General features: G+C 35.8%; 2 protein-coding genes, 1 long non-coding RNA gene and 1 other non-coding gene across 16 annotated transcripts; 1 reads left to right on the top strand and 3 right to left on the bottom strand.

Annotated features, from left to right (window-relative positions):
• Positions 1-17,420: 17,420 nt before the first annotated feature.
• Positions 17,421-25,696, bottom strand: LOC141553303 (uncharacterized). Its single transcript, XR_012485385.1, has 3 exons — positions 25,603-25,696; positions 24,493-24,638; positions 17,421-17,518 (listed from the first exon to the last, which is right to left on the bottom strand). It is a non-coding gene; the product is annotated as an uncharacterized LOC141553303 (long non-coding RNA).
• A 56,127-nt stretch (positions 25,697-81,823) lies between these two features.
• On the bottom strand, positions 81,824-122,645 carry SNX5 (sorting nexin 5). Of its 8 annotated transcripts, none has more exons than XM_074287789.1 (13): positions 122,066-122,645; positions 97,395-97,499; positions 97,063-97,173; positions 95,650-95,771; positions 93,250-93,373; positions 92,255-92,350; positions 90,190-90,295; positions 90,011-90,086; positions 88,946-88,985; positions 88,765-88,851; positions 84,973-85,132; positions 83,894-83,979; positions 81,824-82,789 (listed from the first exon to the last, which is right to left on the bottom strand). In XM_074287789.1, the coding sequence occupies exons 1-13, from the start codon at positions 122,111-122,113 to the stop codon at positions 82,757-82,759; spliced, it is 1,194 nt and encodes a 397-aa protein (XP_074143890.1). In that variant the 5' UTR covers positions 122,114-122,645; the 3' UTR covers positions 81,824-82,756. The 8 variants fall into 8 exon arrangements, with proteins under 8 accessions (XP_074143890.1, XP_074143892.1, XP_074143896.1 ...); XM_074287791.1 differs by having other exon boundaries at positions 97,063-97,152; positions 122,066-122,237; XM_074287795.1 differs by having other exon boundaries at positions 97,040-97,152; positions 122,066-122,203.
• Positions 110,986-111,230, bottom strand: LOC141559267 (small nucleolar RNA SNORD17). Its single transcript, XR_012487329.1, has one exon. It is a non-coding gene; the product is annotated as a small nucleolar RNA SNORD17 (small nucleolar RNA).
• A 66-nt stretch (positions 122,646-122,711) lies between the features above and the next one.
• Positions 122,712-142,468, top strand: MGME1 (mitochondrial genome maintenance exonuclease 1). Of its 6 annotated transcripts, none has more exons than XM_074287801.1 (5): positions 122,712-122,839; positions 125,424-126,026; positions 131,857-132,076; positions 140,439-140,571; positions 141,000-142,468. In XM_074287801.1, exons 2-5 carry the CDS (start codon positions 125,513-125,515, stop codon positions 141,159-141,161), a joined length of 1,029 nt encoding a protein of 342 aa, XP_074143902.1. In that variant the 5' UTR covers positions 122,712-122,839; positions 125,424-125,512; the 3' UTR covers positions 141,162-142,468. The 6 variants fall into 6 exon arrangements, with proteins under 6 accessions (XP_074143902.1, XP_074143899.1, XP_074143901.1 ...); XM_074287798.1 differs by having other exon boundaries at positions 140,415-140,571; positions 141,000-141,294; XM_074287800.1 differs by lacking the exon at positions 122,712-122,839 and adding an exon at positions 123,073-123,256.
• The last annotated feature ends 1,711 nt before the right edge of the window (positions 142,469-144,179 follow it).

Below are 144,179 nucleotides of genomic sequence, written 5' to 3'. Positions count from 1 at the left end.
AATAGGGAAGACGACATCTAAATAGTCTATATTTATGTGTTGTGTATATACACATATCTATATCTATATGGCAGTCTCAGCAGGAAGGTTCTAGCAGTGGGGGATAGAAATGACTAGGAAAAATCTTCTGCCACAGCAGCCTGTGCTAAATGATTCAAACTTCTCCAGCACCTCCTCACCATCACTCTCACTACCACAGGTTGGTTCCAGAGTTATCTAAAGCAGCAATATCAAAATGAAATAAACCATACATAATGGTCTCTATTGGCTACACATTGATTTAGTTTTAAAATATAGTTATTTGTTTTATTGTATTTTTATTTATTTTGTTAAATATTTCTCAATTGCATTTTAAAATGGTTCTGGCCCTACTAAGTATTCCTAGCAGCATTCAGCCCCCACATCACATACTTGATACCTCTGATCTAGAAGGTTTCAATGAAACTTTGCACAAAATGTTAATTATTAATCTATTTAAAATTACTAAATCTATGACCTGTGGCAACTCTTGAGAATCTACCCCATATCTGTGCTCCCCTCTTTTAGGTAATTGCCCTTCACATTTACAGGACTAAGATACTGAATGAATAAATGAAGCAGTGAAAGAAAACATTTATTGTTTACCATGTGTCAAGCAATGGCTTAAAGTTTGAAGAATAAAAATAGAAAAATAAATCAATCTCTAATTCCAAGGAGATCATAGTCTAATTAGGGGAAGTAACACATAAAAGAATATTGAGATGCAAGGCCAGAAATTGTATGGCAGGGCTTCTTCAACTTTCTTCTACTTTTTCTGTGAAATCAGAATTTTTTTGCCTGAGATAAGGTATAAAAACATATAAAATAGGTATACAAGTCAAACATTTATGGATAACAAATCATAATTTCTCAACCCCCACCTTCAGTCATGAATCACAGTTTTAAAAACTTTGTTTTAAGGGATCAGAAGCAAGAGAACATAGCAAGGCCCAGCATTTTTAGATTACATCAATAGGTTAGCAATTCTGGGAGACTGAAAATAACTTTTGGGGAGCTTTAAAAAGTAGTGACAGGGCAGATAAAAAGATTTAGTCCTTTTCCATCTCACTGAAAGAAATAGAGTTGTTGATACCCACCTCATCCAGGTTTTGTGAACTGTCAAGCAACACAAATGGCTTCTAGGTGCTAACCTAGGGAGGGAATGTGGGGACAGCAAAAGAGTAAGGTACCCCCCCATTGGTAACATTTGGCTGACCCTTTGGCATATTGTTTATTTACTATCTAAAATAAAAGAAATTGGACCAGCTAGGTGGTGCAGTGGGTAGAGCATCAGCCCTGAAGTCAGGAGGACCTAAGTTCAAATCTGGGCTCAGATTTCCTAGCTGTGTGACCCTGGTCAAATCACAACCCCAACAGCCTAAGCAAAATAATAATCATCATCATCATCATAAATAATATTAAAAGTAATATAATTGTTAACAATATTAATATTATAATATAATAATGTTGTTATGATTAATTATAATATTATTAATTAATAAAATTAAAATAACAATTTTATAATAATAAATATAAATAAATAAAATAAAAATAAATTTTAAAAAATAAAATAAAAAAATAAAAGAAGTTAAGTTCAGCACTTCTAGGGGGAACTGTCACTTTCAGCTATCTCCCATAGCTCCTCACATATATCTCTCTCCCTCAAAATCTTCAGGTATAGTCCAGAAAATTTTAGAGCCACATGTACTCACTGCTCTTTGGAAAGGAATAATGGAAAAGTCATGTGTTTGTGTAGAGCCCCGGTTCTAAATTAGAGGCAGAAATAAGGAAAAACAAGGGGACAGGGGTAGGAGAAATCAGTCTTTCCTTCCTTGTTCATTACCTAATGAGATCTTCAATAGCATCAGCCTCCATTTTCAGTCTCTCCTTCCACTCTAACCTCTGCTTCTGTTCTAGGATCTGGTCACCTTTGCTGGCCTCTAACACTTTTATTCACCATCCATTTAAGTCAGAATTCAAGTCATCAATAAATGATTCATCATCCATTCAAGTTAGCAACAGTAGCTATCCCTGCCTTTCCAGTCTACCTCAGTTAGAATTCAGTAGCAACTGATACTTGTAAAAGCCTACACAAACAAGTTTAGCTCCCCATAGTACCTAGTTACAATCTCAGGGTAGTGACTGACAGGAGAATAACCAATCCTACACTACATAGATTGGAATTCTTTCTATCTTGTCTCACAGCTTCCTACACACACTTCCTAAAACTGTAGGTAATAAAGAAATGCCTGGATCATCAGGAACCTCTTTGTCAGTCTCTCTCCCCAAACCATCCTCATCCTGGGTCCAAAAGAATAATAATAATTAACACAGAGAAAGAATGACATGAGCACAATTTACAATATAAACACTTCAGATCAATTGTATGGGTTAGGAAAGACATAGGACAAATATATTTTGATTGTTATTCATTGGTTAATTTGTTGATTTTACTTTTGCAAGAGAAAGTTTACATTACACACACATACACATATGGGCACACATGGACACTAGCACCACCACTAATTATTCATAGAAGACTCTGACTCCTGGATTGAATCATTTTTCAGTCAAAAATATAAAGCAGGTATTTAAAAGCCCTTAACCAATTTGAGAAGACTATATATAGTGCTTTCATAACTGGATGAAGGCAAAATAATTAAGTACATCAGAGGAAATTTCTGATTGAAAGAATACAACATACTTCTGGACATGTGTTTGGGGAAAAAAAAAAAAAGTCTAGTGATAGAAATGCTCCAATTTGGGAAGAGTCAAGTTTGTGACAAGCCTCTCAGAGAGAATCATGGGGAGGGGAGGGGTAGAGAGTGTGGTAGAGGTGAGGAGTTCTCCCTCTCCTCCATCACCACCACCAAATGATTTTGTGATCCAAGAAATTAATTATACCAGAAGGACATGATATTTCCATATAGGACAAAGAGGTAACCTAAGAACTAGAGAGATACAAAAGGGAAGAAAAAAAAAAAACATACAATGTATTAAGCAACTTCAAGGAGTAGGACTCCTTGTGCCAGAGAAAAATGTCAGCTCTGGATTCAAGAAAGGTTTGCTAGTAAACAGAAATTATGAGCTTACCCTTTGGCCTCATGTATTCTTTTGTAGGTGTACATCACTACCATTGTACTCTAAGTTGGCCCACTCTCCCTAGGGACTCATTTGTGTGAGGGAAATATATGCTTCTGGGATGTGGGGAATGTTTGACTCTTTCAATTATTTTTTGTTTGTTTTGTTTTGTGATTTTTTTTTTGGGGGGGGGGGGTTAGAAACCAGGTCTTCCTACCTCATCCATGGAAGCAAGAAAGATAGAAACCATATTGTGAGATTTTGAGAAGTAAATAGAAAATGAAAAAAGTAGAGGCAAGAATATATATAGCTTTTTTCTAAAGGTATGGTTGTGAAGAAGATAAGAGCCTAAAGAGAACTTGAAAGAATGATAGGGCAAAGTAAAGACTTTTTTTAAGGATGAAGGAAATCAAATTGATGAACACTGAATGCAGATTGAAGCACATTTTTGTCTAATGTGGAAATATTTTAAATGATTTATATATGTGTATATATATATATATATATATATATATATATATATATACATATATATATATATATATATATATATAATGGGTATCCTATTTCTTGCCTTCTTGATGGGAAAGAGTGGAATGGAAGGAGGAAGAGAATTTGAAACTGAAAATAAAAAGTTTAAATTTAAAAAAAAAGAATGGAAGATATATGGATGTGTTTGTAAGCAGCAGGGAAGGAGGCAATGAACAAGGGAAATAAATGAAGGTTATGGAGAGAATACCCCAACAAGGTCACTGATCAAAATAAAGTCCTCCATATACTCCAAAATACTTATAATGGCATTCCAACCTCCCCTCCCCTCCCTGAGTCTGGGGTTAAGTGACTTGCCCAGGGTCACACAGCTAGGAAATGTTAAGTGTCTGAGACCAGATTTGAACTCCTCCTGAATTCAGGGCTGGTTCTCTATGCACTGCACCACCTAGCTGCCCCTATAATGGCATTTTTTTATAGTAGCAAAGAACTGGGGAGCAAAGTAGATGTCCATCAATTAAGGAATCGCTAAACAAAGTATGGTATAAAAATGCAATGGAATATTGCTGTGTTGTAAGAAGGAAGAAAATAGGCTGAATATAGACAAGCAAGCTTGTTTTATATGAACTGATATAGAATGAAGTAAGCAGCACCAAAAAAATATACACAATGACTACAAAAATAATAAGAACAAAAACCATAAAATAAGTGAAAATGAATAATGCAGAATTATAAAGAACAATAATAACTCCACAGAAAAAATATAAAAAGATCCCTCCCTACTACTTCTTCAGAGAAGTAAGAAGTCTTCAGGTATGGAATATTATGCATATTTTCAAACTTTTTTGACGTAATAATCAATTTTACTGATTTTTTTCTCTTTTAGGGCCTTCTCTCTCTCCTGATTATCTCCAAATTGTCCTGTAGATATTTCATTTCTTTGCTTATAGTTTATATGTTGTTTACTCTTTAGCCTGTGAGTATCTTCAGGACAGGAAATGTTTTTTGCCCTTCTTTGTAAACCCAGCACTTAGCACAGTACCTGGCACATAATAACTGATTTACTCTTCCTCTTTCTTTATTTTTTCCTTTAAAAATAATCTTTGATATATAGGATAGCTCTCAGGGTAGGGGTGAGGAACAAGAGGAGTGATACAGAAAGAAATTTAAGAGATGCATAAGTAGAAAATAGCAATTAAAATTATTTTTTAAAAAGAAAAGAAAAATTTTAGGAGGTAGATGATGGAAAAATAAGCTACCATAAATTTTAGAAGATGAATGAAAACAAGTACCAAAAGTGAGAGGTTGACATTGGTCAGAGAAGCTTCATTTTATCCCCTAACACTGGAGCAAAAGAGGAGAGGATTAAAGATAATCTTGAGGTGATCTGAAACATGGAACTGGGAAGAAGAGGATAGTGACAGATCTGGCCTCAAATCTTTCAGTGCTGTTATAGGGACAGGCCCTCTGCTAAGGAGTCAGGAAGTGGGGGGTATAAGGAGCTTGAAAAGAGAAATTTAAAACAGATGCTGTGACTAATGAAACAGCAAAAGAATGGGGGAGTAGAAGTATATTAGGGCCTATTCTCACCCTGGAAATGGCCTGCTGATTTACCTCATAGCTGTAAGATAATATAACACATCACATACTGAAAAAAAAATGTCCTAGGTAAACATTAATGAGTGTTACTACACCCATAGTATGCTTTATGAGTTTGGAGACTGGCTCTAGTAAATTAAGAGTTAAATCGGTAATTCAAGTCATGAACCAACTATGGCATCTTTGTGCTTGATTTGTCATGAGTTCTGTTGTAAGCTAATGATCCCCTGTATAAGGGATGAACTTCTGGGCTCTGGGAATTTTTCCAGAGCCCAACCAAGGCTATGAAAAGCAGACTTCTATCTCTATGAAAACAGGCCCAAAATCAACTATGGGGATGAGTCAGATTTTCTTCTGAATTCCTTTTCTCCCTATTTTACATTGTCAACCAATACTGAGAGATCCCTAAATGCAGGTGTAGCACTGTGATAACAGATAATACCTTGGTTCCCCCAACAATCACTTCCACAGAGCCCCTAATAAGAGGGGAAAATTGATGAAATAACTTTAGCACATATACGGGGTGGGATCTTTATTTTCTGTTCTTAGAAATAAAATCTTAGGCTATGTTCTTTTGTTGTTGTTAAAGATTTTAACAATATTTCTTTTTCCCCCAATTACAGATAAAAAGAATTTTCAACCTTCTTTTGTTTGGTTGGTTTTTTTGAAGTTTTGAATTCCAAATTCTATCTCTTCCTTTCTTTCTTCTCCTCTCCCTGAGGTGGAATCAATCTGACATAGGTGGTACATGTGCAATTGTGTGAAATATTTCTATATTAGTCATTTTGTGCAAGAAGACAGGCAGAAGGGAGAAAGGAAGGAAGAAAGGAAAAGAGAAAGGAAAGGGAGGAAGGAAGGAAGGGAGGGAGAAAGGGAGAAAAAGAAGGAGGAAAGAAGAGAGGAAAAAAAGAGTATACTTCAGTCTGTCTTCAGACAACATCAGTTCTTTCTCTGAAGGCAAATATTTTTCATGATGAGTCCTTTGAAATTGTCTTAGATCACTGTATTGCAGAGAATAGCCAAATCATTCATAGTTCTTCATCATACAATGCTGTTACTATGTACAATATTCTTTTGATACTGCTAACTTTCTTTTGCATCAAACTCATATATGTCTATCCAGGTTTCTCTGAAATCATCCTGCTTATCATTTCTTATAGCACAATAATATTCCATTACAAACACACATTACAAATTGTTCAGCCATTTCCCCAATTGAGGGGCATCCCCTCAATTTCCAATTCTTAGCTACCACAAGAAGAATTGCTTTATTTATTATTATTATTTGCAAATTACCCTTTTAAAATTTACAGATTTTTTTACATTTCCCTTTTTAAAAAAATCTCTTTAGGATACAGATCTAATAGTGGTATTGCTAGCTCTTATGCATATATGCATAAGTATGCATAGTTGTATAGCCCTTTGAATGTATTTCCAAATTGCTCTCCAGAATGATTGAATCAGTTCACAACTCCAAGTGGAATCTCTCTTGTACAAAAGGAACTACTGAAGAGTAAAACTCTGATGGGTTAGCCATATGGTCCAACTGCCTAATGTACCTGACATCAAAAATAGGAGTTAAAATGAACAAGAACTCGATCAATTCTCCTATTTATTTTGAAAAGGGAAGGGGTAATCCTAAGAACTTAAAGAAATAATGTTAATTTTAAGGGAGAAAGAGAAAGAGAGGGAGAAAGGAAAAGGGGAGAGAGAGAAGGAGAGGGAGAGAATCTTATCCTCAAGAAGTTTACAGAAACTATGGGGGAGTGGGGTAAAGATAATACATAAAAGGGAACTAAATGAAAAGCAGGAAAGGAGAAAAGTAATGGAATAGGGCTATAAGATTGAAGTCCATAAAGTGAGGAACAGAGCCAGGAAGGAAATAAAGATTAAATGGTTTGGGTTTCTCCCCAAAATGGAGTTCTGAAGAGGAACTCACCAATGGGAAAAGGAAGAAAAGGCTCTATATATCAATCAAATGTCCACAGGGATTGATAGATGTCCTAAAATGAGGAGGCCTTAGATTCTAAGAAGGTTTCAGAGTGAGATAGTAACTAAGCCATGGCGATCTTCTCACCCTAGTACCAGAAAGTCAGAAGCACAACTGGGAAGGCTCATACAGTTGTGTGATTTTCTACAACATTTTTTGAATTGAAGCAAGGAAAGCTAATGGCCAGGAGGTAATTCAAGATTGGGATTTGAAAAGGGCTGAGCAGTGATTGGATAAGGAGACAGAGAATTCAAGACAGTATTAAGTATTAGTTAACTAAAGGATCAAGATTTCAATGGAAAGAAAATGAGACCAGAGCAAAGGCTGATAGGCTAAAAATCAGAGCTGAGGGGAATGACTAGAGGTTTCGATGAAGATAGAGAATAGTAGAGGTAAGGAAATGTAAGCACAGAACATTATAAGAAATTAATTTTGTCACTATAGATTGTGGGTGATAAACTAGGAAGCAAGGGTATTTGAGGGGACATAAATATACAAACTGAAATCCCCAATTATAAGAGAAGCAGTTGGAATGAAAAGAAAACTGTGAGCCTAGTACTGAACTCTTTGAGAAAGGAGGGAGGGGGATCTGGGGCCCAGAAGATAGCAGTCTCCAAGATCTAGATAAGGTGGAAGAAAACTTCAAAGGAATATAGGTGGGCAAATGAAATGAGGAGCCAGAAGCAGGTCTCCTTCCACTCCTGGCCACAGTGTCACATGACAAAGTACATCTAGTACTTAGACAGAGTCAAGTTTTCATGATTGCCAGGAAGGAATGTGAAAGGAATAGATCTACTATAAAGGCAATTTATGAGCAATAGAATGTGAATTCCAGAGGGCACAATGGAAGAGGAAGATAGGATGAAATAGTGACAAGGGAGATAGATATGTCTGATAGGGATAGGTATGAGAAAAATGAAAATGTCAGCCATAGAAGGGAACTTCTTAATCAGCTTATGACTTCATATCACACAAATTTCAAATGGAACCAGAAGACATTAAAATGCTACATCCTTCACTGTAACAATGGGAGTACTTCTCTGATCATGATGCCTGGAAGAAAAGGTTGAAGAGGTTGGCGATAGAGTCCTAGATCCTAGAGTCCAGAGCCTGGTATCCTAGTTTCCTGGTCAGCAACTAGAAATTTGATGGTTTTAGGCTCAGGTTAGGATCTAGTGAGTTATAAAGGGTTGTTATGGGTTTGATTTTCCAAACAATTCTATCCCATGACTTCCCTGAAGAATTCAGAACAGTGTTTTAAGAGCACCACTGACTATGGTGATAAAGTGCAGGTGGAGAGAAGATGGAGGGCTACTCAGACCAACCTGTGTCCTGCTGTGGGACAAAAGGTAGAATAGAAAAACAAGATGATTTTCAGTATAATACTGAATATAATCCTTTCCTCCTGTGAACTGGACATGGTTTAAACTGAGGAAATTTTGTCAGAAATTTATCCCATATTTGGTCCAAATGTTTGTTGTCCACTGTTTAAAAATATTAGGCATAATATATTGGATTTAACATATATTTTAATGTATTTAACATGTATTAGACTACTTGCATCTAGGAGAGGAGGTAGGGGGAAGGACAGAAAAATTTGGAACAGAAAGTTTTGCAAGGGTCAATGTTGAAAAATTACACATGCATATGTTTTGTAAATAAAAAGCTTTAATAATTTTTAAATTTAAGTATATTATATTATATTAGGTATAGAGCATCAGCCCTGAAGTCAGAAAGACCAGAGTTCAAATCCGGTCTCAGAGTTCAAATCCGGTCTCAGACACTTCCAAGCTGTGTGACCCTGGACAAGTCACTTAACCCCAATTGCCTCAGCAAAAAAATAAAAATAAAATAAAATAAAATATTAGGTATATATATCAGATTGTTTGCCATTTTAGGGAGGGTAAATAGAAGAGAGGGAACTCAAAACCTTGATAAAAATGAATGTTGAAAACTATCTTTACAAGCAATTAGAAAAAATTAAATACTATTTACCAAAAGAGGAAGATGGCAGCAGGGTGGAGGGAGGAAGAAAATAATAGGTTTATACTACCATGCATGCTTGACTCATCTTGGGATTCATATGGTTTCAGGTTTAAATTTTGAGAATATTTTTGATGTGTAATTCACCCCATCCAGCTCAGTAGAATGTAAAATGCTTAGGCAAAAACTATTTCATTTTTTGCCTTTGTATCTCCAGTCTCTACCATAGTACCTAGTATATATTAGGCACTAAATAAATGCTTGTTGAATAAATGGTTTCCCAACCCAATGTGAAACTTGGATTTTGATGGAAACTAAGGGGGTAACTTCAAAATTATAATGACTTTCTATGCATTGAAATCCATTATTTAAAAATAAATAATTGCAAAGGCAAATCTAATTAGATGCATTGATATTGAATCACTTCTAATTAATCATTTTAAATTTAAATAATAATCAATAGCCCATTCAAGAACTTTGAATATATCATTGTCAGTAAGGACAGCCATATAAGAAGATTAACAGTTTGCTGCTATTCTCATAATGGTGGGGATTTTTTTTAGCTCTTTCTTATCTTTTACCACAAATGTTAAAGCTAGATTAGACCTAACAATCTCTTATAACTCCTGAAATGCAAAGTATTCTTCAAATCTAAATTAGATTATAAAGGGAAAGAGCAAATGATCTCAGAGTCAAAAGATCATGGGTGGAATCTGGCCCTACCATTTCCAAGGTGTATGATTTTGATCTATTTAATTCAATTCAACAAATATATATTTCACATATTTTGTTAGGAGGAAATACTTATAATATGAAGGTGAAAAATGAAACAGTCCCTTGACCTCAAAGAAGCTTATATTCTCCCACTCCAATTTCTCCTATCATCCAGCTCTCACAGGAAAGCACCCATGGCCCTTGCTCCCTGCTTACCTGCCCCCTCTTCCCATATGCTACTAGGATCACTCTTTCCCCAAACCTTTCTGCCAACATGCCATTTTCCCCTTTTCCCCACCACCACCACCACCACACCACACTACAGCTAGATGCCAATCCTCATTCCCTCTCCTCCCAAAAGAAAGACAGACTGGGAGAAGACAGGACTAGAGACTGGAGCTCAAGCTCTCGGACTCAGAGAGACATTCCTTCTTCATCAGCTTCCTGGTGGCTCTCCTGCTTCGCCCACTGAGATCAAGACCTGTCTGAAGGGTCTCCAGGAAGCTAGCCAAATCCCAGGCAAAGAGACAGACTCTGAAGGAGACAATAAAGATTTCTGGACTTTATCCCTGGCTATTCTCGTGGTGATTACTCTGAAGGCTGGTCCCAAGACCTCCAGAAAGCTAAACCAGAACATTACAATTTGGAACACAAGGTTTTGCAAGGGTCAGTGTTGAAAAATGATCCATGTATATATTTTGAAAATTAAAAAGCTTTAAATAAATAAATAAAAACAATAATAAAAAAAGAAAATACTGTGTTATGATCCACATTCAGTCCTCATAATTTTCTCTCTGGATGCAGATGGCTCCCTCTATCACAAGTCTATTGGAATTGTCCTGAATCACCTTATTGTTGAAAATAGCCACATCTATCAGAACTGATCATTACATAATTTTGTATGTACAATGTTCTCTTAGTTCTACTCACTTCATTTAACATTAGAAGCTTATATTCTAAGAGGGAAAAAACCACAGATGGAGGATTTTAATAGTATATAAGGTCCTTACAATACAATGGCAAGGCAGATGACAGTGCCTCTTTTTAAATGTCATTTATTAATTTTTGATGTTGGACTTTTAAACATTGGGCTGGGAGCACTGGCACATAGTAAGTGCTCTATAAATATTAGCTTTTATTTTTATTATTCTATTGGTTCACCCTCCCTTGCCTGAATATGTGGCCTTCCTGTGATAGTCTAACAGGGTACTGCTCTTTGGGTATCATCTTTGACTCTGATTTGCTTTCACGGTGGCTTTTTGGGTCTCTGGCTGATGCTAGATAGAAAGGAACCAGAATGTTTTGGGGCCCCAAGTGTTATGATATAACAGTTCATAAAGTTTCTATCCCAAATCTGAGAGCCATGAGGGCTAGACTCACACCTTCTGGGCTTGGAGGAGGGCTGTTCCATTCCCTATTGTCAAAAGGCAAGGAACAAAGGAAAAAAGGAAGCACAATGTGTCTTAGAATCCAGTCAACTTGCTCATTGTGAAACTATGGGTAATAGAATGAGAAAAAAAATCCCTGAATGATTCTGATGGGTAATGCTGGTAACATTCATCTCCTTTAAGTCACACAAAACCTTTTGGTTTTAAAGGTTAATTTAGGAAATAGAACCTTTTCAAAGAGTTCCCTACCTTGATGGGAATTGCAACAAGAAAATTTTACATTTGTATTGATATATTTCCTCTTATCAACACTAGCAGTTAGGTATGAACATTTTATATTTACCAAAAAAAAAAGAAAGAAAGAAAGAAAAAGCAGCTTACATACATCTTTTCATTTGGTTCTAGGGTCAACCTTAAGAGGTAGGTAGTATAGCTATTATCATTTCCACTGTACAGATGAAGAAAACTGCATAAATAAAAAAGCATTTAATAAATGTTTTCCGTGAATCAAACACTAAGCATTGGACATACCAATAAAAAAATGATATGCTTTTCCATCTCTATTCTAATTGGGGAAATTTTTATACACATGCACTCACACACTCCCCAATTAGATTAGAAATTATATATGCATAGTATAATATGTCCTATATACATATATATTATATGTCCTATATATATAGGACTCAGTTCCACTGAGTTAACATCTTGTTTAAATGAATCATACTAAGCCTTAAATATATTTGTCCAAAGTTCCTGCCCTTTACACCAAATTTTCTCTTCCTTCTTCCTATCCCCTCCCCTGGATGGCAGGTAATCCCATATATATTAAACATGCTAAAATATATATTAAATCCAATATATGTATACATATTTATACAGTTATCTTAGTGTACAAGAAAAATCAGATCAAAAAAGAAAAAAAATGAGAGAAAACAAAATGCAAGTAAACAACAAGAGAAAGAGTGAAAATTCTATGCTGTGGTCCACATTCAGTTCCTACTGTCCTCTCTCTGGGATTAGATGGCTTTCTCCATTGGACCATTGCAATTGACCTCAATCATTTCATTGTTGGAGAATATTGTCCATCAAAATTGATGATCATATAATCGTGTTGTTGCTGTGTATAATGATCTCCTGGTTCTGCTCAAGTAAGTCATGTAAGACTCTCCAGGCCTTTCTGAAATCAACCTGCTGATCATTTCTTACAGAACAATAGTATTGCATAACATTCATATACCATAACTTATTCAGCCAGTTTCCAGTTTCTTGCCACAAACATTTTTGCACATGTAGGTTCCTTTCCCTTCTTTAAGATCTCTTTGGGATATAAACCCAGTAGAAACACTGTTTGGACAGTTTGATAACTTTTGGAGCACAGTTCCAAACTGCTTTCCAGAATGGTTGGATTTGTTTACAATTCCAACAATACAAAATGGTATTTTTACCTTTTTAATTGTTGTTTGCTTCCTTTTTTTCTCTCATTTTTTCCTTCTTGATCTGATTTTTCTTGTGCAGCTTGATAAATGTGGAAATACATATAGAAGAAGTGTACATGTTTAATAAATATTGGATTATTTGCTGTGCTCTGCTAATTTGGAATACAAGGGTTTGCATGTATTTTGAAAATAAAAAGCTATTATTTAAAAAAAAAAAAAAAAAGGAGTATAAGTTCCTTGAGAGCAGACTATTTGATTTTTCTGTTTGTACCCACAGTACTTAGTGCTAGTTTTTTTTGCACATAGTAGGTCCTTAATCAATGTTTCATTCATTCATTAGTAAAGACCAGAACTGTGGCAATCCAAGCTGATTCATAGTGTCAGACATCTTAGGCCAGCATCTAGATAAAAGTTCTGAGCCTGGGTGGTCAGGTGATTTGAGAAGGATTTGAGTTTAAATATTGCCTCAGACACTTACCAGCTATGTGATCCTAGGCAAGGTACTTAACTTCTCAGCCTCAATTTCCTTATCTGTAAAATAGGGATAATAAAAGCATCTACTTTGCAGAGTTGTTATGAGCTCAAATGTAAAGTACTTTGCAAATGTTAAAGCATAATATAAATGCTAGCTATTATTATTAACTCAGTGATGAGTATATAGGAATTTGAATCTGAGATCCAAGTGTGAGAAAGAGGAAGAAGAAGGGTGTGAGTAAAAACTAGCCAAAGTGAGACATCAGTCCTCAGTAATCTCCATGCCTAATCTATTCTCCCTTATCATCATCATCTCCGGCTCCTGACTTCCCTGAAGTCCTAACTAAAATCTTACCTTCCACAGGAAGTCTTTCCTGATCCCCTTAATCCTAGTGCCTTTTCCTCTGTCGATTATTTCTGATTTATCCTGTTGACAATTTAGTTCTAATAAACTGCCAAGCATTCCAATTCTACTGCAAAGAGCACAACTCCATAGGGCTGACCACATTGTTCAAATGCCAAATGTATACTTGCCAAAAAACAAACAAAAAAAATTTACGGAGAACTCACACAGAGCAAATGCTCACCAACTGGTCAAAAAAAGTGATACAAGGACACTACAAGGTTTCTCTTAAGAACTTTAGAATCGATTGTATGACAAGGGACACACTGGCATAGCACCACTTACTCTGGCGTGCCCTCATCAGAGAGGATACTGTGCTCTATGAGCAAAGCAGAATTGAATTAGCCCCAAAGAAACGTGAGATGGATAAAATTAGAGAAGCCAGCCCAAATGTTCATAGGGACTATCTGTGGCTGAGCATTGAGTTCATCTTGATTTGATCAGCCACAGTGGGACACACTGTAACTAGACTAACATAGTGATATCATTTTGGTCCCCCTTGAGTACAAAGGACAGCAACCACCTAATATTTAAATGCTATTTTCTCCCATCTTAGATACAAGCTCCTTAAGACAGGGAAAGTCTTTTTACCCAAAACCAAGCACAATGCCTGACACATAATAGAGGCTTAATAAATGTTTATTGACTGAGTGACTGACACTGTGTTCTCTTCCTCCTAATATCCCCTTTCTTTGCTTTTCTTTTGTCTGGATCAGCTAGGGCTTTCAAAGTCATTTATAAATTCCACATCCTGCAAGTCCATCCAGGAAGCAGACCCCTTCACGTTTCAGTTTCCCTATTCAAGAACGTAATCACCAAATATCCAAATATCCATAGCCAATCAGCCACCAATTGTCCCTGCTGACAGGTCGGCAAGCAAAGATAGTCCCAAACTGTGGATAATTCAAAAATGATTTTAATTTTTATTTACAATGTGTTTTATGCTTTTCTTTTGAATGAAGTTTTATTTGATATTCTTGGAATTTGTAAAAATCTCAAATCCCCTGGAAATCTGACTCTGGAGTTAGAAAGTTATCCAGTTTACCCATGCTACTGTCTTATTTAAATAGCTACCCCATGTATAGGGCTGTTAGTAGCACAGAGTACCCGATCTGGATTCAGAAGGACTTGAGTTGTAATCTGGCCTCACACACTTCCTAGCCATGTGATCCTGGGCTAGTCACTTAACACTTTTTGCCTCAGTTTTTCTGTTAAATGGTAAACCACTCCTATCTTTGCAATGGAGTCAATAGGAAATGGACACAATTGAAATTATTGAACAATAATCAATGCCATCACCATCACCACCACCACCACCACACACACCCCATCTACTCTAGAGATAAATAGCAAGATTTCTGAAAGTAATGTTAAATATCTGAGTTATCTCTCTGAACTGCCCCTCTCCCTCCAAGTTAATACAACTTGGATCATATTTTTCTGGGTAAATGTAGGAGTAATTAAATAATTTCATTTTAAAGCTTCTTTCTGAGCTGGGAAAGAGAATAAGGATAAAGGAAAATAATTACTAGGGTTTTGACTGTCTCTATCTACCCTACTTTGTGATTGTCTTCTGTTTATTTACATCAATAAGAACTTGAAAGTGAAATGCACTCTGTACAAAGTGGAGCAAGGACACAGCTTTGGGACCAGCCTGTCCCATTAGTAGGCGATTTCATTTAATGGCCCAGAATAAATCAGTTCTATTTCCATCATAGAACAGAAAAGACAACTCCAGAGGTGAATAACTAGTCCAGCTTTGACTATTTGCCCATTCCTTTCCCTATAACTCCCTTTGCTCTCCCTCAAAATTCAAGACTCTGTTTCCCCAAAGGACCAACATAAGTAGGAGCTTGCTGTGGACAGCCCCTGATCTCTGAAGGCTAAAGTAAACATGCAGTAGAACTGGGACAAAATTAAATGATCCAGTCATCAAGCTGGGAAGGCAGTCTCATCTCACTACCTCTTCCCCACCAGACTCCCAAAGGAAATAACAGTAAATGTAGTATTCTGCAGCATATAGGAACCATCCAAGAAAAATCAAGGAGTCTTTCCTTCCCTTTAGCCTCCCAAATCCAGACTGACTTCCCAAAAAACAAAGATTTTCACTAAAAAAAAAAAAAAATGCTGAATTTAGTTTGAATTTATTTTTAGGATTAACCATTCCTGTGAATCTTTTGAGTAAGGAGGGGAAGAGCAGCTTTGGGAGTATCCTCCATACAGTCTTTTGCTGAGCAGCTCTGATGCCTCAAACCCCTTCTAGCACTGGGATGCTTTCCTTTTCATCTAAAAGCAAAGCACGTCAGGGGGTGGTTGGAGTCTGGACTCCCTCTGCCTCCCCAACCCCTTCTAAGCTGTTCCAGCTATCAGCTCAGTAGCTCTGTGTGGCTTTCAGACTTTCCTTCAGGTTTCACAAGTGCCCTTTGGCTTTAATGCCCCCATTTCTGCTTCTCCTTCCTTGCATTCCTCTCCCTTAACCATTTTTTTGGAGCTCTGGACTTCAGTCAAAAGTCCTAGATGCAAATACCAATTCTCATACTTTTATGTGAAATTAGAGCAGCTGGACAGCTCAGTGGATAGAGCACTGGGCCTGGAGTCAGGAAGACCCAAACTCAAACAGCCTTAGACTCAAAGGCCTTGCCATACATTGTAGTGGCATCCTTAGGCCTTCCTAGCCTCACCATATGTTCTGCAGCCAATATCTTTTTCATATTTTTCTCCCTCAGTTAGACAGTGATCTCCTAGAAAGCAGAGTCTGTCTTGCTTTTTTTGTTTGTATTCCTAGCCCTTAGCACAGTACTTGGCACATAATATGCCTTTCCTAAATCTTTTTTCATTCATTCATACTAGAAGGCCAAACCACAGGCCATCTGGGGGACCTTTTCAGAGAATGAGTAGTCCCTAAGCAGTATTTTAAGAACCATAGCTCAAAATGTCTGGGTCTTCTGAAGGTCTTCTAAAAATTCCAGTGGAGACATCTCCATAAATATTCATTCCCCATGGGGCCCAGCAGCATCTCTCATCTCAGGTCACTTGTCCTGTTACAAAGTACTTTGAAAACCAAGAAGAAATTCAATCACAGAAGGATAGAATAATTCCTGCCTTTGCCAAGAACATGAAAGCAGGGTTTTTAAAACTTATCCTTAATAGCAGATTTCATTCATTTGCCTCACATTAGAAATACTCATCTCTTTAGATAACTCTAGGTCTTCCCAAGTAACCAAGAAAATTGCACATAAATGATGGGGCCCCTGAGAACACCTGAAACAAGAAGACCAAATGAAAAATAATTTTTTTAAGGCAAATACTTCCAGGGAAATAGGGTACCATTTGCAACAATATAATCAAAGCAGCATTCTTGGGGCTAGCAAAAAAAAAATCTGGAAATAAAATAGTTGCTTCAGTAATAGGAATGACTGAATAAATTGCAACATAGAGGCAGTAGAGTATATGATGGAGAGAGCTGATTTTAGCAAATAAATAAATAAATATCTTCTGTGTCATGCCAGCTGCATAACTCTAGATAGGACACTTCTCAGTGTCCTAAAGAAATATGAATTGGAAAAGGAACCTCTTCTTTGAGAACTTCCCTACACATAAGAAATCATAGATTTGGATTATAAGAAAAGAAGCTGGTGGATTATTGCATCAATAAGAAACAATAAATTCAGAGAGACATGGGAAGACATCTGAAGTTATATAGCATGAAAAAAGCAGAACCAAGAAACTGATAAACCCACAACTACAATAATATTGTAAGGGGACTGAACTAAAATTAATTGAAATGAAAAATCTTGGGTCCAAAGGTGAGAGGATAAGATATACATTCTACCTCTTAGTAGATCCCGGGATTATGGATGCTGAGCTTTGAATATTCTCTCAGATGTGGTTTCCATTAGCCAGTTTTGCCAACTATTTTTTCTTTGCTATAAGGGCGTATCTATGGTGGAAATCAAAAGAAATGATGGTGATTTTTATTAACAGCATCAATTAATTCAGGAAAAGAGGAGAAAAGGGAAAAAACTTTTGTTCACAAAATATCCCCAATCCCCACAATCTCTACATTCACCTACCCATCCCTGCTAAATAAATGCAAGGGACCAAAACTGTGACTGAGAGATGTAAAGGTGAGTGAAGCTTTTTTAGGTATAATTAAATAGGAAATGAGCCTGATGCTACCTATGTGACTTTGAGCCCTTCTCTAAGCCTCAGTTTTCTCAATGCTAGGTGTTGTGAGGAAAATATCAAAATGCACATGTGGCCCCTGTCCTCTGGGAATTTATCATATGAAAAAGAAAAAAATTTTTTTTTAATTTTTTTAAAATGACAAAACCAGCCCTCAAATCCAGGTCTTTTGAAGCCAAACTAAATGTTCAATCCATTATTGTCACACTACCTCTAAAAATGTAGATCCATATTTCACTATTTTGTTTGCCTTATTCAGTAATCACTAGTATAGGATGCAAATAATAGTCACATCTAGCACTGTTCAGGAGGAAATAAGTGATTACTAGGAAGATATATTCAGAGTTTGAATAAAATGTCCCAAGAGATATACTGTTTTCCCAGATCTCTGCTTCCTTGGTCACCAGTCATTAATTTAATTCCCTAGATACTATGATGCTAGGCAGAGGGGAACCCAGAAAGGGATATCTTTGCAATAATTAATATTCACTACCATTACATATTGGTTAAAGTATTATCCTCCTCATCTTCATCCCCTAGCACCTCAAGTAATAATCATCACCAATAAATATTTATTAAAACAATAGATTATTAGAAGTAAAAGGGATCATCTAGTCCAGGGATGTACCATGGACCTCTTTAGATGTTTAATGAAACCTATGGATTCCTTTTCAGAATAATGTTTTTCATGCATAAAACAAAATACACAAGATTAAAAAGGAAATCAATTTTATTGAAATCATCAAAATAAAATGTAATAACATGTCTAATAGGTCCAATAACTATGGTCATTTCAAAGTAATGATGAGCATAAATGAAATTTTCAGATTTCTGCAATATTCTGTAAGGTGCTAAGAAAATATTTGTAAGTGAATTGATGACAAAATCACAGATACTGCTAATACACTGTGGTCTGTAGCCTGCATTCATAATTAAAGGAAATGCCAACTTCCAAGTAGAGCTTATAAAATAAGAATATGTTTTCCCCCAATCCTATTTCACAGATGCCCTAAAATCTATCCACTGTGTTTTGTGGACCTCCTCCCCGTTACTCAAAAACACCTAATCTAGTCCAACCAATTCATTTAAAAAGAAAAAGGAATTAAGTGCTATTAAATACCTTCTTTGCACAAAACACTGTTCCAAGAGCTGGGGATACAGATAGGCTTAAGATCAGGTCTCTGCTCTCAAAGGTCATAGTAATAATTTGCAATAAATGAGTAAAAAGAAAAAAAAAGCATTTGCTAAGTAATTACTATGTATGGGAACCTTGCTAAGTGCTAGAGATACAAATGCAAAAAAAAAAAAAAAAAAAAAAAAAAAAAAAAATTTTAATAAGAAAAAAATCCAGATAGTCCTTAACTTCGGGGAGCTAGGATAAGAGTAACAAATATAGGAAAGTAACAAATATAGGAAAGACCAAGGAGAAATGTTTTACACAGGGATATTAATTGGAGTTATAGGACATCAGATTGACAAGCCCATAACTTGGCTTTCTGGCTTGCAAATTAGTCTCTGGGATTTGTCTTTAGGATGAACCAGTTCCTCAAGGCCTATTCATCCTTTGAGGAAAAGATGAAATTGTTCAGAATCTACAAGGTGGAGAACTAGACCCTGATACAGAATTGATCACAATCTGAGAAACTCCTAAACATCCAGTCCTTTGATATTTGTACCCTCTGGTTTTATCCTCATAGCAATCTGCTGATAGATTGATTTAGTCAACTAATGGGTCCAGCATCCTACTGAAGATTATGAAAAGTGAGAAAGGAAGACAAAAGGTGGCCCTTTCTCTACAAATGCTCATCATCTAAAAGGATAAGACTTCCCATAATTGGAGAACTAAATAAGACTTCCCTCACTCAAACCCAACTCATTTGCATATTATGGCATCACTTCCCTGGTCATCTGAGAACAAAAAACAAAAAACAAAAAAAAAAAAAAAAATCTATTATTATAATCAAGTGCCTCATTTTCCTCATCTGTAAAATGAGGGGCAGATGGCTAGTATTTTAAACAGAGTTCTTCTCCCAAACTCCCACTTCAGAGAAAGGCAATTTATCCAGTTCCTGGGAATACCTATCAGGATTTCTTCTCAATAATTTTTCATCAAGGTTCAGCCTTCAGCCTTTCAAACTTTAGAGCAAGGAATTCTCTACTCCTAAATCCTATCATCAGAAATAGTGATAATGAAGTGCTTTTACTAATTGATAGGCCAACAGGCAGGAGCTATTTATGTGTGTGTGTGTGTGTGTGTGTGTGTGTGTGTGTGTGTGTGTGTGTGTGTATATATATATATATATATATAAAACAAACTGAGCTTTTAATTTGGGATCAGAAAACTGAGGCTTTGCCCTAAGGGGCTAAATTTTTGAGAGTATTGACCCACTTGAAGTCTGCTGGCATTGTTCAGATAGCTGAGTTTTGCATCTCCCTAGCAAGACTAATTCATTAGTTGATATATGTCCTTCTCTTCCCAAGAAGGTGACATCCCAGGTGGATTCATCCCTGACTTGCCTAGATCTTGGGCAGCCAGCTTCTCCAGAAGCTGTCTCTCAGAATATTCTTCTTATCTCTTATTTGAGGAATTGTTTTGTGTCACTTATTCTAGGGATAAAAAAATTGTTCTTTACAAGTCAAGTAGTATACGAAACCAGTATGTGTGACTAGTCCCAAAACAAAACCTACTTTGGAACTCTGACCATTCAAGGGTAAAGAGATGTGGGCATCAAAAATTCAATCAGGCATTTCTGCAGAGATTTTAAAAAAGAAAACATATGCTTTTTTTTTTTTTTTTTTTTTTTTTTTTTTTTGAAGATACCTCCTTTTGTCCAAATAATAGCTGCTCTGATTCCACAAATAAATTTCTCTATTGAGATTTTAATAGCCATCATGCAAAGGAGCAAGTCTTATGGAGAAGGGGTCAATTTATAGCAGCTCTTTTTATAACGGGAAAATATTGGAAATTGAGAGAATGCCCATCAACTGAGAAATGGCTGAACAAGTTGTGATATATGAATGTAATGGAATACCATTGTGCAATAAAAAATGATGAGTAGGCAGATTTCAGAAAATCTAGGAAGTCTCATATGAACTGATAGAAGGAAAATGAGCAGAGCCAGGAAAATATTGCATACAGTAACACCAACATGATCAACTATGAATTTTAACTCTTCTCAGCAATACAATTATCCATGACAATTACAAATGATTTATAATGGAAAATGCTATCCATATCCAGATAAAGAACTGATTGATTCTGAATGCAGATTGAAACATACTTTTTTCACTTTTTTTTTCATATTTTATTTTTCTTTTTGTTCTTTCTTCTTTCACAATTCTAATATAGAAGTATGTTTTACATGGTTGCACATATATGATCCATATCATATTGCTTACCATTTTAGGAAGAAAAGAGGGGAGGGAGGGAGAAAAAAATTGAAATTCAAAATCTTATAAAAATGAATGCTAATTTTTTTTCTTTTTTGATCTGATTTTTCTTACGCAGCATAATTGTGGAAATATGTATAGAGGAAGTGTATATGTTTAGCATACATTGGATTACTTGTCATCTAGAGGAGGGAGTAGAGGAAAGGGAAGAAGAAAAAAAAATTTGGACAACAAAGTTTTTCGAGGGTGGATGTTGAAAACTCTCTATGCATATGTTTTGAAAATAAAAAGCTTTAATAAATTTTTAAAAAATAAAAATGAATGCTAAAAATTGTCTTTTCATATAATTGAAGGGAAAATAAAACATTATATTAAAGAAAGAAGGGGCCAGCCATCCCAGCTACTCCCCACTAACTGTCACTGATAGGACAGGAAGTCAGCCTTGCTAAAAATAGGCAATGAAGAAGAGCCTAGAAGTGGCATGTTTCTGCCAAATATCACCAAATTATCATCATCATCTTGACCACTGTGTGGAGTAAGGTATAATGAAGAACTTGCAGATTAAGCACATATTGATCAGAGACTGCTAGCTAACATAAAATCAGGCCTATAGGCCCCAGTCACGTGAAGGCCTAGGCTGCATTCCTTTGCCTAAATAGGGATTAACCTATATACATGGCGGAAGAAGTTATAAATCACATTGCCAGCTGCATTCCACTGACCAAATATGACCAATCACAACCTATGGAGGGTGGGATTTTGAAGGTTCTTTGTCTGAAATGTATAAAAGTCGTGAGCATCTTCAAGGGAATAGCTCTCTCCTGCTGTGAATCTGGCTCACAGACCAGGATGGGGTCCGCTTCTCGAGATTCTAATAAATAATTCTGCTTTTTTCTATAAGTGATCTCTGAGTAGTCATTTTTGGATAGGATTTCCTATCCCTCACAACCACCATCTCCTCTTAGATCCTGAAGGAGAAAACCCAAGATCCTGAGCCTACGAACCCAAGGAATAGCAGTGCTCTCCCCAGCCCCACCTCCCTATCCCACCCTAGATCACCCTAGAACTTCCAGCCATTGTGGAGACTTGACCTGGCAACTATTATAGGTGCTACAATCTCTTTCTCTTCAGCAGCCACGGTTACTGAAGACCCTGAAAATTAAGTTCTTGACCCCAAAGTTGTTGATACTATAAAGTTCTTGAACAACACAATGGTTATATTTTTGTCAGTGGAAATAACATTAAGAAGTTACCTCACCATCCTGAATGAGATGAGGTGAGATCTTTCAAGACAATTGTGAAAATCGAGTAAGGCTTCATCTACTTCAGAGTTCGAGTAGGCCTGAAGGACTCTGAAGTTCAAGTAAAGGGCATTGCCTTGCCCTCCTATGACATCTCCCTATTTCATCCAAATATGGGCAACTATGTACTTATTGGTCAAGTTCAATTTCATGGGTAGTTCTCGTTTAGAATGTAAGACTCTCAGCCAATGAGGATGAGGGTCAGTGGTGGGAGGGGGCATTTTACGTTAGGGATTAAAGGTGCTGTCCTGCCCACAGGAGGCGCTTCCTCTCTTCGATAGTCTACTCGAAGAGTGGGACGCCCTTCTCGCGAGAATGTATAATAAACTTTGCTTTTCTCTAGAGCTCTCTCCAGCTTTTTTATTAAATGGTGTTCCCTCACCATTTCCGTACCACACAATCCTTTGCCAAGCCCTTCCAAGGACCACTGGGTCTTTCCCTCTTACTTGAAGGTTATAGTTATTTCCAACTTCCTTATAAGTCATATATATTGTATTCCCTTATTAGAATAATAAATATTATTACAATATAATTATAATAAATTATATATTATTTATTATTACAATATCGCATTCCAAGTAATAATCAATTTATTAAGTAGGCTAGCCTATAATCAATAAATTGATGCCATGGAAGACTCTGAAATGTCTTAAATCTCTCTTGAAAGGGAACTCCACTGAAAAGTGGAACTCAACCCTGATTGGTGGGCATTTAATGAGGTGGGCTAAAAGCCTTCAGCAACTCCTGCTGAGAACATGGTTTAATTATAAGGCTGGGCTGCCTCAAGGAATCTAGACGGAGGAAGTTATTTCCATCCAGATCTCTCTGGCTGCTTTTTCCCTTCATGAACTGGATAGCCCTAAACTGTAATAAAGGGGATCAAGGATTGTGGGTCCCTCCCCCAGGCAAAGCCTCACCCAGACTGGATTCTTGTTTATACTCTAAACAGAAATTAGATTTCTCTGTTGGGTGGAATCCCCACCCAACCTAGTTAAAGAGCATGTGCCTTGGGGGTTGAAAGTAATCTCATCATTCATCCATGCCCTTGGGAGCTAACTTTCTAAATTAATAATTAGTTATTATTATAATAGTATAATATTAATTTCCTTCAGAATATGATCTTCTTGAGAGCAGGGACTATCTTGCTTTTCAATTTGTATCACCAACCTTAGTCTAGAACTTTGCACATGATAAAGCACTTGATACATGCTTTCCCATTCATTCATTTATTGTTTATGATAACAATGACCATATATTATCTGGTTACATAATAAGTAGCAATGTTGTATAATTATGTATTATGATAATGAATTTCATTTTACAAGAGAGGGAGCTAAGGTAAAATAACTACTCTAAAGTCTATGCCTTATCTAATTAGTGGTTAAAAAAAAAAAAAAAACTCAGAAATTTGTCTTAACAAAATTATAATCTTCCCTCTGGTTCTCTGAAGTTTCACCAGAACTAGCATCTCCCAAATTGTGTTTTCTTCTTCAAAGGAAAGAAACAAACATGTTTCTAATTAAAATTATTATGACTACTTTAACAAGAGTATATGAAATCCCAGGTGTGTGGTCTTCATTGGAATTCCTAACTAAAATTGTAACCCTAAATAGCATCTCCATCTGTTATGAACCTCTATATCTCTTACATCTGTCCCTTTCCATTCACACCCTCACCACTAGGGCTTCATTGCCTTTATTGCTATGACTTCCTCTCTCTTAGAGTACTCACAGCTTCCATTCTTTCCTCTCTCTCACAAAGCTACCAAAAGAATCTTCCTAAAGTATAATTTCTGTGGTTCTGGACAAGTCACTTAATCCAGTTCACCTCAGTTTCTTCCTCTGTAAAATTTGGTGGACAAGGAAATCATAAACTACTTTGGCATCTCTGCCAAGAAAATTTCAAATGGGGTCACAGAGTCAGACATAACTGGAAAACAACTTAAGAAAAGTACACTTTGACCACGTCACTCCTTTGCTCAAGGAATATCAGTGGCTTCTTATTTTATTGTCTCTAGGATAAAATAGGAACTCCTTACCGAGGCACTTAAAGTTCTTCTAGTATCAGTGTCCTTTTGGATTCATTTCATATTACTCCCCTTCATGGATTCTGCCTTCCAGGCAAACTGACTTGTTGGCTGTTACATGAACACAGCATGCAATTTCCCTCAACTGAATTCAACACCTAGAAGGCAGGTAGATGACATAGTAGATAAACCTCTAGATCTAAAAATAGGAAAATCTTAGTACAAATCCAGCCATGAAACCCTGGGCAAGTCACTTAAGCAGTTTGACTTGATTTACTCAATTGTAAAAGTGGGAATAATAACAGCATATCCCTCACAAGGTATTTGTGAGAATTAAATGAAATAGTATTTATAAAAATGCTTAGCACAATGCCTGGCACATACTAGGTGCTATAAATGTTTGGTTCCATCTGTTTCCCTACTGTAATTCAATAATTGCTTTAAGCATGTCCTAGAGAAACATAAACAAAATAAAACCATTCCTGAATTTTTGAGGAGATACAAAGTACATGCAGATTAGTAAGTACCATATAGTAATCAGTAAATACTATTTAGTAAATAATATATTACTATATTAATAAATACTATATAGTAAATATAGACAAAGTTGCACAGAGGAAGCACAAACATGGACATTAGAATGGATCAGGAAAGGCTGCATGTAGAAACTGGCACCTGGGTTTAACCTTGAAGGGAGCCAGAGGTTGGAGGAGATGGAAGTGAGGAAGGAAAATGTTCCAGGTATGGGAGACTGCCAAGGAAAATCCAGGATGCAGTAGTGAAGGATATTATAAAAATAAACACTGCCAAGAAGTCAAGAAAGAAGATAACCCAAAAATTAAGAGCTCATTGGTCGCCTTGTGGAAAAAGGAGGTGCAATCCAGTTCTCAAGTTAACATTTAGATCACAGGGGGTTGAGAAGTGGACATGGTGAAAGGAAGTGAAGGTTAGACAATTTTCTATAGGAGTCTGAACATGAAAAGGAACAGAAGCATAAGGCAAGAGCATAAGTGAGCATTTTTTGAAGAAACTGAGAATTGGACATGTTTGTGGATACCAGAGAAAAAGTGAAGAAAAAGATCGAATATTTTAAAAATAGGAGGGAGGATTGAAGAGGCAAACCTTTGATGGATGTTAAGTATCAGTAAATAGAACAACGTAGCAGTACTCCAATTCTAAAAAATCTCCAATACTCCACTTGCAACTGCAGAAACTACTACATTAAAATACACACAAAACATAAAAATATAACTAAAGGCATTCAACCAGTAACATTTAGCAACAATAACAAAAATGTAATTAATTCACTACATTACACCACAGCGCCCCCTGGTACTGGTTTGGCTGAGAATAGAGAGAGGAGGGTTTCAGGCACTCTGAATTCTGTTTGTGATTTGCCTTTTCTCCTATCAAGAATTCCCAGGCCAGCCTATGGCACAGCTGATGGAGGCCTGAGGTAAAGGAGCTCAGCCATGAAATGATCCTCAAAGTTGAGCAGCTGCCTTAAAGACTCCTCTGGAAACCTCTCCAAGCCTGACAGAACAGATCCTGTGGCTCTGTCTTCCATAAAGGGATTGCTCTGTGATCATTTTAAAAAAAAAAAAAAAATCTAAACAAAAGCTGCCTAGGGAAATGTTGGGCTGCAACCTCCTCACCACCCCACAACCTGCTGGGAATTTCCTGAGTGGGATCCCCACCTCTTCCCTAGACCAAGGATTTTTCTGTATTGGAAGGGTAGGAGTGAACTAGGGGAGAGAGTGTGGAATAAAATCAGTTCTTTTTAATGAAACTTTAAAAGGAACCTCCCCGGAGTTTCAAGCAGAGCAGGTTCTGAGACTGGTCCCAGAACAGACTTTATACTTGCATTTGCTATCATCAGAATCAGTTATCAGAAGCCTCAGGCCTGGATAGGTTTATTGGAGGTGGATGGCCTCTGCAGGTTCCCTAGGACTCAACAGCTTCTTGGCTGCTGGGAAGTGACCCCCTCCCAACCTTATAAATTCCCAGTTCTCCCTCTCTCTCCAATAGGTGAGCAACAGGTGAGCTTCTGTCCTCAGTTTTCTTCTGAGGAAAAGCAGCCGTGACTAGAAGCAAACCACTTTAAGAGCTCTCCTCCTCAGGCTCTCATCTAACCCTATTCTAGAACACCTGCTGCTATGATATCTCTTGGGAGTGTGAACAGATGGCTCATTTCCACATTCTGATTACTAGGGGAGGTCCCTAAGGCCTTAACTAGGACTCACTCCCTTAAATCCCTTTGAATTTTCAAATGAATACTCTCCCCCACACACACATTAAAAATACAATTCCACTGGGACTGCTAGTTGCTGGTACTTTATAGGACACCTGGGAGCAGCTCATGGGAGAGAACATGGTGACAAGCCCCACTGGAAAACACCTACTATGCAAAATTCCTTCTCTCCCAACATCCTACCCCCTTTACTCTTCTTCCTGCCAGGGATGCTCACTGCCCTAGAGTTTCTCCGTCAAGGCTGCCCTTGATATTCAATCTTATAAAAATATTTATCTAAATTTTCTGTGTGGCTTAAAGGTAGGGCAGATGGAGAGAACGGGATATAATATGATTTGCTACAGATCCAATACACTCCATGCAGTCCATTTGAATCTAAGAGAAAAAATTAAAGTGTGCCTAGAGAAACCATATTCTCTGAAATAAAAATTGGGACAAAAGGTCTTCCTTTTGCAAATGCTTTATTCAAAGTGCTCTTACTTGAAGGGTAGCATGATGTGGTTAATGGATCTTGGGAGTTAAGAAGTCTGGGTTCAAGGCTTGTCTCTGATTTATTGGCCAAATGATCCCAGCTGAGTTACTTCTCTATGCCTAAACTAAGGCAATTCTCGAGATTAAAAGTAGTATATAGTAGTGCCCGTCTGCACTAATAGAGGTACTCTCCTCAGCTAGCATCCTATCAATGAGATGGCAGTTGTAGGTCCAAGAAAAAGAAAAGTGTACTTTCTTGTCTAGAAATTAAATACAAAGAAGAAAGGAAAGAAGTCTTTATTAAATACCAACTATATGTCAGGTACTTTATTATTTTTTCTAATCTCCACAACAACCCTGAAATGTAGGTGCTGTTATTAACTTCATTTTACAGTGAAGGAAATTGAGGAAGCCAGATTATTTGACTTTCCCAAGATTACACAGTTACTATCTAAGACCAGATCTTCCTGAGGTCCATCATTTTATTCACTCTACCACCTATCTGAATTTGGGCCAAATTAAGTGACTTGCACTGGCTAACATGGTTAGTATCGGAGACAAGATTAGAATGCAGGTTTCCTTATGCTCCTTTGTCTATCACTAATCCACATGGGAATGTTGGCTCATAGAATCATACATTTAAAGCTAGAAAAAGACCCCTATGGATCATCTGAGCTAAAAAAGAAAGTGAAGAAACTGGGGCCCCACGAGAATTAAGTGATTTCTCCACATGTGGCACTCCTACCACAAAATCATATTGTTCTTGACGTTTGGTAAATTCCTTTCCCTACCTATCCTGTGTCACCCCCCTGAGCTGCTGGACCAGGAGAAAAAGAAGGGTAGGGGAAAGATGGAGGAGGTACCTGAGAGAATGGGGGATGAAATTTCAGGTCTAAATAACATGGCAGTGGATCAGCTCTCTTCCCTGGGCAGGGTAGCAAGCCCTGCTTGGCCTGTAGCCACCCTGCTTCCTTTGTCTCCCACATCATATTTTATTACTGGGAAAAGGGAGCAGTGACTATCTTACACACAATTTGCTTAACCCATTGTGGAGGTGTAGAGACCATCCTGCTTGAATGGCATTATCAGAGAAACTCAGAAATGCTTAGATGGCTAAATAAATAGATTATCTGCCTGTCCGACAGGCTAATTAAAGAAGTAGCCAAAAGTTATTTCCTCAGACTGTCCTAAATCTTTGTTCTTTACATATGAGGGGAACAAATGTAATCTGAGACTCTTGGAACAATGCTGGGGTAGTATCCATTCCAATTCAAACACTGAATTTGAAACCATAGGGATATTATGCCAAACCACCTTTCATTTCACTAGGTACATTTATGTGCAAATATATATTATGCCAAACCCAAGATACCCTTTCCAGGAATGGGTTATGTGGATGATGATAACAACAGACAGGCGTGAGCTGCCATGAAAAAAGGCTAAAAATGGGTTGGTAGGAAGAGCAAGCAAGAATAACAAGAGAAATCGGAAGCAGGCAAAGAAAAAAAAAACAAAAAAACAGAAATTTAGAAACAACCAGGATCTTAATGACCATCTAGCTCAACTTTTTGATTTTAGAGATGAGGACATTAAGGACAGAATGTAAGTGACTTATCCAAGACCACAGAAATCACTAGAGCCAAAGCTGGAACTAAACATTCAATTCTCTTAAAACCAATGCATCCTTCCTGTTATAACATGCCAGCATATCAGGTCCTATTAAAAAACAAAACAAAACAAACAAAAAATTAAAGAATAAGCTCTACCAACTGACTATTCATAAGCATATCTATTATTGAGTATAAATGGTATTCAAATGAGGATAATGGGATTTTCTCAGCCTGGGGAAATTTCCTCAGTGCAGATGAGCATATCACTGTATAACTAAATCCTCTGAATTGGTTACTTCAGGCATGGAGATATGAAGTAGTTTGCCCAGGTTTCTATAATTAGAGTCTAAGACCCAGCAGGGACTCAAGTTGACCCCATCACAAGTCCACTATTCTATGCTCTATGCTAGGCTATCTCTTATGTGTGTCTGTGTACATGCATAAATGTATATATAATAGTAATAATAGCTAGCATGGGAAGTAGGCGCCATTATTATCCCCATTCTATAGATGAGAAAACTGAGACAAACAGGGTTGGGTTAAAAAAAAGCTAGACACACAGCTAGGAAGTATCTGAAGCTGAATTGTTACTCAGATCTGCCTGACTCCAAGCCTGATGCTATCTTGTCCTAGCCACTGCACCACCTAATTGCCTAGAAGATGTAAATAGTAACTTGTCATTTTCTTCTCTAACTCATTTTGCAGATGAGGAAGCTGAGGCAAACAGGATTAACTGACTTGTCTAAGATCACATAGCTGGTAAATGTCTAAGGCTGGTTTTGAATTCAGATATTCCTGATAGCAGATTCAGCATTCTATTCACTATGCTGATTAGCATAGTCTATGTACATACGATACATGATGTGTGCTAGATATCTACCATTATACACACACATACACACATGTTGTGTGTGTGTATAATAATAATATTTATCATTATTTATTTATTTAGAACTTTAAGTTTACAAAGCATTTTCTTTTTTTTTTTTTTCTTTTTCTTTTTTTCTTTTTTTTCCCTGAGGCTGAGGTTAAGTGACTTGTCCAGGGTCACAGGAAGTGTTAAGTGTCTGAGACCAGATTTGAACTCGGGTCCTCCTGAATTCAAGGCTGGTGCTCTATCCACTGTGCCACCTAACTGCCCCTACAAAGCATTTTCTACACAATAACCCTGTGAAGTTATATTTCAAGTATTAAAATTACAGAAATTAAACAAAAGGAGGCTATGAGAAATAGAGTCAATCACCCCATCACACAGTTGCTTCCAAGAAGCAGTGCTGGCATGTAAAGTCAAATCTCCTATGCTGTTTTTACTGTTTTTCCCATTCCCATAACAGTAGCTGAGAACCCCTGGGGGTGTAGCTGAGTTATTTTAAGGAGTACATTCTTTATTAAATGACTCAGTATAACAGATAGCAAGCTGAATAAGATCCCACCCATCTATGCAATATTATTTTTCAAATATATGTAGATGCTGTTATAGTTAGTAAAATACCAATTTACTTAAAAGTATTGATGAATTCACAATAGCTTTTCTGTCATTATGTATTTTTCCAATTAATAATAGCTCATACTAACATAGCTTAATCTATCAATCAACAAGCATTTACTAAGTGCTTATTATGTGCCAACTATTGCTCTAATGATCTATAGAAAGATAAAAACAATCCCTATCCTCAAGGAGCTCATATTATAATATGAGAGACAATAAGGTACATAGCAGATAGATACATATAGAGTAAGTGGAAAGTAACCTTAGAATTATGTGGGGAGGCTGATAATATCAGTACTATTATCCCCATTTAACAACCATGAAAACTGAGACTTTTGAAGATTAAATGATTTCATAGCCACAAGTTTTTAAAGAGGGATTCAAGTCCAGGGCTCCTGACTTCAGGTCCAAAATATTATATATGTAACTTTTTAACAGAGCAAATATTAATAACAAAAGTATTCATATGGGTGAGGGAAAATCCTTAATATTTTTAATGTAGAAAAAGAGGTCAGTAAGATTACAGATATAGAATTAGAAAGATCATTAGAGATCATCTAGTCCAACCCCCTCATTTTACAAATGAGGAAACTGAGGCAAGAGAAGTTAGGGAAGAAAGTACCAAAATTGAGATTCAAATCTAGGTCTGACTTTGAGACCAGCAGTTTTTCATTACATTATACAGGCGAGGAACCCATATACAGTGTCAGGAAACTAAGAATAAAAGATCTTATCTGCCAGAAGTTTATAGTTAGGTAATAACAACATCAATAATAAAAATAACCCATATTTGCATAGTGCTTTAAGGTTGGCAAAATATGTGCTTCAAAACAATAGGTAGATACTACATGTCTTATCATACACCCTTTATATAGATGAGATTACTAAGGCTCAGAAACTATTTGCCTAACATCTCTCAGTTAGAGTTAAAGGAGGGGTTTTAACCTGTGCTTTTGCTGTCTCCAGAACTTTTTCAATTATAGTACAAAATAATACATGACACAAACAATACCCTAGGCAAATAACATGAAAACATCTGGAGTTACTTCAGCAGCAACAAACTATAATAGTTCACATTTCTATAGTTCTATACTTTTATACAAAGCTTACTTTACATAACTGTGACTTTTAAAAGTTAGAGGCATAGTTTCTGGGTAATTAATCATTTTATTAATAATGCTAGCATTTTATTAATAAAAGGGTCAGTGACACTCTCAAAGGCCAAAGACAATCATGGGGCTTATATGCCCTTGTGAAAATGGGTATTCCAAAGATGGCTATCAACCTTTATTGGTTAACAATTAATAATAGTGAGATCTACCCTTTTTTTAAATTTTTGACAAGGCAATTGGGGTTAAATGACTTGCCTGGGGTCACACAGCTGGCATATACCAGATAGCTGCCCAGGTGGAACTATTTAATAAGGGACTGGAAGAGTGATATTATGTCACTCTTGGAATGACTCTACAGCCTTGGGCAATCTAGACAGAAGATCTTCCTCTGCCCAATAAGCTTCCACAATGGGCAGGAATTCATTTTAGATTAGATGTCTGATTGAGTTGGAAAGGTAGCAAAACCCAGAATGAGGAGAATGTTATTCCTATCTTCCATCAGCTCTGTCCTTGAGAAATTGGGCTTTGGATAAGGAAATAGGACAGAGAAAAAAAGTTTTAGTTTCCCCAATTTTAATAACTGACTATTAATATGAAAAAAAGAGAAATACACATATAAATATTATATATGAATATAAATGTACAAATATGTATGTTTTAAAATCTCATTTGATCTTCATAACAATTCTTCCCCATTTTATAAATGAGGAAACTAGTAGTAAAGTATCTGAAGAAAGATCTGAACTCAGGTCTTTCTTTCCCCATTAGAGGGTAAGCTTCTTGAGAACAGAAACTGACTTTTGCCTTTCAGAATGTCTCCCATGTTTAGTGCAATGCCTGACAAATAGCAAGAGTTTTATTAATGTTTATTGTCTCCAAGCACTATGCCAAAGCTTCTTAAACTGTGGATTTAATTCAGTAACTGAATTAGAAGGTCATGAAATTATGATTTATTATCAGTAAATGTCTGATTTTTATATCTATTTTATATACTTATATACCAGGGATAGTATAAAAATTTCTTGTGCAAAAAGAAGTCATGAGTGAAAAAAGTTGAAGCCCTGCATGATGTCACCTCCCTATCTTCTGTCATAGGTACTTTAGGTAATATCAATCAAGCAATCAGTCAACAAGCAATGATTAATCCCCCTACTATATGCCAGACTCTGCCAAGTGCTGGGGATACAAAGAATGCAAAAGACAGCCCCTTCTCTCAAGAAGCTGGTTCACAGTCTAATAGGTGAGACAACATGCAAATAATAACATATACAACTAGTTAAATACAGGATAATTAAGAATGAAGATACTAGAATTGAGGGAGATTGTGAAACACTTCTACTATAAAGTGGACTCTTATCTGAAACTTTAAGAAAGCCAGAAAGGGAAATGAAGAGGGAAAGAATTCCAGGAGAGAACATGGGAGAGATGCCTGGGGCCCAAACAGAGCATTTTGTTCCTTCCAGTTTTGTTGACTGGATCATAGGGTGCACAGAAATTAAGTAGGGAATAAAAAGATGAGAAAAGTAGGAGGTGGCTAAGTGCTAAATCACAGAGGATTTTCTATTTGGTCTAGAGGACAGGAAATCACTGGAGTTGACTGAATGGAGAGAAAAGGAGGTCATGTGATAAGACCTATAATTTAGAAAGTTCAACTATTTGACAGCAAAACTGAAGACAGACAAGATTGGAGGGAGACTGGTAGCAGGCAGACAAACTAGCAGGTCATTGCAATAATCAAGATGGGAGGTAATGAGATTCTGCACCAGGGTGGGAGCAATGTCAGGAAAGAAATAGGTATATAGAAGAGATGTTTGGGAGGTAAAATAGAAAGGACTTAGAGCCAATTAAATGTATTCATTTTGTATTAAAGAATGTGATCTCTCTCAGGACTGCCTTTCTATCACCAACTCCTAGTAATAGCACCTTTCTTCCCATATGAGTAATAAGCTCTTAATAAATGCTTGTTGAATTGATTGACAATTTAGAAATCAATCACATCTGTGTGCACATTTTATTGTAATTAATACCACATACATAGAAAATTCTTTTTTATTAGCTTTTCCAGTTCTTGCATAGTCCTGGCTCATTTTCTTTTCTGCTACTGCCATGAAAATGGCATTCAAACCAAAAATAACAACCCTGTCTGAATATTTCAATTTTGTAGAACCAAACAAGGAGTTTCCAAAATCCTATAAACAACATTAAAATCCATCAATTCACATTCAGTTTTGTTTTTTGTTTTTTTTCCTAAATCATTAAACTAAAGTCTGAACTCCTGGTTCTAGAAACTAAAAAGATGGGCCTGGAAAAACCAACTCTTTAGCAAGCAGTAGTGAACTTTTAAAAATGTCTTTTCAGCTCAGCAAATAAATTGCTTTTAAATTCCATACTGTCAGGCCTAATGTGGCTGAAGGTAAGCCTAGCCTGCTGGGACCATTTGAAAGGTGATTATTATTTACATGTTAAATCTTTCTTCTATAAAAAGGAGGTTATAAAAGGCAGCTGAACTTAAAAAAAAAAATGCAATGATTAATCTTATTTCCAGAGGACAGATAATGAAATATGTTTCTTCCCTCTGAGTTGGGGAATAAAACCAGAGGTTGATGTTATATATTATTGACAATGACAGATAAGGTCACTGTTTTGGTTTTGTTTAATTGGTTTTTATTGCTATTGTTACAAGGCATATTGAGGGTGATGTAATAAACAAAAGAAATCTATAAAACTTCTCTAGCATTGTTTGGAACTGGGATTCCATTAATGAAGGGAATTGCCAGTCAGACAACTGGTCTGCAATTCATAGTCATAGAGTTGTTTGGGGCACTACCAGCCTGTGACTTATCCAGGTTCATAGAGTCAGTATGTATCAGAGGCAGAATTTGAACCTAGGTTTTACTGACTCTGAATCTGCCTCTTTATTCATTTTGCCATGCTACTTTTCATATATGTATGTCAAAAAACATACATATATGTCTTTAAAATAAATACATGGTAAAAATATCTTTAGAAGAATTGTACGAGTTTAACTTATATTGGATTTCTTGCTCTCTGGGGGAAAGGAGAAAGAAAAATTTGGAACACAAAGTTTTGTAAGGGTAAATGTTGAAAACTATCTTTGCATGCATTTTAAAAATAAAAAGATATTAAAAATCTAAAAAAACTTTTAAAAATTAAATAAATTCATGATTGAGGCAGCTTTGATGGCACACCAACTCTGGATTCAAAAGAACCCAAGTTCAAATCCACTCTGGGAAAGTCATTTAACTCTGATTGCCTCAAAAAAAAAAAACAAAAAAAAAAAACTCAATATTAATACATGAGAGGCAGGATGACATTTTGAGTAGGGAATCAAACTTGGAGTCTGAGTTCAAGACCTGAATTCAGATCATACCTCAGATGTATAACTGTGGGCAAATCACTTAACTCCTCTGTGCCTCAGTCTCCTAATTGGTAAAATGAAGGAATTGTACTTGATGATCCCTAAAGTTCTTCCCACTCCAAACTGATGTTATAAAATAAACAGTAATTTAATGAAAAATAAGTCATTTCACCTTATCAATGTTTCAGAATTATCCTCTGTATTGATAAAAAAAATTTTATTTGCTTCTTGCTCCCTACAGCTGCATATAATGAACCAAAATACAGAAGAAAGGGAACTTGCAATTGGTAAGTTTGCTGAAGTCAAAGACCACCCTTCTACCTCCCATACCCATTATACCACACACACACACATACACACATTTACATGTACAATGGGAAAATGAAACTTCTACTAACTGGGTGATAAACTCAGAAGGAATGAAAGTGTTGTCAGTGCTCCTAAAATTCTGTGTCTTGGGACAAAATTTCAGTCATTCTGTACTAGTTCTCTTGGTCAGCTGGCTTTATTTGGTATGCTTGCTGGAATATAAGAGTCACAGAGCATTGCTTATACTCCAGCAAGCAGAGTAACCAAGCATTGCTCTGTGACTCTTTCCTGTCATACTCCAGCAAACATACTGGTCTAATTGACATGCTACCTTCCTCTTCAGGTGATCAGTTCCTACTAGAAGGTCCTGGTGGACTCCACCTAGTTAGCAAACCAAACCAACCAGGAAATGCCAAGAAACTAATAGCTGTAGCATAAGAATAGGTAGCAAGAAAGAGGCCCTCTTCCGCATCTGTTCCTACCCTTTGAGCAAATACCATACTGTAGATAGATGGCTGGTGGAAAAACAAATATTGACAGAGAAGGTAAGGAATAGAAAGAGTGCCAGGCTGTCTGTGGTTCCGCGGAAATCCTGTTCCTTATAAGGAACTGTTAAAACCATCCAAGGCTTCTATGTCCAGATCTATCTGGCCACCCTGATTTAACAATGGGAGCGGTCATAACCAATAAATAATCAATCAATAAGTAAACATTTATTAAGCATCTCTGTTTTTTCAGGCTCTTTGCTAGGTGCTTTTGTTATTCATTTGTTTTAGTCAGATCAGACTTTTTATTTGGGGTTTTCTTGGCAAAGATACTAGAATGGTTTGCTATTTCCATCTCCAGCCCCTTTACAAATGAGAAAACTGAGGCAGATAGTGTTGACTGACTTTTCCAAGGATGAATCTAAATGCAGGCTCTCTTTACTCAAAGGCTGGGGCTCTATCTGCACCTAGCTTTGCTTAGCTGTACTAAGTGCTAGAGGTACAAAAAGAGGCAAAAGGTAGCCCCTGCCCTCAAGGAACTTACTAACAGAGGGATTTATAATTTAATGGTTATTATTATTATTATTAGCAATAGCAACAGCAGCAGCAGCAGCAGCAGTAGTAGCAGTAGCAGTAATAGTAGCAGCTACAGCAGCAGTAATAGGAATAGAATTAATAGCAGCAGCAGTAGCAGGAGGATGAATAGAAGTAATAGTAGCAGCTGTAGGAATAGAAGTAATAGTAGCAGCTACAGCAGCAGTAATAGGAATAGAATTAATAGCAGCAGCAGAGTAGTAGGAATAGAATTAATGGCAACAGCAGCAGGAGGAGGAATAGAAGTAATAACAGCAGCAGCAGCAGCAGAAGTAGTAGAAATAGTTATTATTCACAACTCTCAATTTGCCTCTGGAGTGAGTGCCCATGCTAGAAATTCCCATGTTCGTGATATTTACATAGTGATACTGTGATTAGTTCCATAATACCCACTAATAAGTAGTGGTCAATTAGTCAACAAGGATTTATTAAGCATTTATAACCATTTTACAAATGAGGGAACTAAGGTCCAAGAAAATTAGATTAGAAGAGGCAGGAAGTCACATCTGAAGACTGAAATTTTCAATGACTATTTTGGTTGAAGAAACAGCTAGGAAAAGAATAAGAACAGGAGGCCCAGTCACCGGTACTCTGACAGCCTTGATGGTGGAAAGCAGGCTCTTCTCTTAGGAAAGGTCTTCTTGGAAGATAGCCTAGCTTCCTATTTTGTTGCTGCTGCTACCACCACTGCTACATCGGCTCTTTCACTGTCTTCTTTGCTTTGTAGATAACACTTGTGTAAATGTGCTTCCAAGAACTGTGCTCAGTGTTGAATATATTTTTTAAAAAGGCAAAAACAACCCATATACTTAAGAAACTCATAGTCTAAAGTCAAAACAACATGCAAACAGCTATGTTCATGCAAGATCTATACACAGTTAATTGGAGTTAATCTTAGAGGGAAAGAACTAGCATTAAGGAAGACAGGGATTTTAAACATATGGATAAACTAACTACTTTTTGCAATTGAATAAAAACATTAGGCTATTTATTCATTTCCTGTAGTCTCAGCAAAAGCATTTTCAAGACAACTCCAATAGCAGACTTAATAAGGGGAAATGATGTTTATTAATCCTGTGCCCTAAGAGAAAGATAGGAGATAATATATACCCAGCAAGTAAAAACACCACCACCACCCCAACTACAACCTCTCTTTAGCCTTTGATGGAGATAGCCCAGGATCCTGAACCCAGAAGTCTAGAGAATGATAGTGTCCCACAGACCTCTCACTGGTCCATTTTTTAATCTAGCCTCAACAGCCATCATCCTATGAAATAAGGAGGAGCTAACCATCCACAACATCAACTATTTCGAATGAACAGCCTGGTTGAAGCAGCAGGTCATTATAACAGGAGGCAGTATGTGGCAGGACAATTAAACCACTACCATCTCTTTCCACTACCATCAGCCCTTAGGTCCCAGTAAAAAAAAAAAAAGAACTTTGGGAATTGCAATAATCTTTAGCCTACCAGTTCCATAGACATCACCAAATGGAGAAATTGTCATTGAATAAGGGCCCACCTTCCTCTTCACTAGGAGCACCAAACACTGACCAATTATTGCCAACAGACCAGTAAACCTAATAGTACCTTCCAGACCCCAATCTTACTTCATTCCAGCTTTACAATCATCATCCTGGAAAGCAACACTTTTGATAATGTAGCTACTGATTGCTATAACCACAACTATTGAAAACCTAGGGGGAAAAAAAGCTTTTGCCACCAAAGTCCCTGATACTTTCAAATGGTTTGAAATCAGAAACCGATATGATCTTATTGCTAGAAATGACATTAAAGAAGAAGTATTATCATCTGGTACCAAAACCCCAGATGCTTTTGCAACTGCATTCTAAGGATCATGGGAACTTTTCCATCTGAATCCTATAAATGTTATCTGCCCCATTAGAATGTGAAGTCCTTAAAAACAGATATTGTCTTATTTGGCACAGTCCTCTGCACAGAACAAGTACTTAATAAATGCTTTTTCATTTGTGTTTCTTTTACTAGGTCTTTACTTTTTTTTTTCCCCCTGAGGCTGGGGTTAAGTGACTTGCCCAAGGTCACACAGCTAGGTCATGTTAAGTGTCTGAGACCACATTTGAACTCGGGTCCTCCTGAATTCAAGGCTGGTGCTCTATCCACTGCGCAACCTAGCTGCACCAGGTCTTTACATTTCAAAAGGGTTTTATTGTTATTGTCATTTGTTTCTGTTATTTTTTTTTCTGACCAGACACTCAGAGGACATCAGAAACTTGCAGTGTTCTGATCCAGACACTAAAATGAAGCAAAAGACACTCCAAATATGTACACTACTAGAGTGAGAGAAATGATTGCTTCTCTCCTATATTAATAGCCAATTATTGAATGAGGACTAAAGTTTTTTTTCCTCTTTTGTCCTGCATCATTTAGAAATCAACTCCTGTAGGCTATTCAAGAAGTCTGTGAAATGCAGGGCTCATGATGAGATGAATTCTTGGGCAAAATTAATCCACCTGGAAAACTCGGATCTCATCAAAAAGTAAAGAAATTTTAGTGTAGGCAAATTAATGGATTCTAGACCATTGTGTTTTATTCAGACAAATCTAGGTAAAAGTGGATTCTGCCTTTTTTTTCTAGAGTACCCTAGAAGGAGTAATTTGGATATAGACCAAAACTGAGTGATCAGAGTCCCATCCCAGAACCTTATTAGAATAAGCTCACCTCTCATTATAATATTCCTTCTCTTATCACTTGTTAATCAGTCAGAGTTAATTTTCACCCGTAGGAATATTCACTCTTCCAAGGGTATTTAAGCATTGAATGAGTTCCATGAGGGGTAGGTCTTTGACATTTGAGAAAGCCACTAACTTCTTTTATTAATTATCTGCTAACATGATTAATAAAATGATTAATTACCCAGAAACCATGTCTCACAAACTTTTTATCTGTCAGAGGAAGAAGTGAAGAACATAGAGGATGTGCCAGAAAGGGGCCTCAAAACAGATTGTTCTTAGCACAGTTACATGAAAAAAAATAGACGTGTCAGGAAATCAGGCCCAAGAAAGCTTGTTCACCCTTATCCAAGACTGCAGAAAAATAGAACTTAGCCTTAGCAAAAGTCCTAAACCAGCAACAGAAACTGAAGATACAAAGATACAATAAAGATATGAAGATATGATTAAAAAGAACAAAACACAAAAATTCATGAAGGCATTTCCAGCGTGTGCCAGGCCTGAAGTCAGGAGGACTAGTCTTCTTGAGTTCAAATATGATCTTATTCACTCTGGGCAACTCACTTAACCCTGTTTGCCTCAGTTTCCTCATCTGTAAAATGAGCTGGAGAAAAAAATGGCAAACAAATCCAATATCCTTGCCAAGAAAACCACAAGTGGGATCAAGAAGAGCTGGACATGACTGAAACAGCTGAACAGCAACAAAATGCATACAAGATGTTTTTAACTAGAATAACAGGACTAATAATTATAAGCTGAGGGGCTTTGGGGAGGAGAGGGGAAAATGACCACAAGAACAATAACGAATAAATGAAACAAGAGATAACATTGAAATATGAGCTTTAGAGGAAAAATTCAATAAAACCCAAAACAAGATCTGAGTAAGGTGACCCAAGATAAAAATGTTTGGGGTGGATCCAGGACTGCGAGCACCTAAAATTCTTTGTATCCATTTCTAACATGCCTGAAGAATTATTGAGGTCAAGGTGACATTCTGGGTAGAAACAATATTTAATCACCTTAAGTTGGATTTAAAAAGTATAAGTTTCCCAAACAATATAATAAAGTATTTTTCACAAAAGTATGTATGATATAAAGAAAAATAATTTTGATAGCCAACTTTGTCTCTAGAGAATGTATAATGAAACATGATACCCACCTCCTGACAGAAGTGATAGACACAAAGTATAGAAAGAAGCATGAATTTTTGGACAGGGCCACCACATGGGATTCACTTAAATTGACTATTCTTAATTATTACAAGCAGTTTTTTCCCCCTCTCTTTTGGGTTTTAATTAGGATAAATTGGGGGGAAAGGGAGATTAGCAATTTTGTTGTCTCTCCCAGAGAAGAGAACCATTTGTTATATTTTTTTAAATGGCATAGAACAAAGTATTTATGTTTCTTTTTTATTAAAAAGCAAAAGTTTTGAATTGGTTTCACATATAATCCTTTTTGATGTTCTGCTGTGTACATAAAAATGCTCTTTGGGGGTGCTAAAATTTAGAATAAAAAATAAAAATGTTAAGAGATACCATTGGTAACTTTGGAAAGAGAATTTTCCATTGAATGACGGATAGGGGTACTATTAATTCTAGACAACAATAAACTAAGGGCTACTTTGGGCTGGCCTTTGCCTCTGTTCTTGCCATTACAAACCTGTGTCTCTATTATTGTCTCTAGGACCAGTCTCATAACCAACTCAACCAGGGACAAGCACTGCCCTCTTATGTCAAATCCCACTCCATGATGAAGCTTGAGCATCACTCCCCTATCCCAGAGCCAGGACACTTCCAGTTTCAGTGTTTCTGCTCTGCCAGGCAGGAGGGCTTCTGTAAGCACCATCATTATTTTGGCCTGATTCTGCCACATGTGCTCCTCTATGGGGACTGGCTCCTTTCTCTCTTCTTCTTCCTATCTCCTGCTATCTGCCATAGACTAAGATGTTGCTGCCCTAGCTTAGATCTAACATATTGATGAGGTCAGGTTAAATCCCCACAGGATGGGTCTGGCCATTCACTCTAAGAGATTCTGGCCAAAGGGACCAGTATTTATATGCTTCTTCCTGTTAATGTTCATTCTCAGGAAGGAAATTTTTCCAAATACCAATTATTCATCACTGAAAGATCCAGGAGTTCCTGATGTCTCAAACTCATAAGGCTAATTCCTTAACTAGTAATTCCTAATAATAACAACAATATTAATAATAATAATTCCTGCCCCAAGACTGGGAATTCATCATAGAATCACTCACTCATCTATACTCAGAGAAAGAACAGAAAGCAAGAAATAGATTTTTAGGTTCCATCTGCCATGTACAAGTAACTCATTATAACTGGTTAGTTATATTAGAGTTGGCCATTAGGGTGGGCTCCAAAGAAATTCCTCATCGAATTCTTACTGGAAATTGGAGAGGAGAGGCAAAGACACAAATAAAGTCATATTGCATAGATTAGAGAAACAGCAAATTTTTAAACTTTAAAAATTGATACAGACCCTCCTTATCAAGGATTGCCTTTGTCCACTGCTTCAATTCTGGAAGAATCACTGGTAAGATCAAATATATGTCTTCCCCAAATTTAGGTACCAAAAAATCCCAAACAAGTTCCCTGTGCAAAGCTCCCAAAGGCCTCCCAAATGTTTTTTTGTTTTTTTTTTAAGTCTCACCAGTTCCTACTAAAACCAAACATTTCTTTCTTTCCCCAATCACACACAAATCTCATAGCAAGGCACAACAGACAAAAGCTATTTCTTTGTAACCCTCAAGACACAAAGATTTTGAATTTACATTACAAATAACTCCTTAGAGCCAGGGGCTTTCTTATTCAGTAGACTTTCTAAAGGTAATTAGATGATGACCATAAGTAATACAAATCCATCCAGTCCCAGCAGGAGCAGAGGCATCTTTTTCTGCTAAGGAAAAAACCTCCCATCTTGAAATTTCAATACCTCCCTGTGGTTTCAAAGATAAAGTGAGTTCTGAGGAAATCCCTTAACCAAGGTTCTTAATTGGAGTCTGTGTGAATCTGTTTTTTAAAATGTTTTGATAATATAATTGGCTTCCTTTATAATCCTATGCATTTTATTTTATATGTTTAAAAATACTATTTTGAAAAAGTGTTCATAATTTTACCAGACTGACAGAGTCCTGGACACCTACTCACAAAATATTAAGAAGAACATAGAGGCTTAAATAGCCAGTTTGGAAGGTCTAAGACCAAGACATTTGGTGGGCTTGAACTGGAATTCATTATCACTCCCAAATTAAAAAAACTTTTTGTTACTCAGTTGTTTCAGCCCTGACCAATAATTGTTCGTGACCCCATGTAGGGTTTTCTTGGCAAAGATACTGGAAGTTTCCCATTTTCTTCTCTCGTTCATTTTACAGTTGAGGAAACTGAGGCAAACAGGATTAAATGACTTGCCCAGGATCATACAGCTAGTAAATGTCTTAAGATCACATTTGAACTCAAGACGATGTCTTCCTGACCCCAGACCCAACATTCTATCCACTGTGCCACTTCAATGACCCTACAAGAATTATACAAACCAACAAATTACAATTGCTATTATCTTCATAATATAATTCTTAAAGACACAGAGCTCAGATAAGTCCCACTGGTCTCTATTGCTGAATGGCCACGATTAGTTAACTAATTCCCCAGAGTTGAGAGGATTACTTATGATTACCATGATACTTCATGGTAAGGACTTCTTACCATGAAGCAGCTACCATTTCCAGAAGTAATATCAGAAAGCATGGAATGCCAGAAGCCTGGAGGGGGTGTTGATGAGGTTATTCCCTGACAGGGAACCAAATGATGCAGTTATTGGCAGTCAGAGAGTTGTGGGAATCCCTCTTTGGTCAGCGCAGGTCCAACGTGAAAGAATTCACAAACCAGAAATATTAGACTGGCAAAAGTTTATTGGCACTGAAAAGTCAGCTTTTGCTAGGAGACTGACTTCTTCAGTGGCAAGATCCTGACAGAGAGACAAAGATCCTAACAGTGAAATCCTGGCAGAGAGATAAAGAGAATGTCTTCACAGCAGGCAGGGGTCCTGGCGGGCAGCTATGCCAATGAGAAGCCCCTTGGCATGGCATGATTCCTGTTTTTAGGCCTCTGCAAAGAAATGACCCCCAATTTGCCCTTTAATAGAAAATCTGAGACTGAAGTTTCAATTGAATGAAATTACTGCCTCCAGGCCTAGATTTCCAGTAGAATGAGACCACTTAAGTTTGAGCTAAGTAACACCAATAGAGGATTGTATATGAAAACATACGTCTCAAACTACTTGGTTTAAAAAACATTTTTTTTAAAAGGACATAAATTCTGTACCCTACTAAAAGCAGTCCTTCCTTTCTGTACTTCCTTCTGAAAATCCTTTGTTCTCTTCTGGGCCATTAAAAAAATATATTGAGAACATCAAAAAATATTTTGGGAACATCAATACTACTAATATCTCCTTTTTAATTATCTCAGTAGCCACCTCTATATTCCAAGTCTTGACTTTGGGACCATAGAATTCAAGAGCTGCATGAGAAACTATATCTCCCACAACAAAAGAACTCTTTTTCCCTTGTTATCTACACTATATTATTACATATTAATACATTATACTAATTAATTAATACATTATACTACATACAATACAATACAATACATTATTATATATATATATTACATATTAACTACACTTCAGCTGTGGCTAGTGGTCCTGTCCAGGGATCTATCCCCTAGAATATCAAGGAAACATAAGTAGCAGAGAAGGGAAATTGCTACCTTTCCTGCTATTGGATCTTGTGTTCCAAACCTTCCTAAATCTATATTAAGACATCTGTGGGGTGCAGCTAGGTGGTGCAGTGGATAGAGCACCAGCCCTGAAGTCAAGAGGTCCTGAGTTCAAATGTGATCTCAAATATTTAACACTTCCTAGATGTGTGACCCTGGGCAAGTCACTTAACCCCAATTGCCTCAACAAAACAACAACAACAACAAAAAGACATATGTAAAGAATTTTGTTTTTTGATACCCAATGACCAGGGAAAGCAGAGCCATCAACTCAGATTCAAACATTATAGTACAAATGTGCTTACAGAGAAACTTGAAATTGCATTTAAAAGAATAAAAAAAAATGTTTTTATTAAATCTGAACTAGACAAAATGTATAAATATAGACATCCATGATGCGGGAAGTGGAACAATTTAAAAAGAAATTAGAGATTAATTCTTAAGGTATCTGAAGGAGACAGAGATAGGAAAAAAAGGAAAAATTCTTGGACTTTATTATTCAAGAGATAACGTAGAAAATATCGACAACTATTGTACCTCATACATACTTTCCTATCTGTGTAAATAATAACGAGATATTCTATACATCCACTGAGGTCATCAAGGTTATTTATTAACCAGGCAGGCTGAAAGACTGACATGAACTAATACTAAAGGAAATAAGAGAATTAGGAGAACATTGTTTACAGTAAAAGAAATATTGTGTGGTGAACAACTGTGATAGGCTTAGCTCTTCTCAACAATAGATTGATCCAAAACAATTCCAATAGACTTGGGATGGTCAATGACATCCATATTCAGAGAGAGACTTAAGGATTGAAGCATACTATTTTCTTTTCTTTTTTTTTTTAAATATTTCTCTAGATCTTTTTTTTTTTTTTAAATTCATTTTTCCAAATTATCCCCCCCCTTCTTCCACTCCCTCCCCCCGATGACAGGTAATCCCATACATTTTACATGTGTTACAATATAACCTAGATACAATATATGTGTGTAAATACCATTTTCTTGTTGCACATTAATTATTAGCTTCCGAAGGTATAAGTAACCTGGGTAGATAGACAGTAGTGATAACAATTTACATTCGCTTCCCAGTGTTCCTTCTCTGGGTATAGTTATTTCTGTCCATCATGAAGCATACTATTTTCATCTTTTTTGTTTGTTTGTTTTTTCTTTATCCTGCTTTTTCCCTTTTGACCAGATTTTTCTTTTACAATCTGACTCATATGGAGAAATGTTTGGAATGATTGTATGAGTATAACCTATATCTGATTGCTTGCTGGACTGAGGAGGAGGGAAGGAATATGATCGAGTAGGAAGAAAAAAAAGTTTGTAACAAGGTCTTATAGGGATGAATGTTGAAGGCTATCTTTGCATGTATTTGGAGAAATGGGATACTATTGGGTGGAAAAAAAAAAAAAACAAGCATTTTTTACAGGAGACCACATCTTTACCATCACAAAATTTCTGGGTTTTGTATTACAAAAACTGTTATTTGTTTCAATAAAGTAAGAACCTGCCTCAAGGTTATCCTTTGATTCCAAAGCTTCTTAACTTAAGGTCCATGTATCCCTAATAGTGTATGGCTAAGTTTCAGGAGGTCCAAGAACTTGGATAGGAAAAAAAAAATTATACTTTTATTTTCACTAGCATCTAACTGAAATTTACCATTCTCTTCCATTATAAATTTTTAAAAAACTATTCTGAAAAGAGGTTCATAGGTTTCACTAGATTGCCTTTGGGGTCCATGTTACCAAAAAAAAAAAAAAAAAAAAAAAAAAAAGGTTAAGAACTCCTATTATTGACAATCCATAAATCAGAATTATATAAGATTCTTTAAAAGATATAACAAAGATAACCTTGTTTGATGGCCCTTTCATAATAAATATAAAGTGAGATATAAAGCAGGCCAATATACTTGCTCTTGAGAGAGAATCAATGCAGAATCCAAGTTGAAAGGAATTTTCTAAGAGATGGTGAAATCTACATTGCAAAATCTCCTACATGAGAGCCCTTAATCAACAAAAATAGTTTGCTTTAACTATTCACACAAAAAACTATCCACAGGAAAAAGTAAAAGATGAAAAGAAAATACCTACAAACTATTTTATATACCTACACACACACACATATACACACACACACACACATATATATATATATATATATATATATATATATATACATATGTGTATATATTGCTGTGTGTTGATAAATATACATATAAATTATTGTAAATATACAATTATATATAAATCATAAACAACTATATATAAAATTACAAATATATATTTTAGACAGACAGTGGCAATAGACAATGAGTTCTAAAATTGAGCAGGGAGAAGAAAAGGGACTGGATTTAAGAATTTAAAGTTTAAAATTCTTTTTACATTCTCAAGTTTCTTCCTGAAACAAAATTCTATCTTAATAACAATATTCTTCTAATGATGTTGCCTAAACATGAGTCATGAAACAGAATAATCTCTGAAAAACTGAAAGTAAGGGTCATCCAAAGTGCAAAGGAGATTCAAAGTAATGTGTCTGAGCAGATTATATAACAAATTCCAAACAAAGAATTTTGAAGGAGATTTGGAGTAAAAGATATAAGTGAAGATACTTTTTTAAAAATGATAGGCCAGTAGCATGAGGAGTACAAGGAATAACTAATGAATGACCCTCTTCATGGTGTTAGGACACCATGAAAAAGGCATCCAGCATGGCAGATAGATCCATCCCTAGTGATCTTCTGGGCAGATGTGGATTAAATTTACACAGAATGGCCACGTACTGACAGGTTACAATCCAGATGCCTTCTTTTAAAATGAATTTAATAGCTATTTATTGCATATATTTCATATCCCACTGGAGAACTGGAATATACATATTGGTGACTCGTTAATCTTCCCACAATAACTTACTCAGTCAATCTGGTTTTTAAAGGGAGGAGTCTGTTTTTTTAAACTCTTCTGTGGAAAGAGCTGGAATTATTTTAAATGGATTCCTAAGAGAACTTGCTTGTTTAATTGTCCAAGTTTTTATAGCTAATATGAGCCTCACTTGAACAAAATTTAATTTATAAAGGGACTTATCAACTTTTAAAATGTAATATAAAAAGCTATTTTAATAAGCAATTCTTCAACTCTCGAGAGACTTGGAGTCAAGGCTATGTTGCAAGAAATGTGCATTCGCTGCCAGCATCATCAGATAAACAATGGGATTTTTATATTTTGCTCAGAGTCAGCAATTGCCTGTACATATTCATTCATTTAATCATGCCCAGCAAGTCAGTAAACAAACATTTATTGAGTACCTAGGATATACACAATGCTGTAAATCATCATGGTAGTGGTGGATAAGAAAAAAATATAATGAGAGCATTGTGTTTCAGGAGTATATAATCTAGTTGAGAAAACAAGATATATAAACAAAATTAAATCATAAAAGCATAGGTTTAGAGCTATCTAGAGACCATCTAGTCCAGCCCTTTATTTTATAGGTAAGGATACTAAGGCACCAAGAAATTGTGACTTTCCTGTATCTCTTATAAGAGGCAGTATTTGAAGCCAGATCTGTAAGTCAAGGGAATAATCAATATAACCACAAATTTACATATAAAACTTTTTTCTTTCTATTCTTTCATTATTTTTTCCTATTCTCTTGTGATTTTCTCTTCTTCCTTCCTTCTTTTCTCTAACTTTTGTCCAACAGGGTTAAAAATCTGAACCTCTTCCCTACACACACACACACACACACACACACACACACACACACACACACACACACACACACAAAACACTTCCAACTGCCAAAAATACTTTGTAATGGGACATTTATTAAATATAATTACAGTGAAGTGCTCTAGGACTCTAAATATGTGAGGATGTTGGGGCCCTCTCTTATCCACAACCATAATGAACCTCCCCTGGGCAAATCTGGGTCTGAATTAGGACCAGTTCCTATTTGATACTGGACCCAGTAAAATTTCAAAAATTTGAAGAAAAAGTGATCCAGAGATCACTTGTTGATAAATAAGCTTGGGAAGGAGAAGCCTACATGACCCAGTCTAGCAGTTGGTCAATGACTCCATGCCCTCCACAAAGAAGTGGCTCATCCATCAGCTATGACGCAAACAGAAGTGAACTTGGTGGGGGAAATGCTTTGATGATTGATTTAAAGTAGAGCCCACTTTCCCTAGGAACCAAGATAGTATGGATGAGAATCTACCCCTATATACTTCAGTTCAGAGGGTGATGTATATATTTTAATTTCTGTTCTTCTTATTAATTTATCTCTGTAAAAGTTCATTGTCATTAATTAGTTATATGACCAGGACACTAATCATTGATTCTCCTACTAATATTGGGGAGAAAACATCAAAAGGCAGTCTCAAGCCCATAGAACTAGCAGAATTCCAGCTTTCCAGGGGAACCTCCTAGAACCCTGAGAAGGAGAGGCAGCTGGCCAGACCTCTGGGGACTTGACTCATCTGAGGAAGTGGATGTTGTGATAAGAAACCCTCAGAGTTTGTATCGCTATGTAACAATTTTCATTTATAAAACCCTGCCAAGTCACAATAACTCTGCATGATTAGTGGTATAAATATTATTTCCACTTCATAGATGGCAAAATATACTCAATAAATACTTGTTAACTGACTGATTGATTGATTACCTAGTATCAAACAATTAATTATTAAGTGTTTGAGGGAGAATTCAAGCCAGTTCTCTCACTTGAGTCTAAAACTCCACTCATTTCACAATCTTGATCTTTGGAAACTACCCTTTTCTCATTCATTTCTAATCCCTATCTCTCCAGGTGGGGGAGAAAGGAAGAAGGGGCAGGTTGCAGTAGTATTCTCATTAAGTGGTAGGAGTCAGTAGGCTGGGAGAAGCATGTCCCTCCTGAGAAATTACAGAAATAGGACATGGGAATAGAGTGGTGGGACACAAAATTACAGAAAGGAAATGGCCAACCTTAGGCTCTTCTTATCAAGTCTCTATGTGATATATATCTATATAGCCCAAGCAGGACAGACTTGGAAAAAAGCCTTCCAAGGAGGACAAAGTGCTCCCTCCCTATTAGCCTCCCAATTCCACCCCATTTTCTCCTCAATGATGACCTTCCCTGCCTCATACCATCTCAATATATGCATATATATTCCCTGGGCTTGTGTGTGTGTGTGTGTGTGTGTGTGTGTGTGTGTGTGTGTGTGTGTATGACTATGTAGGTATCTCTATATAGATAGATAGATATAGATGTATATAGATATGTATCTATAAATAAATGTACATTTATACCTATCTCTATCTTCATAATTTCTTTCACAACTAACCTCTTCCCTCTCTTTAAATGGCTACCACCATGTGAGTGGTATTTATATTTATACATGCAATAGTTACTATAATATGTATTTATTTGTCCTTTATAAGTAGGGCTTAATCCATGGTGTATACTTATATTCCCAATGCCTGATATAGTACTCACCAATAGGTGCCCAATAAAAGCTTGTTAATTGATAGAACAGCCGGACTTGAGATCTTTTTTAAAAGGCAGATGTAAACTTGTTAAGTATGCCATAAGGAGATTCTATTCACATATAAATGAGACTAGATGGCCAAAGAAGATACCTCCAACCTTGATATTTGTGTCTCTTTGGGAAATGATTTGCTTTGCAAATCAGTGTTGCTATTATTATCCCAATAAAATTTGCATTTTAACTGGGAAATAAGCTTTAAGGTACAAGGAATTTCAGTCTTGTACCAAAAGGCCTTTGAGGTAAACAGAAAGTCACTGATTTATTGATTCATTCCTTCAAATCTTTATTGAGATCTACTGTGTGCATAGGCTTGTGCTAAAAATTGGGACCAAATCCCATAAGGAGTTATCTATTTCATCTACTGAGAAGTTCAGTTTAGAAGAATTTGGGTCTACTATTGTATAGTAGACTGGAAAGAGCCCTGGAGCTAGAACCAGAACACTGTGGCCCTACTAATAGTAAACAGTAAATCTCTGGCCCTCAGCTTCCACTTCTAGTTCCTCTACTCCTATATGTTGACAGGGAGCACAGTATATTGGAAAGAATACTAAACCCTGAGTTAGAACATTAGCTCTGCTGACGGTGACTTTGGACAAGTCAACTTCCTTACCTGTATTTAACCACTAGGTGATACTCCTGGCCAAATGTTTGTTCTTCAGTGAAAAGGACCAAGTATTAGTCACATATTTAAATGGTATAGTGGAATTATCACCAGCTAAGGGGTCTGAGAACCCCAATTCCCAGATTTCTCATCTCAAAAGGAACTTCCCCACCAATATAATATAAAGCACTTATTTGCAAATCCCCTTTTTGACTCCTGCTCTTCTCCTTCCCCATTCCAACAAACCACTCTTTCCCCATCCTCCTTCCTCACTCCCTCCCCTAGGCCCACACCCTATCTGCCCCAACCATATATTTCTCTGGCTGGCAAGTGTATTAGCATCAGACAGGGCAAGGAGGTAAAAACTATGCTGACGACAAAACCAGACTTTAGAAAAAACAAATAGTCGCTTCTCAGGGACGAAAATTGTTGTGATTTACTGTAGGAGAGTTTCCAGTGTTTTCTGAGCTGGGGCAGACTCGTGATTTCCTGCCCTCCATGGCAACAGTCCTGCCCTCACAGAAAAGGGAGACCAGGCCAGTAATTGCTACGGAATCAGGGACTGATTTTTTACTGTCGCCTTGTTTTTCAGATTTAATTAGACCTTTTTTTTTTCTTTTTTTCTTTTTCTTTCATCCTTTCAATATTTTAGATGTTACGGGTACACACAAATGCAGATACACACACAGATACTCTCAACCACACATACCCACAAACTGCATTCAGACGGAACAGACTTTTGGTATCACAACAAAAATATAAAGATTTCAGTCTGTATCGTATTTCAATTAATGGAAAAATTTTAGACTTATTGATGAGGAACCTGAAAACTGGCTAGAGCTAGAAATGATTGCTCTAAAGAGGAGCCTGACCTAAAGTCAATCAGAGACTTATCAATAAACATTTATGAAGTACCTACTATGTGCCAGGCAACATGTTAACTGCACAGAAAGGCAAAAGGCAGTTTTTATCCTCAAGGAGCTCATAATCTTATGGGTTAGACTTAGAAGAAATCCCTGGTCATCTAACATGGAGGAGATCTGTCAGAATTGAGAATTGACAAATTATTAGCATCAAAGATTTAAAATTGGAAGGAACCTTTGAGGCCATCTAGTCCAAGCTAGTCCAACCTCTTCATTTTATAAATGAGGAAACTGAGATCCAGGATTTTCATGTTAAATGGGAGAGCTGAAATATAAGCTGAGGTCCTTGGACTACAAATCCAGTGTTGATGAATCATACAATATGTATGCATGCATGCATGTGTATATTTATGTGCAGATTTATACATACATCAGTAGTTCACATATGTACACCAAGGAATATAATAAGCGTATTCATGTACATATATAAGGAATATAATATGTGTTCATATATGTACATATAAGGAATATAATTTATGTATTCATGTGTGTATAGGGAATATATGTATATACATATAAGAATATAATCTATGAATTAATATATTCCCATAAGTAATATCATGTTTGCATTCATATATGTATACATAAAGGATATAATGTGCTCATATAGTATATATAAGGAACATAATATGTGTCCATGTGTGTACATGTAAGGAACATAAGCTATGCATACATGTGTTGTATAAGTTTGCATATGTACATGTAAGGAATATGACATGTTTGCATATATGTAAGCAACATATGTATTTATTTATGTACATTAAATAATATGATAAATGCATTCAAATGTGTATAGAAGGAATATAATTGTGTGTTCATATATAGAAGGAATATCATTTGTATGTTCATATATGTATATATGGAATATAATGTGTTCATATGTAAATTTATGTATATTAAGAAATATAAGTATTCATATGTACAAGGAATATAATATTTATCTATATATGGAATATATGTTCCTGTATAAAGGAACATATATGTATGTATATGTGGATATTTAAAATATATGTATTCATATGTCTGTATAGGGAATATAATTTTATGTTCATACATAATGAATTTAGCATGTATGTTCATGTGTATGCAATGAATACATGTGTTTACATGTATGTTAAGACATCTAATGTATGTCTGTGTGTGGGATTTGATGTTTGTATGCATGTGTGTATGTGTAAGGGATGTAATATGTGTTCATGTACATGAGGTATATGTGTGTTTCTGTATATTAAAAAAATATATGCATTCATATGTGTATATAAGGAATAAAATATTTGTGTTCACATATATAAGGAATATATGTGTTTGTGTATATAAGAAATATATGTATTTATATGTGTATATTAAGGAATATAATATTTGAATTCATATATATTTAAGGAATAAGATATTTGTATTCACATATAAAGAATATAACATGTTTGCTCATCTACATATAAGGAATATGTATATTTATATATTATATTAAGGAATATCATATATGCATTCATGTGTATGTGTAAGGAATATAAGGTTTGTGTGCATATGTGCATGTAAGGTATATGCTATGTGTTCACGTATATAAGGAATATATATTTTATATGTATGTTAAGAAATATATTTGCACTCATATATTATTATAAGGAATAAAATATTCATGTTCATGTATATATATAAAGGAATATAATAAAATACATACAAGTCAATCCTTCTTTGATAATTCAGAAACTATTTCAGGATCAGAACTTCTGTGTTGTTGTGGATACAGTGTTGTTTAATGGAGAGAATGCAGGGCTTTGAGTTTTCTCACTTCTAAATTGACTGATTCCGTGAGGCAGCTTGAAGTTGTGAAAGTTAGAAGAGAAGCCTCAGAAGCATGCTGGTCATGTCAGTACCTGAACAGGAATCTCTTAAGAAACAATAAATTTGCTAAATTGATCATCCAGCTTTCATGTGTTTCTTTCCAGCAGAGGGGAATCTGTTACCTCCTGACAGAGACTATGGCCATTTTGTATAGCTCTGGTGGGAAGCTGTCCTAATGATAATAAATAACAATAACAATAATGATAACATACTGTAACTACTTCAAAGTTTGTGAAATGTGTTAATTCATTTGATAAACGTTTATTATGTGCCCAAAATGTACCAAGTCTATAATAATCACATTTCTATAGCACTTTAAGATTTACAAAGCACTTTATAAATAATTGCCTCATTTATTCTTAAAACAGACACTGAGAAATGAGTCCTATTATTAAATCCCATTATTTCGATGAGGGAACTGAGCAGAGATTGTGACTTGCCCAGAGTCTAAGTGTCTAAGGCTAGGTGTGAACTCATGCCTTTTTTTTTTTTTTTTCTAATAGTTTTTATTTACCAGTATATGCATGGGTAATTTTACAACATTGACAATTTCCAAACCTTTTGTTCTAATTTTTCCTTCCTTCCCCCCACCCAGATGGCAGGTTAACCAATACATGTTAAATATGTTAGAGAATAAATTAAATACAATATATGTATACATGTCCATACAGTTATTTTGCTGTGCAAAAAGAATCGGACTTGAAAAAGTGTACAATTAGCCTGTGAAGGAAATCCAAAATGCAGGCAGACAAAATTAGAGGGATTGGGAATTCTATGTAGTGGTTCATAGTCATCTCCCAGCGTTCTTTCACTGGGTGTAGCTGGTTCAGTTCATTACTGCACTTTTGGAACTGATTTGGTTCATCTCATTGTTGAAGATGGCCATGTCCATCAGAATTGATCATCATTTAGTATTGTTGTTGAAGTGTACAACGATCTCCTGGTCCTACTCATTTCACTTCATGTAAGTTTCTCCAGGCCTCTCTGAAATCATCCTGTTGGTCATTTCTTACAGAAAAATAATATTCCATAATATTCATATACCGCAATTTATTCAGCCATTCTCCAACTGATGAGCATCCACTCAGTTTCCAGTTTCTGGCCACCACAAAGAGGGCTGCCACAAACATTCTTGCACATACAGGTCCCTTTCCCTTCTTTAGTATTTCTTTGGGATATAAGCCCAGTAGAAACACTGCTGGATCAAAGGGTATGCACAGTTGGATAACTTTTTGAGCATAGTTCCAAATTGCTCTCCAGAATGGTTGGATGTATTCACAATCCCACCAACAATGCATCAGTGTCCCAGTTTTCCCACATCCCCTCCAACATTCTGCATTACCTTTCCTTATCATTCCAGCCAAACTGACAGGTGTGTAGTGGTGAACTCATGTCTTTTTGAGACATCATTCTCTCCAGTTTCACATAGCTGGTTTGAGCCTCACAACAATTCTATGCAATAAGAACAGATATTGCCAGTCCCATTTTAGGGATGAGGATGCTTGTCCTGACAGAAGGTAGGATTTGAATCCAAATCCCTCTGACTTCAAAATCAACTCTCTATGTATTATGTGATAACTCCCATCCATTAGAACAGGTCAATCTTTCTTCCGTGTGACAACCCCTTAAATATTTGAAAAGAATCAGTAAATCTTCAAATACCAGAGTTTAGATATTGACTGATTTTACAACCGAGGGAGTCACTCAAGTTTTTAGAGCTTCAGTTTCTTCTTATCTAAATCAGGTATGGTAATATCTACACTATCTTCTTCAGAAGCTTATTATGAGGAAACACTTTATGTCCCCATTCAATGCTGCATGATTATCAGCTACTACTAAGAACTGATTATTGCATCATAGATGGAGCACTGAATTGAGCACAGAAGAGTTGGTTTGAGTTTGAATAACACCTGAACTAGTTATAAGACCTTACTTAGGGAAATCATTTAATATCTCCAACTCTCAGTTTATCTGTAAAATAAAGGGATTAGGATAGATGACCTATAAAATTTGCATTTGGAGTCAGAAGTTCAATTCCATATTACATGCTAGCCATCTCCCCCTGGATGTTCCACAAATATCTTAAATTCAATATGTCCAAAACAATTTTTATCCACCCATTTTCCAAACTGTTGTCAAGGATACACCATACAAAATAATTTAAAGGATTGTACATGTTTAACCTATATCAGATTTGCTGGCTGTCTTGGGGAAGAGGGAGCTACAAGAAGGAGGGAGAAAAATTTGGAAAACATAATCCTACAAAAATGAATGTTAAAAACCATCTTGGGGCAGCTAGATGGTGAATTCAGGAGGACCTGAGTGCAAATCTGCACTTAGACACTTAATACTTCCTAGCTGTGTAGCCATAGGCAAGTCACTTATCCCCAATGTATTTGAGAAATGTATGTATTTGAAAAAGTAAAATACTATTGGAGAAAAAAAAAAAAAAAAAGATACCACCATACTTCAAAGCCACAGAGGTCTGTTACCTCAGAACTAACTTCAATTCTTTCCTCTCCCTCACTACCCATATTTAATCATTTGAGGAGTGATGATTCTGTTTCCCACAACCTATCTTGAATTAGTCCTCTTTCTCTCCATTCAGAGCTACCATCCTAATTCATGCCTTTATATCATAAATTATATCCGAATTTATGCCTTTATCATTTTTCATATGTCCTCCTAAGTTGTTTTCTTGCTCCCAGAAATTCTCCTTTTGATGCCATCTTCCACTCAGTTACCAAATTGATACTCCTAAAGCATAATTCTGATCATGTCCTTCCTCTGTTTGTGAAACTTCAGTGGGTGCATATATATAATTTATATCTGATTGCTTCCCATCTCAGAGAGGGGGAAGGAAAGGGGGGGAGGCAGAAATAGAATCTGGAACTTAAAACTTTTTTTTATGTTAGAAATTGTTTTAACATGTCATTGGGGGGAAATAAAATATTATTTTTTTAAATCTTCAATGGAAAAAAGAAAAGATTCTTTAGTGGGTTCCCTATAAAATCTAACATAAAATGGAAACACTTCTATTTGGTCTTTAAAGTTCTTCACAATCAGGCTCCAACTTCTCTCTCCAGACTGTTTTCACATTGTTCTCTATCCCACAATCTGTGTTCCTGCCAAAATGACTTACTTATTTTATTGCTCTTCATTCAGGACTTTTCATTTTCCATCTCTCCCTTCATAGTTGTTCCTCAAACCTGACATATTCTCCCTTTCTATCTCCACTATTTAGAATCCTTATCTTTCTTCAAGATTCACCTAAACTGTTACCTACTATCAAGGGTTTTCTTGATTCCTCCAATGTTAGTGTCCCCTCCCATCATTTATATTTTATATATTGTATAACTCTTATTTTGTCCATACATTTCAACCACCATTTTTAATACTGTGAACTCTTATCAATTAGCTTAATTGTTAGCTCAGATGTTTACTGATGAAAAACCCAAGAGACAAGGTTTCTGAGTAATTAATAACCAACTTATTAAGTGAACTAGGAGATAATCAATAAATTGAGGTCAGAGTTTCTCTTGGAAACCATGCATGAAGGCTGTTGAATGTTTAAATACCTTTGGAAAAGGGGCAGTCCCTGACAGGTGGAAATCAATTTGATTGGTTAACAATAAGAGAAAGAATATGATAATGAAAGGTAGGTAAGTTTATTCTAATGAGGGACTGGGGGGATGTGACTGAATATGTCTGCACTCTTGGACAAAGAAACTTATATGAGTCAGACTACTTCCACCTGAGCAATCTAGACAAAGGGATCCATCTCTATCCATTCTTACTTGAGTAGAAAAATCTAAATTCACCTAGATTAGATTCTCTTTACTCTTTAATCAGAAATAAGTTCTCCCAGTTAGGTGGAATCCCACACAACATTGAGGAGAATGTCTCACAAGGGAGCCAAAAGAAAAAAAACCTAAATGATAACTGACCTGCTAATAATTATTCATCAAAAGAGGATCTTATATATAAAATTGGTTATTAATATAATAAAATAATAATTTTTCTCATTATTCATTTATCTGGATACATGTTGTTTCCACCATTAGATTGCTAGATCCTGAAGGTCAGGGACGATTTCAGTTTTGCCTCCATATGCTTAGCTTACACCGTGAGAGGAACTTTAAAATGTCTTTTGAATTTATTTAAATGAAATGAATCTATGAGCCTTTCAAGCTCTAAGAGTCAGCTTTCTTTGCCTCAGTTATCTATAGGTCAGTGACAGATGGCTAATAAGAGACTGGGAACTATATAAGCCAGGAAGCAAGAAAATGATACTAAAGGATAAAGAACTCAAGTTTCTATTATCAGAAAACATCTTATTGATGAGACAATGAGAGAAGTTGGAGTTAATGAAATGGAGCACAATGCCAGACTCACAAATCCCACATAAAACTAGGTGGCAATTGGTATTACACAGAATATAGTCTGTGGCCATGAAACTCTACCTGATGGCTCTAGCTGTATGTGACAAAATAAAACTGGGGAGCTAGTCAGAAACAGATTCTACTGGTCCCACATCAGCAGACATTAATAAAAGGTGTTTAACTTGTGTCCAATGTAATAGCATTTCTAAAGTGCTTACTACAGTATCTGGCAATGTAATAGGTGCTATGTAAATGCCTACTTCTTTCCGCTTCCACATGGTATGCAAAGAAAAGCAATGTCAATTTGTGCTGTATATTTGAAGAACATAAGAAACAGCAAACCTGACTGCATTATTTCTGGAAGAAGATAGTAAAAATGGGTCGTGTGTTGGTAGTAAATGATCTTTTTATCAGATATATACAAACATAATCAAGCAAGAAGCAGAAAGTATCTTTGGTTGCTAAAAGGTTTTAGAAAAAGTTAGAATTTTTGAAAGTATTTTTCAGTATACTAATTTTCTGCTAAAGTCCAGTCTTACCAAGAAGAAAGTTTTGAAAGTAAGTTATTCAAAGAAATGTTTGAGAGGTATCAAAAAGTCCAGGACTATATCTTATCACCTGTGAGACCCATCCCACAATAGCACCATACCATCTGCTGTTGAACATATTAAGCAGTCTGAGACCACAAGAATCTCATTGAAAGTCAGCACATGTTTTTTTAAGTAGATGCATTCAATTCAGCCAGGGATGAAGTCATAGGCTTTGTACATATTTTCTTACATTTTAGTAAGAGCCACATCAACCTATTGCCCTGTATTTCGGTGTTTCAGAGGAAGGAAATTAAATGAATATTTAAATATCTTTCAGCTGGGAGGGGAATTGAAAGAAGTCTACAAATAAGTTATGCCTTCTGCTTAAAAGAGATGCAACAGAAACAAATGACAACATGCTATTCAGGTATATTGACAAGACCTTCAACAAGGAGATAAAATTTTGTTGAGAAACTTTGGTGCTCAAGAGACAAACAAGTTATCTTCCATTGATCTATTGATCAACAGAAATATAACCTATACAAAGATATAGAGGGACTGGCCAATTTGCCCTAAAGAGCCCTAGAAATTGGAGAAAGATTATTTTTCAATTATGTCTGACTCTTTGTGACCCGACTTGTAGTTTTCTTTTCTTTTCTTTTCTTTTTTTTTTTTTTTTTAATTTTCAATAATAATTAATTTTGGAGCAGCTAGGTGCAGTGGATAGAGCACTAGCCCTGAAGTCAGAAGGACCTGAGTTCAAATCTGGCTTTAAATACTTAACACTTCCTAGCTATGTGATCCTGGGCAAGTTACCCAATTTCCTCAGCAAAAGCAAATAATAATAATAATAATAATAATTGATTGATTGATTTTTCCAAATACATGTAAATATAGTTTTCAACATTCATTTTTGTAAGACCCTGTTTTCCAAATTTTTCTCCCTTTCTCTTTTATCTCCCCCCTCCCCAAGATAGCAAGCGATATGATATTAGTTAAATATGTGCAATTCTTTTAAACATATTTCTATATTTGTCATGTACAAGAAAAATCAAACCAAAAGGAACGAAAAATCATAAGAGAGAAAAAATAAAATAAGCAAAAAAGGTAAAAATACTATGCTTTGATCCACAGTCTCTTTCTCTGCATGTGGATGACATTTCCTACTCTAATTCTATTAGAATTGCCTTGAATCTCTGCATTGTTAGTCAAGTCCATCACAGTTGGTCATCATATAATCTTGTTGTTATTGTACACAATGTTCTCTTGGTTCTGCTCTCTTTATGTAGCATCAGTTTATGTAAATCTTTCCAGGCTTTTTTGAAATCAGCCTCCTCATTATTTCTTATAGAATAATAACAATCATATCATTCATATACTATAACGTATTTAACCATTCCCCAAATAATGGATATCCATTTCAGTTTCCAGTTCCTTGCCACTACAAAAAGGGCTGCCACAAACATTTTTGCATATGTGGCACATTTTCCCTTTTTTTATGATTTCTTTGAGATACAGACCCAGGCTATTTGGGGTTTTCTTTTTTTTTTTTTATAATTTATTAATTTTATAATTATATTTTTTTGATAGTACATATGCATGGGTAATTTTTTTTTATAACATTATCCCTTGTATTCACTTTTCCAAATTTTCTCCTCCCTCTCCTAGATGACAGGCAATCCCATATATATTAAATGTGTTACAGTATATCCTAGATACAATATATGTGTGTAAAACCGACTTTCTTGTTGCACGTTAAGAATTGGATTCCGAAGGTATAAGTAACCTAGGTAGAAAGACAGTAGTGCAAACAGTTTACACTCCTTTCCCAGTGTTCCTTCTCTGGGTGTAGCTGATTCTGTCCATCATTGATCAACTGGAACTGAATTGGATCTTCTCAATGTTGAAGATATCCACTTCAATTAGAATATATCTTCATACAATATCGTTGTTGAAGTGTATAGTGATCTCCTAGTTCTGCTCCTTTCATTCAGCACCAGATCATGTAAGTCTCTTATTTGGGGTTTTCTTAACAAAGATGCTACAACAGTTTGCCATTTCCTTATCCAGTTCATTTTACAGATGAGGAAACTGAGCTAATGACTTTTCCTGCTTAAGGTTTCTCCCACAAGCACAATAGTCAAGATTAAAAACTCCAGAAGTATAGGGGGCAATTAAGGGAAGTTTTGATGTCCCCATCACAGTGGCTGATAAGTAATGACTTTTTAAATGACTTGTCCAGGGTCACACAACTAGTAAGTGCCTAAAGTCAGATTTGGATTGAGGAAGATGAGTCTTTCTGATTCCAGGCCCTGTACTTTATTCACTTTGCCATCTAGCAGTCCTCCTAGGGTATAGACACAACTAACAAAGGAAGAAAATACTAAGTTAGCCTGGTTTTTCAACAACCCTAAACTTCAGTACAGATTTGGAGAAGCAGGCCTACATGTGTAATAATGAAAATGATTATAATTATTCCATTTAACAGCTCAGATGTAGGAGTAGAAAAGTCAGTAAGTTACAGAAGAATTCCATCCTTTTAATCAGTCTTTAGACCAAAGGTTCTTAACCTGTTTCATGTCTTTAGCATTCTGGTGAAGATTATGGACCCTTTATCCAAATAATGTTTTTAAATGTATAAAATGAAAGGTTACAAAGGAAAAATGAATATATTGAAAGTATCAAATGCTAAAAAAAACTTATTTCACCCCAGATTATGAATCCTTGTTCTAGACCAACCTATGTTATCATTGAACCATAAGAAGTACACATATCCAAGCAACTGTACTAGAGACTGCGCATCCAAAGTATGACTTGCAAGTAATTGCATGTGTTTATTGATGCAAAACTTAATTACTGCTCATTTTACTATTTTACTGTCATATTTATTTGCTTACTTACTTGTTATGTTTTAGCATCTACTTGTAACTGTTTCACTTATCATTTATTTGCACACACACTAATGATTAAACAAAATTTGTTCCTTAGAGGTATATTGGTACTTAATAGCTAGCTGGCTTTACTTTGTTGGTTTGCTGTAAATTATTGTTTGCTTGTGTACTAGGGGACATGCTTGTATTATATCCTGCATATAATTTGGATACCAAGTCACCAAATAATATTGCTTTGTATAGGATTTTATATTTGCCTATGTATGCATTGCTGATGCATTTTTGTTTTCAACAATATTGGATGGAAGTCAGAAAATTAACCTTATTTTAAAATTGTGATATTTTTATTCATGCTGTTTAATTAAAAATCCCCAGTATGTTCCACCTGATATTTTGCAAGGGACTGCAAAATTTCTGGCCCCTGTTACCATGGAGACACAAACCCAGAATCTATCAACTAGTGATGTTTTTGAACTCGGAATTTCTGCAAAGGATTTTGTGGAGATATTTGGGAGAAAGATAATAGAAGAAGTTTGAGCCAAATCAGAATAAGAGTTCAGAGTTCGTTCTCCATTGCAGGACTCTGTGGACATTACAAGGTAGAGCCCTGATCACTATCTGTGGGCTTGTAGTTTATTATAAAAACCTCTGAAAGATGGCTATTGCTGCTGCTGTTTTTGTGGTTACCAACCTGTTGACGCTCTGCCGAGAAACATGAGAATGATTGATGATCATTACTTATCAGCCACTGTGATGGGGACATCAAAACTTCCCTTAATTGCCCCCTATACTTCTGGAGTGTTTATTTTGACTATTGTGCTTGTGGGAGAAACCTTTAGCAGAAAAAGTGAATGCTGACTGTGTATACCTGTTAACTTTCTACATCTTTTTGTAATTTTAATCTTTCATATGCTTTTGTTTACCCTTTTCTATATGAAGCAAAAAAAAAAAAAAAAGGTAATTTATCCTTGTCTTGTGGTTAATATTAGCAGCTCACATTGATGTTTGGGGAAGAGAATGAGCTTAGTTACAAACCAAGAGAAATAGCCCACCTCAGTATGAAGCACAGGAAGTGCCAGAGATAGTGACTTCCACTGGAAAATATTTTGAAAGCACTTTGGAATAGTAGCTCCAAGACAGTTCAAAATGATAAGTAGGTATAGTTTTAAGGAGAGAAATTAATAACCTAAGTGAATCAAAAGCCCCTAAGAATAGTAGGAGAAATTTGTGAGCCACCAAGGATCTGGGAAGAAGTGGAGAGAGTAAATATTCATTGATGTGTAGACATGTTGGTTCCCTCTTTGGATTCTTCATAGTTATTTAAATGATAATATTCTTGTTTCTAATATACCACCCTACCCCATAGGTTTCCTACCCCTGTCTTTATCACTGGTATAATACTTGAGGGTACAACTACTATCTCACGTATGTAAGAGACAATATACACCAGAGGACACCTCACAATACTCACCTTGATCTGGACAAGTCAGTAAACTAGTATTTATTCTGGGAAATCTATATTTTTGTAAATATTCTTCCATTTCACTTAGATTGTCAAATTCATTAGTATACAATTGGACAAAATAGCTCTTAATTATTGTTTTAATTTCCTCTTCATAGGTGGTATATTCACTCTTTTCATATTTGATACTGGCAATTTGGCTTTCTTTTTTCCTTTTTCTAATCAAATTAACCAAAGGTTAATCTATTTTATTAGTTTCTTCATAAAAACAACTCTTGGTTTTATTTATTAGTTCAATAGTTTTCTTACTTTCAATTTTATTACTCTCTCCTTTGATTTTCAGCATTTCTAATTTGGTATTTAATTGGCATTTTTAATTTACTCATTTTCTAGCTTTTTTAGTTGCATGCCCAATTCATTGGTCTCCTCTTTTTCTGTTTTATGCATGTAAGAATCTAGTGATATAAAATTTCTCCTAAAAACTGCTTTGACTACATCCCATAAATCTTGGTATATTGTCTCATTATTGTCATTCTCTTGGATGAAACTATTGATTATTTCAGCTAGTATTTTATTAATGGCCTACTACATGCCAAGAAAAGTGCTCAGCATTAGGAATACAAAGAAAGGCAAAAATCTGTTCCTGCTTTCTAGGAACACAGTATATAGGACCCTTTTGGATGCCTTTGACTTTCAACTCTCTCAACTTTGTCAGATATAGGGGATCACCTCAGCATCTTTCTATTCATTCACTAAGATATTGTATCTGACACATTTCTATTTTAATAAGTAGTTCCAGTGATAAAGATGTTTAGAAAGGTAAGTAGTATTTAACATTGGAAGAAATATGTCTACTTTCTCATTTTGATCTTTTAATAGCTTGTCCAATATTCCTCTTCTCCAAAAATCCATTTTATATATCTTAGTGACTTGAAGTTTTATTGTTTCTTCCGTAATAACTTAAAATCTTGATCTTCTTGAAAATGTAGATTTCAGCTAACATTTTAAGCTGGTAGAAGATATTTATACCTTAGGGCAAATGAGTTTCAAAGTCTTTCCAAAGAAATGGTTTTTAAATAATAGCTACCATTTAGATGGTTTTGCAAAGCATTTTATAAATATTAATTCATTTAAACCTGACTACAATCCTGGAAGGTTTCTATTTTACCAGTGAGGAAATTGAAGCAGAGATTAAGCAACTTACTTTTAAAGATAGCAAAGTTAAGGAAAAAACCCAAAAGGCAGAATTTGAGATTTAAAACAGATTCCACATACTTTACCATTAGTTTTGTCCTAAACTGTCCTCCTTTAGAAATTCATAAAGGAGGGGAAAAAATTGAGGGCCAGGGGAAGTAATAAGCTTACAGGCCTATTAATCAGAAATCCTGGGATCTTTTCCTGTTTACAGTGGACTGTTGGGCTTTTGTTTTCTCAACTATCTGAGTAATCTATTTTTAAAGTCTGTCAGATCTAACACTTTATAATTCTATAAGGTTCATAGCTAGGGGCTTCTGACTTTCAGTCGGTGTAAATCATTCCACAAAAATATTATGTTCTTATTATTATAGCAATTCAATAATTTAATTCAACAAGCAAATAATGGCTATTATATACAAAGGACTATTGTGCTCTGGGTATTTCTTTTTGTCCAGACTTGTGATTTCATTGGTTTAGGACATTGATTAGCAAAATGATGTGTGGAAACCCAAGGGGAAGATCAAGATCAATTCAAGGGGTCTTCGGGGTCCATACTTTTTATAATAATACAAAAATATATTCATTTATAATATGTTATTTATAAACATAAGTCATAAAACTTTTTGGAGGGAGTGGTCTTTAAATATTTTTTAAAATATGAAGGTGGCCTGAGACCAAAATATCTGAGTCTCATTAGTGAAGGGAAATCTAGTTAAAGAAAATCCCTCCATTGACACAGTTCAACAAATCATCTGCTATTCAAGCTCTTCAGATAGCTATGTGAACTCAGTGATAGAGTGTGGAACCTGAAATCAGGAAGAGGAATTCAAATATGACCTCAGGCACTTACTAGCTACGTGACCTATGTCTACTGTCTCAGCTTCCTCAACTCGTTGTGAGAATCAAATGAGATATTTAAAAAATATTTAGCACACGATCAGCAGGATGATTTCAGAAAGACCTGGAGAGACTTGCATGAACTGATGATACTAAATGAAGTGAGTAGAACCACATCACTGTACACATCAACAGCAAGATTATACAATGATTAATTCTGGTGGACGTGGCTCTTCTCAATAGCGAAGTGATTCAGGCCGGTTCCAATGATTTTATGATGAAGAGAATTATCTGCACCCAGATAGAGGATTGTGGGGGCTAAGTGTGGATCGCAATATAGTATTTTCACCTTTTTTGTTTTTGTTTGCTTGCATTTTGTTTTTTTCTCATTTTTTCCCCTTTTTGATCTGATTTTTCTTATGCAGCATAATGGCGAAAATATGAATAGAAGAATTGCATGTTTAACATATATTGGATTACTTACAGTCCAAGGGAGGGGAAAGGAAAAAATCTGGAACATAAGGTTTTGCAAGGGTGAATGTTGAAAATTAACTATGCATGTTTTGAAAATAAAAAGCTTTAAGTTAAAAAAAATTAGCACCATCCCTTGCACATAGTAATAAATATTCCCTTCTCCTTCTTCTGGATTAGTTGCTTGGTATTCAGAAAAGGGAAGTGCAATTCAAATCACAGAGCTAAAGTGTTTCAGGCCAGTGAGGAAAAAACAAAAAATAAACTTTTCTTGAGGACTTTTGGCCCTGGGGATACAACAGAGATAAGTAAATACAAAATAATTTGAGGAGGTGTTTTGTCCCAGGGGTCAGTGGGAGCAATAGTCCTTAGTTGCCAGGACTTTGGTATCTGTTTGAAGGCCATACTATTTAGCAAGCAACTGAATTGATGATATCTTCCCTGAGATCTCATCCCAATTTTTATTTTTCCAGGTTGACTTAAGGCTGATTCCACAGACCCACTCTAAAATCACATCTCTCCTCCACCACCAGACACACTAAACCCTCAAAGCACATTTCCACTCTAAAATAAGCAACTTTAAGGGTATAAAGTTATGCCTTCTGTCACTGTATTTTAAGTCAAAAGAATTCTATTGAGAGATTCCTGTTGTATAAAGATGACATCTGGAATTACTTGAAATCTCAGGATGAATTTTTTCCCCTGCTTCCACAAGCACATAAAGGTTTTAATTACAAGCAAATTACTTTTAGCAATCAAATTGTGCAGGAATGTTCAGGTATACATTGCATTAATGGGTGGAAAGCCCATGAGCCCTGGCAAATGCCTGAACTAGGTTGCCTTGGTCTGCCACCTACAGACACAAAATTAAAAGTACAATCCCTTGGAAATTGAGGGGATGCCCATCAGTGGGGGAATGTCTGAAATAAATTGTGGTATGTGAATGTATGTGAATGTAATGGAATACTTTGTTCCATTCCATATATGGAGAATTAGAAATGATGAGCAGACAGATTCCAGCAAAACCTGGAAACACTTAAATGAACTGATGCTGAGTAAAGTGAGAAGAACCAGGAGAATATTGTTCACAGTAAAAGCAAAATTATGTGATAATCAACTATGACAGACAGCCCCTCTCAGCAAGACAGTGATCCAATTCTTGGGATAGAAAATGACATCCACATTCAGAAAAAAAAGAACTAGGGAGATTGAATGCAGATTGAAACATACTATTTTCACTTTTTTGTTTTTTGTCTCATGTTTTTTTCCCTTTTGTTCTGATTTTACTTTCACAACATAAGTAGTAAGGAAATAATTTTTAAATGATTGTACGTGTGTAATCTATATCAAACTGCTTGCTATTGTGGGAAGGAGGGAGGAAAGGTAGTCAGGAAGAAAAAATTTAAAACTCAAAACTTTGCAAAAATGACTGAAAACTATCCATGTAATTGGGGAAAATAAAACAATAGTAAATAGAAAGTGCAATTCCTTTTATTTAAATAGACTTATTTATAACAAGAAATCTCTAGTGGAGTTTCCTATGCTATATAATTTAATGACAGATCCAGGATCTAAACAATGCCAGTGTTCCCTTCAATGTGTGGATTATAACCACTCATCCTCTTCATACTGTGCCATTCTTGTCCCTGTTTTTCCATATATCTTCCACAAAATAGACATAAGACTTGGGTCTTTTTACATATCATAGATGCAAGCATAGACCCCCAACTGTTCTTCTCCTATTTCTCCTTTTACAGCTACTGAATGGTATTAATACCTAGGGTGTGACTACATAATAGTAAAATAGTTTTTGATTATCTCATTTTACTCACATTAGTACAGTAAAGATAATTCCAAAAATGAACAATATGAAATGGCCAAATAAAGAAAAAAAAGATAGAGTAAGTAAGTATTTATTGAGTGCCTACTATGTGCCAACCACTGGGCTAAGCACTTTACAAATATCCTCTCATTTGACCCTCACAATCCTGGATGGCAAGTGCTATTATTGTCCCCTATTATATTATATTCTGCTATTTTACCATTTATTATATTCTGCTGATAGCAGAACTTGAGGCAGGCAGATTAAGTGTCTTATCCAGGGCCACATAGTTAGGTAATATCTACAGATGGCTTTTATCTCAGATCTTCCTGACTCCAGGCTCTGTACTCTATCCATTGGGTTACTTAGATGTCACAAGAAGGTAATAATAAAACCGGAATGAATAATTCCACTATTCAGAGCAGATGGTAGAAGGATCTTTCATTTTCAATTATGTCAATTAATGAAGAATTTTTAATGATATTTTGTAATTTTATTATAATTTCTCCTATAGATGCAAATGCATTATCTGCACAAATAATTACAAGCAGACATGATTATTTTATTTTGAAATTAAAATTCTCTTCCTACTCTGTCTGATACGTGAAAATTTATTATTAATTGAAACAGTGTGGTCCTTCAAAGTGTTTTAAAATTTTAGTCCTTCTAGTTAGCAGATAATAGAACACAGAGCTATGCAATTTATATTTTCTTTTTCTTCTACAACAAGGAGAATAATGTTAAAACTGAGAAAGGCACATAAAGAAATTGAAGCCCAAGACAAATTAATGGAGAGCTGGGGAGTATCTGACTACAATTCAATGCATTGAATGTAGTCAGGTCTCCAGTGTCCTAAAAGAACTTACAGATATGATCGCTCATCTACAAGAAGGAACATTTAAGGAATCATGGAATATGGGAGAGATTGCATAACATGGAAAATGAGCAACTATTGTCCCAATCTTCACAAAGGGGAGAAAGTTAGATAAGAATCTTAAAATACTTATTTTTTCTTTTTTTAAAAAAGATGTATTTATTTATTTGTAAAGAGATTTATTGGTATATTTTGTTTTTATGTCACCTAGATTTCTCCCTGTATCCCTTTGCTTTCTTTGTCAAAGAATCATCCCTTAGAATAGATTTTTTTTTTTGAGGCAATCTGGGTTAAGAGACTTGCCTAGGGTCATAAAACTACTAAATGTCTGAGGCCACTTTTAAACTCAGGTCCTCTGACTCCAGGGCCAGTACTCTATACCAAAGCTTCTTAAATTAAGTTGTAGTTGCATAACTGAATGTGGGGCAGTGAAAAATTTGGCAACAGTAAAAGGTATCAACTATTCCAAGATTTAATTCTTTTTTAATAATTTTTTATTAAAACTTTTTATTTACAAAACATACAGATGGGTAATTTTTCAACATTGACCCTTGCAAAACCTTCCATTCCAAATTTTCCTCTCCTTCCCCCTCCTCCCCTAGATGGCAGGTAGTCTCATACATGTTAAATATATTAAAATATATGTTAAATCCAATATGCATATATATATATATATACATATATATATATGCACAAGAAAATCGGATCGATAACAAAAAAAAAAAAAAAACCTGAGAAAGAAAACAAAATGTAAGGAAATAACAACAAGAGAATGAGAATGCTATGTTGTGGTCCACACTCTGTTCCCATGGTTCTCTCTGGGTGTGGATGGCTCTCTTCATCATTGCACAAGTAGAACTGATTTGAATTATCTCAATGTTGAAGAGAGCCACATCCATCAGAATACATCCTCATACAGTATTGTTGTTGAAGTGTACAGTGATCTTCTTGTTCTGCTCATTTCACTCAGCATCAGTTGATGTAAGTCTCTCCAAGCCTCTCTGTATTCATCCTGCTGGTTATTTCTTACAGAACAATAATATTCCATAACCTTCATATACCATAATTTACCCAACCATTCTCCAACTGATGGGCATCCATTCAGTTTCCAGATTCTTGCCACTACAAAGAGGGCTGCCACAAACATTTTTGCACCTGTGGGTCCCTTTCCCTCCTTTAAGATCTCTTTGGGATATAAACCCAGTAGTAGCACTGCTGGATCAAAGGGTATGTATAATTCCAAATTGCTCTCCAGAGCAATCTGGATCCATTCACAATTCCACCAACAATGCATTAGTGTCCCAGTTTCCCCACATCCCCTCCAACATTGGTCAGGAAAAGATAAATGATGGCCAGCCAAATCTTAGTGAGTATTAGTGGGCAGAAAGAGTAGAAATGAAGTAGGAATCTAATTCTGGAGTGAGAATTCCAGAAGGCATGAAGGTAGGGCAGACAGAGTGGGGGTGGGAGTTTGGAGGTGTGTGGTTAGATAGGGTTGAAATAGCTAGGAATGTGGAAGTGGCATGGGGAAAGGGAAGGTTTGATCTTCAATATGAAAAACAGGCGTAAAATTCTTATAATAAATATGAAAAACAAGCAAAACTAATCAAAACATTGTTCAGTTGTTTCTGTTGTGCCCAACACTTCATGACCCCATTTGGAATTTTCTTGGCAAAGATATTAAAATAATTTGCCATTTCCTTCTCCAGGGAATTAAGGCAAATAGAGGTTAAATCTTAGGTTTCTCTGAAAATGTCCCTTCTGTCATTTCTTACTGCAAAATAATATTCTACTCTGTTAATTTTTGATGATGTCTAGTCATTCTGCAATTAATAAATGCCCCCTTTATTTTCCATTTCATTTATATTATAAAAAGCTACCATAACTATTTTTGTGCATTGTCATCTTAATTTTTTTTGTTCTCTTTGGGGTATCATTTGAATTATATTATTGTTGGGTCAAAGGGTAGGTGCAATTTAGTAGCTTCATGGGCAAAGTTCCAGATTGTTTTCCAGACTGTCTGTACTAATTCAAACTTAATAGTGTGATTACTGTATCTGGGTTCCTGTAGCCTTTCTAACATTCTTCATTTTGGGGGGGGTCATCTTTGTCAAATTCATGGTTGTGAGATAGAATTTCACAGATGATTTAATTTGTATTTTTCTAATTATTATAACATTTTTCATATAGCTACTGATATAGAATTCTTTTGAAATCTGTCTGTTCGACAGTTTTTCAGTTGATGAAATTGAAACTATTTCTACCCATATGAAAAGGTGTTCCAAATCATTATTGATCACAGAAATGCAAATTAAGATAACTCTGAGGTACCACTGTACACCTATCAGATTGCTGCTCTATCTACTGAGATACCTAATGATCTCCAGGTTGGCAAATAGTAAGCATTATATTACTATTAGCTATCATTATCATCATCATCATTATTCCCTGTGCTTAGCAGATAATAAGTTCTTAATAAATGCTTGTTGATTGACTTGACTCTGATCTCAAATGGGTCCTCATTGCAGGAAGGCAAACCATCTACTCCTTCCTAATTAATTTTCTACCCTATTTAAGACAGTAACTGGTCCAAATCTTCTCTCTTCACATATCCCAGGGGACTCTTTCCTCCACCCCCTCAATTACCTCATTTTATCTCAATTTATCTCATACTTCACCATTTAACACCAGAATCTTCTTTTTCCCTTCTCATCTAACATCACCCCCCATTATCACCTCCTGTTTGCCAACTTCTAAGAAAGTACTGACGGTGAAGGGGGAGGAGGTGAAGACAAAGAATAAGGTTAGGAATAGTAAGGTGTGGATAGGGTTAGAATGATTAAAAAAAAGATCATAATCATTTAGTAGTGTATCTGCGAGAGTTTGTATAAGGGGAGAAAAGATTCTGGACTGAAGCAGGAGATGAAAAATAGAATCCTTACTCTGTCCTCACCCACCTTGGAACAGGTATTACCTGTCTTTCCTCCACCCACTGGGTATGGCTTATTCTCTATAATCACCTACCTTGACTCTACTGCATAAGTGATTCTCCTTGAATTTGTGGGAACTAGAACAAAGGAGTAGTAATTTGCCCATCCTCCCACCAGTCAGAAATTCCTTCTCAGCTCCCTTTTGTCTGGCAGAGAAGGAGAGGAACTGGATCCATGTTATTACCTAGCTTTAGGAATTTATGAAATATAAATCAGTGATTATCTTTCATTTTCTTCAAGTGACCCCAGGTAGGAAAAAATGTCAACAATTTCTGACATCCTATTTTCTCAATTTTATTCTTTCTGTGGAACAGCTGGCTCACTTTCCCTTCACTCTGCTATATTTTCAATAATGAAACACACAAATCAGCAATCACTTTGTTACCACATTGTTATCTTATTCTAACTTTCAATACTAAAAACGTAAATAAAATTTTAAAAATAGATAAAACTTTGGATAGGACATAAGTGCTGCTGGACAGGGAGAATGGAGTAGGAGAAGCAAAAATTCCCTGACAGACATCATTTCTCCAGAAAGTAAAGTTCAACATGAGTGGGTCACCTCAGATATGCCCCTTTTCTGGGAAAAGTCTGCTCTTGGCCATGGTGGAGGCAGTAATGGCAACTGCCAAGATATAGTAAATGAAGATGGATGCTCCTCAGATGGCAACTGCACCCCTAGATCTAGAAAATCAAGGGCAAACTGGCTCAATTAATTCCTGCCTCCAATATCCCTCAGAGAAAGGGGAAGTTGTCAAAGAATCTTTCTAAACCCTGAGTCTGAGCCCATCATTGCCCTCCTCAACAAATAATAATTTGCTTCCTATTAACTCCAGAATGAAATATAAAAATCTACTGTTTGGTGTTTAAAGCTCAATTGTTTATCTTTCTGATCTGCTTAAATACTCTGTATTCTTTATAGTCCAGACATACTGGCCTCCTTGCTGTTCCTCACACATGATGCTCCATTTCTATTCTCTGCACCTATGCTCATTATACTTGCAAGGTTCTCTCTTCCCACCTCTGCCTCTTCAAATCCCTGGATTCCTTCAAGACTCAGTTCAAAAGCCAATTTATTAAAGGCAACTAAGCAGCTCGGCAGATAAAGCACTGGTGCTATAGTCAGCAAGACCTGAGTGCAAATCCTATCTCACACTTCCTAGCCTTAGGAAGTCACATAACTGATTGCCTGGGGAGGAAAAGTTGATTTCTTTAGGATTCTTTACCCATCTCCTTAACTGTTAGTACTTTCCCTTCAGAGGTTACTATATCAAGTCTATGCCTATTTATGCTGTATTCCTCATTAGAATGTAAGCTTCTTGAATTGAAAATGTTTAACATATATCAGATTATTTGCTGTCTAGGGGAAGGAGTGAGGGAAGGAAGGAAGAAAAAATTTGGAATACAAGATTTTGCAAGGAAATGTTGAAAATTATATATGCATATATTTTGAAAATAAGCTTCTTGAAAAAAGAGATTTTTGTTTTGTTTGTAGAGTTGGGTTTTTTTTGTTTTTTGTTTTTTTTTTGCCTTGATCTTTAGGACTAACAGGTTTTTCCCCTCCTCATCCAAAAATCAATCATTGTGGGAAATCTTGGACAAGACTTACCCACCAGAAAGGCTAAGATCTAATCAAAGAGAATAAAGACATTCTAAGTTTCCTAATCCTTATGTTTACTCAGACAGGTCTGGGGAAATGTGAATTCCACCTTTTGTCAGGTGATATGGATATTGAGAAGTTTCTTTGAACAAGACTGGTTGCTCATTGTCCCATATCTGGAGACATTCATTAGAATAAGCCTGACTCATTATAATATTCATTCTCTCACTATTTATTAACCAATCAGACTTGATTTCTGCCCTCAGATGGACTCCTTATTCAAAAGACTTTATCAAAATCAGATTTGACAGACTTGGCTTTTTTGTTCATCACAGGGGAATAATGAGTCTATTTTTTTGACTGCTTTCTAGACAAATTAATAAAATTAATTATTTACTCAGAAACTCTCTCAGAAATTTTCAGTCATCACATACAAAGGAAACAGGTTTTATTGAACTACAGTTGCCAAAATATCTTTAAAAGTTCAAAGTCTCCATGCTAATAAATCCTATTTTAAATATCTGTTAATTACTTGATATCCATATCATTTACAACTACTTACTGGATCCTATTACCCCATTCAAAGAGTCAGTGGATAGACTTAAATCTATCCACTGGGAGGTCTGTGAACTTGAGTAAAAAGAAAATAATATTTTTATTTTCACTAATATTAGCATTTCCTTTAATAGTTTACAAATGTTGTTCTGGGAAAGATTATATAAGCTTTATCAAACTGCTAAAGGAATCCATGATTCAGAGAAAGATTAAGAATACTGATCTAGGTGGAAATCTCTTTCTCCTACTGGGTCTCCTTACAGTCTTATCTCTATTTACATCAATTCTACCTCTTCCCAGACTATGTAGAACTCTATTAGTAAGATCTTATTCTTTTATCAAGCTCCTCTTTTTCCCCAGTGTCTTTTCCCTACTTTTATTATTTGAAATCTGGCTTTCTCTGATACACATCTCTTCCCCTGACATCCCTTCCAGCCCAGTAGCTTTTCTTCTCACATCCCAGGACTCACTGGTCCAAGAACACAAAACATACTCCTTACCCCTCACTGCCACTGTCACTTCAGACTCTTGTTTTTCATCATTCAATTTCCTATTTTCTTGAAGAGCATGTGATCTAATCATATCACTCAGTCCTGAGCCTAACCCCCAAACCTTCAAGATACTTTTCCATCTTCCTCAGTCTTTAGCGCTTAGCTTAGTTTTTCTCTCATTTCTGATTTCTATAATCATCCTTATCATGGATGACTCCAATATCAAATTTGATGACCCACCCAACAACATGGCTACTCAATTAAATACACTTGACTTTAATGATCTCCACTTTCATGCTACCTTAGATTTCACCATCACTTGAAACTAATCTACCTCCAAGATCCTGATCTTTAATGTTTCCCTCTTATTGTAATTTTCTGTCCATCTGTGGTTGTTCATCCTTGGTTTTCAAAAACCAATGACATCAAGATGTAAGGTCTTAATCTTTGAGTAAATTGGATTTAAATGAGGCAGAACTACACAAAGTCATTAGCTTCACTGTGTCTTCCAGAATCATTCAGAGTCCAGTGGCAACACAAAAGTCAAGATGGCTTAATATGGTCCAGCCCCTTCTATGTCTCCCACTAACTCATTCCTTCTTACTCTAATGTGACCTTCAAGTCTTTCAATCTCTTCTCATTAAAAGTGCTTAATAATATTATGTACTATAAGTTTGTTATTATCATAAATTTTATGAGAATATTATATATATTTTAAAATTTTTAAAACTTTTTATTTTCAAAACATGTACAGATAATTTGATAACATTGACCCTTGCATAGTTTTGTGTTTTAGATTTTCTCCTCCTTCCCTCTACCCCCTCCCCTAGATGGCAAACAATCCAATATGTTAAATATATTAAAATATATTAAATCCAATATGTATAAATATATTTATATAATTCTCTTGCTGCACAAGAAAAATCAGATCAAATACATTGTTGATGGAATTGTGAATACATCCAGCCATTCTGGAGAGCAATTTGGAACGATGCTCAAAAGTTATCAAGCTGTGCATACCCTTTGATCCAGCAATATTACTACTGGGCTTTTATCCCAAGGAAATACTAAAGAAGGGAAAGGAACCTGTATGTGCAAGAATGTTTGTGGCAGCCGTTTTTGTAGTGGCCAGAAACTGGAAACTGAATGGATGCCCATCAATTGGAGAATGGCTGAATAAGTTGTAGTATATGAAAGTTATGGAATATTATTGTTGTGTAAGAAATGACCAACTGGATGATTTCGGAAAGGCCTGGAGAGACTTACATGAACTGACGCTGAGTGAAATGAGCAGGACCAGGAGATCATTATATACCTCAACAACAATACTATATGATGATCAATTCTGGTGGACGTGGCCCTCTTCAACAATGAGATGAACCAAATCAGTTCCAATAGAGCAGTAATGAATTGAACCAGCTACACCCAGTGAAAGAACTCTGAGAAATGAGTGTGAACCACTACATAGAATTTCTAATCCTTCTACCTTTGTCTGCCTGCATTTTTTATTTCCTTCACAGGCTGATTGTATACTATTTCAAAGTCCGATTCTTTTTGAACAGCAAAATAGCTGTTTGGAGATGTATACTAATATTGTATTTAATCTGAAAATTGTCTGTTCATATCCTTTGACCATTTATCAATTGAAGAATGGGTTGGATTCTTATAAATTTGAGTCAATTCTTTATATATTTTAGAAATGAGGCCTTTATCAGAACCCTTAAATGTAAGTCTTTCCAATTTATTGCTTCCCTTCTGATCTTGTCTGGATTGATTTTGTTTGTACAAAAGCTTTTTAACTTAATATAATCAAAATTGTTTATCTGGTGTTCAATTATGAGTTCTACTTCTTCTTTGGACACATTCCTTTCTTCTCCACAGATCTGAGAGGTAAACTATTCTATATTCTTCTAATTTGCTTATATCATTCTTTATGTCTAAATCATGAACCCATTTTGACCTTATCTTGGTATACAGTGTTAGGTGTGGGTCAAGCCCTAGTTTCTTCCATTCTAGTTTCCAATTTTCCCAGCAGTTTTTAATCAAATAGTGAGTTCTTATCCCCAAACCTGGGGTCTTTGAGCTTGTCAAACACTAGATTGCTATAGTTATTGACTATTTTATCCTGTGAATCTAACCTATTCCACTGATCAACTAGTCTACTTCTTAGCCAGTAACAAATTTTTTTGATGATCACTGCTTTATAATATAGTTTTAGGTCTGGCATAGCAAGGCCACCTTCATTAGCATTTTTTTTTTATTAATTCCCTTGAAATTCTTGATCTTTTGTTCTTATTATTTTTTCTAAATGTGTAAAATAATTTCTTAGGAGCTTGATTAGTATGGCACTAAATAAGTAGATTCCTTTAGGTAGTAATGTCATTTTTATTATAATTCCCCAGCCTACCCATGAGCACTTGATATTTTTCCAATTGATTAGATCTGGCTTTATTTGTATGGAAAGTGTTTTGTAGTTGTGTTCATATAGTTCCTGACTTTCTTTTGGCAGATAAGAGAATAAGATATATTAAGAGAACATTAAATTACTATATTCTTATGAGGAGGGATTGTTTTGATTATTGTATTTGTATCTCTAATGCCTAGAACATTGTTTGGCACTTGTAGGCATAATAAATGTTGGTTGGTTGGTTGTTCTCCTGGTCTTAACTTTACTTTTCTCAATTCAGAACATATATTCAACAACATAATTAAACACAACAATCCCATATCCATGATTTTCTTGCCCTTCTTACCCTTGTTTTTCCTATTATACTAATTTCCAACTTGCAATACCCCTGCTGATCAGGAGATTGACCTTTTTTTAAAGTAGGAAGGTTGAGGAAATCTAGCATATAATCCTTTATCTCCCTTCTTCTTCTTGATCTCATTGATTGATAAAGTCATACCTCCTAATCAAAGTTAATTCCCTTCATCTGTGCCCATGATTGCCCTTACCTCCTTCTCCTGTCTCCACTTAGAACCTACTAACTCAAAAATCCCCTTCAATCTGACTTCTAGTCCTACCCCTCTATTGAAATACTTTCAAGAGTCACTAATGACATTTTAACTCAGATCTCAGCCTTTCCTGAATTCTTTGATCTTTCCCCAGATTTTGACACTCTTCTCTTTCATCCTCTTTAGAAAAAACTTTTTACTGTGCAAAAGTAGAATGAACTATTTCAAAAAGTGATGTTTCCTCTCGTTGGAGGTCAAGTGAAGTTTGGAAAACTACTTGCCAGGCATGTCACAGTTAAGTATGTTTTGTATGAGATGACCTCTGAGGTCCCTTCCAACTCTCAAATACTATTTCTCTACTCCCAAATCCTTTGTCCAACTTTTCTATTGCCATTCATCTTTTGTCATTCCCCAAGCCTTTATTATCTTCATAATACAATGAAAAGTACTGGATTAGGAGGTGTAAAAAACCTCACTTCAAATCCCACAGTTACTACCTGTATGACCTTGGCCATATTACAACCTTCATGAGTTTGCTTCCCTACCCACAAAATGGGGATAGGAGAGAGAAAGTGAATTAAATGGGCCCTTCCATTTCTAATAATATGACCTTACAATCATGCTATTCTTAAACATGTCATTTAACATCCCTGAACCCAACCCAAAGGGAAGGCCCACAGGTGTTACATACATTGCCTGTTTTTAATCTTCTTCGATGAATTGATTAGTTGTACTGATTTTTTCTTTTGTCTTTAAAAATAATTTTTATTATATTGGTTGGTTCTCCAGGAGCTAAAAGGATACTAAGAAGAACTATGATAATGGAAAAAGCAAAATGCATTATTAAAACTTATCTTTAAAAAAATAAAAACTTTCTTGGGTCTTAGTTCCTTCAATTATTATTACTTCCTATTTAATAATTTTTTCCCAATTACATGTAAAGAGTTTTCAATATTCATTCTTGATTTTGAGGTCTCATCACTTCTTGCACAGACTATTATGATCTCCCTGCCTCTAGCCTCTCCCTTCTCCAATCAATTCTCCAGTTACCAAGGTGATATACTTAATATTGTCCTATCCATGTTACTCCCCTTACTCTAAATACCTTCTATATGAAACCTTTCCTTCTCTCTCTACTCTCCAACTACTAAACTCTCCAACTACTAAGCCCCAGCCCACTCCCCACAGACTTTGTATCTGTTTTTTATATGCTTGGGTTCATGCTATCTCTCTCTAATCAATTGAAAAACTGGCTAAACAAATGATGGTGATGGGAACAGAATGGATTATTTCACTGCAAGAAATGATGAAAGAATGACCAGGAAAATCTATGAGGAAGACTGAAGTGAACAGAAAATGGAGGGCAAATTAAAATGTTAAGCATTCTAAGAATACCAATCCAGAATTGGTGGTGAAACGTTTCTCTGTCACACTGTCACATCTAGCCAATAAGATGATCTTTGTTGCTTTACCAAAGCTTATTTGATAAAAACAAAAACAAAACAAAACAAAAAAACAACAAAAAACAAACCAAGAGTTTTTGTTTGTCTTTCAATAAGAGAGAGGGGGCAAATGAAAAGGAGAGGGCAATTAGCAGGAATGTTACCAAGGTGAGGCAAAAAAAAAAAAAAAATCAGTAGGAAATAATAGCTAAGTTTTGAAAAATAATTTTCCCATAAGCCTTCATGACAGATTGTATCAAAGGCCTTGGTCAGATCTACAAATGTTGTATAGAGACCTCTGTTCTGCTTCTGGCATTTTTCCTAGACTTATTGGGCAGTAAACTGTTGCTCAGCCCCTTCTGAAGCCACACTGGCTCTCAGGTAAATGAACTTTTCCCAAGTATATTGAACTTTTTCCAGCCTAATAAGGACTATAGCAAGAATCTTGAAAAATAATATATTGCATTTATTATATACTTGTAAGAAGTAAACTGGAAGTGTGGCAAAGTAGTTAGAAACAGGACATGGAATTATAAAGACCCAAGTTGAAATTCAGCTATGTGAAGTTGGGCAAATCATTTAACTGCTGTTTCCTCCCATGTATCACAGGGATAATAATAGGACTTGCCTCTCTAATCAGTAAGGATCAAATGAAATATTGCAAAAGTGTTTTGCAAATCTTAAAACATTATATACTAGCTATTAAAAACTGCACATTCTTTATATGTAGAAATACTTGTCTATTTTTAACTTCAGAATTTTGAAATTAATTTCTCTTTCTAAAAGAACTTCAATCACTCTTTACTGCATCTGGGATAAAAATGCATATTCCTGTTTATTTTGAACTTTTTCATAATCAGGAAGCTAGTTTTCCAGTCTTATCATATATAACTTCCTTTCATGCAAGCCAAAGGGCCAACTTGATGTTCCTTCCCATTCAAGAGTGGATTTGGAGTGGGGAATAGTTCTAATTTCAGTTATTCCAGTTACTATTTTTTTTTTCTTGGATAAATGCTTCTAGGTTGCAGCTTTCTCAAATATACACAATGTTCTTTTCTCAGTCTTCAGTCTCCTTGACCACTGACACCGTGGATCATTCTACTCTTTCTCTTCTCCATAGGTTTTCAGGATACTACTCTCTCCTGGTTCTCCTTCTATTAGACTGCTCATCAGGTTTAATTTTATAGATCATCATCTAGAAAACACCCTGTAATCTTGGACATCCCTCAGGATTAAATACTAGGTCCTTATCTTCCTCTAATATATTTCACTTAGTAATCTCATCAGTTCCCAAGGTTTTAATCTCTATCCCCATGCGGATTCTCACATCTCTCCTGCCCGAACTTCTCTGCTGAACTCCAGTTTTATATGTCCAGCTGCCTTTCAGATAACTTAGTGTTAAGAACAGAACTAATTATCGTCTCTTTAAAACCCACTTCCTAACCTTCTCTACAGACCACCACTATGTCCTCAGCTCCTCAGGCTCTATCTTCACCTCTCATTATCTCTTTCCCCCTCAGCCCCTCCCAATATTGAAGCTCTTACCCCAACCTCTCCATCTCACCTTTGCAACATCTCCCCAAACATTGTCATCGTTATCCTGGTACAGCCTCCTCACCTCAGGCCCGGACAACCAGAGGCCTACAGGTGGGTCTGCCTGACTTCCCTCTTCCGTCTCCATTTCCTCCTATATTCAGCCACTAGATTTTCCCAAAGCCCTTCCTAATCTCCAACCCATCTTCCCTCTTTGTTATTTCCCATTTGTCCTGTGATCCAGCCTCCTTGCACGTTTGTAGTCTCTCCTATTAGAATGAGAGCGCCTCAGGATCTTGCCTCTTCTCTATCCCCACTGACCAGCCTGGTACATTTTAATAATTGTAAAATGAGGTTGAGCTAGATGGACCACTGAGTTCTAGCTTTGCTGATGCTCCTCTCAAGGGCCACGCACTACCCAAAGGCCTTCTTATTGCCGGGTCATTGGCTTGCCCTCCCTCTGCTCTCAAGTAACCAATATTCATTTTGTGTACATTGCATTTATCTCTGAACTCACAAGAGAATATAAGCTACTTTAAAGCAAAGATAGTTTCATTAATTTTTTAGCATTCCCAGCAACAGAAGCTTAATGAATGCTTATTATTATCTCACTTTCTGCTCAACTTTTCAGTCTTCACTAGTTAAATTTGTATCCTTTCACACTACTTAAGTTCCAGTATTACCAAAGGTCTTTTTCTACATTTTCACCTTGGTGATCTAGTTATCTATTTCCATATTTACAATTATCACGTGTTAAACTGTGTCTTGTTCTGGTCCCCTGACCACCCTCTCCACTTATAGTATAATAAATTACTTATAAGTAGCTAGTATAGAGGTGCAATAGCAGGGAGACTGCAAAGGGGAACCTGAAACTTAGGCACAAACCATGCCAAAGATTAAAGGAAAATAATTTATAAATCATACTGTTTATTGACCAAAATTCAAATCTTGTAATATGTTCTGGACCAGGGGAGGCCATCTAGGCTCTGCTCCAGTCTTTTGGACAAATTCCAGACCTCCACAGACTGATGTACTTTAAAGATGTTAAAGTTTTACTGACAACTTTGAAATAATTGGTTACATTAATGAACTAAGCTGGTGTCAGATTAATCTATTCCTCCCCCCCAAAAAAAACACCCCACGGAAACGAGACCCCAAACTCTTGCCCCACACCTTCATTCTTTCACTCGAGGGTCCAAGTGCTTGAATGCTCCCAACTCCAACCTTGGTAACATGACTCCCCATCCTCCCACGCCTATCTTCATCTGCTATTGTTATGGGCCAGAACTCTGAACTTGAAACAAAGGATTCTTACAAGGGACTAAATTTGCTTGTTTCTATTGATAGACATAATTATCTAATTTAGCAAGGTTCAGTATGATTGATCTGATCCTACAGGGAGATGTTATGGGCCAGAACTTGAAACAAGGTACTGAGTGGAATTGAGGAGACAATGGATTAATCTGGTTTAGCATTGATTTAATCCTACAACAAATAATGGTTTCCTAGTGATGTAATGATTGGTGTGTACTCAGAGTGTAGCATATAAGCAAGAAGCCTCAGCCAGGGAGATTCAAAGATTCAAAGACAAGCAGACAGAAGGCTGGAGCACAAGCCCTAGGACTCAGACAGATTCATGCCATCTCACACACCTTAGTGGCAGGCTCTCCTCCTTCGCTTCCCCACTGAAACACACTCGGGAAGGCCCCCAGAAAACTAGCTGAGCCCCAAGTGAAGGAGATAGGACTTTGAAAAGGATAATAAAGGATTTGGACTCTAAGCCCTGGCTGCACTTGTGATTACTGAACTGAAAGGAAGGCTGTTCCAGAGACCCCAAGGAAACAGAACCAGAGAACATTACACACTATGCTTTGTGTCTCCACTCCTTTCATAACTAGTTCCTGTACTTTTTTTGTCCCCCCACACCCTGTGCCTAAAATGTGACTGCCACTGTTCTTGCTGCCAGTTGTGGCTTTCCCAGCAGGGACCTAAAGAAACAGGCTTGCCCGTTTCCATTTTCTAATTTCGTAATCAATTCATCATCTCCATGCAAATAACCTGGGAACCTACATATCTAGCTGTCTCCCACAAGCTCTAACTCCCATCTCTACACCTGACTGCTGGATAATTTTGTGCAAAGCCCTCCTCCCTCTATCCTTTAAAATTCAGCCTATCTTCCCTACAGAAGCCTACCCCTTCTCCCCATTCTCAACTTACCTATTTCTGTTGATTTAATCATAGCTCGATCTTGGTTCTAGTACTTTCTCCCGAGTATGTGTAAGACTACAAGTTCTACCCCTTTCCTGGCTTTATGTTCCTATCTTACATATAGTTCCTTGATTGCTCTTCTCCTTCTATCCCTCTTTATTGTATTACTCATGTTGCTTTAAAAACAATTTCCTTGAAGCATCATTCTATTTCCCTTATTCAAAAGCTTTCAAGAGCAGGGCAGCTAGATGGCACAGTCGTCAGAAGGGTCCAAGTCCAAATGGGGCCTCTAATACTTAAGTTATTAGCAGTGTGACCCTGGGCAAGCCACTTAATCACAATCACTTCCCCTCTTCCCTCAAAGTATGTTAAATGAAAACAAACAAACAAACAAAAAAAGCCTTCAGGAGCTGCCCATTGTTTATGGAATATGGAAATACTACTACCTCCTCCTAGAATGCAAGGTCTTCTACAATCCAGCCTTCCAACATTTCTTCCCCAACATTACACAATAGCAGAGATAACGAATGGCTGCTGCTTCATTCTCACCCTTCCCTCTTTCCCTTTGTTCCTTTTCCCCATACTCTTCTTCCCCTTTACCCCCTGGCCCTACCAACCAACCCATTTCATTTACTGAAGATAGTTTAAACACTCTCCAATTCATTCACTTCTTTCCAAATTAAGTCCTCTAGGAAATGGCAATTGGGAATATAGAACTGTATACTTTTATCAAGACTTACGTTAAGTCATTGTGACATTGAGGGGCTTTCCAGCAGTTGCATTCTGGTTTAGCTTTTGCCCTGACTTAAAAGCAGTTCATACATAACTCTCTGTTAACATGTTGCAGTCAACCTCCTCCTACCCCATCAAAAAAAGGCCACATTTTTTGATCACTAACCAGCTGTAATTAAGATAATTTCAAATCATAAAGGAAGACAAGAAGCTCAGATATACTTGTAACACACTAAAAAATAAAAAAATAAAAAGCCACCACCAGGAAATTCCAAGAAATACTCTTTATGTTTTATTATTTATATATTTTGCAATAAACCAGTTTGTGTAAAAAACAAAATAGACATAAAGGAAAAGAAAAGAAGACATACACAAGCCCTTTCTTAAATGGATTTTTATGTTTCCCCCATAGCAGGTAGTAGTTTAAAAAAAATCAACATGGCCAATGAAACTGTACTAGGCCACTATACTGTTTCCATACCCTTAAGGTATTTTCTTCTCCCTCTGAAACTGATAACATTCTAAATAGGAGAAAATTTCTCTTCCAAGTATATTTATATTCCAACTACAAAACCTGTACTGTACAAGATTACTTACAAAAATAAATCTAATGAAATATTCTTGATCTCCCAATATAATATAAAGACTTGAGGTGATTAAAGAACCATGGAAATAATAGGGGAAAATATGATTAAAGAATGGAATGTTTAGACATCTGTCATTCAACTCTTGAGGAATGTTTTGCTGTATGTATTTGGCTTCAAATTCCAATTTTTAATTTTCAACTGGCTGGGAACACAAGCAATAATGGGACACTTGTACCAAACTCTCCTGCTAATGCTCTGCTCCAACAGGCATATTTTTGGGTACCTTTTCTTACCATTTAAAAATCATCTAGAACTTGAAATCTATCCTCTTTGAGGTATTAGATGTATGTGACAGAAAGGTTAGCTATGTCCAAATAATATATATGCAATTTAACTCAAAAGTAAGTTCTAAAAAATTAAACATGGTTATGTATTAGTCATTTCTGAGAAAGCAAAATAATTAATATAATTTCTAGACCTAAATTTTTAGTCAAAAGTAAAAATAAATCTTCCATGGCTAATGAAATTGAGTGCAATTGATGCTGGTTTTCACATTCATCTTCAGTTCATTCAGCTTCGTTCAGAGTAAAGGCAACTTAGTTGTTCTTGAAAAGGTCAATGCAGCTTTGCAAGAGGGAGAGCATTATTCTAGAAAGAAGGGGAGAAATAGCTGTGAGGTGGTCTAATAAATCATCTTAGTCACCAATCCTAAAATGCTTAAGCTCCAGAACATAATTAAAATCCACTTAGATTGACTTTTCCATTAGACTTATTCAGAACCAGGTACACATCTCAGTGGAAATGTTTTAATCTAATGATATGCCAAATTTCAAATGTCCTAAAAATAGAGTCCTGGGTTTCCTAGTAATTTATAGAGAAATTCACTGCACATTTGCATAGATAACACACAATTCTGACTTCTGAACATCATGCTTCAAAGGAGAGTTTATGCATGCATTCTCTCTCTCTCTCTCTCTCTCTCTCTCATCTCTCTCTCTCTGCATGGATACCTGTAATTAATCTTACATTCCAGGGATTCTCTTTTAAATGTCTGAAAAACTGATCTTAGAAGGCTGTTTGTAATAAGACAGCCTAGTCTTATTTCTGGCATGAATTATTAATTCCTACCACCCACAGTTGCTCTCAAAAAACTACATGATTTCTCATTTGTTAGGCGAATGGTCTCCTTTTTATAGAGAAAACCAGTACAAATAGGGTGTCCTTAATTAAGTTTTTGTCCTCTTTATTTTACAAGTATGAGAATCATGGTATTTGAAAAACACAACATAAGTTAGTATCATGTTACTTTGACTTTTCATAATACTGTTTTCCTTGAATACTGGCATACCTTGTATATGACCAATAATGTATAATGGCAAAATCTTTAATAGGTTAAAATTAAATTCTAAGGTAAAATGGTACTTAAACTCATTTGAACATCATTAAGTTAACATTAGGATTAAGCTCATTTTTCCAACCCAATCTCCATTTGACAATTATGGAAATGCGAGCTTTCCTCTTGAAAACTCAGTGCTCTCTACCAGGAGATTCCCATTCCACTTAGCTCCCAATAATGTTATTTTGTCCAATGATATAGTTTAATGAAGTCAATTAATAACATTGGGTGAGGCATAGCTGTAGTTCTGAGACAGATGACACAAAGTTTTATCAGTAAAGAAAAACAACCCTCTGCTTTCCAACTCATGAAATAAAAATTTGCTCTAAATAATTCAATTTGAAGATAACACTTACTTTCGCATGCTTTATTTCCAGTTCAGACATTTCAATTAGGTTTTTTCTAAATGCCGCTACTCTTTTCCGTTTAAAACTGATCAGTTCTACAGAAGAGACAAATGTTCAACTTGAAAAAACATGAAAAATGTGCATGTTATCTTTACACTATAAAAATGCTAAGATTCAAAGTTATAATCCCTCACAATGCAATCAGATTGCTACTTGAAAATTAGGAATCTCTATTCAGAACTGAGTCAACAGGATCCTAAAACTATTTCACTGATGAAGAGCACTGGTATTTCCAGATAAAGATGTAATATATCCGTTTTACAAATCATGAGTTTAAATGCCTTCCACATGTGTGTAAGTACTATGTACAGCAAAGTTCATATTTATAGTTAAGATGGAAATCGTAGGAGATATTTCCATTAATTGGAGAGGACAAACCTCAAACACTACTATTTGCAGTGTAAACAACTACATTTAATCCTTTAACCCTTTCACATCAAGCAGCAAGAGCAATTGTGATTTCTCTAGATATAAGTAGCTTCCTGACTTTTTACAGTTTATATAATCATTGTCCCCCAATATACAAATTTCAATAACATGCCTTAAAACAAAAATAGTTATTTAAGTGGGGTGAAGAAAATTGAATTCTAGGGGAAACATTATGAAACACAATTGCTTATAAGTGGAGAGTAATGATAAATTTTGTACTTAATATACTCAATCATTCATAAGATTAGTTGATATTTGTGCTATATAAGAATGCCATCTGACAGCATTAAAGATCACCTAAAGACCTTACTTTCTGCCATACTACTAAACCTAAGAACTGTTAAAATTCAGCTCTAAAGTCCTTATGTAAGAAAACATTAAAAAAACTTTAGACAAGCATCTTACTCTGTAACCTTCCCTTTCCACACCCACTGCAATCATATTTAGCATTCAGTGCACACTAGTATTTTCTATGTTTTTTAATGGCCCTGGAATAGATTAATCCATTCTGGAGTAAACACTAAACCAGTTGGGGGCTGTATCACATGCTCTACTCAGCTACATTACAGAGACTTGTTGATAGATAAGCATCATTCCACCTTCTTTTGCAGATTCAGAAAGCTGCTCAAATTTTTGATAGCATTCTTGCTGGTGTGCCTCAGCCAGTGTGACATCTTTGCTTTTTAACCGGGCTTTGTCCAGAGCTTTGTTTGAGTTTTCATAGTCAATAAGAGCTTTTGTACGTCTGTATAAGAGATCCTAGAAAGAAGACATATGGGGAAATTGAACTTTACTTTTAAAACTCCAAGCTGTTATATGGAAGGAGAGAACCAAAATATGACACTGGTTTTACTATTTTAAACCAATCGTTCTATGATGACATAAAATTAAAATTTAGTATTTCCAAGGTAAAATGACTTAATTTGTAGGTATTTAAAAAAAAAAAACCATACAAGATATACTCTGTAGCTTTTAGAACTCATTTTGTTAGTAATGACTGGTATATGAACACTAGCAAGTACCTGGTAGACAACAAAAAGTAATTTTATTTCCTCTCCTCAAAACCATCCATACTCCCAACTTCTCTATTTCTGTCAATGACAACATTATCCTTCTAGCTACCCAAATTCACCTCTGAATCACTCTTTCCTCATTGTTAACCCATCTAAATCTTATTAATTTTTGTCTCCACATCTTTTAAACACACTTCCCTTTGTGTGTATACACCCCTAATTTAGGTTCTTATTTCTAGTCTGGACTTTTGCAATACTGTAATAGTCTCCCAATTGGTTTCCACACTTTTCCAATCTATATGCTGGAAAAAAATGGTATTCCTAAAACACCCATCTAACCAAATTTCCTCTCTAATCAAAATATCTCTTAGTATTTTTCTAAATCCTCAGTCTGGCATTTAAAGTTCTCTTCCATATGGCTTCTACTTACTTTTCCAGGCATTACATCTTCCTTCCCTTTAAAAAACACACTGTTCTGGTTAAGCTGTTTTGCTTGCTTGCTATTCCTCATGGGACTCCATTGCCAAACTTATTACAGCACTCTCTTCTATTTGTAGGTTTCTTCTCCCTCTTCACTTCTTGCTTTTAAGAATCCCTCACTTAATCAAAAATATGACATCTCAATTTTACACAAGGCTTTTCCTGACTACCTCCTCCCCCAATCTCTCAGATGTTAGTTCTCTTTTCTCTTCAAGCACTTTATATACTGTCTTCCAATTCGGAAAAGCAAGTCAAACTACAAGTAACTGGAAAAAAACAGTCAAGGTCCTAGAGAACAGATAATAGAACCTCCTCCAACACCATCACGGAAGAGAGGGACTCCAGGATGGGACATTTCTTCTGCAGAGGAGCAGGGGTAAGTCGTGCCTCTGTAACCTTTATGGCAGACTAGTCATGGTATGAGAAACTCCAAATATGGAAACTCCCTCCATCAATGAAAATGAGAAACCTGTCTGTATCTTAAGTCTGCTTATTACCTGGAGGCCTTGGGAAGCTGTGACTTACCCCAAGTGTATCAAACCAAAATCTTACTGACTCCTCAGCCAGTGTTCTACCGCTGCAAGCTGCCCTGCACCTTTCAAATGTCAGGCATTTTATGTGTCCGTGGGACTGAAATAAGGATTCATCCATCAGCAAAGTCTCACAATGCTAATAAATCTCTAAAAGAATCCATCCTTTCATCTTTCTGATTTAAAGATTAACCAGAACTATATAATGAGAACCTACAAATAGAAACAAAAAGTACTAGATTTAAGTTATTGCCTCCTAGAAGTAAAAGGTCTAAAAGCTCACTCTAACCAAGGAGAAATCATAAAAAATGTTACAACCCAGCGAATTTTACTCAAAGCCACATCTAACCAGAATCCCAACAGCATGACCTCTGGTCCAAGTAGCCATTTTGCCTCTGGAATAGCCATTTCCACTTTTGATTAACTATAATGCTAAGAAAGTTTGCCATCCTTGTTCTGCCCCCTCAACACCCAGGGAGAAAGGGGGGAAGAGGAATGACTAAGTCTGGTCCTCCTTCCACATGACAGCTTTCAAAATGTGATTCCTTGTCCAACCCTAGTCCCTTTACCTATCTTTACACAGAATAGACTATTATGGGTCCTTCGTTATTTTGGTTGCTCTCCTTCAAGTCTATCTCCTCAATGTCCATTCCAAACTGTTGCACCCAGAAATTATCAGTGTAGCCCACACATGGTCAATCTAAGAATATGAGGGAGCTTTTCAGCCCTTTTTTCCTCGAAAGCTACACATTCCTTAGTGTAGCCCAAGATCATATTGCTGACTCATACTCAGTTTGCAATCCACTAAGATCCCCTGCCAGACTTTATCAGACACAATCACCTAACCATGCTAGCTTATCTTGTACTTAAAATAGATTTTTGAACTAAGTAGGATTTTACATGTCCAATATATGTTCTCTAGAACTTTGCCAACTTTTTCAGATACTCATAGTCTGATTGGCTTATTAGTATTCTTGTAGTGAAGATATAAACTGTTTATAATTCTGTATTGGTTCAAATAAATCTTCCAGTGTTTCTCTGAATTCCTCATATTTACATAATATTTTGTCATTCATATACTACTGTTGTTCAGCTCACTGCCAATCAACAGGCACTCATTTTGTTCCTCATTCTTTACTGTCAGAAAAAGCATGACAATATTTTGGTATCTATTTCACCTTTGTTTCAAATTTTTTTACTTCAGTGGGGTTATATATTCAGTCATGAGATATCTGGGTCAAAGAATATAAACAGTTTAGTTACTTCTCTTCTACAATACCAAACTGATATCACTTCACAGCATCTTAATTTGCCCCTCCTACCTAAGCAAAGATGACAAACTATGAGAATAATCAATTTGTACAGTGAGAAGTAAAACCTGTTGTTTTAATTTGCATTTTTCTAACTATCAGTGAGTTTCATGATCTTTCATATATAACTAATAATATCAGTTCCTTCAAAACCTAAAAATGTGGTTCAATCAAGTATATATATAGCTCAACTGAGTGAAGTTACCTTAATTTATCAAGGGTAGCTTGTTGTTTTCTTACTAGATATGTTTTTCCGAAAGGCCATTTTCTTTGGCAATCAGGAAAAAAAAAAAAAAAAAAAATCAAAACTGAGCAGGTCCATCTTCTGTTGTTAGCTACCATTTCATCTTCCTAATGAGTTCTAACCCTTCTTTCATTCACCTACCCCTTCAATATAGCTGACCATCTCGCACTTTCTGTTAAGTTTTTATCATCAGTCTCAGTTCATTCTGTGCTTTATCTAAATTATGCCAAACTTGTACTCGTTTTATTATGTGTCTTTTCATGTTCAGTAGATATCTCTTTTAAAAATCACAATGGATTCTCCATGTACTCACATCAGTCTCTTCAGATAATTTTAATTTTTATCAGAATTGTTTCCTTGTCTTCAGAACTGACCATCTTTTGGAATATCTTTCTCTTTAATCTTTCCTCAAATTTTTGAGATTTGCTTTCCTCAAAAAAAGATACTTATACTGGCTTTTCTAGACTTTAACATAAAAGTCCACTCCTACCCTAACTAAACCAAGTTACCCCCTAAGGAACCAGTTAGTTCCGCCCCATTAATAAAAAATCAGGATCTTGATTGGTTCTTCCAGCTTTTGAAGGTATTCATTGCTCTTGTTTTGGCAAAGAGAAAACTTGCTTAAATGCTTGCTGACTGATCGACATATAAAATGTCAAAAAGTAACATGATTTTTTAGTTTGGATTTCCAGCAAAATGTCTTAATTTATGCTACAGAAAATAGATAAACTTCTATAACTACCTAATAGTCAAGAAGTGTCATTTAGACAAACCTGAACCATCTGTCTTAAAGAAAGAGATTTTTAATCATTACCTTAGCAGCTTCTATGTTGAGCATATAATATCTAAGGAGCTCCGTCAGTTTTAAATCTTCATCTGATGATACTCGACCTTCCACTTTCTATAAAAAGGAACAAAAACAAATAAAAGAGCCAGCCACTATTTGCTAAATCCAATTTGGGAGGAGGAGGGGATATTAAGACAAGAACACTTACCCTTAGCTTTTCAAATAGCTCAGCAACTTTCAGTAAATATCTGGAGGGAAAAAGATATTAAAAAAACAATCACATTGATTTCTAACAGAGTACTTGCTCATTCATGAAACCTGAAGTAAATCTTTTATCATTTAATAGATGACTAGCTACATTAAAGGCATAACTGTTCTCTATATTCTGCAACCACTAAAAGTATTATTTTAATTTAAATTTACTCTATATAAATTAAGAGAATTTCTGCCTTGCCCATTCTACACAAACAGAATGCTTTCCTCACACATTTCTTTTTTTTTCCCTGAGGCCGGGGTTAATTGACTTGCCCAGGGTCACACAGCTAGGAAGTGTTCAGTGTCTGAGATCAGATTTAAACTCCGGTCCTCCTGAATTCAGGGCTGGTGCTCTATCCACTGCACCACCTACCTGCCCCCTTCCTCACACATTTAAAAAACAAAAACCAGGAAAGGTTAAGTTTCTAGCATTTAAAAACTATCATCTTTAATCTTTAATCCAAACATTATCCAAAGCAAATCTGGAAATTCACAAAATGACAAAATGTCCACATCCCTTGACTCTTCCACTGAAAGGCATAAAAGAAACATTCTACATATACCCAATTATTTATAGCAACACTTTTTGTAGTAACAAAGAACTGGATACAAAATATGTCTATTTTATTAGGAAATGACTAGATATATGAAATAAATGAAATATGAAAAGTCATACAAACAAAACCAGAAAATCAACATATGCACTGACTACACAACTTTACTCAAAGAATGCCTATTTACAAATATGACACAAGTATTTCCACTTTATTTTTAAGGATCATATAAACCAAAATAATCTGTTTCAAGAAAGGGCCATGAGCAAAAAGGACAATAATTTTAGAAATAAACAGAAAGAGGAGGGAGGTCATTATTGTCTAAGACCACTTCTAGCACAAAGAAACTTCAAATGTATCCAAATTTAAAATTTGATTTTAGAATTTTAGGATTTTTAGAATCCACTTGAATTTTCCATGTACCCCTCCTCACCACCCTTGCCATCCTCCCCAACTTTGCTTACTTTTTGATGACAGTTGGTTCTTCTAAAGCTAGGCTATTTAAGCAAGCTGAAGTGTGAATGTAATCATCTGCAACATCTATAGAAACAAGGATAGAACTTTCAATTCTACTGGAACAAAGATGACAACATTAACAATTTTTCTTTTCTTTTATAAAACCCAACAAGTTTATAGTATGTACTTTTATGAGATCTGGTCATTCTGTCGGCTTTTGCACATGAATCCTTGATCCTATTGTAATAGTTGATGAGGAAATTCTTCTCTTGGTCAAAGAAGTCATCTACCTCCTATAAAGGAGAAAAAGATTTTCTTTTAATTAAAAAAAGTATTAAGTTAACCAAACCAAGAGAGAAAACCTGGACTAGCCAAAATAGTTCCATAGGATAACACATTTTTAAAATCTAACGTTCACTCTGAAAGTTCCCGAGTTTAGACATTACAATGAAAGATCAGACTTTAAAATGGCTTTTTCTATTAAATGAGATATATTTAACTATATTACTAGGGGAGAAAGGAAAAGAGATCCTTAGACCTAGGATCTAAGTATCAAGAAGGGGAAAAAAAAAAATAAACAACTTTGAAGGGTTCAACTTAGCAATTCTTTTCATAGTAAAAAGGAATAGTAAAAAAAAAAAAAAAAAAATCAGAGGGCCTTAGAGGCAAATTTTGAGGTTCAGTAACCTTTTTTGCATCTCCTACATCTGTCACAGTGCTTTGCATACAGAAGAAATTCATTAAATCAATCTGGCAGTATTCTTTAATTTATAAAGAAACATTTCTAGGGTAATGGTAAGATACTGGGTTTTTTTTGTTTGTTTATGATTTTTTAAAATCTGCAACAAGGTGGTAGAATTAAGGGAAAAATTCATATCCGAATTGGAATTTTTTTTTTTTTTTAAAGGGTAAGATTAGTGGAGAGGAAGGAGCTGAAAATGAAAACACTTGGTGAGGACAGGTAAGATTTCATTTCTCATTAAATTACAAGGCAGACAGATAAAGGAGTTCTTAAAGCTCGATGGCATCTCTGAAGCCTAGGAAGTTTTTTGCAACACAAGAAGACTGTATTCAAGATGTTCACCCAAAGAATGCCCAAATGGGAACATCTCCCTGTTCTCTCTCTGCACTGTGATCCTTATGCATTAATATCAGTTGAGTTTTAAAGGCTTGTATCACCACCGGAAAGCAACACTATTCAAAGGGCATGCTGCCCAGTTTGGCCAAGAATAATACATTGATTGGTAAAGACAATCCTGTAACAGAGGAAACAAGGGATTCATTCTGTAACCTAGAAGGTATGGGAAGAAACTATGTTCTGTGTACTTGATAATGACTACCAGTTTATTTAAACAGAATACATAAATTGAAGTCACAGGCTAAGTTTAAGAGACTTAAAAGTAACAAATAGCTGATATTGAAAGAACCAGGATTCAACTTTCAATTTTTATCAGCTTATAAAACCAATAGAGCATAATACTATGACTACTTCATAAGAGCAAAACTTGATATTGAGACATTTCTTGAGCTCGGTTTTCTTGTGGTGAAATCTTTCAAAATTGGTTGACTATGTTTAATTTATTCTTGTTGGTAAAATTAGTATGACAACTTAAGAGGTGTAAGACATATGTAAAGCCATCTGTATCCTGAGGAAAAAAGGACCCTATACAGATATATTCCAACTACAGGAAAGTTAAATTTGACCCTCTGCTGTTAGGTTCTCTTCTATATATACCCCAACTTTAAGCTCTCAACTCTCTTCTGGCTGCCCTTTTGTTCTCCTCTTCTGAGGTTGCTGTTTTTTTATTCGTGAATCCTTGCTGTCTGTCTCCCTTTCTGTTACCATGACCTGATTCTTCCTTTCGAGGAAGGAAGCTCTATCTACATCTTGAGAGCTCTCCCTCCAGCATCTATTTGCTGAAAAACCTGTTTTCTTCTCCCAAGATTATTCCTGCTGTAGCTGAAGTAGGTCACTGAAACAAAAGGGATATATTAGAGCCCTTTTTTTGATGCTACTTTCCCTTGACTAATACAGTTGCTAGTGAGTTCTATATACAAAGCACTTTACAGAAATGTGAACATAAAAGAGAAAATTAACTGTTTCTGGACAATGTTCTTGTTGGGAAACATTTTTATCATTGATGTGCCCTAATATAGTGCTTGTTTTCTCTTCCCTTAGTACAGGATACAAGTACTAACTAATACCCAGAAAATGGAATCACATTTCAGGAATAAAGTTAAAAGTCATTTACCTTAACGCCAGAAAAAAGAACTTCATCGGCACTTTTCACCACACTTTTAAAAAAGCCACCAAACATCTCCTTGGTGTTTTTCCTCCTAACACTAAGCTGGAAGTGGGGAGGGAGACAGTGGTTTAAAAAAAAAAAAAAAAAAAAAAAAAAAAAAAAGAGGAATGAAAAGGTTTAAAAAAAGATGGTCCATGAAATACAGATGACATTAAAAACTTAGAGCCTGTTCTAAGCCATTTTAACAATTTCCCCAGTGTGGTCACTTTCAGAACTAGTTCCTTTAATTAATTAATTAATTGATTGATTGATTGATTAATGTGTGAAATGTCCAATTCAACTAAGCTAAGCTGGGTTGTTAAGTCTTAACAAAGGTCTCCTTACTTCTTGAAACTCAATTCTTAAGATATGGAATAACCTTGCCTGATCAGCTACAGAGTTATTCACATAAATCTGAAACCTTTGTTTAGGCTGCCTACAAAAAGCTACAAAAGAAAAGTCATATAACTGGTTGTATTTTAATATACAACCTTCATTTAGAAAAGAAAAATATTAATTTAGTGATATTATGGGAGTCTAATAACCATACAGTTTGCAAGAGACAAGAAATCCAAACATGAAAAACCCCTGCAGCCCTGTCACAAAAATCTCAAGAAGCAGCACAGACATGACCAAAGACCTTTCTCTGAACCATGAATGAGTCTGCACATGTGACTACTCTTTGACCTTAAGGCTTCTGTCCATGTGAAGGGGAATGTAGTGAAGGTCAGAGTGAGTGCTTTGAAAGAAAAAAGAAAAATTCCTTTTCCTAAGTAAGGAAAGATAATGAGTAAATTAGCAAAATGCTTTCCACAATGGCTCCATTTGAAATCTAAAAGCTTTTCTTGCTATCATGGTATCTCTATTGTGCACAACTTGGTGACAAGCTTAGAACTTTCTCAAATTTTGGAACGTGCAGGATAATCATAACAGACCCTCTAAAAGAGATGTAAGTGTCTTACATCCTGATCATATTCCAGGAAAACATGAAAGTTTCGATCTTTGCTGAGGACAGGATGAGAAGAAAGCCGCTGAAGAAAAACTTCATGGGATGATACAGTCTTCTTAAAGACAGCTAGATATTCCCTGAAATAAATGTACAGTATTGAGACCCATGCTCAATTCTTTGATCGCCCTAATGCCAGTATTAACTATTGACCTAGGGTGGAAAATGGCATTTGATTATGTTGCTGTCTTTACCTAGATAAGTAAGCAGCAGATCAATAAAGAACATACTGGCATTAGCAGAAGTAAAATAAAAATATATATATATATACATGTATATATATAAAAAATAAAATCATTAGTAAGTATCATCATGCTTATCTCCCATTGGTCAGATAGGATTAGCAAGAATCACACTAATCTATTACCATAATTTGTCAGTCCCAGAAACAAGTAAAATCTCCAATCAAAACCAGCTATATAGTTCTGAGCGGCCATGCAATTAACACAAGCATATAGTCTGAAATAAGCAGAAATTTCAATGGATTGCTTTCAACTCTATGAATCTATTAATTTTTTAACTATCCTACAAATTTGAAGACTATTCTTTGGCTAATAAAAATTTACCAATAATTGGGCACCCACTCACATACAAGCATACTTACTACATGTATGTGTGTATAGGGAGGTAGAGATTTGGAAAAAGTTGATTAAAACTAGCAAATATGCCTCCGATTTTTAGAAGTTTACAATCTAGATGTTTGCTGCCAATATACTTCTACCATGGCAAAGTAAATATGAGATAACTAGTCCAGTTCTAACATATTTACAAATAAAATTTATACAATAGAGGGTTGGAGAATTTAACAAAAAACCAGGAATAATTGCATTCATTCTATCATCATATACTAAATGTGCAAAAAAAACATTTTTGACAGAGATTCAAAGACAAAAACATGGTACTTGCATGAGGAGATAACCCAAGGAGATAAGATATATACACAAATAAAAGAATAAAAATCTGAATGCTCAATGATACAAAAAAAATGCTATGAAGGTTCAAAGGAAAGAAAGATAACTTCTAACTGGATGGAAGGTATGATCAGGGAAAACTTCTTTAGTAAACATTTAGCAACCCACTAAGTAAATATTCCAAAATAGGATAGCCCAGCATAAGAACAGACCCAAAGTCAGAAAAGTATGAGATGATTGTAGAACATTGTAGAACAATGAATAGTCCAATTATAATGGAATATATTCTCTATGGATGGGTGTAGTGAGAGAAGACTAAATAGGTAGGCTGAAGCCAAACCGTGGAACTCAAACTGCTAGGCTTATTGAATCTGGATTTGTATCTAGCAAGCAATAGGAAGCCTTGATCAGAACTGGGCATTAAGTAATCTATTCTAACAATGGTAAGAAAGATAGATTGTACAAGAGAGTCTAAAAATGAGACTCTGATTATACTGCTGCAGCAGTTCAGGAACACAGTAAGGGGTGGTAACAGCAGGAAGGGACAGATTTAAGAGACTCTCAAATGGTAAAACAGGACTTAGCAACATCGTAGAGACAAAGGAAGAAACAGAAAAAATTATGCCAAAGTTATAAATATGACATTAGTATATGAATATTAAATGGAACTTAGGGGATGGCAATCAGCACTGACATACTGAATTGAATGAACAGGTAGAAGACTTCTAGGTAGTTATGTTCAATAGGCAGCTAGATGTATGTATATGTGTGGAACTAAGAAAGCAGCACGTCTGTCCCAGGCATCTGAGGTAACATTTTTATGTAGGACAGGGGAGAAAGAGAGAAGCCAGAGAAAGGCCAAATATAGGAAGAAAACTGGGAAAACAGAATATTACGAATGAAGCCAATGAGAGAGTTAGGAAGGGATAGTAAACGTAGAAGAGGAAAGGCAAAGAGGAAGAATAATAAAGTGTATCCTAAAGTTCTGTTGTTGGCCCTCTACCCTTCCCATATCCCATATTTTGACCTGGGACTTTAAGTAGGTTTTGTAAGGTATACTAAAAACAACAAAGCAAAAGCTCTTCTATGCAAGTAGCCCCCAATTAACAAGGACAGAACAAAGAAAGTACATCTTTAGGATATGAAATGAAAAGTGATCTACTGGTGAGGCTGGGTTCATATGCCAGCGATGCTCCTTTATGACATCAGATAATTCACTCACTGCTCTGAGCCTGTCTCCTCTATGAAGTGAAAAAATTAGATGAGATAGTCTATAAAGTCTTCACCACCAGTAACTTTTCTACAATCCTATTAGTGAATAGATAACAATAAACCACATTCACATATAGCCAGTAGGCAACAAATAAATTGTGTCTATTCTCATCTTTTTCTTTTCTCTAAAAGGAGTCAATAAACCAGAAGCCACCTTCCAAAAGACTACTTACGCTTCTAGTTCTTGCTTCATTTTTGCAAATTCTTCTTTTGTCATAGAACCTTCACCTTCCCCCAGTTTCTGCATTTTCTCTCTGGGGCCATCAAAGTCAGGTTTTGTAGGAGCAGGTGGTATCTGCATTCAACACAATACTCATAAGGACTCTTGACTATGGCATTAAAGAAGAGTTTTTAAGACATGCTATTTCAGGTCATATTTAAAGAATCAACTTTCCTTTCTGTATTCTATTGTCTCATTCCAAAGTCAGCATGAATGGGCAATATTTAGGAACAAAAAAAAGGACAGCTGCATTATCTCTCCCTTAGGAGGATGGCAGACCAAGCAGCCAGAGTAAATCTTACTCAACCCCATCCCCAATTAGTAACTCAGAAATAAGAGTCTTTTGTTTCTTTAGTACCACCAATATTAACATGCAAAAATTGGGCAGGGTAGGGGAAGGAAAAGAATGCCAGTCCTAGACAAGCAATTAGGTTTACTTACTCTAATCATTCAAACTTGAATTAAAAAGGAAATGTGTCTTTCTTTAATTTACTCATTTCCATATTAGAGTCAGCTGGTGGATTATCAGAGATTTTATCCAGGTTTAACACCAGCTTAAAACAAACATTTAAAACACCTAAGGTTCAATTTTTCAGAACTGTACCATCACAATCATCATTAAAACTAGAAACAGTTTGTAGTCTTCAAACAAAGGGACTTCATGGGAATGTTTTGTTTTGTTTTAAAGTACTTTAAGTTTTGGCCAAGTGGACACCCCTACTCCACAGATTCAACTGCCAACTAGGATTAAATTGTCAAGTAGTCTCAGCATTTAGGCTGAGAAACCATTTACTTTTATTGACTACTTGACAGGTCAAACTGCATCTAGTACTCCTTTAAATATCAGGCCACATTTCAAAGATAAAAAACAAAGAACTACAGGATTAAGTAGAACCGAGATCATGGCATGGGCCTAAATCCTTACTTGATAAGAGTGCTAAAATAAATTTTAAGAAGTACCAGTCCTATTATAATACTAAGGATGAACATTTTTGGTTAGATTGGTCTACAAAGGTCCTTATTTTATTTAGCTCATGCTAAACAAAGGCTACAGGTCAAAATGAAACAAACGTCAGATAAACTTTATTACTGAATTGTTTGCAGCCAATTCTTCATTAAGCAGATCCAAAGACCAAAAGGGAATATAATGCTAATTTTACAACACTGATGATGTTTTGGAACATCACAACCATTTGAAAGGTTTTATTAGGAGTATCTTATTTAAATAGAAAAATATTCATTTTGTTCAAATGAGATGGAAGATAGTAAAATAAATTATAGTTTTTCAAATAAAGCAGGCAATATTTGAAAAAAAAAAGAAGCATTTTAATAGAATAATTTGCCTCTTTAAAGCTTAAGCTCTTACGATGAGTCCTGCATATTCTTCAGTTTCAGTAAGTGTATCATGTAGCCACACAAAGTCTTCATGTTGTCTTGTAACAGAAAACTCTGGACTCTGGAAAACAGACAGGGTGGTCTATAAAGGAAGAAAAAAGGTTAAGAGATAACTACCAATTCCAAGTAAATATGGACAATGACCTATACACTGCTAGTAAAGTGCCATCTTTCCCTTACCAATAATCCAACAAAATCCATGCATTTTTTCATATCTATCAAAAGGTTCAAAGTGAATATAAACCTAGAGCTTCAGAGTCTCTCTTACCACCTCCTTCCCCTTCTTTCCACAAATAAAATTACCTTTGTATGCACTGTGAATTTAACCTTATCTCTTTCACTGAGGGCATCAGGGATATCAATCTGGAGTGAAGGATCAACATTCAAGTCCACAGACACAGATCTCATCTGGAAAACAAAGAGTTAATCTTCAATTTCTGTCATCTTTCACAACTTACAGAGGGGAAGAAATGTTTTAGGTTAAAAAAAAACTTTTTTGTCATTCATTCAATAAGCATTTATTAAGTATCTATTACATGCCAAGCGTTATACTCAGCACTGGAATACAAGATAAGGAAAAAGACAATTGTAAGGAATTAACAATCTAATGGGGGAAAACAATACATAGCAAGATAAAAAAAGGAATGGGGGAGAAGAAAACCAGGTGGGTAAGAACATTAAGACACATGGCACAGTGGATAAGATGGCTTCCCTGGGTCCTTCTTTTTATATGGTCTTCGCTAATTTGCTGGATGGTGAAACATCAGTTATTACGATTTTCAATTCTCTTATTAGTGATTTGTGGGAGATTCTTAGTTCTTTTGAGCACTGTTCATATTTTTTTTTAACCCCTTCCCTACTGGGGAATGGTAAAATTGCAATTGTTTTAGTTTCCATTTCTGTTATCATGAATCTGAGGCATGTTTTGTCCTACCAGTTTCCTTTTATTGTTCTGCCTGTTTCCCTAAATCATCCTGCCTCAGTTTCCCCAAACTGTCCTCCCTCAATTCCTTGAATTGTTTTATTTCAATTTCCCTAAATTATTCTGCCTCAATCCCCTGGCTGCAATTCCCCTCTCCCCCCTCCTGACTATTATTACTGATATAACTTAAAGCTGGCTATTCTAGGGTCATAAACTGTAAATGTTTAATCTCAGATACAGGGGAGATCTTCTATTTCAGACATCCCGTCTCTTAAATCCTCCTAAGTTATCAAGAATTTATGGTCCTCACCCTCCACCCTGTCAGAACTGGATAGATGGTTCCTTCCTGGAAATTTCCACCCCCACCAGTGGTCATTCTCATCAGTGGTTGGACTCCACCCCTTGCTTTTGTCTCCCCTGATCTTTAGAGCCATATAAAAATTATTGGAATCTCATATCAGAGGCTGAATTTTTTGAGATGAAAGTCCAATTCAGCCCTGGAGGACAAAATGGATTCTGATCTGCCCCTCAGAAATTCAAATAAAATATTTAAAACTTTCTAATCTCTATCTTGCCTCAGTTTCTTTGGCATTACCTTAAAAAAAAAAAAAAAAAAAAGGCATGTTTGAGAATAGGGGAAAGACAAGCAAGCTTATATACTGCTGACAAAACCATGAAATGAGAGAAGTTGTAGAAGGCCAGAACTTTGGAGAAGTATACTTGAAACAAAGTGTACATAAATCAATCAACATGGAAGGCATTATACAAGCACTTAGTAATTTAACACAGGCTAGTAATGATGTAACAAACAACATGAATCAACATGAAGAATTATCCATAAGTCCTAGAAGGAGAGTATATAAATAACAACCACACATATACATCCTTCAGCAGCCAAGAGATAGTCCAGAACCAATCTATTGTTCATTGCTTCACGTGTCAGGGAATCCAATAACTCCTGCACATTTTGAAGTCCTGCAAGTGTCAGGGCCCTTATATACCTTTGTACAATTACATCATTACAGCATACTGATTATGTGTGAACTAGGGAACCATTACATCACCATGCTAAATACTAAGTATACCAATACTATAAGTACTTTGCTGACCTAGATTCAAGTACACCTTTTCAGAGTTCTGGCCCTTCTACAAGAAGTCAGTAACACTGTTCCTTGATTACTACTGGGCATAGACCCAATGGAGATTAAAAACAACAACAAAAAGTTCAGAATATATCAAAATATTCAGCAAAATAACAGCAAAGAAATGAGAGCAAAGTAGATGTCCACTGACTAAGAAATGGCTGAATAAATTGTGACATATGTAAGGAATTCATAAAAATACAAGACAACATTTTTTAAGGTCAAATTTAGTACAAAAGCAGGCACGATGATAAGGACATAAAGGAAGCTAAACCACAAATAAATGAAAAACCTACACTGGCCCTACAGAGCACCTAATGAAATATTCATACCACCCCCTGGACCTTGATACCTTAAAGATGAAGATTATTGCCTATAATATAATATGCCATCATTCAAGCACTTTTTTCCCCCCCTTTGGAGAGTTGAGGAAGAAGATAATCAGAAATTACTGGCATTTTCTAACGATTTTATCACTAAAACCAAATAATCCCTAAAACTCTATGAAATAGGCAGATTAGAACACTAGAAGGACAATGAAGACAGAAGTCCACGACAAACCAATTTGATTAAATGGGTTAAAATATAGTAAGTTCAAGTTTTGGGGTTCTCCCTCAAGATCTGAATAGTCCAAATAAGAGGTAAAATGATCATGTGACAAGAGTGGAAAATATACTCCTACAGAGTCCAAGAACTCAAATTCTAACCTATATTCAGCTATTTGCCCCCTCCTTCAACCTAGTTATTACTTCACCCTCCTCATCTATAAACATACATTAACTTACGTGATACTGAAGACACTTAAACTAATCTCCTTTTATTTTATTTCACAAGGCAAAAATCAATTAACTTAGAAAAGCATTTGAGTAAAATGCCAAATGAAGCTTAATCTAGAATCAAAATATACATACTTCTAATGCTGGCTCCCTGATAGCGCACTTCTTCTATGCTAGGCCTTATGCTAAGCTCCACAGATAGAATGAAAAACAAAAAATGTTTGTGGCAGCCCTTTTTGTAGTGGCAAGAGACTGGAAACTGAATGGATGCCCAACTAGCTGTTACCTGTTGTGCTTCAATTCACATAAGAAAAACAACTCTACATCAGAAAGTAACCTACATATCTCCATCACCTTGAGTTTACAGGTCACAGTGTTTGGATATCATTCAGCATAAAGTAAAAGTCTCTCTGAAACAACCTAGAACCTAAAGGAAAGATATGAATAATGGTGGAATGACAAGCCATCTTATGACATCAAGTATTTCTTAAGTTATATTTTGAAAACCCAGATGCTAAAATTCTTTCAATTTCTACTCTAGAAATTCTCTCCTACTTTAAATGCTTTGTGATACTTGTCTTTTCACTAAGTCAATTTAGCCTTGCCAAAGTAGAACACAGAATAAATGCTATATAAAATAAGAGTTAAGTCTAGGTATGGAATGCAAACCATTAAATTAAGTAGATACTTAGAAAAGGAATCTGTCTTTGAAAAAGGGAAAGCAAGGATAGGATTGAGTCAACTTTGGGAGAATTCTAATTATGGGGGACAAATACTCTGGGTGCCATACAATCATATAAATACATATACATCATATACATACATATAAAAAATCATATACATACATATAAAACAATCAGAATCAGGAGAAGAAACAAGACTTCCCAGTTGCTTGGATACAGGGGTACTGGAGGGGAGTAGTCAAGGGAGACTCAGAGGAACCTGAGTTAACTGAAAATAACCATAGTACCTTTACTCGTCCCCTCTCCCTCTTATACCCATCCCACTCCTCCCCTCACACAGATCTCCCACCATCACAATGATTTCCTCTTTACTCTTTGCTTTCTCTCTCCAGGCCAGCCTGCAAATATTTTACAATTAATATTCCTAAAAGCAGAAATTCAACCAAATTACTCCCCAGCTCAAAAAGTTCCACCTATAAAGACAAAAAATAACTATTTCTGCATGACTTTTAAAGTTTGTTCCAATCTGGCTTCAGCCACTGCCTTTGCAGACTTACTGCCCATTATGCTTACACACTCTACAATCCATCCTAATTGGCCTCCCTGCTGTTCTGTGTGCATGGTGTCTCAGCTCCCATCTCTGTGCCACTGTACTCAGTCTCTGAAACCTATTCCCTCGCCTCTAGTTGGGGAATGCCTAGCTTCCTTCCAATACCAACATAAGCATCATCTTCAGGAAGCCCTTTCTGATCTGCTTGTTGTTATTGCCATCCCCTCCTGGAAATTACCTTGTCTATATTTTGAATTTAGGTTTCTCTACACTTGTTTCACTTCCCCTAACCCCATAGAGAGTAAGTTATCTCAAGGCATGAAAGTAGGCACCATTTCATTTTTATCTTTTTATCCTCAGAACTTAATGTGGTATTTAGAACATAGCCTATATTCAAGAGCAGTTTACTGAATGAGTGAACTTCATGAAAGCACTTTTATTCTGTTTGTTGTACTAAAAAAGACAAGAAAAGTATTATTTGGTTATGTATTAATTTCTAAAGCAAAGGTAAAGTGGACAGTGTGCCAGGCCTGGAGAGTCAAGAAGACTCCTGGAGTTCAAATCTGGCCTCAGACATATATTAGCAGTTTGAATCTGCATAAGTAATTTAATCCTATTTGCCTCATTTTCCTCAGCTATGACATGAGATGGAGAAGAAAAAGGCAAACCACTCCAAAATCTCAGCCAAGAAAACCCCAAATAGAGTCACACAGAGTTAGACACAACAGAACAACAAAAGGAAAGCTTTTCTGACCATTAAACTCATTATGCAAATGGGTAGTAAAAGACCAAGTGCCAGCAATTCCCTACAACTGCCTCTATGCACATGTGCATAAACACATACATAAAAAAGAGAAAAGCTGTAGATCGAAGCCTATAGATTGTCCACACTCTTGGATAAAACAACAGGGAATGAATGCCTCCCTATTACAAGGATAGGTGGACTACAGGGATTGGGGAAGGCTCTATATTTGCTGCCCAACTATTCCCGGGATCATGCTATCTAGCCCCAGAGGGCAGAACTAAGAACAATAGGCGGAAGTTGCAAAGGCAAATTTTGGCTCAAAAGGAAGAAGAACTTCCTATCAATTACAGCTGTCCAAAAGTGGAATGAGCTACCTCAGCAAAGAGTGATCATCTCATCCCCGGACACCCTCAAGGGGATCACTTGCTGAATATGACCATAGAGAGGATGGCTTGGGTTGAATTCTATGGTCTAAGGTCCTTTCTAATTTAGATCCAATATTCTAATTATTCTTCCTTCTCGCCTTCACTAATCTACTTTCTAGTTCTGTAATTCAATGAGATAGAAAAAAATTAAAACATGAAAACCAAGTGAGATATATTTAATTAAGTGATTCTGTGAGAAATCCTGGAAAGCAAGAAGAAGAAATCATCTAACAAGTTTGTAGCAAGGAACTTTGAAGTTTTCTTAAGCTTATCTAGTTACCACTCACAAAAAGTGTCTTTTTCAGGTCTAATTTTCTTTAATCAATATTAGCTTCAATACACTTTTAAACAAAAGCTTCAACAAACAACTTCAACATTAATAGCCTGGGAAGAGTCTCTTTTGGATTTCTTCATTTCAGGGTGGGTTCTAGTTTATTCCTAGCTGTTTATCAGTTTGGTCATGAATTCACTGCAGTCATAAGACTCTTTGTCAGTCATATGGTCACCTGATGTCAGATTTGATAGCAACTTCCCATAAAGGAAGATAATGCTAAAGAGGTCAGAGATCTGCTCATTTGTCACCACTGAATCTAGCTTAGGCATCCTTCTAGTAACACTTCCTTCCTCTTTAAGAGAAGTGACCATTTGTGGAAGAAGTGCATTAATCAAAAAGATCCAAGTCAGCACAAATATACACAAATAATATGCGCCACAAAACTTATTTCAACATAGAGGCCTAGATCATCTATGTTTTCCAAGATCCTTCAAATATCTTTGAATGCTACAAAAGTAATGACTAAGCTTGGTCCCAAAGAAGAACTTTTAGACACTGCCCCATTGCTGCTTTGCAAAGACCAGATGGGTGCGGCACCCTGCTTATTACATCATTCTTTTTTGATGAGCTGGTTGGTAATAATCTTTTTTATAAAGGATAGTTTTCTGGAAGGGGACGACAGGAAGCATACAGTGAGAATTGCAGGTGATGTACAAACAGAGTATGTCATCAGAAATTTAAAATATGAATAAAGCACTTTTGAATTGGATTATTCATATACTCAACCTCTTACATTACACCTGCCAAGAATAGTGATATTAGGCCCCCTACCTATTAGTATATGTGTGCTTAACTGACTTAAAAAATTATCACTAAACTATCAAGCTACATTTCAGAGCAAAGCAGGCAAAGTTTGGTCAACATGCAAGACACGGTAAACCTTCAGGGAAGTCACAGAACTACATAACTGTCTTAATAATACAAACTTGAGAAGGTTGGGAATACCAAAAGTCCAGTACAAGGCAGTTAGGCAAGTCAGTTTTATAGAGGAGATAATTACAAAATGAAGAGGCAGTTCAGGAAGCTGAAGCGGGGAACTCCTGCTGGGGTCCTGAAGCTTGATCACCCCTTTCCCTATACCAATAAAATCTGGTAGATTTGCATAGTTTTGTTTTGGGTTTTTTAAATCTTCTCAAGGCATTGAAAAAAGAAAAAGTTAAGTCTATATCTAGGACTGTGCAGATTCTTTCAAGATGGGAAGAAGACTCAGAGAATTGGAGGCTAATTGATATCCAAACTCCCTGGTTGGAAGGAAAAAACGGCTTCTCAAAATTGTGATTCTCAAGACTAGATCAGGTGACAAAACCTTCCCACAGAATTCTCCCTTTATCTGGGTAAGAAAGTCTCACTTGCACAACTTGACCAATGCTGCCAATGCTTCAAAGGGCAAAAGCAGATCTTGCTATACAACAAACATCCAAATGCCCCTAAATCTTCAATTATCTTCTCCAGGGTCTGGGAAGAGGCCTGCATCTCCACTTGTACCAATCCCCATTTTCAAAGGCTCAATGACTGGTAAAGCAGCTTTACCAACATTTGGTCAAAAAGTTGTGATAATGGAAGTTGTAGGCAAAGTTCAAGGCCTAGCGCAGCTAGAGTGCACAGGATACTGAGCACCCAGCCTGGAGGTCAGAAAACCCGAGTAAAAATCTGGCTTCAGAGACTTACTGGCTGTAATCTTGGGTAAGTCACTTAACCCTGTTTGCCTCAATTTCCTCATTTGTAAAAACCACTCCAGTATTTTTGCCAAGGAAACCCCAAATGGAGTTATAAAAAAACTAGAATGAATCAACACAAAGTTCAAGTTCAGACCTGTGTGATGTAAGTAACATCATACTCATTTAATCACTCTGACCACCGTTTCCCCATCTGTAAAAATAAGGCAGTTTGTCTAGACAACCTCAAAGTGTCTTTCAACTTCAAATTTTTTAGAATTTTGGGATCTTCTCTTACTCTCATAAATTTAGGCTTAATTCTTTTCACTGAGCTTATTTATACCCTTTACCAGGGTTAAGATTATACTGTTTAAAAACAAAATAAAGGTTGAACAATTTCACTCTTCTGTAGTCTCTTAAACCATCTATATCAAGTAATAAATCAACAACAACTTTACATTCATGTAACACTTTGTTTATAAGTGATTTTCTCACAATTCTTATCAGGTAAGTAATATAAATATTATGACCTGCCCCCATTCCCCATTTTATAGACAGAGACTTAATCTATAGCCATATAGCAAATTTAATAAGCAGGAAATTTTAGTTCCAAACTTAAGTTTCTCAGTTTTAGAATCACAATGGAAGTTCTCAATTGTAAGCAATGCCTGAGACTAACTACTCATTCAAGCCACATCCTCTACACCAGCATTTCTCAAAGGAAATTTCTCTGTAAGTGGAACTGAAATCTGCCTCTATGCAATTCCTAGCCCTAGTTCCTTGCTTAGCTTTAGAAGCCAAGAAGAATAAATCTAGTAATTTTTCCACATGATGGCTTTATAACTACTTGAAGTAGTTATAACTAGCCTGTCATCAAATCTTTTCCAAGTTATCACTAGCCACTTCAATCCATCTCCATGTTATGAGTACCTAAAGTTCTTCCTGTCCCATCCTTTTCTTGATATGCTCTGCAAATAATGACAGGTCTTCCTAAAATATAGTATCCAGAATTGCACATGCACAATCTTCCAAATGGGAAACAAATATAAGGAAACCATCATCTCTTCACTCCAGAAAATGTTCCATTAAAATAATATTTTACTCTAATCTTACAAGACCAAGAACAAAACCAGGATGACAAAAACGTTTTTGCTGAATGTGGCACTGATTCTGGAAGATATCTATTATCACCCTTTTCATTACTCTTTTTGGTTATATTTGCTTGATTCTATCTTGGGGGAAAAATCTGAACTCATAACGATTACAAGTCATGCACAACAGCTACCAAAAGCAGAATGACTAATAATCTAATTGCCATAATGATAATGTCATCCTTTAAAAGGTAAAAATATGCAAAAGGGAAAAAGCTAAACAAGAGAAACTAGATACTTTTTTTTTTTTTGGGGGGGGGGGAAAGAGAGTAGAGAGTGGAAGTGACCATGGAATCTTATAGGAAAATTACACATGAATCTTACATGGACTAAAATCCTAAAATTGAGGACTAGGAAATGAGAAGACATTAAATGAAACTCTGAATACATTAAAAATATTTATTAAAAATAATTAGGATGTGTAAGGGGCCTTTAAATGGGTGCCACAGCACATCGGGAGATTGAGGCCCGGAAGTAATTTCTGTGGATATTAGGACTGCCCTTGGGCGGGATCCTGGCCATATTGAGATAGCTTTGTAATGGGTGACTCTCTCCCTGATTGGCTGTGTGTGTGACCTCACAGGCCCTATGTAAGCCCACTGCAGGCAGCAGGCGGTCCTCTTTAACCTGGCACCTTGGCTTCCCAGCCTGGGTGGCCAAGCCAAGATGGGTAGCCAAAAGAGGTAAGGGTTTTGGTAGTGAACACGTGGGTCTTCTGACCAGGTGTTCACTCGGGAACCAACAAGTCAGGGCATCAGTTAGGGCATTATGTGAGTAGGTATAATAAAGGCTTTTAAGATTACATGTGGCAGTTCTTGAGTGCGCTACCGGTTATTAAGCTATAGATTCAAGAGATTGTGGCCAGAGACCTTAGAAGGCCTCAGAGGAGGCGAGCCGGGTAGAGCTCACACTGCAGAGGACAGTGGTCAAAGGTACTCTGGTGGGTCTAGGACAGACTAGTAATTGTAACTGCCAGGAGAGCACGTTACAAGGATGAGGAAAAAAAGGAAAATTGCCTAAGAGACTTATCTGGATACACAGAGAAATCAATTTTTAAATTTTAAAATTAAATTTTAAAAAGTTGAAATAGGTAACAGAAAAGGAACACAAAATGTAGCAGAAGGTTATATATAAATAGTATCTGATACACCAAAGCACAAAATGAGAAGAAAACATAAGGACAACAAAAAGGAGGTTTTTAGGGAAAAAATGAATTAAGCAAAAGGAGAATCACAAAAAAACTTTTAGAGCACTGTTCACTGCAACTGGGATGATAAAGAGTCAGAGAAAAGGGAGCTTTTTTTTTTTTCTGTATTTACTCTGAGCATAAATAACCAAAGTAATACAAAAACTAAACAATGTGACTGCTAGAATACACTCAGCCAAGTCTGGAATGCTCTCCCTCTTTGACTCCATTTCCGGGCTTCCCTCACATCTCAGCTTAAATCACACCTGCAAGAAATCTTTCTTGGTTCTTTCAATTTACCATGTATACAATTTGTCTGTACATACTTGTAAATGATCTCACCCAGATCTGTGGACTCCTTGAGAGCAAGAACTGTTTGTATTTTACCTTTCCCTGTATTCCCAGAAATTAGCACATAGTAGATAATTATTTAACAAATACTTGACCTGACTCTATGAAATTGGCTTTCATTCTTGCTATCATTCTAAAATAGTTTATTCAATGTTTTTTAGTTTTGGAAACTGCTGGAGTAATTCAGCAGATTCATAGCTGGGAAATCTTCAATTCTAGTTTGGAGGACATAAACTGACATGTCATATATACAATTCCAAATCACAGAAGATTGATTCATATTGATAGTACAGACATATGTCAGCACTCTAACTAGCCAGAAAAAATGCCAATGGTTCTCTTATAGCACTTCCAGTTACAAAAATCTTATGGTTCTGTAAAAGCATAATCTGTAAGTACTGTTATCTACTTAGCAAGAGAGGAAGATAAAGAAAGAAAAAAGCGTTTATGAAAGTCAGACTTGATTATCACCTTTTAAGATAAGACAGAGCAAAAAAGTTAAGGGACTAGCAAATAACAGATTTTAAATGATGTTACAAAGCAATAATAATTATTAAAACTAGTTAGCACTAACTGAAAAGTCAAAAAGTTAAGCAGTGGAAGTGATTAGAGCTCCAATAAATCTAAAAACCTCAATACTGAAGTAAGAACTCATAATTCAACCAAAACCTCTGGGATAACTATCAAAGAAAACAGGCTGGCAGAAATTAGGTACAGACCAACACCACACACTATATATTAATAAGATCCAAATGGATATGTTATATATAAGGTCACATTCCAAAGTAGAGAAATAAAATTTAAAAATGTTTCCAGGGGGAAAAGATGCAGGCAAAATTAAAAAGGAAACAGTTAATTTAACATCTTTGCAAAAAAAAAAAAAAAAAAAAAAAAAAAAAAGATTCTAATTAAGTTCTCATATCTAGGATGTAATAGGATATTGACTCAAATTTAAAAGAATAAGAACTATTTATTGTCTAATACATGAATGACCAAAAGGATAGAAAAAATTCAAGTTACCAACGCCCATAAAGCTACAAAATTACTAATACCAGAATGGCAAATTAAAGCAACTATGAAGTTCCACCTCACACCCATTAATATGGCAAAGATGATTTCTTTAAAAAGAGCAATTTTTTTTGGGGGGGAGGGGGTAGAAGCACACAATAATGCTCTATTGATGCAGCTGTGAACTGATACAGAAATTCTGTTAAGTAATTTGGCACTATGTCCCAAAAGTCACTAAATTGTGCATTCCCTTTGGCTTGGTGATAACATACTACTACCAGACCTATTCCTCAAAGAAAAAAGGAAAAGAAAACTCATATGCAAAAAATATTTGTAGCATCCGTATCTCTTTTTAGAACTGAAAACAATTAGGAAATGGCTTAAGAAATACATGCATGATGAACTGATGCTGAGTGAAATGAGCAGACCCGGAAGATCACTGTACACTTCAACAACAATACTGTATGAGGATGTATTCTGATGGAAGTGGAAATCTTCAACATAAAGAAGATCCAACTCACTTCCAGCTGATCAATGATGGACAGAGGTAGCTACACCCAGAGAAGAAACAATGGGAGGGGAATGTAAATTGTTAGCACTACTGTCTATCTACCCAGGTTACTTATACCTTCGGAATCCAATTCTGACCGTGCAACAAGAAAATTGGATTTACACACATATATTGTATCTAGGTTATACTGTAACACATTTAATATGTATGGGATTGCCTGTCATCTAGGGGAGGGAGTAGAAGGAGGGAGGGGAAAATTTGGAAAAATGAATACAAGGGATAATGTTGTTAAAAAAAAAATTACTCATGCATATGTACTATCAAAAAATTATAATTATAAAATTAATTAAAAAAAAAAAAAAGAAATACATGCACAGAATGGTATAATCTTATTGGGCTATACAAATGATAAAAGGGATAGTTTCAGACAAACCTGAGAAAACTTACATGAAATGAAGAACATCAGGCCATTCTTCTAACATTTATTTGTACCAAACAGCATAGCACAGAAATTAAAGGAATTTCCTTGTCCTTTACAGAGCCTTCAGTCCAAGTTCTACTTCTGATAAATGTAAGCTAGTTGTGTCACCACTAAACTTTTAAATAAATAATTACTATGTGTCAGACTCTGTACTAAGCAGTGAGTATGCAAAGAAAGCCAAGGAACTCCCTTCTTATTTGGTAAGATAACATACAAAAAATTGTAATATAAGGTATATACAATATAAAGTAATCTTGGGGGAAGGCTAAAAATAGTAAGTGTGCCTCAGTTATCTAAGACTAAACTACAGATAAAAAAGATGGCAGAAAAGTCCTACACTGATATAATCAAAAGTGTGGACATTATGCTCCAGCACCTCCCCTACCACTACAAAAAAAAAAAAACACTTAAAAAAAAATCTATCAATTTCTTTATTGGGTCCAATTTCTCATTCAGTATCACATTTTTAAAATATGCTTAAAATGCATGTTAAAATATATCAAGGCTCTAAGAATAAATCTAACAACCACTTTATAGATTTTGAAACATTGAAAACAATTATAGAGCTTTGTCATGGTTATTTCTTTTCTTTTATGGCATATTATTGGCTAAATCTATGATTCACCAATGTTGACCTTAAAGAGAAAACCAATTAAAGAGTAGTTCCTGTAGGAAAATGAAATTTGCTTTACAATGATTTGGTTCTGTGAAAAGGCTAGGTTTGTTTAAAAGAAACATGGGTTTAATGAGCCTCTACCTATCCTTATTAATAAGGGAGCCTCTCTAAGTTTTTTTTTTTTTTTTTAACAAATAATATTTGCACTACCTGTCTCATAAGGGTATGAGAACTTAAAGTACTTAATAAATGAATTATTGTTAATAATGAAATATTACCGCTTCAGAATATGTAGCCAGTCTTGGATTGAGGAGGTGATCCTGGGTACCCATCCTCCCTCTGTTTTTAATACCTATGTAACAGTAGGCAACTAACAAAATCTTAATGCCTTAGGCAAATATCTAAGATTGTAAATAATAATGATAGTTAACATCTTAAGTAGTACTTTACAGTCAGTCAGGCACTATGCTAAGCACTTTACAATCATATCATTTGATCCCCACAATAACCCTGGGAGGTAGGTGCTATTATCATTCCCATTTTTATGATGAGGAAATTGAGGCAAACTTAAGTTAAGTGAATTGCCCGGGGTCACCCAGCTAGAAATAAGTGTCAGAGGCTGGATTTGAACTGACAATTTCTACACTGGGATCCAAATTATACCTCAAAATCATAGTGGAGGGAAAAAGTTAGTGTTTAAGTCAACATTGCTTCTGTTTTTCCACTATCAAAAAAAAAAAAAAAAAAGTGCAATAAGTGATTTCCTAAACAATTATATACCTGAATTCTTAGAAAACCAGATAAAATGGATAATTCTGCTAAAATCTAAATCTGCATTTGACAATTACTATTAACTTTAATGTAAGTTTTCCAAAAATTGATACCCAAATTGAACAGTTGTACCAAAATATTCTATAAACCAACAAAAACGATGACTTATTTCCTCTTTTACTGCCCCCTCTACAACCAGTAAGTTAAAAAATCAACTAGATTTATAGCAGTTGTGCAATTTTATTGTAAACTTACTAAAGCATAACAAGCAACTTACAGCAATATTTCCGGGAACTACTGTCCAAGATATATCAGTAAGTTAGCAGAGATGGCACTAGAATTCAGGCCACATTCCCTCTCCACTAATTCATCTTAGCCTCTAAACATTTCTTTCCATTAATCAACAAGAACTTATTACCATGTCTAAGCATCATAGATACAAACATTAAAAAGTCCCTTCTCTCATTTTAACTGTATCTTAATGAGTCGGTGGTATCCAAAGGTGTAACAAAGGCCTTATGTGAGTGCCCATAATCCATAGCTCAGCAGGTAAGCCAGTATCAAAGAAATAGGCTAGGCTGCAGCATGTGATCAGACACCAGTCATTCGTCTTGGCAAGATGGAACCCTAAATAGAAAAGATTCCACCTCTGCTGACACCATCCCTTCCTGCCAGTATGGCCACCAAACACACCTGCCATGTACAGTAGAACACTGCAAGCCTGGAGGGCATCTGAAGGTCACATAACCCAGTTCCTAGAACAGGAGCTGAGAACTGCAGGAAGAGTAGAGCAGCACACTCAGAGAATGGATAAACTTCATCATCATTTCACATATGCTGCAAGCCAAGGACACAGATCCAAGTGTGGAAACAGAAAGAATAAACATTGTCTTAGTCTACCTCAAAGGAATGTAATCAGCTAAAAATCACTTCACCTACATAGATTGACCTGACATCTCCAGTACACTGTAAATTCTTTCCCAGTATGATATAGGATCACAGATCTAGATCTGGAAGGAATCCTAACAGTTACCTAGTCCAATGCACTCATTTTACTATAAGGAAGCAAATGCCCCAGAGGGTTTCAGTGAATTACCTTAGGTTATAAAGATAATAAATAGCATAGTTCAAATTTGAACTCAATTCTTCCAATTCCCAATATAGTACTCTTCCCTATTCTACATAACAGACACAATTCAAATGGAAGCCATTCCTTCCTGGCCTGGTACTGGTAGACAATCCAGGTTTCACAGGCATACAACAATGAGGTCAGCACAACAGCTCTGCAGCTTTTCAATTTGGTAGTCAGATTAATAATCTCTCCTTTCCCACACTTTCTTTCTGAGCCTCCAAACACCAAGCTAGCTCTGACAATGCATGTGTCAATTTCATTATCAATTTGGACATCTCTGGGTAATAGAATTTATCCACTTACCCATTTGAATTGTCTTAGGAAAACTCTGAAGATCACCCAACAGGATAAAATATCAGATCCCAAGGTCCTTTTTTTTTTTTTTTTAAACTAAATTGCCAAGCATTCTAACTCTACTGCAGAGTACGCAACTCTGTTGGGCTGGTCAACAAATGTTCAAATGTCAAATATATGCTTGCCAAAATGATTATTTTAGGGAGAACTCACACAGGGCAAACGCTCACAAGGTGGTCAAAAAAAAAGTCATAGAAGGATACTCTCAAGGTCTCTCTTAAGAACTTTAGAATCAAAAAATTATCAAAGGGGAAAAAAAAAAAAAAAAAAAAAAAAAAAAAAACTTTAGAATCAACTGTTTGACACAAAAAACTGGCCCAGGATTGCCCAGCACAGAGTGCCCTATCAGAGAAGGTGCTGTTCTCTATGAGCAAAGCAGAATTGAATTAGCTCAAAAGAAACATGAAAGGCACAAAGTTAGAGGAACTACTACAAATAAATTTTCATAGGGATTATTTGTAACTCTAATATACTGATGTCATTTCAGAAGAAAAGACAACCAACCAACAGATGCAATACTGGCTCTGGATCCAGAAAGACCTAGAGTCAAAAGCTGTCTCCAATGCCTATTAGCCAAATGACCATGGCCATGTCAGGAGGTTTGAGATGCTCCTGTAAATAAACATGTAAATAATTACCTCTTCGGATTGTGTCCAATTCAAAGTTAAGTACATAATTTACCCTCAAGGAACTAGCATCCAGGAAAGCTTAGAATTGGGTTTCCAATTACCAATATCCAAAGGAACTTTGGACAAGTTCCTTGATTTCTAAGGCCTCTTCTAGTTCAATAATTCTAAGGTTGTCATGTTAGCACAAAAAAGAGCAAAAGGAGCAATCGGGAATAGGCAAGTAATTCCTTCAAAATTAGGTCTCTATCCACTAAGGTTTCATTTAGAATCAGTGCATGCTAAAATGAAAATATAAAGATGCTAAATCATATTATGCAGTTATGAATAACAAAAAATTCACATGTTCATTAAAATAAATTAACTATCCAAGTGAAATAGTGAAGCCTCCAAGGTGACATTCCATATTCATTAGTTCCTTTTCTTTCTTCCTCTTATTTAAGACAGCAAGTTTCACTATTTCCCCATAGATATTTAGGGTGTGTCAACAGTAAGCAGTAACTCAATTATAGATTTGAGGCAGTTGAGAGAAGCCTAGGAAGACCATCAGAGGGTTGAGCTTGGAAGATGTCCACTTAGATTCCCTCCAGCTCTAAAACTAAGATCCAGTTTGCATCAGTTTCCCTTCTGGAAAAGAAATTTTTAGCACTTCCTCCTCACTAAAGAAATACCTCCAGCATGAACTTCATTTTGCATGGGTTAAAAATTTCAAAACAAAGTGATCAGGAAAGAAGGAAGAATCATGAATAATTGGAGAATCTAAACTGGAAGGCATTTTAGCGGTGACCAGTTCTATAATCACACTGACAATTTGATTTTCCATAAATATAGATCTGACTAAATCATTTCCCTAATTCAATAATGTCCAGTGATTCTGTATGGTCACTAGTATGTCAAATATAACTTTTTTTCTTTTTTTTAAGTTTTAGTTTGTTTAGTTTTTAAAGCCCTTCATGAAAACTTGACCAGAAACTGATCATTCATCCTTATTAGAAGTTACTCCCTTCCCCATTCTTCAAATTCAGCCAAACTGGTCCCCCTTTCTTGTTCTCAACACCTCTGGGGTCTCACAACTAGAAAGTAAGCTCCTTGGAAGAGGGATTGTTTCATCTAAATTTCCCTTGAAACATCAATGATGAAAGGCCTAAACTTCTTTCAGAATTAACAAAAGGAATTCTAAGAGAAAGTAAGTTCTTAAAATTAAAAAATGCTAATTAAGTTCCTCTCACAGCAGGTACTACTAATTCAGGCTTAGAACTCATAAAAAGGCTAATCACCTTCCACACAAAAGCCCTTCCAAATTTTTAAAATTAATAATCCATAGCCCATCAATCCCTCAATTCTTCTCTAGTTCCTTATTGCTTCCAGCATTAGATTCCATCCCTCTTACTGCCTCCCCCTCACATTTAACTGAGTGAGCCAAATCATTTTACATTAAAAAATTTCAGTTTCTTCAGAAATTTATTCTGGGAGGAAAAAAAAAAAAAGAAAGAAAAGGTTTTTCTTGCTTATGAATCTGTTGGTTTTCTTAAATGTATAATAAACTTCAGATAATTATAAAATTAGTGCATCTAATGGTAGTCAAGTAATCCTTCTATATTAAAAAGGACCCAATTAATCTTAAACTTTAGATTTGCTGAGCTGCTTTCCTTCTTGTTGCAAGTAATGGGTTTGTTTGTTTCTAGTTAAATATCCAACTATGAAAAGAATTCTTGAATTTTACCCAGAAAACAATAAAGATGGTTTTGAAGTATTTTAGATCTAACCTTTCAGTCAGATCTAAATACTTTCCCCTTCATTTTCATCTTTAACCTCCATTTAAGTTCATGTAGATCATCTGGCTCTGCATTAACAATCATCTTAAAATGAAAAAATGTTAGAAGTATTTTTTGTTACATGGAAAAGCTGAACTTTTCTTGACCAAATTATAGGATAAACAAAAACAAACAAAAAACCCACTTCATTCATCATCACAAAATTAATGATGCTTTTGCTTCTCCAAGTGGTCAACCTTTACAACTTAATGATTCAAACAAAACTTTAAGTCCATATGGAACTTGTGAGATGTATTTATCCCCATTATTTCAAATCTCTATTGTCCCATAGGAGTACATTACATTTAATTCTCTAGCCTATAATTAAAGTGAGAAAAACGCATGTAAGATGAAATATTGCAATACTCTTATCAACTTTTGAGAACTTGCTGGACAAGAAACTACTATTGCTAGTCCAAAGGTCTGATTGTTGGAACAAGCTCTCCTTTGGCAGTATAGTCAAGTCTACTGATTCCTCAGTATCACGAGTAAAAAGCATAAAATGAAATGGAGATGATTACAAAGGAAAGTAATTACACTGAAAAAACATTTAAATAAAAATCGGTGAAAAGTCAGATGCCAAGTTAAAATCCTCTGTGCAGTAGTCTGACGTCTACAAAAGTTTGTATTAGAAATTCGAGAAAAAAAAATACAACAATGTCCTTTTAACATATCTTTGTCTATAGTTTCATAAATAAACTGACCTTTTAAACTATATTTGATAAATCATTTAATATGTAATTTTTATAAAAGTAACTTTGGACCACCTATCTATAAGCTTTTTTTTAAAAGGTAAAATAGAAAACCCAAAAATAATAATATACAAAGGGTGATGTTGTATGATTCAACAAGATAATTTGGAATCTGAGAGCATGGATTTTAAAATCCCAACTTTGTTATTATCTGAAATCGACCTTAAGGTTTCCTGTCTGGAAAGTGAAGAGGCTCAATATCATTTAACAAGCATCTACTTTTGTACGCACTGAACCTAGCACATAGTAGGTACTTAAATTCTTGACTGATTACAGCATTGAATATACAAAGAAAAACCAAAAGCCAACCCTTATCCTTAAACACTTTATACTGTGGTAGAAATTTAGAAGGCAAAAATAAAGAGGGAGAACATTCCAGGAAGGAAAGATCTGAGAGATAGAATGTCAAGAAGAATAAAGAACAGAAAACAGGATAGTTTGGCTAGAGAATAACACATGAAACAATACTAGAAAAAGTAGGCCACAGCCAGATTGCAAAAGGCTTCAAATGGTACCCAGTTGAGGAATTTTCATTTTATCCCAAAGGCAATAATAGGGAATTGTAGGTTCTAGGGCAGGAAAGTGACTTTCTCAGACCTACATCTTTTGCTTTAGGAAAATGATTTTGGCAGTTGTGTCAATGACAGATAAGAAAGTGAAAGAGGAAATCAGGGAGACTAAAAATGAACTTCAACAGTTCCAAGTGAGAAGTTTCATTAGAATAGTAGTGTCAAACCAATTTGGTCATGAACACAGGGTTTAAAATATATGTTACAACACATAAATGCTGATCTGGGGAAGAAGGAATTGAAGATATGGAATAAAGATATTGGATATAACATAGAGAAAGCGGGAAAATGACCCATTTTATTAAAAAGAAAATTGCTTACCAGATTTTTCACGGAACTTTAGTTCAAACAGACAAAATGCAATTGAGGAAAACATATAAAGGAACATTAATAGCATCTAGATCATATGATCATTAACCTGATGAATCTTTAAGATCAAAGGAATCCGGTCAACAACATGTCCAAGATTTTAACTTACTGCCTGTATCTGACAATCATTTGATTAAAAAAAACTGTGGGAAAAAAAGATATAAGTTTAAGTATTTACCAGCTGAATTAAGATATTCATTGGGTGTAAAGGGCCTTAGATTTTCCCAGCAAACATTCCAAATCTGGGAGGTGCTAGTCACTGCCTATCCAAACTTTCACCCAAGAGAGGATTAGAGTTGATCTGCTAAGGTTGTTTTGGGAGAATAATGGAGAAAAAGGATTAAGTGTTGAAACTATGTCATGGCTAGGCTCCATCTCAATTTGTTCTGATTCTTTCCCTCCTACTCCTATGTATCCTTAAAAATAGCAGTTTTCCCATTCATTCTAAGCAATATGCATCTTCTAAACTATTTAAATATAGGCTAGAATCTATAAACACTAGTGTCTAGGAGGTTATGAAGGAATAAAATACTACGAATATAAAAATAAAGGTGAAAAAACGCTGCATATAATATTTTTAGAGGAAAAAATTATTCTCACCCATTCAGTATCATTTTTATTCTTCTCTCTACAACACTAGCTGTTCACAGAACGTTAACATTTATCGCAGAGCCCTCCTAAGAAATCTTTCTTGAAAAAAAAAAAAAAAGTCTTATTAGGTTAGATTTTAAATTTTGTTCCAATGTAGCTCTGAAGGCTCTTTTTCTTATTCCTACACTTTCCCTTTCATTGTTTGTTTGACTTTTCTTCTAAGGGGAAGAGTGAGGTGGAAAGAGGGGGAAAAAAAGATTAACAGGACAAAATCAAAACACAAAATTTGACCATTTGCCATTAGTCTTAAATACAGATTATAGAGCTACAAAGGTAGTCTAAGGAATCCCTCAAAACAGAATCCAGAAAAGGCAGTCTGACAATATAGAAGAACCTGCTCCCAACTACTTCAAATCCCTTGTTTCCTGGAAAAACAGCTATGTAAATGGTTAATAAGCAAAAACTAAGAACTAGGGGGAGCAACAAAGAGGAATAAAGTGTAGTAAACAAGCTTATGATTGCACATATTAGTTTTCAGTGAGGTAATTTTGTCAATACGATATTTTTGTGGGACTGCCAGTCATTTTATTTTCTTGAAATGTTGGCAAAAAATTTAAAGACTAAATATAAATTAATGCTTTTTCCTATTATGATTATAACTAAGGCTCAAATTTTAGTTTTAAATGTGCTGTCTTACAGGAACATAATTCCTTTATAACTATATACTTATATGTATATAAATATTAAAATTATTAATAATTGATATCTAAATTAATAGTTTCCCCCAAAACTATACATATTATCTCATTTCACCTTCACAACTTTATGAGTAATAATTTAATATGAATGAATATGAGCTTTATCCCACATTTAATTCAAAAGAAAACTGAGGCTAAGGTTAAATGACTTGATCATGGAACACAACTAGTAAGTATCAAAAGTAGGTTTCTGATTATGGCAAATCCAGCACTTTAACTTTTTGCTTAGGAAAAGTTAAAACACGCCACTTAGTCCTGGGATTTCTATCTGTGGTGGAGATCACTTTTTAAGGAAGAGGCTTATGTCTATCATGGGAACTTCTATGGGTTTCATTGAAAATACAACCTGCAGGGTACATCCAGTGATCAAAATAGATTTGGTCCAATCTCATACAACAAATTATTGATGTAAGATCTCAAATGAAAAGGCAACTTTCTTATTCTTTGCTATAATGAGCATATTGTCATCTTAATAATATTTCTAATAATGATTGAGGCAAGTACAACAGGAAAGCAAAAAATTAAAATGTTAAGTTTTAAAATATTCAAATAGAAAGCCCAATGTTCCCTAAGCAATCCAATTGGTAACAATTATATAGTAAATACAAAGGGCAACCAAAGTTGCTACAATTATCTTTTCATCCAAACTCTAGGACTATTTGAAAAAGCAAAAACAGTTTCACTTCCTAAAGGCCAGTTATCCTCTCTACAAAGTTGGTCAGGAGGATCAGAGAAATTGGGAGAACTCTTTGAACACTTGGGGGGAGGAAAGGGGCCTGGAATAAGATAAACAGGAAATAGAAAACCGAGGAATGTAGCAATGTCAGCTGAACTTTCCCCTTCCACTCCTTTGCAAAAAAAAAAAAAAAAGACAAAGTTGAAAAGTTGGCTTTCTTAAAATATCAGTGATCTTAAGTAAGGTAATTAGAAAACACCTCCTTATTAGAATTCTTAAGATTTCTAGGTGCTGGTCTCAAGAGATAAAATAAACTGAGAAGGGGAAAAGGAAAACTACAGAAAAACAAGTTGATGACAAAATATCCATCCTTAAATATTTATGTGGCTAATTTTCATACAATATCAAAAACAATCATGAAAGACTACACTTATTAATCCTGACTCTCACATGCCCACAAAAAATACCAGCTTATTACACCTATTGCCATATACCGGAGAAACTGAGGCAAGACAGAGATTGGTTTTTAATCTTTTAATGTGGAGAGTTTAGGATAGCCAAACAGATGGGACTCATGTCCAAATCATTCCAGCCCTGAGGAACTAAGGCAGGAAACTTACATAGGGTTTTGTCTAACTAGGGTTTGCAAACAGAATATATAACCTGAGTATACACTATATGTATAGAAGAAACAAAAGCAGATAAGGGGAGCAGGGACACTGGGTGGACAGACAAGCCATAATTCCAGGAAAGGATGGATCATAACTTAATCCTGACAGGAATTAAGATAAGAAGGTAAAGGGCAGGAGACAGTGAGGCAAGGCTAATATTCAAACAGAGGGGGGTAATGCACCTGGAATTTATGACACAATGGTATTTAAAGTGGTCAGAGGGTCAAGGTTTTTCCTGACTCAATTCTCCCAATCCTAACTACAAGGAAGGGGGTGGGGTGGACATAATAATTTTATTCAGGACATAACATACACACACACAAAATGTACACCAAACTAAAATCTCTGCCACACAAAGTAGCATTTCAATAACTCATACAGGAAACAATGACCTTCTTGTTGAAATAATCAAGCTCTGTTTCATTTGAGCCAAAAAGTCATGTTAAAAATGCAGAAACCTGACCAATAAGATCAAATTTCTCAATAATCCATAGAATAAAAGCCTACTATTAATGGGAAAGTCACAATTTTTTTTTAAAGAAAATTTTCATATAATGGGACTTAATTCCAATTCACTTCCAAATACTTGCCAAAGTATTTTTTACCCGTAGAGAATTTATGTTAGATTACAACCAAAATTGCAGTTATAGAAGGTTAATGAATGGAAGACTTAATATTTCAGTAAACACTAACATAAAGTCATAAGTGAACATTAAGGTGATCATTAAGCAATGATGAGAGACATCCAACTCAAGTCCTACATTAGTATTTTGGATGAATAGTCTCCAGTGCACTGATAATATTTCATGTAAATTTAAGGAAAGACATAGTAAAAAAAAAATCACAAACTAAGAGGTTCAAGGGAGGGTTTCAATTATAAACTAGTGGATTTCACATATATAAAATCTTTTTTTTCCCCCCTTCTCCATGGTTGTGGGAAATGAAGGGAGGGAAAAATTGGAACTGAAAATAAAAATTAAAAATAAACTGTTAAAAATTGTAAACTACAATTCTTGTGCTAGTGGAATGATTACACATGTTCACTTCAAAAAAAAAAAAAATAAATCTTTGCGGGGCAGCTGAGATGGCCTAGTGAATAGAGCACCAGCCCTGAAGGCAGGAGGACCTGAGTTCAAATTCGGCCTCAGACATGTATTACTTCCTAGCTGTGTGATCCTAGGCAAGTCACTTAACCCCTTCCCCCCCAAAAAAACCTTTGCTCCAAAATATCAAAGATTTTGCATATTATAATCCACATACAAATTGTCATGTTTTTGCCTGGGCTGGGAGTAAAAGGGTCAGAAAGAGGGCATAACTATGGTTTGCTTGCATTTTTGTTTTCCTTTTCGGGGGTTTTTTTCTTTCTTTCTAGATCCAATTTTTCTTGTGCAGCAAAATAACTGTATAAATATGCATACATGTATTGGATTTAACATATACTTTAGCATGTTTAACATGTATTGGACTACCTGCCATCTAAGGAGGGGGTGGGGAGGAGGGGAAAAGTTAGAACAGAAGGTTTTGCAAGGGTCAATGTTGAAAAATTACCCATAATAAAGTTATAATTAAAAAAAAAAATTTTTTAATCCCTGTAGAGCTCTAAATCATGAAAATCATCCCATAGACTTCCTACAGTGGGAAATTTGTGCTGTTTACCTTGACTGGTGTCCTAGTTGTTATTGTTTTTAAATAAAGCAAATGAAACCAAAAAAAAATTAAAAAAAGAAAAAGAAAAGGGGATAGTTCCTATTCCAAGTCTTTAGTTTAAAAAATGGCCAGTTTTACCTACATTAAGTTCTTTCATCATTTTCAACATTTGTACAGAAAAAGGGAATTAGTGTACATAATCCTTGACAATGGAAGGTGTAATTCAACTCAAGTACCAGCCACTTTAAAAAAAAAAACAAAAAAAACAACTATGCAATGTATGAAGTATGTAATTTTTCTTAAATTTATTGGAATCCTCCCAATATGAAGGCCAAAGTTCTTCTTGGGAGGAATTAAAATCGAGGACAAAACAAAGTGAACGATGCCAAGATCAATTCTTGTTTCTAAAAAACTCTCAAAAACTAAGAAGCTCTCAACATTTATTTCATAGCCAAAAAAAAAAGAAAAAAGCTAGTGTTTTCATTAACCCAAAAAACCGCCAAAGGCAAAAATTTCAAGAGACAATAATGAATGTCTTTCACAGATTTTTTATTATAGTTACAATCAAACTCATAGCCTCTCATATTTCCCATCCTCTTTGAAACAATTTTAACTATATCTTAGGGAAACCATCACAGGGAACTGTTCAGAATAAGTGTGTGTGTGTGTGTGTGTGTGTGTGTGTATCTCACAGTACTTAATTCGAAATAAAGTCACTTTAAGAATATAGTTCACCCTGTGATTCTGTTCAGCAAACATTTATTTTCACTTAAAAGGTGCAAAGAACTTCCTTCATTAGAACTTTTTGTTCTTTTTTGTGCTTTTTGTGCTCTAATTTTGTTTACAATCAACTGGGAAAATACAGCAGACTTGCACTGTGAAAGGAGTGCTAGACCCGAGTTCAAATTTTACCTAAAAAGAATACTAAGCACGAAGCCTAGAAAATCACTTAGCCTTTTGGGGCCTATTTCTTCACCTGTAAAATGAAAATCGCCTACCTCACAGGGGTTACCAGAAAACATGAGTTGATATAAACATACTGCTCAGCAAACCTTAAATAAGTGCTAAATCATTCGTTATTGTTCTTCCACCGAGAACAAACACAACCTTAAAGTGCTCAAATGTTTTTAATTATTATCATTCCCCTGAGAACTCGTGTACACAACCTTAAAGCGTGTGCGTGTGCGTGTGTGTGTGTGTGTGTGTATGTTATTGTCAATTCTACTGGGAATACACAAACACGCTCCCTCCCTCTCACCCCTCCAAAGAATTCACCAATAAGCTCTGAAAGCAGCTCTCAAGAGGAATAGTCAATTGGGGCTCAAGTGCGGGAAGAAGGTACACAGTGTGTTCAGTTCAATCGGCCCGCCCGCCTGTCAATTACCAGGTGAATGTCTGGAGGAAGAAGGTATCAATTTCGGGAAGCACAAATTTAGCTGTCAATTTCAAAGGATAGGCAACTGAAGAGAAGGGGATGTAAGGAAGACCAAGTGGAAGAAAAGAAGCCTAGAGCCACGAAAGGAGAAGGACGCAGGGACGGGCCAAAGAGGATGGAAGTCTGAGCTATTAAAAACGTGGCGGCAGAGAGCAAAAGACAAAGGAATAAAGGGACTTCTAGGGGGCTGCTAGCTAGCGACCCAGAAAGGTAGGGCGGGAGAAGAAAGTTGGGAATCTGCGGAAGAGGCGGCTACGCCCCACCTGTGCTCACCTTGCTGCGGTCGTCTTCCTGCTTCAGCAGCTCGGGAACGGAGGCCATAGCGAACAAAGTGGTGAGAGGAAGAGAAGCTGCGACTGCGGCTCCTCTTGCTCCCGCCTCCGCAAAAGTACCTACTCTCCGTCGGACCGTGGCTCCGCCCCTGCCTCTCCACGCCGCCGGACTCCTCCACCATCCCAGCAACGCCCTAGCGAACCGCACGTGGCAGTTTACAAGGCCAGGCCCGACTCCGGGCCCGCCGCCTGCCCACCATTTTGGAGCCGGGCAGAGGAACGCGTTCTAAATCTAATCCCTTTCTCACACATCCTGTCTGTCCTAGTCGCTAGTCTCAAATTTAGAGAAAAAAGGAAGGAGAAAAGAGAGGATGCTATCTGCCCCACCACGGAGAGAAGCAGACTCTTCCTGCAGGACGACTCGCCACGCAGAATTCACTGCTCGTGCCGGAGCCCTAACTCAAGATGGCGGTATGAAAGCTAAGAGAAAGGAAAGAGATTCGAGAGCTGAAGTTGGTCACATGACCCCCACCCCACTCCCGACCCCAGTCTGTTTTAAGGGGCCGCAGTCCATAGGGACAAGAGTGGGTGAAGGGCGGAGCGGGGAATGGCAGTCGCAAAGCATGACGGATGCGATCGCTCCGTCTCGCCAAACCTACGTCTAGGTCTGGTTTGCGGGACCTGATAAGACCAGGGATAGTGAGTCTTGCGGGAGCTGCCGCCCGCCACATCACGGCGCTGTAAGGAGCTGTCAAGAGTCTGCGGCTCATGAAAGGTACAAACAGGGTCCTGCCTCCCATCCAAGCTCACGCAAGCCAGCCTTCCGCTGCTGCTAGAGCTTTAAATTGACTGCATTTAGGTTGCGTGCTGTAACCCCATTTCCTCCCAATCAGCTTCAGCCGGTTTCCTTTCCCGGCCTCACGCCTCTACGTCCCGCGCACGCGCTCAAGTATGTGCACGTTCTTCACGCTCTTCTGAGGACGCACGCTCGTCCAATGAGCGCCAAACTTTTTTTTTCCCGCCACTTCATAGTCTGGGGCTCTGTAATTACTACCTGTTGTTATTTTATAATCAACATTGCCATAAGAAAGTCACTTGAACGCTGTCAGCGTCTTCTTTGTCTTCTCCCGGGATTGGGGTCCACATCTGTAGCTGCCGCCATAACGGTGAGGGGCGATTAATCCCCTGCCAGGTGTGTTTAGTAACTATAGCGACATCCCATTTCCTGCTTTCGTTGCCTTTGCCCAGCGCTTTCCCAGGGGCTGTATTGTCCTTCCTTTCCATCTCTCGGGAAAAACAGCTCGGGGGCCATCTCCCACAAGAGACCTTTTCTGGCACATCGCACCCGAGCTCTAACTTCTGTGCTCTCCTTGAAATTAGAAACTCCTTTGCAGAAACTGCATTTAATCGTGTTCGTGTTATATTCTCTGAATAGAATTCAAAATTCCTTTGAGGAAAACTTTTCTTATTGTCTCTAAGTGCTTTCCACAGTTCCTTGCCTATTAATAATTGCTTTTTATAATAGTAAGTGCCTTTTATATGATGCTCTTAAGGTTTACAAAACGCATGACAAATATTTTATATCCTCACAATATCCCTGGGAGTCTCTCCCAAAAACGGAGGCTGAGATGGAAATTACCCGACCAGGGTAAATGAGTAAGTGTTTGAGGCTGGATTTTAATTAGTTTGAACTCAGATACTTTTGGTTCTCAAGTCTAGGTGGCTGGTCCACCTAACTTCCTTGTATCTTATGTGTAACTGACAAAATGCCTCACTGACAATACCTTGAGTTAGATACTAAAGAGCTTCTCATCTTCATGTTATAAACACATTGAGACTCTGACAGATGGTCATAGTGCTAGTGTCAGAAGAAGAATTTAAAACTAGATTCCATGGAATTATTCTATAAGAAATGATGAACAAGCAAATTTCAGGAAAACCTGGAAGGATTTAAATGAGCTGATGCAGTTCATTTAAATGAACAGATTCAGGAAAACATTTAATACAGCAACGTTGTACTAATGATCTAAGACAATATCAAAATACTCTCACTGGAAAATGTTATCCCTGTGGATAGCACATCCAAAGAAAGAACTATAGACTCTGACTGCAGGTTGAAGCATGCAATGTTCGTTCACTTTTTTGTTGTTGATTTTTCTTTCTCATGGTTTTTCCTATTATGATTTTTCTTTTATGACATGACTAATGTGAAAATCTGTAAGGGAATGTTGAAAACTATCTTTACATGTAATTGGGAAAAAAAATATTTATAAGTGAGAGAAAAAAAAAAAAAACAATTACAAGGCCAGTATGTCTTGATAAACACTGTGCAATTGTTAGTTTTTATTATTATTATTATTCCAAACTGGCTTTCTGGTATTGACATCTTGCTGGTTTTCACAGTTTATTGCTTCCCAACTCAATAAAATGTCAAATACTTGCTATATACCAACTGGGTTTCTTTCTATTCTTCATAAATGACACTCCCATCTCCTTCCTCCATATCTTTGCACTGGCTCTTTCCCCTGCCTGGAATGCATTCTTTCCTCACCTATGCCCCTCATTTTCACTAGAACTCAGCTCAGTCACCACTTACAAATGCAATTTTTCCTTATTCCCCCAGCCCCTCATGCTCTCCCTCTACTAATCAATTAATTAGTCTATCTTCTATTAATTTTAATATATGCTTAACATGTCTCTACCATTAAATTTAAGTTCCTTAAAAATAATAGACGTGGAGGGGTTTTTATTTTATTTTCTTTTAGGGGAGAAGAAGAGAGGTCTGTACAGTGTCTCAACTTAGTTGGCACTTTATAATGTTTGTTGACTGATTGATAGATATCTCTTCTATAGGACACCTGATGAAAGGATTAGAATTGGAATACAGTTTAGAGCTCATCTAAACCAGCTTCCTCATTTTACATTTAGTGCCACTTTGTTTTAAGTTTTTGTTTTTGTTTATTTCCTTATTTTATTATATGTTTTTGTTTGTTTCCTTATAAAGAAGATAGATTTTATAATCTATGATCCAGCTTTTTCAGCTTTGAAATGATTCTGTGAGTATTGAGAAATTCATATTGTGTACCCTAAGAACCAAGCAACAGCTGTCTTACTAATTCTGAAACTTGTACACACCAGGTGTCCATCTTTTTGCATGATTTGCAGGGAGAGATCAACCAAATGAATGATCAACATAAATGGCTCAGTGCCCTGAAAAGTCAAGTACAAGTTTTGCTAAGTAGGAATGCTATCATAGAAAATTAGTGAGAAAATGTTAAATTGCTGTTAAATTACTTTCCTTGACTTATTTTTATTGGTCAAAATACTGATTACTAACATTAATTACTTTTCTCTTTTAGGACACTCCCAAAATACCCATTGAAATTTGGAGTAAAAGAGGGAGAACTTTGGACCAAATTATATTCCATATAAATCTAGAACCCAAAAAATGCAGTCACTATCAGGCATATGTAAGAAACTTGGAAGATCAAGTAAGTTTTTCCTACAACTAACTCCTTCTGTAGGTTTCTCTACTTCATGCAACTTTTGTAGCCAGAAAAAGAAAAAAAGCCCTTATCAAGAAGTTGACCAAGACAAATACTCTAATTTAATACGTTCTATTGTGTCAACTAGAGTTAGTTCTCAAACACCAGAATCATTGTTTCAAGAAGATGATTTATTATATGGACCTGTGAGTAAATGTAAGACCCAAGAGCAAGAATCAAGACCAAAAGTTACACAAAATACAGTTCTTCTCCTCAATCCAGAAAAAAGAAATAGATCAGATACTTTACCTGATTCCTCAATTCCTTTGAAAATACCTTTGCAGAAGAATAAAATGCCTAGTGTTACTCGAATCCTTCAGCAAACTATGACAGCAAAACAAATCTTAATCCTAGAGAGGTGGAAACAACGAATGATTCTGGAGCTGGGAGAGGATGGCTTTGCAGAACATACTTCAGGTAATTCTATTCTGCTATTATATTTCCAAAAAAAAAAAATTATGCTGCAAAAGGGAGCCATCTTTTATATATGTTGCTTAAAATCCACTACAAATTTCCAAATTAGAATTACTTGTTTTCCATCATTTAGGGATAGAAACTGGACACATAATTTCATTTTTAAATGAAACTACTGGATAAAGAAATTTCTGTTAATACAGTTTGACACCTTTTCCACATGTAATCTTAGAACATCTTGCCCACAACACTCCCAAGTATTGCTCCTAAACAGGATAAAATGTAGTTCCTATCTGGCTTTAATGTGTTGTTGTTTTAATAAAAAATAAATACGTTATCATAGTTGGTTTTATATGTCAGCATGTAACCTGTAAGGTTCCTTATGTGGCCCCAGTTCTATTTGGCACCATTGTTTTAGAGAGTTATTTCTTGAGGTTAATTGATATCCTCAATATCTGGAATCAGGAACCAAAGTTGCACAACAATACTTTTCTTCTCAATCCAGAAAAAAGAAATAGATCAGATATGCTACCTGATTTCTCAGTTCCTTTGAAACTACCTTTGCAAAGTTCCATGCCTAGTGTCACTCCAGTCTTGTGGGACATGACAGCAAAACAATATTTTCAGCCTTCTCTAGGCCACACCATGCCTGGAATGTAATATGTGGTCAATAAATGATTCTGACAGTCTTCTGCTTGGAGATTTCCACTAATGTAGAGCTTATTTCCTCCAGAGGCATCCTGTTCTACTTTTGGACAGTTTTGACTGTTAAGGATTACAACTAGTAAAAATCTACCTCCATAATTTTGACCTGTCTCTCTCAGAATAAGCACAACCTATCCAATCCCACTTCCACATTATTCTCTAAAGAGAAGAAAACTATAGTGCTTCCTACTTCAAATTCATTTTAGTTTTGCAGACATTTGTTACTTTGTGCTAGGCACGAGAGAAACAAAGGCAAAAATGTCACTGCAACAATAAGTTTATGTTCTTTTGAGGAAAATACAATATGAACGCTAGTCAAAGAAAGCCATTTTGAGCATGAGTTAAATACCTGAAAATATGGGGGTCAGCAAAGACTTTCAGGAGGTCACATCTGAGATAAGCCTTGAACAAGATGTTTTTAGTCAAGTAAGGGTATTTGTTAAGTGCCCATTTTATACCTGGCACTGCACTAAACTCTGGGAACACAAAGTAAGGCGGATGACTACATTTGCCCTTTCTGGAGCTCACAGTCTAATGTATTTAGAAAGGTGAGGTGATTTCCTCTGCCTTCTCTTCCTCTCCCAATCCCCTCCATTGAATTACTGGGATAGCCTGAGGTAAAGAATGAAGACTAATAGACAATTTAACTGAATGTAGAGTCATCAAGTACAATGCCTTTATTCATAAAAAACTAGCACAGAACAAGAAATTAAGCTCTGTCCTGGAATCTTTTCTCTATGTACACCTCATTATCATATCTGCCATTTATAAGTCCAATTTTCTCTGCATTTTGACTCCTAAATCTATATGATTAGTACTGTTCTCTCTCACAAATTCCAGTCATTCGTAACCAACTCCTTATTGGACATTCCATATATAAATTCCATAAGAATTTATCACATGGCCAAAATGGAATTTCCTAAAATGTTCTTTTCTTACATTTCTCTGCTTCTACTCTTGAGTGCCACATTCCTTTTTGTCATGCAGGTTCCAACCTTAAAGTTACTCGAGAATGATTCTCTGAACCCTCATGTGCAAACATGTTCTTTTAGTTCTAGCTTCAAATCTCTCACATTCATCCCTTCTCCCTCTTGTCACAGGACAGCCATCTTATTATCACCCATCCCCAGATGTTTGCATAATTGGTGTCCCTGCCTTGAAACTGTCCCCTGTTCAATCTGTCTTATATAAAATTGTTCAATGAATGAATAGTCCTAAAAATCTGACCTAACCATTTCACTCCTCAACTTAAAAATCTTCTGATCCCTTAGGATAAAATGCAAAATTTCAACCTGCCATTTAAAACTTCACAGAGCAGGTTTTACCTCCCTCTCCAGTCCAGTGTTATTTTATATTAACTCCACTTTACAAAATCTGTTCCAGGCAAACTGATCCAACTTACCCATGTGCAATACTGTATTTCCCTTACATGTGTAGTTGGTCAAATGTCTGAAGTGCATTCTCTCCTCAACTCCACCTTTTACAATCCATAGCATTCTTCATATATCATTTGGCAGTAAGTAATAAGACTTCCTGTCCCATAATGTGGTGAGGATTAAATGAAATACTGTACATAAATTGATTAGTTAACTTTAAGCACTTTTCTTTGAAATTCTTTTGGAACTACTAAAACAGTTCAGTAAATGTAAAGAGCAACAAATGTAGATAAGCAGGTTAAACCTTGTTCACAAGTTCATGCTTTCTTTTGTGCCTTTCACACAAAAACCTGGTTGGGTAGAATCAGTATGCAGATGATTAAACAGTCTTAATAAAAAAACAAATATTAGCTACTAAGGAGAAAACAGACCAACTGCAGGACCAAAAAAAGGCTGGGTGCTAAAATATCCATCCAAGAGGTAGAGGTGGAAAGAGATTGTGCACTAGATGGGGGCTATTTACATTCCATGGATACAGCCCCGCTTGTCACTGACTCCACTAAAACATAGTGCCCAGAACAAAACACAAATTCAGTGCCCCTTATTAGGATCTAATCAGTTTCTGTTTTCCTAGGACCAGTACCAGAATAGGGGAGAAAAAAATAGTGTTTTGTGGTTTGTGTGTAAACACAGAGACATAAATAGAATGTTCTTCAACTCTTCCATGCCTAGAACCCAGAACCAAGAGAGGCATGTTTAGAGCTGGCATGCTTTTTGAACTTGAGCAATTCTATAAGTACTAATTTACCATTCAGAGTTTGGAAAAGAGAAGCTAAGGTAAAAAGAGTGTAGATTTTTCCTAACAATTAGTTTTGATTATTTTAAAATCTTAAAGTTACTGTCTAGATAGATACATTTCTAAAAGTTTTCCTAATACCATGAACTCCGTATCTGTAAAATGAGGGTTAACTATGTTTCTCATCATTAAAATACATACTAGTATTCATACTTGTCAGTAAAATATAGGCTGGGTGGTTTATTAGATAGAATGCTGGGTCTGAAGTCAGAAAGACTTACCTTTCCAAGTTCAAATCTAGCCTCAGAGACTTAATAACTATGTGACCCTGGGCAAGACACTTACAACTGTTTGCCTCAGTTCCTCATCTGTAAAATGTACTGAAGGAAATGGCAAACTACTCCACTGTCTTTCCAAGAAAACTCCAAATAAGTTCATGAAGAATTGGATGTGACTGAAACAATAGTTTCAATAGCATTTATGTTAATAGTAAGAAAAAGTTCATAATGTACTTCAAATAATTGTATAAATTATTATACTTTTGCTTATCAGGGAATTGTTTAAAGTAAGATATGAAAGAGGCATAATGGATAAAGAGGGCTTTGATCCAAAAGATCTGAGTTGACTTCTACCTTTGACATATACCGGCAGTCTGATCCTAAACAAGTCTTTTATTTAATCGATGCTCTAGGCTAGTTGCAAAGAAAGTACCAATCTTCATTAATAAAGTTTCCTCCCCTAAGTAATTCCCTAATCAAGTGAATTAACAAGTCTGGTTCCTATTCTTTAACCATGGCAAGCAGCATATTAGAATTATCTATTTCACATAAGGGAACCAGTCTTTGTAATCTTGCTAACAGCTCATGGAAAAGGTTGACCAGTGCTGAAGAATGGGCAGAAGCCTAAAATTAATCACGTTTATAAATGTCATTGTAGAAACAAAAATTCACATATTTATATTTATAGATTCAGTATTTGAAAATACAGTACAATGATTGTGATATTCATTACAAAGAAATTATCTTCTTACTATGTTTCTCTATATCCATCTCTGTATAAATGTTTGGGTATTTCTCTGTGCCTTTTTTTCTTTCTCTTTGGTTCCATCTTAGTATATATAACTTTGTGCTTCTCCAGGTCTTCTTCATCTGTATTTGTGTCTTTTTTTTTTTTATTTTCTCTTCTTATTCCTGTCTTAATCAAAATATTTTTAAAAATTTGTTGTTTTTATTCATACCTTTATGTTTCCTGTTTTTAATGTTAAAAGTAGATGAGTAAGATGATTCATATTCCCTCCAAAAATACTATAGATTGGGTTTAATAATACATGTACTATTTGCCTTTGTAAAATTTAAAGGAATTTTGAAGAGTTATTTTGAAGTTGAGCACCCCACTGCACCCTTCTTTTCCCCTAACTACATAATCATGAGGTTTAGAGGAGCTTTTTCTGGGGGGGGGTCCTCAAAGTTCCCATATCATACTGTAGTGGTTTCTCTAAGTGGGGGGGAGGGGAAGATGGATAAAAAAGAGCATAAAAGATTAATTAATGGCAGGTTTGGGGTACAGGGAGTCAAATGGAGCTCCCCTGTAGCCCCTTTGGATTCAGCATAAGGATACAAAGTTAAATGAGTTCTAGTGGCGGCGAGAGTCCCCTGTATATGAATTTACAGGCCCAAAAACCTAGATTGATTAAAAAAAAAAAAAAAAAAAAAAGGTTTATTGTAGGGTTTGGAAATTAGGTTAAAGTCTGGTTAGTAAAAGGTATTAGATAGAGGAAGAAATACATGAAAAGTGGCGGACAGAGAGTCTGTGATGCAAAGCATGGTGCTTGTATGTTTCGACCCTCTGCCAAGAGATGATTCCAGCTTGGCTCTTCTATTTGCTTGAAGGGGCCTATGGGTGGAGCCCAGGTTGATTCCTCGAGGGCTAGCATCTACCTTATGGGGGTTGGGCTACTTGAGCAGATCATTAGAATGGGGGCTGGGTACAGCCCAAACTGGTTCCGATCCAGATCTCTCCCCTAGGAATACAAAAGGGTGGTTTTGACCAGATCTTGTAAATCAAAGGTCAGTCCCAAAGGAAGTTGGAGATCAGAAAGGAATCTTAAAGGGGCTATGGCCCCCATCAGGATGATAGTGATTAAAAAAAAAAAAAAAAAAAAAAAGGGTTGCTATCCCCTTAAGCTTATATAATTATCTTTTAATTAAAATGCAAACAGAGCCATAATTCATTGGTTTTCCCATTTTCTTTCCTGTTTTAGCAGCCCCTATTTATTTTTCTGTTGTATATGTAAATTCATATTATTATAAAGTGTAAGAGTGATTCAGTGGCTTCATCTCTTTCAAAAGTTGTGTGGCACTTATCAGAGGCCTAGTTAGTTTTCATTAGAGTATCCACATAGAATACTTATTTAAATTATTTTCACTTCCTTAAAACAATTCAGATTATTACAATTTTGAAAATATTTTTAATCTTTTCTGTTCAGAAACTCTTTTTTAAAGAAAGCATTTCTGAATTGGGGCTACAACAGTGTCACAGCCATGACCATTGAATACCCCATGACTATGGGCCTCAACAAGGATTCCAAAGCTGTGACACTGCCACTGCTGTGGACACCTGGCCAATCACACCAAGTTTGTGAGAGATGATCTGGGAAGTGTGTGGCTTTGATCCTTGTGAGAGGATAAAGTTCATAAAAAAGGGGTGGGAACTTGCATCAGGGCCGAGAGGAAGAGGAGCTCAGCATGTCCCAGCTGTCATGAGGAAGGCTGCTGCCAACAAGGACTAAACTAGACCTCTCCTACCTTTATCCTCTCACCTAATAAAGGATTTGACCAAAAAAAAAATAGTTTCTGTAATATGGTTTTGAAATTATTTTAATAAAGGAATTGTTTTAATCAGGAAATTTCTTAGTGCCACTTCTAAGTTTTCCTGCTTTTTTTTCTTCTTCTCTTAGAAATCTTTTTGCAAGGGAAACACTTCCACGAAGCCTTAGAAGCCATACTTTCATCCCAAGATCAGTTAAAGGAATTAGATGAAAAAACTATTAGTTCTGGCTATGTAGCAAGTGTCCAGCATGTCCTAAAAGACATAAGTGGAGTAAGAGCTCTAGAAAGTGCAGTTCATCATGAGACCCTTAAGTACCTGGGACTACTGGACTGTGTAGCTGAATATCGGTAAGTGCTACATTATAGTTATCCATAGCAGCTGAAGATGGAGAACATTATCTTTGCCAGATAGTACCTTTTACTTTGGTCATTATTCCCAAGAGTCTACTTTTCTTCTTCAGGGTTATCTCTACCATGCCTGAAAGCACTGCTTATTTAAAGTAGAAATGAGAATGATGCTAGTCCCTTTGTTCATAACCAAATCAAGGTAATATCTCAGTAGATCTGGGAATAACCCATAACTCCTGTCTATCAAACACAATATCGTTATCTAAAGCAGTCTATTGTTCCCAAGAGACCTGATATCAGATAGCAATATATCTGATATTGGAAAGAATTAATTTTGACTTACAGACACCTGTTAGCTATAGCTATGTCACTGAGAAAATAGCATCATTTTAAACCTTAGTTTCCTCATCTGCAAAATGGAATAACAAAATCACCTAATCCAGGTTGCTGTTAGAATCAAATGAAATCTTGTTTTCATTAGTTGATTAAAGCTCTTATTCTTAAACTTTAAACTATAAATGGTTGGTTCTACTCTCAGTGCTAAGAGTACAAATCTCTTCACTGAATGAAGAGATACCAAAACTTATTTCTTCATGTCTTTCTTCCCTGTTTTCCTTAGGATAATACTATGATCTATTGATCTTAAAAGCCAAATCTGTTCTTGGTTCTTCCTCATTTTGTGACCCAAGAAAAAACTTTGGGCATTACAAAAATTTCCTCTGCCAAATTGTTCAGTATCTCCAAATTCAGAGATAATGCATCAAAGATCTTCTGTAACCTAGCAAAACGCAGTTACTCTCGTTATCTTTTTTTCCAATAAAAGATATTCATGAAGAAGAGCTGAGAACAGGAGACATTCTGAAGTATAACTTGATGATAATCTTAAAATACAATTTAATGCTTTTTATAAAGATTTGAAATAAGATGGCGAATTTATTTATTCAGCAGCTTAAAGAGTAAAAGAAGGAAGGTATTAGCTCCTACTTTCTATCTAGATTGCTTGTTTCAACCACTTAACAATTATGTGCTTCAGTTGCTTCATCTGTAAAATAATAACCATTGTTGGTATTGTTCATTCATTTTAGTCATGGCCTCATTTGTGGTTTTCTTTGTAGAGATACTGGAGTGATTCGCTGTTTCCTTCTTCAGCTCATTTTACAGATGAGGAAACTGAAAGTAGACATGGTTAAATGACTTGCCCAGGATCACACTGTTAATAGGTTTCTGAGGACAGATTTGAAATCAGGAAGACAACTTTTTCTGACTTTAGACCCAGTACTCTTTATCTACTTCACTACCTAGTTGTCCATACAGTCTTAATTATTTCAGTGGAATATTAAGAGGATTAATTAATAAAAGTTTAAAAAAAAAAAAAAAAGCTGTGCAAATTATCACAAACCAAGACCCAAAATCTTATAAAGTTATATGTTCATTCACTGGGTATATATATATTTTTAAATGTTTACTGCTCTTACACTGGTATATATTTTTTAAAATTGATTTTATCATTGTGAATAGGAAATAGAATAATTTTTAATGGGTAAGATAGTATATTTCAATGTTGTTATTTTCTTTTCTTTTTTTTTAAATTACAGTATTTTATTTCCAAATACATGCAAAGATAGTTTTCAACATAAACCTTTGTAAAACTGTGTGCTTGAAATTTTTCACCCTCCCCTCCCCAGATTGCAAGCAATCTGATATGGGTTAAATATGTACAATTCTTTCAAACATATATCCGTATTTGTCATGCTTCATGAGAAAAATCAGATCAAAAATGAAAAAAGCACGAGATAGGAAAAAACTACTAACCACAACAATACAAAAGTTAAAATACTATGCTTGATCCATATTCAGTCTCCATAGTTCTTTTTCTGGATACAGATGGTACTTTCCGCCACAAGTTTATTGGAATTACAGTAGTTATTTTCTGAAAAGTATTTTATAAAACTCTGTAGTCCAAACACTTACCACACATAGATGCATGTTAACAACAAAAATCCTCTTATTGTAGCAAATGACAGTCTTTTATGCTTTTTTTTTTTTAATCCATCTTCCCCTTCCCCCACTTAGAGAAACCACTACAGTATGATATGGGAACTTTGAGGATCCCCTCCCAAAAAAAAGCTCATCTAAACCTCATAATTATATAATTAGTGGAAAAGAAGAGGGCATTGAGGTGCCTCAACCTCAAAATGACTTCAAAATCCCTTTAAATTTTACAAAGAGCTTTTCTTACAAATCTATGAGGCAAATAGTACATGTATTATTAAACTCAATCTATAGATGATGAAATTGAAGTTCAGAGAAGTTAATGATTTACTTAAGATCACAGCTCATCAATTATAGAGCTGCTGTTTCAGCTAGGTCCTCTGATTCCAAATTTAAATTCTTTCCAGATAGCAGGCTGTTTTGACATTCATACCTATATTTTTACTCTAAAATTCTGGCCATTCATTATGCCCGGGACTATCTTTAGAGAAGGAAGTAAAATGCCTTTTTTTTTTTTTTTTTTTTTTTTTTTTGGAACTTTTCTGTCTCCAAGCAATCCCTTTAAAAAATTATAAATATTTTTAGGAATACAATATCTTCGTTTTTTAAAAGCCTTGGTTAAAAAATAAAGAATAGAAAAAAATGAGGAAATCTGATATTTTCTCTGATCTTCATGACCTCTCAAATCTCTTTAAAATAGGTGAAATTACTTTACCTCTTAAACTTAAATTCTACCTCCATGGTCCAGGACATAAAGAACCTCAACAAAGGAAAACTTGATAAACTAATAGCAGAGAAGGCTAATTTTACTACATTATAATATACTCAGCACCTCTTCCTTCATTGCCTATCTCATTCAGGTAGAACCACATGAGGTCATGGGCTTACAAGAGCACATAACCTCACATAAGACAGACACTTGCTCTGGCTGGAAAAGTGGCTTGGCAGCTTACGCCAAGAACTGAGGAACCACGGAAATAGATACATGTGAGTGCTCAACTAAGCCTAGAGAAAGTCCAGCATCCAACTGGGGCTTCTTCTGACTCCCCAGAAGTCACCTAGGACAGAAACTGAGGCAGGTGAAATGTGAATTGCCCAGTCTAGGAGGATGATGAGATGGCTTTGAGATCTAACCCCTAGGGAAACCACCATCAAAGAGAAAGGAGTCAAAAAGTGTACAAGAGGACAAAATAAGAAATTAAAAGCATTGGAATTACCAAAGATCTCAGAAAGAAGAAAACTCAAACACTTTGAACATAAGCAGATGAGCCAACAAGGAGGATAGTAATAACAGAAAGTAAAATAGCCTCCAGATCAGGGGAAAATACAGGTATCTGTGAATAAATATTTCAAGATAAAGGAAAATAAATAAATAAATACCTGATAATAAGAGAACCTAGAATCATAGCAAGATGTTTCTGAATGTAATATAGTAGAAAAACATAGTATTTCTATACTATACATAGAAGAGATAATTAGCAGATCTGGATTAAGAGTTCACCATTTCACAAAAATTGCTAGGAAAATTGGAGAATAGTAAGAAAGAAACTAGACATTGACCAACATCTAGCACCTTATACCAAAATAAGGTTGAAATGGGTTCATGATTTAAACATAAAGGATTATACTAAAGAAAAGAATTGTCTACCTGTCAGACCTGTGGAAAAAGGAAGAATTTATGGCCAAAGAAAAACTATAGAACATTATGAAATGCAAAATAGATACTTTTGATTACATTAAATTAAAAAAATTTTGCACAAACAAAACCTATATAACCATAATTAGAAGGAAAGCAGAAAGATGAGAAACAATTTTTACATTCAATGTTTCTGATAAAGGTCTCTCTCTTTTTTTTTAAGTATTTAAAGATTTTTGTTTGTTTTATTGAAGCTTCTTGTTTTCAAAACATATGATCCAAGGATAATTTTTCAACATTGACCCTTGCAAAACCTTGTGTTCCAATTTTCCTCCCTTCCTCTACCCCTCCCCTAGATGGCAAGCAATCCAATATAGATTAAACATGGTAAAAAAAAAAAAAAAAATATATATATATATATATATATATATATATATATATGTAAATCAAATATAGGCATACATATATATACAATGATCTTGCTACACAAGAAAAATATGATCAAAAAGGAAGAAAAATGAGAAAGACAACAAAATACCTGCAAACAACAGCAAAAAAAGTGAAAATGCCATGTTGTGATCCCCACTTAGTTCTCACAGGCCTCTCTCTGGGTGTAGATGGCTCTCTGTATCACAAGACCATTGGAACTGGCCTCATTCATGTAATTGTTGAAAAGAGCCACATCCATCAGAATTAATCATGACATAATCTTCTTGTTGCCACAATGTATAAAGATCTGGTTCTGCTCATTTCACTCAGCATCAGTTCATGTAAGTCTCTCCAGGCCTTTCTGAAATCATATTGCTGGTCATTTCTTATAGAACAATACTATTCCATAACATTCATACACCACAATTTATTCAGCCATTCTCCATTTGATGGGCATCCACTCATTTTCCAGTTTCTGGCCACTACAAAGAGGGCTGCCACAAACATTCTTGCACACACAGGTCCCTTTCCCTTCTTTAAGATCTCTTTGGGATATAAGCCCAGTAGAAACACTGCTGGATCAAAGGGTATGCAAAGTTTGATAACTTTCTGAGCATAGTTCCAAACTGCTCTCCAGAATAGCTAGATCTATTCACAATTCCACCAACAATGTATCAGTGTTCCAGTTTTCCTACATCTCCTCCAACATTCATTATAATCTTTTTCTGTCATCTTAGCCAATTTAAGAGGTGTGTAGTGGTACCTCAGAGTTGTCTTACTTTGCATTTCTCTGATCAGTACTGATTTAGAGCACTTTTTCATATAATTAGAGATGATTTCAGTTTCTTCATCTGAAAATTGTTTATATCCGTTGACCATTTATCAATTGGAGAATGGCATAAATTTTTATAAATTTGAGTCAATATTTTAGAAATGAAGCCTTTATCAGAAATCTTGAAAGTAAAAATGTTTTCCCAATTTATTACTTCTCTTCTAATCTTATCTGTATTAGTTTTGTTTGTATAAAAAAATATTAACTTCATATAATCAAAATTATCTATTTTGTGTTCAATAATGAGTTCCATTTCTTCTTTGGTAACAAATTCCTGTAAAGGCCTCATTTCTAAAATATATAGAGAACTGAATCAAATTTATAAGAATTCAAATCATTCCTCAAATAATAAATGTGATGTGATATGAATAGACACTTCTTAGAAGGAGAAATTAAAATCATTTATAGTCATATGAATCCTTTAGAATATGCATGATTTTACAACCCTTTAGGAATAGAGCATATCTTTTGATCATTTATCAGTTGGGGGATGGCCCTTTTTTTATTTATGTAAATTTGACTGTGTTCTTTACACATTTGAAAAATGAAGCCTTCATCAGAGAAAGTTGCTTCAAAATTCTTTTCACAATTACTATTGCAACTGTATTTCCCTTCTCCCTTCCTTACTCCCTTCCTTACTTATTTTCTCCTTCTCCTTTAACCTGTCCCTCCTCAAAAGTGTTTTGCTTCCAATTATCTGACATAAAATGAAGCAAGAAAAAGCTTTTACAGTGGAGAGGAAGAGGGAAAGAAAGTATGAGTGAGTGAACCTTACTTTCATAAGAATTGGCTCAAAGAAGAAACAACATACGTACTTAGTATGGGTATAAAAAATCTATCTTACCCTGTAGGAAACTAGGAAGGAATGAGATATGGGAAGGGGCAGGGAGGATGATAAAAAAGAGGGCATATTGGGGGAGGGAGTAGTCAGTAGCAAAACTCTTGAGAAGGGACAGGATAAAAGGAGAGAGAAAATAAATTGGGGGAAATAGTTAACAATTATAAGAGCCATGCCCCAGTTGATAGATGATCAAAAGATATGATCTATGCCCAAAGGGCTTCAAATTCATGTTATATTCTTTGACCTAATGCCACCACTAGTATGCATGAATACCAAAAGAGATTTTAAAAACAGAAAGGAAAATGACCTATATGTACAAAAATTAGTTATAGCATCTCTCTTCTCTGGCCAAAAAAAAAAAAAAAAGGAAATAGATGGGGTGCCCATCAATTGGGGAATGGCTCAATAAATTGTGTTTGTGACGAAAAGTTATTTTAAGTGGGAAATGATAACAGGATGCTTTTAGGAAGAAAAAAACCCTGAAAAGTCTTCCATGAGCTCAAGCAAAGTGAAATGTATTGTAATCAAAGTGATAGCATGTTCTGGGATGAGCAGCTGTAAATGACTTTGCTATTCTCAGTAGTATAATCATCCATGATTACTCTAAAGGATTTATGATTGAAAAATCCTATCCATACCCAGAGAAGGGAATACAAATTAAAGCATTCTCTCTCTCTCTCTCTCTCTCTCTCTCTCTCCCCCCCCCCCCACTCCCATCCCTTCCCCCACTCCCATCCCTTCCCCCTCTCTCTCTAACTTAATTTTTCCTGAGGGCTTTTATTTACATTAAAGTAAGACATCTATATTTTCTTTCACAACTTGACTTTTATAGAAATGTTTTGTATAACCTCACATGTGGTTTCTTAATTGTGGGTGGGGATAAGGGAAAGAAACTAGAACTCAAAAAATTTTGAAAACAACAAACTGACTTCTTTAATGTTAAAGTCACCCTACCCGCTAAGAAGGCATTCTCTTCTCAGTTCCAGCCTCCATTTCCCTACTAGGACTTTGCCACTAAAGAAGTCAGTCTCTTAGCAAAACTGGCTTCCTATTCAACAATAAACTTCCATTTTTGGCAATTAATATCTCGGGTTTGTGGATTCCTTCAAGAAGAACCTGTGTCAACTAAATGGGGATTTTAACAACTCTCTTACTGTCACTAATCCCATCATTTTCCCCTAACCTCATCATTAATGGCTAGTATTTATATAACTAGAAAGTTTGCAGAGTGCTTTACAAAAATCTTGTTTTCAGAGGGAAAAGGACCCACATGTGCAAAAATGTTTGTGGCAGCTCTTTTTATAGTGGCAAGAAACTGGAAACTGAGTAGATGCCCATCAATTGGAGAATGGCTGAATAAATTATGTATGTGAATGTTATAGAATATTATTGTTCCAATATAAGAAACGATCAGGAAGACGATTTTAGAGAGGCCCACATGAACTGATGCTAAGTGAAGTGAGCAGAACCAGGAGATCATTGTACATGGCAACAAGATTATACCATGATCAATTCTGATGGACATGGCTCTTTTCAACAATGAGGTGATTCAGGTCAATTCCAAGAGACCTATGATGAAGAGAGCCATCTGCATCCAGAGAGAGGACTATGGGAACTGAGTGTGGATTGAAACAAAGTATTTTCACCTTTTTGTTGTTGTTTGCTTGGGGTTTTTTTCCCCCTTTTGATCTGATTTTTCTTGAACAATATACAAAAATAAAAATGTGTTTAGAAGCATTGTACTTGTTTATTAACCTATATCAAATTGCATGCTGTCTTAGGAATGGGTAAGGGAGGGAGGGAGAAATTTTTTTTTTATGAATTTTGAAAAGTTTCTTAACATGTGTTTGGGGGGAAAAAAAATTACTATTGAAAAAAAAATCCCATCCTCAAAACAAGCCTGGGAATTATGCACTATTGTTTTCCCACTTTACAGATGAGGAAATTGAGGCACAGGGAGGTCAAGTGACTTGCCCAAAGTTACATAGCTAGGATATGTTTGAGGACACCTAGCTGATCTTAATGACAATCCTGTGAAGCAGATTTTGCAGTTAGCATTATCCCCATTTTACAGATGAGAAAATCGAAGGTGTGACAGACTGAGTAGCCGTCATCTGCTCAGTGCCCAGGTAGTGTGTCAAGCTTGGATGTAGGCCATCCTTTTTCTCTCATGCACTGTGGGTAGATGAGGCAACACAAAGGAAGTGTTAAGGAAAGCTCGAAGCCAGAATTAAGAGAGTGAGGACTGGAGTAAGCAGATACTGCTTCTTCTCCCATGTGCCTCCTCCTGAGGCACTCACCATGGCACCCCAGGAAGCAAATTACATTGAAAGTCAGCAACTAGTAATTACCTTGAATTAGCATGTCAAGGAAAGGTTAAAGAGTTTCTCACTGGGAAAGAGGAGCTAACAAAGTTATTATTAGCAGTGACAGTTTTTTTTTCTCCTAAAAGGATTAAAAACCCAAGGGCAAGAGTCCTTTAAAGTGGAATGTGCCTTACTGTGGAGAAAGGAGACCACAGCTAGAACACCATGAGCAGTAGGTAGCGAGGACGGCCGGAGGCCTCTACTCCAGTGCTTTCTTGCTTAGCATCTAACCTGAAAGTCAGGTTTTTGTGCTGTTTTCCTTGTAGAGGTAAGCTGTGTGTGATCGATTGGAAGACATCAGAAAAACCAAAACCATTTATCCGGAACACGTATGACAACCCTTTACAAGTGGTAGCTTATGTTGGAGCCATTAATCATGATGCCAACTATAACTTTGAGGTCAGTCTTTTGACTTGAATTGTGAACTTTGCTTGGTATTTGTTTTAAGAGCCTCGTTTCATTTGTGCTTTATGCCTTCCATCTTTGTGGTCTTTTATCCCTAATTTCTTTCTTGCCCCTGAGTCGATCTAAAAAGGATTTTCTTTCATTCCTCTTCCTCTCTGGACTTCTGTTTATCACCTTCCATTCCAGTCCTTCAAGCATTTTTTACTTTCTGCCTGTTACCCTCCAGAGCCATCCAATTGTCCTTTATGATCGATGTGTAGCTTGGTACAGTCTTATGCCAAATACATCTTGGTGAATGTGAAAACAACATGTAGATTGCTTTATAGTGAGCTTAGATTTCTTAACTTGGAAGGAAAAGAAAATATACCAGAACCCTAGGCCTATTTTAGAACTTGTTGAAAATATTATTTCTTTTTTCTTAGGTTCAGTGTGGTTTAATTGTGGTGGCCTACAAAGATGGATCCCCTGCTCACACGCATTTCATGGACTCAGAGCTCTGTTCCCAATACTGGTCCAAATGGCTACTTCGACTAGAAAAATATACAGAAAAAGAAAAGAATCAAACTACTCTGAATCCAGACTAATACAGGATACTTTTCAAGGCCAGTTTACCCTTTCTCACAGGATACTTCAGTAATTTAGTAAATCTATGATCTCACTGATAGGGGTACTCCCTCCAACTCTTTTGCTATCAAATGAAATCTAAAAGTGGTAATAAAGCAGGTTGTGATCCCTTTAAGAAACAGTATTTCCTATTGATTTGTGATTCCTTTCAGATTACTCCCAGCCCCTCCTAGCTGAGGCATATCAGTCCAGGATACCAGGGCCTTTGATTCACAAATCCTGATCGAAAGCATACCTTTGAATTCCAATAGGAGATCCGGGCTTTTCCCAGCCCCAATTGGATCTGAGCCAACTTGGGTTCTCCCAGCCCCTACTGGTTTCGATTTGCTCTGGTTTCCCAACCCCACCAAGACAACCAATAAAATGAGCGTCCATCAACTAGGGTCTTTGCAGATGGACCTCAGCAGCTCACTCAGTTGCCAGGACTTTCTGTTCACTGAGGACTGCATTCTTAGTGCAAAACTCCATTTTCCATAGATCTACCTATTGGAATAATATTCTTTTCCAGTATTACCCTCTCTTTATCCTCACTTATTTCCCTAACCAGACTTTTTTGCCTTTCTGTCAGTATTTCTAACCTTACTTCCAATCCCTATAATAAACCTCTTTTATCAATCTAGGTTTTCAGGTCTGTAAATTCCTTTACAGAGAACCTCTGTGCTGTCAGAAGGGAGTCCCCAAAATTCCCTATCCTTGCACCGAATCCCAAGGGGTTGCAGGGAAGCCAAACCTTTCCATTTGGTTCCCTGAACAAACCTGCCACTAGACCTTATCATTTAACTCCCTGACCACCAGAAACCCTAATTTCATTTTGGTTCCCTAAATCTAAACCTTATCAGTAATACTTAAATGTTGAATTTTTTTGATGTTGATAATGGCTTATTGATTTTTAGTTGTGAAAACATGGAACTCCAGTTAGCTCACTGTAACTGAATGAATGGAAATCTAGAAGACTTTCTGAGGTGAAGAGCTGTCCATCAATACAAGAAAAACCTTCTGTTAACATTTTGTCTTGTTACTGTGGCAATCATCCTTTCCTTGAAAAGAAAGGAAATAGTATAGGCAAATATTATAGTTAATCTTGGACTGTGTTATAAAACTTTTTATGTCATTTCCATTTTGAGAATTAAATGACTATATCCTAATGAGCCCCCAAAAAGCTCAAGAAGTCTTTGTTGATAGAATTTAGTGAGCAAAGTCTATACCTAGGTAACATTTGTGTTTTTTCACAACTACAAATAATAAATAATAAAACTTGTAAATTGTATGAACAATTATAAGTGTATGTGTATATGTATAAATGTATATACATATAATATATGCATGAGTGTATGTATATCAATGTAAGTATTATATATACATGATTATATATACTAGTATATCACTGGGGTAGAAGCCAACCCATATTTGCCTTTTTATCCTGTTACTCTTGTTAGCCAATTAATAATTAAACCAATTAGTAAATCAAACAATTAGTAAACATTTATCAAGTACCAACCATATACCAAGTACTGTACTAAGTGCTTAGGATACAAAAAGAGACAAGACAGTCCCAGTCTTCAATGAGCTTACAATCAAACAAGAAAGAAAACATGTCAACAGATACATACAAAGCAAGCTCCATATAGAAGAAATAAGAGTGATTAATAGAGGGAAAACACCAGAATTAAGAAGGATTGGGAAAGGTTTCCTTTAAGAAATAAGATTTTATGTTGGAATTTAAAGGAATCCAAGAAAGTCAATAGGCATAGATAAGGAGAACATTCCAGGCATGAGAGACAGCCAGAAAAAATGCTTGTATCTGAGAGATGGCATGTCTTGTTCATGGAAAGGCTAAGAGACCATGTCTGGTTTACATAGAATTTGGAGAGGATCTATCCATGCACCAGAGATTTTAGATTTTAAAAAACTTTTTATTAATTGACACATCCTGGAAAAAATATCAAAATGGCTACTAGGTAAGAACTCATTTAACCTAGCAATGTGTTAATTTAAAGATTTTTGCATGTTAAAACAATACCAAAAAGTAGTTGAGTTGGCTTCTGCTGAATTATCTATGCCACCAGTATATGCATCTTATATACATTCTCTTTTTGGGCATAATTCCAGATTTCTCTCCAGAATGCTTGGATTCTTTCACAACTCCACCAACAATGCATCAGTGTCCCAGTTTTCCCACATCCCCTCCAACATTCATCATTATTTGTTCCTGTCATTTTAGCCAATCTGACAGGTGTGTAGTGGTATCTCAGAGTTGTCTTATTTTGCATTTCTCTGATCAATAGTGATCTGGAATGTTGTTATTTTTTCTAGGTCATTAAAATAGTTTCTTGGGAGTCTGATTGGTATGGCACTAAATAAATAGATTCGTTTAGGGAGTATTGTCATCTTTATTGTATTCCCTGGGCCTATCCAAGAGCACTTAATGTCTTTCCAATTACTTAAATCTGACTTTATTTTTGTGGCAAGTGTTTTGTCATATAATTCCTGACTTTCCTTTGGTAGATATATTCCCAAATATTTTATACTCTCGACTGTTATTTTGAATGGAATTTCTCTTTGTATCTCTTGCTGTTGGATTTTGTTGGTGATGTATAAAAATGCTGAGGATTTATGTGGATTTATTTTGTATCCTGCAACTTTGCTAAAGTTGTGAATTATTTCTAATAGCTTTTTAGTTGAATCTTTGGGGTTCTCTAAGTATACCATCATGTCATCTGCAAAAAGTGATAGTTTGGTTTCCTCATTACCTACTCTTATTTCTTTAGTCTCTTTCTCCACTCTTATTGCCGAGACTAGCATTTCTAATACAATATTGAATAGTAATGGTGATAGTGGGCAACCTTGTTTCACTTCTGATCTTACTGGGAAAGGTTCCAGTTTATCCCCATTATATATGATGCTTACTGATGGTTTGCAAAACCTTTTGTTCCAATTTTTCCTCTCCTTCCTCCCACCCCCTCCCCCAGATGGCAGGT

The sequence above is a fragment of the Sminthopsis crassicaudata genome, chromosome 2, assembly GCF_048593235.1.
Source record: "Sminthopsis crassicaudata isolate SCR6 chromosome 2, ASM4859323v1, whole genome shotgun sequence".
NCBI lineage: Eukaryota > Metazoa > Chordata > Mammalia > Dasyuromorphia > Dasyuridae > Sminthopsis > Sminthopsis crassicaudata.
This window is presented reverse-complemented; position numbering and strand designations above follow the sequence as displayed.

Excerpts from the sequence above, each read along its gene's own strand:
- MGME1 (XM_074287798.1), top strand. The coding sequence starts at position 125,513 with ATGCAGTCACTATCAGGCATATGTAAGAAACTTGGAAGATCAAGTAAG. Across the intron at positions 126,027-131,856 it reads CTTTGCAGAACATACTTCAG|AAATCTTTTTGCAAGGGAAA; the intron begins GTAATTCTATTC and ends TTCTTCTCTTAG. Across the intron at positions 132,077-140,414 it reads GACTGTGTAGCTGAATATCG|GTTTTTGTGCTGTTTTCCTT; the intron begins GTAAGTGCTACA and ends CCTGAAAGTCAG.
- SNX5 (XM_074287788.1), bottom strand. The coding sequence starts at position 122,113 with ATGGCCTCCGTTCCCGAGCTGCTGAAGCAGGAAGACGACCGCAGCAAG. Across the intron at positions 97,174-97,394 it reads AATTCACAGTGCATACAAAG|ACCACCCTGTCTGTTTTCCA; the intron begins GTAATTTTATTT and ends CTTCCTTTATAG. Across the intron at positions 93,374-95,649 it reads ATGAAGCAAGAACTAGAAGC|GGAATATCTAGCTGTCTTTA; the intron begins GTAAGTAGTCTT and ends CATTTATTTCAG.